The sequence below is a fragment of the Pagrus major genome, chromosome 12 (assembly GCF_040436345.1).
Source record: "Pagrus major chromosome 12, Pma_NU_1.0".
NCBI lineage: Eukaryota > Metazoa > Chordata > Actinopteri > Spariformes > Sparidae > Pagrus > Pagrus major.
In genome coordinates, this window is record NC_133226.1 from 10,490,065 (window position 1) to 10,634,243 (window position 144,179).

General features: G+C 38.7%; 6 protein-coding genes across 10 annotated transcripts; 2 read left to right on the plus strand and 4 right to left on the minus strand.

Moving 5' to 3' along the window:
* Positions 1–45,073: 45,073 nt before the first annotated feature.
* On the minus strand, positions 45,074–78,720 carry galt (galactose-1-phosphate uridylyltransferase). The gene is made up of 11 exons (XM_073478692.1): positions 78,614–78,720; positions 77,503–77,672; positions 77,255–77,330; positions 76,616–76,664; positions 71,325–71,454; positions 70,032–70,088; positions 63,436–63,558; positions 55,155–55,287; positions 53,927–54,010; positions 46,207–46,361; positions 45,074–45,763 (listed from the first exon to the last, which is right to left on the minus strand). Exons 1-11 carry the CDS (start codon positions 78,648–78,650, stop codon positions 45,665–45,667), a joined length of 1,113 nt encoding a protein of 370 aa, XP_073334793.1. The 5' UTR covers positions 78,651–78,720; the 3' UTR covers positions 45,074–45,664.
* A 366-nt stretch (positions 78,721–79,086) lies between these two features.
* On the plus strand, positions 79,087–82,507 carry sigmar1 (sigma non-opioid intracellular receptor 1). The gene is made up of 5 exons (XM_073477821.1): positions 79,087–79,334; positions 79,469–79,520; positions 79,733–79,881; positions 80,086–80,178; positions 80,283–82,507. Exons 1-5 carry the CDS (start codon positions 79,190–79,192, stop codon positions 80,510–80,512), a joined length of 669 nt encoding a protein of 222 aa, XP_073333922.1. The 5' UTR covers positions 79,087–79,189; the 3' UTR covers positions 80,513–82,507.
* Positions 82,508–84,817: 2,310 nt separating this feature from the next.
* On the plus strand, positions 84,818–91,828 carry katnal2 (katanin p60 subunit A-like 2). Of its 3 annotated transcripts, XM_073478503.1 has the most exons (17): positions 84,818–84,911; positions 85,629–85,699; positions 86,036–86,202; positions 86,329–86,371; positions 86,529–86,631; positions 86,715–86,813; positions 86,989–87,060; positions 87,268–87,345; positions 87,721–87,819; positions 88,635–88,698; positions 88,818–88,936; positions 89,085–89,176; positions 89,502–89,612; positions 89,936–90,098; positions 90,412–90,514; positions 90,620–90,775; positions 91,741–91,828. In XM_073478503.1, exons 1-16 carry the CDS (start codon positions 84,858–84,860, stop codon positions 90,757–90,759), a joined length of 1,578 nt encoding a protein of 525 aa, XP_073334604.1. In that variant the 5' UTR covers positions 84,818–84,857; the 3' UTR covers positions 90,760–90,775; positions 91,741–91,828. The 3 variants fall into 3 exon arrangements, with proteins under 3 accessions (XP_073334604.1, XP_073334602.1, XP_073334605.1); XM_073478501.1 differs by lacking the exon at positions 91,741–91,828 and having other exon boundaries at positions 90,620–91,128; XM_073478504.1 differs by lacking the exons at positions 84,818–84,911; positions 91,741–91,828 and adding an exon at positions 85,392–85,470 and having other exon boundaries at positions 90,620–91,128.
* hdhd2 (haloacid dehalogenase-like hydrolase domain containing 2) lies at positions 91,226–96,789 on the minus strand. 3 transcript variants are annotated; one of them, XM_073478506.1, is made up of 9 exons: positions 96,717–96,789; positions 94,284–94,393; positions 94,062–94,164; positions 93,667–93,772; positions 93,090–93,174; positions 92,634–92,799; positions 92,436–92,486; positions 91,728–91,791; positions 91,226–91,594 (listed from the first exon to the last, which is right to left on the minus strand). In XM_073478506.1, exons 2-9 carry the CDS (start codon positions 94,382–94,384, stop codon positions 91,491–91,493), a joined length of 780 nt encoding a protein of 259 aa, XP_073334607.1. In that variant the 5' UTR covers positions 94,385–94,393; positions 96,717–96,789; the 3' UTR covers positions 91,226–91,490. The 3 variants fall into 3 exon arrangements, with proteins under 3 accessions (XP_073334607.1, XP_073334606.1, XP_073334608.1); XM_073478505.1 differs by having other exon boundaries at positions 96,526–96,739; XM_073478507.1 differs by lacking the exon at positions 96,717–96,789 and adding an exon at positions 96,526–96,688 and having other exon boundaries at positions 94,284–94,385.
* Positions 96,790–98,433: 1,644 nt separating this feature from the next.
* Positions 98,434–100,308, minus strand: ier3ip1 (immediate early response 3 interacting protein 1). The gene is made up of 3 exons (XM_073478508.1): positions 100,218–100,308; positions 99,719–99,820; positions 98,434–99,286 (listed from the first exon to the last, which is right to left on the minus strand). Exons 1-3 carry the CDS (start codon positions 100,306–100,308, stop codon positions 99,231–99,233), a joined length of 249 nt encoding a protein of 82 aa, XP_073334609.1. The 3' UTR covers positions 98,434–99,230.
* A 2,857-nt stretch (positions 100,309–103,165) lies between these two features.
* skor2 (SKI family transcriptional corepressor 2) lies at positions 103,166–110,794 on the minus strand. Its single transcript, XM_073478524.1, has 7 exons — positions 108,812–110,794; positions 108,090–108,153; positions 107,332–107,409; positions 104,947–105,012; positions 104,726–104,824; positions 104,399–104,466; positions 103,166–103,222 (listed from the first exon to the last, which is right to left on the minus strand). Exons 1-7 carry the CDS (start codon positions 110,792–110,794, stop codon positions 103,166–103,168), a joined length of 2,415 nt encoding a protein of 804 aa, XP_073334625.1.
* Between the last annotated feature and the right edge of the window lie 33,385 nt (positions 110,795–144,179).

Consider the following 144,179-nt stretch of genomic DNA (forward strand, 5'->3'; position numbering starts at 1 on the left):
TTGTTATACTGGTAGAATGAGACACAGCAGTTTTTATTGGATTTTAGTGGAATTTCTATTTTTCATGAATATTTGAATGAAAAATCACCATTTTTGGCGAATACGCCGCCCGATTTTTTCAATAGCTCCCAGGTCATTTGAGCCATCGACTCGAAATCAATGCCGACATGTCTTGTTATACTGGTAGAATGAGACACAGCAGTTTTTATTGGATTTTAGTGGAATTTCTATTTTTCAGGAATATTTGAATGAAAAATCACCATTTTTGGCGAATACACCGCCCGATTTTTTCAATAGCTCCCAGGTCATTTGAGCCATCGACATGAAATCAATGCCGACATGTATTGTTATACTGGTAGAATGAAACACAGCAGTTTTTATTGGATTTTAGTGGAATTTCTATTTTTCAGGAATATTTGAATGAAAAATCACCATTTTTGGCGAATACACCGCCCGATTTTTTCAATAGCTCCCAGGTCATTTGAGCCATCGACTCGAAATCAATGCCGACATGTCTTGTTATACTGGTAGAATGAAACACAGCAGTTGTTATTGGATTTTAGTGGAATTTCTATTTTTCAGGAATATTTGAATGAAAAATCACCATTTTTGGCGAATACACCGCCCGATTTTTTCAATAGCTCCCAGGTCATTTGAGCCATCGACATGAAATCAATGCCGACATGTATTGTTCTACTGGTAGAATGAGACACAGCAGTTTTCATTGGATTTTAGTGGAATTTCTATTTTTCAGGAATATTTGAATGAAAAATCACCATTTTTGGCGTATACACCGCCCGATTTTTTCAATAGCTCCCAGGTCAATTGAGCCATCGACTCGAAATCAATGGCCAAATGTTTTGGTATACTGGTAGAATGAGACACAGCAGTTTTTATTGGATTTTAGTGGAATTTCTATTTTTCAGGAATATTTGAATGAAAAATCACCATTTTTGGCGAATACACCGCCCGATTTTTTCAATAGCTCCCAGGTCATTTGAGCCATCGACTCGAAATCAATGCCGACATGTCTTGTTATACTGGTAGAATGAGACACAGCAGTTTTTATTGGATTTTAGTGGAATTTCTATTTTTCATGAATATTTGAATGAAAAATCACCATTTTTGGCGAATACGCCGCCCGATTTTTTCAATAGCTCCCAGGTCATTTGAGCCATCGACTCGAAATCAATGGCCAAATGTCTTGTTATACTGGTAGAATGAGACACAGCAGTTTTTATTGGATTTTAGTGGAATTTCTATTTTTCATGAATATTTGAATGAAAAATCACCATTTTTGGCGAATACGCCGCCCGATTTTTTCAATAGCTCCCAGGTCATTTGAGCCATCGACTCGAAATCAATGCCGACATGTCTTGTTATACTGGTAGAATGAGACACAGCAGTTTTTATTGGATTTTAGTGGAATTTCTATTTTTCAGGAATATTTGAATGAAAAATCACCATTTTTGGCGAATACACCGCCCGATTTTTTCAATAGCTCCCAGGTCATTTGAGCCATCGACATGAAATCAATGCCGACATGTATTGTTATACTGGTAGAATGAAACACAGCAGTTTTTATTGGATTTTAGTGGAATTTCTATTTTTCAGGAATATTTGAATGAAAAATCACCATTTTTGGCGAATACACCGCCCGATTTTTTCAATAGCTCCCAGGTCATTTGAGCCATCGACTCGAAATCAATGCCGACATGTCTTGTTATACTGGTAGAATGAAACACAGCAGTTGTTATTGGATTTTAGTGGAATTTCTATTTTTCGGGAATATTTGAATGAAAAATCACCATTTTTGGCGAATACACCGCCCGATTTTTTCAATAGCTCCCAGGTCATTTGAGCCATCGACATGAAATCAATGCCGACATGTATTGTTCTACTGGTAGAATGAGACACAGCAGTTTTTATTGGATTTTAGTGGAATTTCTATTTTTCAGGAATATTTGAATGAAAAATCACCATTTTTGGCGTATACACCGCCCGATTTTTTCAATAGCTCCCAGGTCAATTGAGCCATCAACTCGAAATCAATGGCCAAATGTTTTGGTATACTGGTAGAATGAGACACAGCAGTTTTTATTGGATTTTAGTGGAATTTCTATTTTTCAGGTATATTTGAATGAAAAATCACCATTTTTGGCGAATACACCGCCCGATTTTTTCAATAGCTCCCAGGTCATTTGAGCCATCGACTCGAAATCAATGGCCAAATGTCTTGTTATACTGGTAGAATGAGACACAGCAGTTTTTATTGGATTTTAGTGGAATTTCTATTTTTCAGGAATATTTGAATGAAAAATCACCATTTTTGGCGAATACACCGCCCGATTTTTTCAATAGCTCCAAGGTCATTTGAGCCATTGACTCGAAATCAATGGCCAAATGTCTTGTTATACTGGTAGAATGAGACACAGCAGTTTTTATTGGATTTTAGTGGAATTTCTATTTTTCAGGAATATTTGAATGAAAAATCACCATTTTTGGCGAATACACCGCCCGATTTTTTCAATAGCTCCCAGGTCATTTGAGCCATCGACTCGAAATCAATGCCGACATGTCTTGTTATACTGGTAGAATGAGACACATTCAGTTTTTATTGGATTTTAGTGGAATTTCTATTTTTCAGGAATTTTTGAATGAAAAATCACCATTTTTGGCGAATACACCGCCCGATTTTTTCAATAGCTCCCAGGTCATTTGAGCCATCGACTCGAAATCAATGGCCAAATGTCTTGTTATACTGGTAGAATGAGACACAGCAGTTTTTATTGGATTTTAGTGGAATTTCTATTTTTCAGGAATATTTGAATGAAAAATCACCATTTTTGGCGAATACACCGCCCGATTTTTTCAATAGCTCCCAGGTCATTTCAGCCATCAACTCGAAATCAATGCCGACATGTCTTGTTATACTGGTAGAATGAGACACAGCAGTTTTTATTGGATTTTAGTGGAATTTCTATTTTTCAGGAATATTTGAATGAAAAATCACCATTTTTGGCGAATACACCGCCCGATTTTTTCAATAGCTCCCAGGTCATTTGAGCCATCGACATGAAATCAATGCCGACATGTATTGTTATACTGGTAGAATGAGACACAGCAGTTTTTATTGGATTTTAGTGGAATTTCTATTTTTCAGGAATATTTGAATGAAAAATCACCATTTTTGGCGAATACACCGCCCGATTTTTTCAATAGCTCCAAGGTCATTTGAGCCATTGACTCGAAATCAATGGCCAAATGTCTTGTTATACTGGTAGAATGAGACACAGCAGTTTTTATTGGATTTTAGTGGAATTTCTATTTTTCAGGAATATTTGAATGAAAAATCACCATTTTTGGCGAATACACCGCCCGATTTTTTCAATAGCTCCCAGGTCATTTGAGCCATCGACTCGAAATCAATGCCGACATGTCTTGTTATACTGGTAGAATGAGACACAGCAGTTTTTATTGGATTTTAGTGGAATTTCTATTTTTCAGGAATATTTGAATGAAAAATCACCATTTTTAGCGAATACACCGCCCGATTTTTTCAATAGCTCCCAGGTCATTTGAGCCATCAACTAGAAATCAATGGCCAAATGTCTTGTTATACTGATAAAATGAGACACAGCAGTTTTTATTGGATTTTAGTGGAATTTCTATTTTTCAGGAATATTTGAATGAAAAATCACCATTTTTGGCGAATACACCGCCCGATTTTTTCAATAGCTCCCAGGTCATTTGAGCCATCGACTCGAAATCAATGGCCAAATGTCTTGTTATACTGGTAGAATGAGACACAGCAGTTTTTATTGGATTTTAGTGGAATTTCTATTTTTCAGGAATATTTGAATGAAAAATCACCATTTTTGGCGAATACACCGCCCGATTTTTTCAATAGCTCCCAGGTCATTTGAGCCATCGACTCGAAATCAATGCCGACATGTCTTGTTATACTGGTAGAATGAGACACAGCAGTTTTTATTGGATTTTAGTGGAATTTCTATTTTTCAGGAATATTTGAATGAAAAATCACCATTTTTGGCGAATACACCGCCCGATTTTTTCAATAGCTCCCAGGTCATTTGAGCCATCGACATGAAATCAATGCCGACATGTATTGTTATACTGGTAGAATGAGACACAGCAGTTTTTATTGGATTTTAGTGGAATTTCTATTTTTCAGGAATATTTGAATGAAAAATCACCATTTTTGGCGAATACACCGCCCGATTTTTTCAATAGCTCCAAGGTCATTTGAGCCATTGACTCGAAATCAATGGCCAAATGTCTTGTTATACTGGTAGAATGAGACACAGCAGTTTTTATTGGATTTTAGTGGAATTTCTATTTTTCAGGAATATTTGAATGAAAAATCACCATTTTTGGCGAATACACCGCCCGATTTTTTCAATAGCTCCCAGGTCATTTGAGCCATCGACATGAAATCAATGCCGACATGTATTGTTATACTGGTAGAATGAGACACAGCAGTTTTTATTGGATTTTAGTGGAATTTCTATTTTTCAGGAATATTTGAATGAAAAATCACCATTTTTGGCGAATACACCGCCCGATTTTTTCAATAGCTCCAAGGTCATTTGAGCCATTGACTCGAAATCAATGGCCAAATGTCTTGTTATACTGGTAGAATGAGACACAGCAGTTTTTATTGGATTTTAGTGGAATTTCTATTTTTCAGGAATATTTGAATGAAAAATCACCATTTTTGGCGAATACACCGCCCGATTTTTTCAATAGCTCCCAGGTCATTTGAGCCATCGACTCGAAATCAATGCCGACATGTCTTGTTATACTGGTAGAATGAGACACAGCAGTTTTTATTGGATTTTAGTGGAATTTCTATTTTTCATGAATATTTGAATGAAAAATCACCATTTTTGGCGAATACGCCGCCCGATTTTTTCAATAGCTCCCAGGTCATTTGAGCCATCGACTCGAAATCAATGGCCAAATGTCTTGTTATACTGGTAGAATGAGACACAGCAGTTTTTATTGGATTTTAGTGGAATTTCTATTTTTCAGGAATATTTGAATGAAAAATCACCATTTTTAGCGAATACACCGCCCGATTTTTTCAATAGCTCCCAGGTCATTTGAGCCATCAACTAGAAATCAATGGCCAAATGTCTTGTTATACTGATAAAATGAGACACAGCAGTTTTTATTGGATTTTAGTGGAATTTCTATTTTTCAGGAATATTTGAATGAAAAATCACCATTTTTGGCGAATACACCGCCCGATTTTTTCAATAGCTCCCAGGTCATTTGAGCCATCGACTCGAAATCAATGCCGACATGTCTTGTTATACTGGTAGAATGAGACACAGCAGTTTTTATTGGATTTTAGTGGAATTTCTATTTTTCAGGAATATTTGAATGAAAAATCACCATTTTTGGCGAATACACCGCCCGATTTTTTCAATAGCTCCCAGGTCATTTGAGCCATCGACATGAAATCAATGCCGACATGTATTGTTATACTGGTAGAATGAGACACAGCAGTTTTTATTGGATTTTAGTGGAATTTCTATTTTTCAGGAATATTTGAATGAAAAATCACCATTTTTGGCGAATACACCACCCGATTTTTTCAATAGCTCCCAGGTCATTTGAGCCATCGACTCGAAATCAATGGCCAAATGTCTTGTTATACTGGTAGAATGAGACACAGCAGTTTTTATTGGATTTTAGTGGAATTTCTATTTTTCAGGAATATTTGAATGAAAAATCACCATTTTTGGCGAATACACCGCCCGATTTTTTCAATAGCTCCCAGGTCATTTGAGCCATCGACTCGAAATCAATGCCGACATGTCTTGTTATACTGGTAGAATGAGACACATTCAGTTTTTATTGGATTTTAGTGGAATTTCTATTTTTCAGGAATTTTTGAATGAAAAATCACCATTTTTGGCGAATACACCGCCCGATTTTTTCAATAGCTCCCAGGTCATTTGAGCCATCGACTCGAAATCAATGGCCAAATGTCTTGTTATACTGGTAGAATGAGACACAGCAGTTTTTATTGGATTTTAGTGGAATTTCTATTTTTCAGGAATATTTGAATGAAAAATCACCATTTTTGGCGAATACACCGCCCGATTTTTTCAATAGCTCCCAGGTCATTTCAGCCATCAACTCGAAATCAATGCCGACATGTCTTGTTATACTGGTAGAATGAGACACAGCAGTTTTTATTGGATTTTAGTGGAATTTCTATTTTTCAGGAATATTTGAATGAAAAATCACCATTTTTGGCGAATACACCGCCCGATTTTTTCAATAGCTCGCAGGTCATTTGAGCCATCGACTCGAAATCAATGCCGACATGTCTTGTTATACTGGTAGAATGAGACACAGCAGTTTTTATTGGATTTTAGTGGAATTTCTATTTTTCAGGAATATTTGAATGAAAAATCACCATTTTTGGCGAATACACCGCCCGATTTTTTCAATAGCTCCCAGGTCATTTGAGCCATCGACATGAAATCAATGCCGACATGTATTGTTATACTGGTAGAATGAGACACAGCAGTTTTTATTGGATTTTAGTGGAATTTCTATTTTTCAGGAATATTTGAATGAAAAATCACCATTTTTAGCGAATACACCGCCCGATTTTTTCAATAGCTCCCAGGTCATTTGAGCCATCGACTCGAAATCAATGGCCAAATGTCTTGTTATACTGGTAGAATGAGACACAGCAGTTTTTATTGGATTTTAGTGGAATTTCTATTTTTCAGGAATATTTGAATGAAAAATCACCATTTTTGGCGAATACACCGCCCGATTTTTTCAATAGCTCCCAGGTCATTTGAGCCATCGACTCGAAATCAATGGCCAAATGTCTTGTTATACTGGTAGAATGAGACACAGCAGTTTTTATTGGATTTTAGTGGAATTTCTATTTTTCAGGAATATTTGAATGAAAAATCACCATTTTTGGCGAATACACCGCCCGATTTTTTCAATAGCTCCCAGGTCAATTGAGCCATCGACTCGAAATCAATGGCCAAATGTTTTGGTATACTGGTAGAATGAGACACAGCAGTTTTTATTGGATTTTAGTGGAATTTCTATTTTTCAGGAATATTTGAATGAAAAATCACCATTTTTGGCGAATACACCGCCCGATTTTTTCAATAGCTCCCAGGTCATTTGAGCCATCGACATGAAATCAATGCCGACATGTATTGTTATACTGGTAGAATGAGACACAGCAGTTTTTATTGGATTTTAGTGGAATTTCTATTTTTGAGGAATATTTGAATGAAAAATCACCATTTTTGGCGTATACACCGCCCAATTTTTTCAATAGCTCCAAGGTCATTTGAGCCATTGACTCGAAATCAATGGACAAATGTCTTGTTATACTGGTAGAATGAGACACAGCAGTTTTTATTGGATTTTAGTGGAATTTCTATTTTTCAGGAATATTTGAATGAAAAATCACCATTTTTGGCGAATACACCGCCCGATTTTTTCAATAGCTCCCAGGTCATTTGAGCCATCGACTCGAAATCAATGCCGACATGTCTTGTTATACTGGTAGAATGAGACACAGTAGTTTTTATTGGATTTTAGTCGAATTTCTATTTTTCAGGAATATTTGAATGAAAAATCACCATTTTTGGCAAATACACCGCCCGATTTTTTCAATAGCTCCCAGGTCATTTGAGCCATCGACTCGAAATCAATGCCGACATGTCGTGTTATACTGGTAGAATGAGACACAGCAGTTTTTATTGGATTTTAGTGGAATTTCTATTTTTCAGGAATATTTGAATGAAAAATCACCATTTTTGGCGAATACACCGCCCGATTTTTTCAATAGCTCCCAGGTCATTTGAGCCATCGACATGAAATCAATGCCGACATGTATTGTTATACTGGTAGAATGAGACACAGCAGTTTTTATTGGATTTTAGTGGAATTTCTATTTTTCATGAATATTTGAATGAAAAATCACCATTTTTGGCGAATACGCCGCCCGATTTTTTCAATAGCTCCCAGGTCATTTGAGCCATCGACTCGAAATCAATGGCCAAATGTCTTGTTATACTGGTAGAATGAGACACAGCAGTTTTTATTGGATTTTAGTGGAATTTCTATTTTTCAGGAATATTTGAATGAAAAATCACCATTTTTAGCGAATACACCGCCCGATTTTTTCAATAGCTCCCAGGTCATTTGAGCCATCAACTAGAAATCAATGGCCAAATGTCTTGTTATACTGATAAAATGAGACACAGCAGTTTTTATTGGATTTTAGTGGAATTTCTATTTTTCAGGAATATTTGAATGAAAAATCACCATTTTTGGCGAATACACCGCCCGATTTTTTCAATAGCTCCCAGGTCATTTGAGCCATCGACTCGAAATCAATGCCGACATGTCTTGTTATACTGGTAGAATGAGACACAGCAGTTTTTATTGGATTTTAGTGGAATTTCTATTTTTCAGGAATATTTGAATGAAAAATCACCATTTTTGGCGAATACACCGCCCGATTTTTTCAATAGCTCCCAGGTCATTTGAGCCATCGACATGAAATCAATGCCGACATGTATTGTTATACTGGTAGAATGAGACACAGCAGTTTTTTATTGGATTTTAGTGGAATTTCTATTTTTCAGGAATATTTGAATGAAAAATCACCATTTTTGGCGTATACACCGCCCGATTTTTTCAATAGCTCCCAGGTCAATTGAGCCATCGACTCGAAATCAATGGCCAAATGTTTTGGTATACTGGTAGAATGAGACACAGCAGTTTTTATTGGATTTTAGTGGAATTTCTATTTTTCAGGAATATTTGAATGAAAAATCACCATTTTTGGCGAATACACCGCCCGATTTTTTCAATAGCTCCAAGGTCATTTGAGCCATCGACTCGAAATCAATGGCCAAATGTCTTGTTATACTGGTAGAATGAGACACAGCAGTTTTTATTGGATTTTATTGGAATTTCTATTTTTCAGGAATATTTGAATGAAAAATCACCATTTTTGGCGAATACACCGCCCGATTTTTTCAATAGCTCCAAGGTCATTTGAGCCATTGACTCGAAATCAATGGCCAAATGTCTTGTTATACTGGTAGAATGAGACACAGCAGTTTTTATTGGATTTTAGTGGAATTTCTATTTTTCAGGAATATTTGAATGAAAAATCACCATTTTTGGCGAATACACCACCCGATTTTTTCAATAGCTCCCAGGTCATTTGAGCCATCGACTCGAAATCAATGGCCAAATGTCTTGTTATACTGGTAGAATGAGACACAGCAGTTTTTATTGGATTTTAGTGGAATTTCTATTTTTCAGGAATATTTGAATGAAAAATCACCATTTTTGGCGAATACACCGCCCGATTTTTTCAATAGCTCCCAGGTCAATTGAGCCATCGACTCGAAATCAATGGCCAAATGTTTTGGTATACTGGTAGAATGAGACACAGCAGTTTTTATTGGATTTTAGTGGAATTTCTATTTTTCAGGAATATTTGAATGAAAAATCACCATTTTTGGCGAATACACCGCCCGATTTTTTCAATAGCTCCCAGGTCATTTGAGCCATCGACATGAAATCAATGCCGACATGTCTTGTTATACTGGTAGAATGAGACACAGCAGTTTTTATTGGATTTTAGTGGAATTTCTATTTTTCAGGAATATTTGAATGAAAAATCACCATTTTTGGCGAATACACCGCCCGATTTTTTCAATAGCTCCAAGGTCATTTGAGCCATTGACTCGAAATCAATGGCCAAATGTCTTGTTATACTGGTAGAATGAGACACAGCAGTTTTTATTGGATTTTAGTGGAATTTCTATTTTTCAGGAATATTTGAATGAAAAATCACCATTTTTGGCGAATACACCGCCCGATTTTTTCAATAGCTCCCAGGTCATTTGAGCCATCGACTCGAAATCAATGCCGACATGTCTTGTTATACTGGTAGAATGAGACACAGCAGTTTTTATTGGATTTTAGTGGAATTTCTATTTTTCAGGAATATTTGAATGAAAAATCACCATTTTTAGCGAATACACCGCCCGATTTTTTCAATAGCTCCCAGGTCATTTGAGCCATCAACTAGAAATCAATGGCCAAATGTCTTGTTATACTGATAAAATGAGACACAGCAGTTTTTATTGGATTTTAGTGGAATTTCTATTTTTCAGGAATATTTGAATGAAAAATCACCATTTTTGGCGAATACACCGCCCGATTTTTTCAATAGCTCCCAGGTCATTTGAGCCATCGACTCGAAATCAATGGCCAAATGTCTTGTTATACTGGTAGAATGAGACACAGCAGTTTTTATTGGATTTTAGTGGAATTTCTATTTTTCAGGAATATTTGAATGAAAAATCACCATTTTTGGCGAATACACCGCCCGATTTTTTCAATAGCTCCCAGGTCATTTGAGCCATCGACTCGAAATCAATGCCGACATGTCTTGTTATACTGGTAGAATGAGACACAGCAGTTTTTATTGGATTTTAGTGGAATTTCTATTTTTCAGGAATATTTGAATGAAAAATCACCATTTTTGGCGAATACACCGCCCGATTTTTTCAATAGCTCCCAGGTCATTTGAGCCATCGACATGAAATCAATGCCGACATGTATTGTTATACTGGTAGAATGAGACACAGCAGTTTTTATTGGATTTTAGTGGAATTTCTATTTTTCAGGAATATTTGAATGAAAAATCACCATTTTTGGCGAATACACCGCCCGATTTTTTCAATAGCTCCAAGGTCATTTGAGCCATTGACTCGAAATCAATGGCCAAATGTCTTGTTATACTGGTAGAATGAGACACAGCAGTTTTTATTGGATTTTAGTGGAATTTCTATTTTTCAGGAATATTTGAATGAAAAATCACCATTTTTGGCGAATACACCGCCCGATTTTTTCAATAGCTCCCAGGTCATTTGAGCCATCGACATGAAATCAATGCCGACATGTATTGTTATACTGGTAGAATGAGACACAGCAGTTTTTATTGGATTTTAGTGGAATTTCTATTTTTCAGGAATATTTGAATGAAAAATCACCATTTTTGGCGAATACACCGCCCGATTTTTTCAATAGCTCCAAGGTCATTTGAGCCATTGACTCGAAATCAATGGCCAAATGTCTTGTTATACTGGTAGAATGAGACACAGCAGTTTTTATTGGATTTTAGTGGAATTTCTATTTTTCAGGAATATTTGAATGAAAAATCACCATTTTTGGCGAATACACCGCCCGATTTTTTCAATAGCTCCCAGGTCATTTGAGCCATCGACTCGAAATCAATGCCGACATGTCTTGTTATACTGGTAGAATGAGACACAGCAGTTTTTATTGGATTTTAGTGGAATTTCTATTTTTCATGAATATTTGAATGAAAAATCACCATTTTTGGCGAATACGCCGCCCGATTTTTTCAATAGCTCCCAGGTCATTTGAGCCATCGACTCGAAATCAATGGCCAAATGTCTTGTTATACTGGTAGAATGAGACACAGCAGTTTTTATTGGATTTTAGTGGAATTTCTATTTTTCAGGAATATTTGAATGAAAAATCACCATTTTTAGCGAATACACCGCCCGATTTTTTCAATAGCTCCCAGGTCATTTGAGCCATCAACTAGAAATCAATGGCCAAATGTCTTGTTATACTGATAAAATGAGACACAGCAGTTTTTATTGGATTTTAGTGGAATTTCTATTTTTCAGGAATATTTGAATGAAAAATCACCATTTTTGGCGAATACACCGCCCGATTTTTTCAATAGCTCCCAGGTCATTTGAGCCATCGACTCGAAATCAATGCCGACATGTCTTGTTATACTGGTAGAATGAGACACAGCAGTTTTTATTGGATTTTAGTGGAATTTCTATTTTTCAGGAATATTTGAATGAAAAATCACCATTTTTGGCGAATACACCGCCCGATTTTTTCAATAGCTCCCAGGTCATTTGAGCCATCGACATGAAATCAATGCCGACATGTATTGTTATACTGGTAGAATGAGACACAGCAGTTTTTATTGGATTTTAGTGGAATTTCTATTTTTCAGGAATATTTGAATGAAAAATCACCATTTTTGGCGAATACACCACCCGATTTTTTCAATAGCTCCCAGGTCATTTGAGCCATCGACTCGAAATCAATGGCCAAATGTCTTGTTATACTGGTAGAATGAGACACAGCAGTTTTTATTGGATTTTAGTGGAATTTCTATTTTTCAGGAATATTTGAATGAAAAATCACCATTTTTGGCGAATACACCGCCCGATTTTTTCAATAGCTCCCAGGTCATTTGAGCCATCGACTCGAAATCAATGCCGACATGTCTTGTTATACTGGTAGAATGAGACACATTCAGTTTTTATTGGATTTTAGTGGAATTTCTATTTTTCAGGAATTTTTGAATGAAAAATCACCATTTTTGGCGAATACACCGCCCGATTTTTTCAATAGCTCCCAGGTCATTTGAGCCATCGACTCGAAATCAATGGCCAAATGTCTTGTTATACTGGTAGAATGAGACACAGCAGTTTTTATTGGATTTTAGTGGAATTTCTATTTTTCAGGAATATTTGAATGAAAAATCACCATTTTTGGCGAATACACCGCCCGATTTTTTCAATAGCTCCCAGGTCATTTCAGCCATCAACTCGAAATCAATGCCGACATGTCTTGTTATACTGGTAGAATGAGACACAGCAGTTTTTATTGGATTTTAGTGGAATTTCTATTTTTCAGGAATATTTGAATGAAAAATCACCATTTTTGGCGAATACACCGCCCGATTTTTTCAATAGCTCGCAGGTCATTTGAGCCATCGACTCGAAATCAATGCCGACATGTCTTGTTATACTGGTAGAATGAGACACAGCAGTTTTTATTGGATTTTAGTGGAATTTCTATTTTTCAGGAATATTTGAATGAAAAATCACCATTTTTGGCGAATACACCGCCCGATTTTTTCAATAGCTCCCAGGTCATTTGAGCCATCGACATGAAATCAATGCCGACATGTATTGTTATACTGGTAGAATGAGACACAGCAGTTTTTATTGGATTTTAGTGGAATTTCTATTTTTCAGGAATATTTGAATGAAAAATCACCATTTTTAGCGAATACACCGCCCGATTTTTTCAATAGCTCCCAGGTCATTTGAGCCATCGACTCGAAATCAATGGCCAAATGTCTTGTTATACTGGTAGAATGAGACACAGCAGTTTTTATTGGATTTTAGTGGAATTTCTATTTTTCAGGAATATTTGAATGAAAAATCACCATTTTTGGCGAATACACCGCCCGATTTTTTCAATAGCTCCCAGGTCATTTGAGCCATCGACTCGAAATCAATGGCCAAATGTCTTGTTATACTGGTAGAATGAGACACAGCAGTTTTTATTGGATTTTAGTGGAATTTCTATTTTTCAGGAATATTTGAATGAAAAATCACCATTTTTGGCGAATACACCGCCCGATTTTTTCAATAGCTCCCAGGTCAATTGAGCCATCGACTCGAAATCAATGGCCAAATGTTTTGGTATACTGGTAGAATGAGACACAGCAGTTTTTATTGGATTTTAGTGGAATTTCTATTTTTCAGGAATATTTGAATGAAAAATCACCATTTTTGGCGAATACACCGCCCGATTTTTTCAATAGCTCCCAGGTCATTTGAGCCATCGACATGAAATCAATGCCGACATGTATTGTTATACTGGTAGAATGAGACACAGCAGTTTTTATTGGATTTTAGTGGAATTTCTATTTTTGAGGAATATTTGAATGAAAAATCACCATTTTTGGCGTATACACCGCCCAATTTTTTCAATAGCTCCAAGGTCATTTGAGCCATTGACTCGAAATCAATGGACAAATGTCTTGTTATACTGGTAGAATGAGACACAGCAGTTTTTATTGGATTTTAGTGGAATTTCTATTTTTCAGGAATATTTGAATGAAAAATCACCATTTTTGGCGAATACACCGCCCGATTTTTTCAATAGCTCCCAGGTCATTTGAGCCATCGACTCGAAATCAATGCCGACATGTCTTGTTATACTGGTAGAATGAGACACAGTAGTTTTTATTGGATTTTAGTCGAATTTCTATTTTTCAGGAATATTTGAATGAAAAATCACCATTTTTGGCAAATACACCGCCCGATTTTTTCAATAGCTCCCAGGTCATTTGAGCCATCGACTCGAAATCAATGCCGACATGTCGTGTTATACTGGTAGAATGAGACACAGCAGTTTTTATTGGATTTTAGTGGAATTTCTATTTTTCAGGAATATTTGAATGAAAAATCACCATTTTTGGCGAATACACCGCCCGATTTTTTCAATAGCTCCCAGGTCATTTGAGCCATCGACATGAAATCAATGCCGACATGTATTGTTATACTGGTAGAATGAGACACAGCAGTTTTTATTGGATTTTAGTGGAATTTCTATTTTTCATGAATATTTGAATGAAAAATCACCATTTTTGGCGAATACGCCGCCCGATTTTTTCAATAGCTCCCAGGTCATTTGAGCCATCGACTCGAAATCAATGGCCAAATGTCTTGTTATACTGGTAGAATGAGACACAGCAGTTTTTATTGGATTTTAGTGGAATTTCTATTTTTCAGGAATATTTGAATGAAAAATCACCATTTTTAGCGAATACACCGCCCGATTTTTTCAATAGCTCCCAGGTCATTTGAGCCATCAACTAGAAATCAATGGCCAAATGTCTTGTTATACTGATAAAATGAGACACAGCAGTTTTTATTGGATTTTAGTGGAATTTCTATTTTTCAGGAATATTTGAATGAAAAATCACCATTTTTGGCGAATACACCGCCCGATTTTTTCAATAGCTCCCAGGTCATTTGAGCCATCGACTCGAAATCAATGCCGACATGTCTTGTTATACTGGTAGAATGAGACACAGCAGTTTTTATTGGATTTTAGTGGAATTTCTATTTTTCAGGAATATTTGAATGAAAAATCACCATTTTTGGCGAATACACCGCCCGATTTTTTCAATAGCTCCCAGGTCATTTGAGCCATCGACATGAAATCAATGCCGACATGTATTGTTATACTGGTAGAATGAGACACAGCAGTTTTTTATTGGATTTTAGTGGAATTTCTATTTTTCAGGAATATTTGAATGAAAAATCACCATTTTTGGCGTATACACCGCCCGATTTTTTCAATAGCTCCCAGGTCAATTGAGCCATCGACTCGAAATCAATGGCCAAATGTTTTGGTATACTGGTAGAATGAGACACAGCAGTTTTTATTGGATTTTAGTGGAATTTCTATTTTTCAGGAATATTTGAATGAAAAATCACCATTTTTGGCGAATACACCGCCCGATTTTTTCAATAGCTCCAAGGTCATTTGAGCCATCGACTCGAAATCAATGGCCAAATGTCTTGTTATACTGGTAGAATGAGACACAGCAGTTTTTATTGGATTTTATTGGAATTTCTATTTTTCAGGAATATTTGAATGAAAAATCACCATTTTTGGCGAATACACCGCCCGATTTTTTCAATAGCTCCAAGGTCATTTGAGCCATTGACTCGAAATCAATGGCCAAATGTCTTGTTATACTGGTAGAATGAGACACAGCAGTTTTTATTGGATTTTAGTGGAATTTCTATTTTTCAGGAATATTTGAATGAAAAATCACCATTTTTGGCGAATACACCACCCGATTTTTTCAATAGCTCCCAGGTCATTTGAGCCATCGACTCGAAATCAATGGCCAAATGTCTTGTTATACTGGTAGAATGAGACACAGCAGTTTTTATTGGATTTTAGTGGAATTTCTATTTTTCAGGAATATTTGAATGAAAAATCACCATTTTTGGCGAATACACCGCCCGATTTTTTCAATAGCTCCCAGGTCAATTGAGCCATCGACTCGAAATCAATGGCCAAATGTTTTGGTATACTGGTAGAATGAGACACAGCAGTTTTTATTGGATTTTAGTGGAATTTCTATTTTTCAGGAATATTTGAATGAAAAATCACCATTTTTGGCGAATACACCGCCCGATTTTTTCAATAGCTCCCAGGTCATTTGAGCCATCGACATGAGATCAATGCCGACATGTATTGTTATACTGGTAGAATGAGACACAGCAGTTTTTATTGGATTTTAGTGGAATTTCTATTTTTCAGGAATATTTGAATGAAAAATCACCATTTTTGGCGAATACACCGCCCGATTTTTTCAATAGCTCCCAGGTCATTTGAGCCATCGACTCGAAATCAATGGCCAAATGTCTTGTTATACTGGTAGAATGAGACACAGCAGTTTTTATTGGATTTTAGTGGAATTTCTATTTTTCAGGAATATTTGAATGAAAAATCACCATTTTTGGCGAATACACCGCCCGATTTTTTCAATAGCTCCCAGGTCATTTGAGCCATCGACTCGAAATCAATGCCGACATGTCTTGTTATACTGGTAGAATGAGACACAGCAGTTTTTATTGGATTTTAGTGGAATTTCTATTTTTCAGGAATATTTGAATGAAAAATCACCATTTTTGGCGAATACACCGCCCGAATTTTTCAATAGCTCCCAGGTCATTTGAGCCATCGACATGAAATCAATGCCGACATGTATTGTTATACTGGTAGAATGAGACACAGCAGTTTTTATTGGATTTTAGTGGAATTTCTATTTTTCAGGAATATTTGAATGAAAAATCACCATTTTTGGCGTATACACCGCCCAATTTTTTCAATAGCTCCCAGGTCATTTGAGCCATTGACTCGAAATCAATGGACAAATGTCTTGTTATACTGGTAGAATGAGACACAGCAGTTTTTATTGGATTTTAGTGGAATTTCTATTTTTCAGGAATATTTGAATGAAAAATCACCATTTTTGGCGAATACACCGCCCGATTTTTTCAATAGCTCCCAGGTCATTTGAGCCATCGACTCGAAATCAATGCCGACATGTCTTGTTATACTGGTAGAATGAGACACAGCAGTTTTTATTGGATTTTAGTGGAATTTCTATTTTTCAGGAATATTTGAATGAAAAATCACCATTTTTGGCGAATACACCGCCCGATTTTTTCAATAGCTCCCAGGTCATTTGAGCCATCGACATGAAATCAATGCCGACATGTATTGTTATACTGGTAGAATGAGACACAGCAGTTTTTATTGGATTTTAGTGGAATTTCTATTTTTCAGGAATATTTGAATGAAAAATCACCATTTTTGGCGTATACACCGCCCAATTTTTTCAATAGCTCCAAGGTCATTTGAGCCATTGACTCGAAATCAATGGACAAATGTCTTGTTATACTGGTAGAATGAGACACAGCAGTTTTTATTGGATTTTAGTGGAATTTCTATTTTTCAGGAATATTTGAATGAAAAATCACCATTTTTGGCGAATACACCGCCCGATTTTTTCAATAGCTCCCAGGTCATTTGAGCCATCGACTCGAAATCAATGCCGACATGTCTTGTTATACTGGTAGAATGAGACACAGCAGTTTTTATTGGATTTTAGTCGAATTTCTATTTTTCAGGAATATTTGAATGAAAAATCACCATTTTTGGCAAATACACCGCCCGATTTTTTCAATAGCTCCCAGGTCATTTGAGCCATCGACTCGAAATCAATGCCGACATGTCGTGTTATACTGGTAGAATGAGACACAGCAGTTTTTATTGGATTTTAGTGGAATTTCTATTTTTCAGGAATATTTGAATGAAAAATCACCATTTTTGGCGAATACACCGCCCGATTTTTTCAATAGCTCCCAGGTCATTTGAGCCATCGACATGAAATCAATGCCGACATGTATTGTTATACTGGTAGAATGAGACACAGCAGTTTTTATTGGATTTTAGTGGAATTTCTATTTTTCAGGAATATTTGAATGAAAAATCACCATTTTTGGCGAATACACCGCCCGATTTTTTCAATAGCTCCCAGGTCATTTGAGCCATCGACTCGAAATCAATGCCGACATGTCTTGTTATACTGGTAGAATGAGACACAGCAGTTTTTATTGGATTTTAGTGGAATTTCTATTTTTCAGGAATATTTGAATGAAAAATCACCATTTTTGGCGAATACACCGCCCGATTTTTTCAATAGCTCCCAGGTCATTTGAGCCATCGACATGAAATCAATGCCGACATGTATTGTTATACTGGTAGAATGAGACACAGCAGTTTTTATTGGATTTTAGTGGAATTTCTATTTTTCAGGAATATTTGAATGAAAAATCACCATTTTTGGCGTATACACCGCCCAATTTTTTCAATAGCTCCAAGGTCATTTGAGCCATTGACTCGAAATCAATGGACAAATGTCTTGTTATACTGGTAGAATGAGACACAGCAGTTTTTATTGGATTTTAGTGGAATTTCTATTTTTCAGGAATATTTGAATGAAAAATCACCATTTTTGGCGAATACACCGCCCGATTTTTTCAATAGCTCCCAGGTCATTTGAGCCATCGACTCGAAATCAATGCCGAAATGTCTTGTTATACTGGTAGAATGAGACACAGCAGTTTTTATTGGATTTTAGTGGAATTTCTATTTTTCAGGAATATTTGAATGAAAAATCACCATTTTTGGCGAATACACCGCCCGATTTTTTCAATAGCTCCAAGGTCATTTGAGCCATTGACTCGAAATCAATGGCCAAATGTCTTGTTATACTGGTAGAATGAGACACAGCAGTTTTTATTGGATTTTAGTGGAATTTCTATTTTTCAGGAATATTTGAATGAAAAATCACCATTTTTGGCGAATACACCGCCCGATTTTTTCAATAGCTCCCAGGTCATTTGAGCCATCGACATGAAATCAATGCCGACATGTATTGTTATACTGGTAGAATGAGACACAGCAGTTTTTATTGGATTTTAGTGGAATTTCTATTTTTCAGGAATATTTGAATGAAAAATCATCATTTTTGGCGAATACACCGCCCGATTTTTTCAATAGCTCCAAGGTCATTTGAGCCATTGACTCGAAATCAATGGCCAAATGTCTTGTTATACTGGTAGAATGAGACACAGCAGTTTTTATTGGATTTTAGTGGAATTTCTATTTTTCAGGAATATTTGAATGAAAAATCACCATTTTTGGCGAATACACCGCCCGATTTTTTCAATAGCTCCAAGGTCATTTGAGCCATTGACTCGAAATCAATGGCCAAATGTCTTGTTATACTGGTAGAATGAGACACAGCAGTTTTTATTGGATTTTAGTGGAATTTCTATTTTTCAGGAATATTTGAATGAAAAATCACCATTTTTGGCGAATACACCGCCCGATTTTTTCAATAGCTCCCAGGTCATTTCAGCCATCGACTCGAAATCAATGCCGACATGTCTTGTTAAACTGGTAGAATGAGACACAGCAGTTTTTATTGGATTTTAGTGGAATTTCTATTTTTCAGGAATATTTGAATGAAAAATCACCATTTTTGGCGAATACACCACCCGATTTTTTCAATAGCTGCCAGGTCATTTGAGCCATCGACTCGAAATCAATGGCCAAATGTCTTGTTATACGGGTAGAATGAGACACAGCAGTTTTTATTGGATTTTAGTGGAATTTCTATTTTTCATGAATATTTGAATGAAAAATCACCATTTTTGGCGAATACGACGCCCGATTTTTTCAATAGCTCCCAGGTCATTTGAGCCATCGACTCGAAATCAATGGCCAAATGTCTTGTTATACTGGTAGAATGAGACACAGCAGTTTTTATTGGATTTTAGTGGAATTTCTATTTTTCATGAATATTTGAATGAAAAATCACCATTTTTGGCGAATACACCACCCGAATTTTTTCAATAGCTGCCAGGTCATTTGAGCCATCGACTCGAAATCAATGGCCAAATGTCTTGTTATACTGGTAGAATGAGACACAGCAGTTTTTATTGGATTTTAGTGGAATTTCTATTTTTCATGAATATTTGAATGAAAAATCACCATTTTTGGCGAATACGACGCCCGATTTTTTCAATAGCTCCCAGGTCATTTGAGCCATCGACTCGAAATCAATGGCCAAATGTCTTGTTATACTGGTAGAATGAGACACAGCAGTTTTTATTGGATTTTAGTGGAATTTCTATTTTTCAGGAATATTTGAATGAAAAATCACCATTTTTAGCGAATACACCGCCCGATTTTTTCAATAGCTCCCAGGTCATTTGAGCCATCAACTAGAAATCAATGGCCAAATGTCTTGTTATACTGATAAAATGAGACACTGCAGTTGTTATTGGATTTTAGTGGAATTTCTATTTTTCAGGAATATTTGAATGAAAAATCACCATTTTTGGCGAATACACCGCCCGATTTTTTCAATAGCTCCCAGGTCATTTGAGCCATCGACTCGAAATCAATGGCCAAATGTCTTGTTATACTGGTAGAATGAGACACAGCAGTTTTTATTGGATTTTAGTGGAATTTCTATTTTTCAGGAATATTTGAATGAAAAATCACCATTTTTGGCGAATACACCGCCGGATTTTTTCAATAGCTCCCAGGTCATTTGAGCCATCGACATGAAATCAATGCCGACATGTATTGTTATACTGGTAGAATGAGACACAGCAGTTTTTATTGGATTTTACTGGAATTTCTATTTTTCAGGAATATTTGAATGAAAAATCACCATTTTTGGCGAATACACCGCCCGATTTTTTCAATAGCTCCCAGGTCATTTGAGCCATCGACTCGAAATCAATGGCCAAATGTCTTGTTATACTGGTAGAATGAGACACAGCAGTTTTTATTGGATTTTAGTGGAATTTCTATTTTTCAGGAATATTTGAATGAAAAATCACCATTTTTGGCGAATACACCGCCCGATTTTTTCAATAGCTCCCAGGTCATTTGAGCCATCGACATGAAATCAATGCCGACATGTCTTGTTATACTGGTAGAATGAGACACAGCAGTTTTTATTGGATTTTAGTGGAATTTCTATTTTTCAGGAATATTTGAATGAAAAATCACCATTTTTGGCGTATACACCGCCCAATTTTTTCAATAGCTCCAAGGTCATTTGAGCCATTGACTCGAAATCAATGGACAAATGTCTTGTTATACTGGTAGAATGAGACACAGCAGTTTTTATTGGATTTTAGTGGAATTTCTATTTTTCAGGAATATTTGAATGAAAAATCACCATTTTTGGCGAATACACCGCCCGATTTTTTCAATAGCTCCCAGGTCATTTGAGCCATCGACTCGAAATCAATGCCGACATGTCTTGTTATACTGGTAGAATGAGACACAGCAGTTTTTATTGGATTTTAGTGGAATTTCTATTTTTCAGGAATATTTGAATGAAAAATCACCATTTTTGGCAAATACACCGCCCGATTTTTTCAATAGCTCCCAGGTCATTTGAGCCATCGACTCGAAATCAATGCCGACATGTCGTGTTATACTGGTAGAATGACACACAGCAGTTTTTATTGGATTTTAGTGGAATTTCTATTTTTCAGGAATATTTGAATGAAAAATCACCATTTTTGGCGAATACACCGCCCGATTTTTTCAATAGCTCCCAGGTCATTTGAGCCATCGACTCGAAATCAATGGCCAAATGTCTTGTTATACTGGTAGAATGAGACACAGCAGTTTTTATTGGATTTTATTGGAATTTCTATTTTTCAGGAATATTTGAATGAAAAATCACCATTTTTGGCGAATACACCGCCCGATTTTTTCAATAGCTCCAAGGTCATTTGAGCCATTGACTCGAAATCAATGGCCAAATGTCTTGTTATACTGGTAGAATGAGACACAGCAGTTTTTATTGGATTTTAGTGGAATTTCTATTTTTCAGGAATATTTGAATGAAAAATCACCATTTTTGGCGAATACACCACCCGATTTTTTCAATAGCTCCCAGGTCATTTGAGCCATCGACTCGAAATCAATGGCCAAATGTCTTGTTATACTGGTAGAATGAGACACAGCAGTTTTTATTGGATTTTAGTGGAATTTCTATTTTTCAGGAATATTTGAATGAAAAATCACCATTTTTGGTGAATACACCGCCCGATTTTTTCAATAGCTCCCAGGTCAATTGAGCCATCGACTCGAAATCAATGGCCAAATGTTTTGGTATACTGGTAGAATGAGACACAGCAGTTTTTATTGGATTTTAGTGGAATTTCTATTTTTCAGGAATATTTGAATGAAAAATCACCATTTTTGGCGAATACACCGCCCGATTTTTTCAATAGCTCCCAGGTCATTTGAGCCATCGACTCGAAATCAATGGCCAAATGTCTTGTTATACTGGTAGAATGAGACACAGCAGTTTTTATTGGATTTTAGTGGAATTTCTATTTTTCAGGAATATTTGAATGAAAAATCACCATTTTTGGCGAATACACCGCCCGATTTTTTCAATAGCTCCAAGGTCATTTGAGCCATCGACTCGAAATCAATGGCCAAATGTCTTGTTATACTGGTAGAATGAGACACAGCAGTTTTTATTGGATTTTATTGGAATTTCTATTTTTCAGGAATATTTGAATGAAAAATCACCATTTTTGGCGAATACACCGCCCGATTTTTTCAATAGCTCCAAGGTCATTTGAGCCATTGACTCGAAATCAATGGCCAAATGTCTTGTTATACTGGTAGAATGAGACACAGCAGTTTTTATTGGATTTTAGTGGAATTTCTATTTTTCAGGAATATTTGAATGAAAAATCACCATTTTTGGCGAATACACCGCCCGATTTTTTCAATAGCTCCCAGGTCATTTGAGCCATCGACTCGAAATCAATGGCCAAATGTCTTGTTATACTGGTAGAATGAGACACAGCAGTTTTTATTGGATTTTAGTGGAATTTCTATTTTTCAGGAATATTTGAATGAAAAATCACCATTTTTGGCGAATACACCGCCCGATTTTTTCAATAGCTCCCAGGTCATTTGAGCCATCGACATGAAATCAATGCCGACATGTATTGTTATACTGGTAGAATGAGACACAGCAGTTTTTATTGGATTTTAGTGGAATTTCTATTTTTCAGGAATATTTGAATGAAAAATCACCATTTTTGGCGTATACACCGCCCAATTTTTTCAATAGCTCCAAGGTCATTTGAGCCATTGACTCGAAATCAATGGACAAATGTCTTGTTATACTGGTAGAATGAGACACAGCAGTTTTTATTGGATTTTAGTCGAATTTCTATTTTTCAGGAATATTTGAATGAAAAATCACCATTTTTGGCAAATACACCGCCCGATTTTTTCAATAGCTCCCACGTCATTTGAGCCATCGACTCGAAATCAATGCCGACATGTCGTGTTATACTGGTAGAATGAGACACAGCAGTTTTTATTGGATTTTAGTGGAATTTCTATTTTTCAGGAATATTTGAATGAAAAATCATCATTTTTGGCGAATACACCGCCCGATTTTTTCAATAGCTCCAAGGTCATTTGAGCCATTGACTCGAAATCAATGGCCAAATGTCTTGTTATACTGGTAGAATGAGACACAGCAGTTTTTATTGGATTTTAGTGGAATTTCTATTTTTCAGGAATATTTGAATGAAAAATCACCATTTTTGGCGAATACACCGCCCGATTTTTTCAATAGCTCCAAGGTCATTTGAGCCATTGACTCGAAATCAATGGACAAATGTCTTGTTATACTGGTAGAATGAGACACAGCAGTTTTTATTGGATTTTAGTGGAATTTCTATTTTTCATGAATATTTGAATGAAAAATCACCATTTTTGGCGAATACACCGCCCGATTTTTTCAATAGCTCCCAGGTCATTTGAGCCATCAACTCGAAATCAATGCCGACATGTCTTGTTATACTGGTAGAATGAGACACAGCAGTTTTTATTGGATTTTAGTGGAATTTCTATTTTTCATGAATATTTGAATGAAAAATCACCATTTTTGGCGAATACACCGCCCGATTTTTTCAATAGCTCCCAGGTCATTTGAGCCATCGACATGAAATCAATGCCGACATGTCTTGTTATACTGGTAGAATGAGACACAGCAGTTTTTATTGGATTTTAGTGGAATTTCTATTTTTCAGGAATATTTGAATGAAAAATCACCATTTTTGGCGTATACACCGCCCAATTTTTTCAATAGCTCCAAGGTCATTTGAGCCATTGACTCGAAATCAATGGACAAATGTCTTGTTATACTGGTAGAATGAGACACAGCAGTTTTTATTGGATTTTAGTCGAATTTCTATTTTTCAGGAATATTTGAATGAAAAATCACCATTTTTGGCAAATACACCGCCCGATTTTTTCAATAGCTCCCACGTCATTTGAGCCATCGACTCGAAATCAATGCCGACATGTCGTGTTATACTGGTAGAATGAGACACAGCAGTTTTTATTGGATTTTAGTGGAATTTCTATTTTTCAGGAATATTTGAATGAAAAATCATCATTTTTGGCGAATACACCGCCCGATTTTTTCAATAGCTCCAAGGTCATTTGAGCCATTGACTCGAAATCAATGGCCAAATGTCTTGTTATACTGGTAGAATGAGACACAGCAGTTTTTATTGGATTTTAGTGGAATTTCTATTTTTCAGGAATATTTGAATGAAAAATCACCATTTTTGGCGAATACACCGCCCGATTTTTTCAATAGCTCCCAGGTCATTTGAGCCATCGACTCGAAATCAATGGCCAAATGTCTTGTTATACTGGTAGAATGAGACACAGCAGTTTTTATTGGATTTTAGTGGAATTTCTATTTTTCAGGAATATTTGAATGAAAAATCACCATTTTTGGCGAATACACCGCCCGATTTTTTCAATAGCTCCCAGGTCATTTGAGCCATCGACATGAAATCAATGCCGACATGTATTGTTATACTGGTAGAATGAGACACAGCAGTTTTTATTGGATTTTAGTGGAATTTCTATTTTTCAGGAATATTTGAATGAAAAATCACCATTTTTGGCGTATACACCGCCCAATTTTTTCAATAGCTCCAAGGTCATTTGAGCCATTGACTCGAAATCAATGGACAAATGTCTTGTTATACTGGTAGAATGAGACACAGCAGTTTTTATTGGATTTTAGTCGAATTTCTATTTTTCAGGAATATTTGAATGAAAAATCACCATTTTTGGCAAATACACCGCCCGATTTTTTCAATAGCTCCCACGTCATTTGAGCCATCGACTCGAAATCAATGCCGACATGTCGTGTTATACTGGTAGAATGAGACACAGCAGTTTTTATTGGATTTTAGTGGAATTTCTATTTTTCAGGAATATTTGAATGAAAAATCATCATTTTTGGCGAATACACCGCCCGATTTTTTCAATAGCTCCAAGGTCATTTGAGCCATTGACTCGAAATCAATGGCCAAATGTCTTGTTATACTGGTAGAATGAGACACAGCAGTTTTTATTGGATTTTAGTGGAATTTCTATTTTTCAGGAATATTTGAATGAAAAATCACCATTTTTGGCGAATACACCGCCCGATTTTTTCAATAGCTCCAAGGTCATTTGAGCCATTGACTCGAAATCAATGGCCAAATGTCTTGTTATACTGGTAGAATGAGACACAGCAGTTTTTATTGGATTTTAGTGGAATTTCTATTTTTCATGAATATTTGAATGAAAAATCACCATTTTTGGCGAATACACCGCCCGATTTTTTCAATAGCTCCCAGGTCATTTGAGCCATCAACTCGAAATCAATGCCGACATGTCTTGTTATACTGGTAGAATGAGACACAGCAGTTTTTATTGGATTTTAGTGGAATTTCTATTTTTCATGAATATTTGAATGAAAAATCACCATTTTTGGCGAATACACCGCCCGATTTTTTCAATAGCTCCCAGGTCATTTGAGCCATCGACATGAAATCAATGCCGACATGTATTGTTATACTGGTAGAATGAGACACAGCAGTTTTTATTGGATTTTAGTGGAATTTCTATTTTTCAGGAATATTTGAATGAAAAATCACCATTTTTGGCGTATACACCGCCCAATTTTTTCAATAGCTCCAAGGTCATTTGAGCCATTGACTCGAAATCAATGGACAAATGTCTTGTTATACTGGTAGAATGAGACACAGCAGTTTTTATTGGATTTTAGTCGAATTTCTATTTTTCAGGAATATTTGAATGAAAAATCACCATTTTTGGCAAATACACCGCCCGATTTTTTCAATAGCTCCCACGTCATTTGAGCCATCGACTCGAAATCAATGCCGACATGTCGTGTTATACTGGTAGAATGAGACACAGCAGTTTTTATTGGATTTTAGTGGAATTTCTATTTTTCAGGAATATTTGAATGAAAAATCATCATTTTTGGCGAATACACCGCCCGATTTTTTCAATAGCTCCAAGGTCATTTGAGCCATTGACTCGAAATCAATGGCCAAATGTCTTGTTATACTGGTAGAATGAGACACAGCAGTTTTTATTGGATTTTAGTGGAATTTCTATTTTTCAGGAATATTTGAATGAAAAATCACCATTTTTGGCGAATACACCGCCCGATTTTTTCAATAGCTCCAAGGTCATTTGAGCCATTGACTCGAAATCAATGGCCAAATGTCTTGTTATACTGGTAGAATGAGACACAGCAGTTTTTATTGGATTTTAGTGGAATTTCTATTTTTCATGAATATTTGAATGAAAAATCACCATTTTTGGCGAATACACCGCCCGATTTTTTCAATAGCTCCCAGGTCATTTGAGCCATCAACTCGAAATCAATGCCGACATGTCTTGTTATACTGGTAGAATGAGACACAGCAGTTTTTATTGGATTTTAGTGGAATTTCTATTTTTCATGAATATTTGAATGAAAAATCACCATTTTTGGCGAATACACCGCCCGATTTTTTCAATAGCTCCCAGGTCATTTGAGCCATCGACATGAAATCAATGCCGACATGTATTGTTATACTGGTAGAATGAGACACAGCAGTTTTTATTGGATTTTAGTGGAATTTCTATTTTTCAGGAATATTTGAATGAAAAATCACCATTTTTGGCGTATACACCGCCCAATTTTTTCAATAGCTCCAAGGTCATTTGAGCCATTGACTCGAAATCAATGGACAAATGTCTTGTTATACTGGTAGAATGAGACACAGCAGTTTTTATTGGATTTTAGTCGAATTTCTATTTTTCAGGAATATTTGAATGAAAAATCACCATTTTTGGCAAATACACCGCCCGATTTTTTCAATAGCTCCCACGTCATTTGAGCCATCGACTCGAAATCAATGCCGACATGTCGTGTTATACTGGTAGAATGAGACACAGCAGTTTTTATTGGATTTTAGTGGAATTTCTATTTTTCAGGAATATTTGAATGAAAAATCATCATTTTTGGCGAATACACCGCCCGATTTTTTCAATAGCTCCAAGGTCATTTGAGCCATTGACTCGAAATCAATGGCCAAATGTCTTGTTATACTGGTAGAATGAGACACAGCAGTTTTTATTGGATTTTAGTGGAATTTCTATTTTTCAGGAATATTTGAATGAAAAATCACCATTTTTGGCGAATACACCGCCCGATTTTTTCAATAGCTCCAAGGTCATTTGAGCCATTGACTCGAAATCAATGGCCAAATGTCTTGTTATACTGGTAGAATGAGACACAGCAGTTTTTATTGGATTTTAGTGGAATTTCTATTTTTCATGAATATTTGAATGAAAAATCACCATTTTTGGCGAATACACCGCCCGATTTTTTCAATAGCTCCCAGGTCATTTGAGCCATCAACTCGAAATCAATGCCGACATGTCTTGTTATACTGGTAGAATGAGACACAGCAGTTTTTATTGGATTTTAGTGGAATTTCTATTTTTCATGAATATTTGAATGAAAAATCACCATTTTTGGCGAATACACCGCCCGATTTTTTCAATAGCTCCAAGGTCATTTGAGCCATTGACTCGAAATCAATGGCCAAATGTCTTGTTATACTGGTAGAATGAGACACAGCAGTTTTTATTGGATTTTAGTGGAATTTCTATTTTTCATGAATATTTGAATGAAAAATCACCATTTTTGGCGAATACACCGCCCAATTTTTTCAATAGCTCCCAGGTCATTTGAGCCATCAACTCGAAATCAATGCCGACATGTCTTGTTATACTGGTAGAATGAGACACAGCAGTTTTTATTGAATTTTAGTGGAATTTCTATTTTTCATGAATATTTGAATGAAAACTCACCATTTTTGGCGAATACACCGCCCGATTTTTTCAATAGCTCCCAGGTCATTTGAGCCATCGACTCGAAATCAATGCCGACATGTCTTGTTATACTGGTAGAATGAGACACAGCAGTTTTTATTGGATTTTAGTGGAATTTCTATTTTTCAGGAATATTTGAATGAAAAATCACCATTTTTGGCGAATACACCGCCCAATTTTTTCAATAGCTCCAAGGTCATTTGAGCCATTGACTCGAAATCAATGGCCAAATGTCTTGTTATACTGGTAGAATGAGACACAGCAGTTTTTATTGGATTTTAGTGGAATTTCTATTTTTCAGGAATATTTGAATGAAAAATCACCATTTTTGGCGAATACACCGCCCGATTTTTTCAATAGCTCCAAGGTCATTTGAGCCATTGACTCGAAATCAATGGCCAAATGTCTTGTTATACTGGTAGAATGAGACACAGCAGTTTTTATTGGATTTTAGTGGAATTTCTATTTTTCAGGAATATTTGAATGAAAAATCACCATTTTTGGCGAATACACCGCCCGATTTTTTCAATAGCTCCCAGGTCATTTGAGCCATCGACTCGAAATCAATGCCGACATGTCTTGTTATACTGGTAGAATGAGACACAGCAGTTTTTATTGGATTTTAGTGGAATTTCTATTTTTCAGGAATATTTGAATGAAAAATCACCATTTTTGGCGAATACACCACCCGATTTTTTCAATAGCTCCCAGGTCATTTGAGCCATCGACTCGAAATCAATGGCCAAATGTCTTGTTATACTGGTAGAATGAGACACAGCAGTTTTTATTGGATTTTAGTGGAATTTCTATTTTTCAGGAATATTTGAATGAAAAATCACCATTTTTGGCGAATACACCGCCCAATTTTTTCAATAGCTCCCAGGTCATTTGAGCCATCGACTCGAAATCAATGGCCAAATGTCTTGTTATACTGGTAGAATGAGACACAGCAGTTTTTATTGGATTTTAGTGGAATTTCTATTTTTCAGGAATATTTGAATGAAAAATCACCATTTTTGGCGAATACACCGCCCGATTTTTTCAATAGCTCCCAGGTCATTTGAGCCATCGACTCGAAATCAATGCCGACATGTCTTGTTATACTGGTAGAATGAGACACAGCAGTTTTTATTGGATTTTAGTGGAATTTCTATTTTTCATGAATATTTTAAAGCTTGACTCTAACCAAACCCTAACCCTACTTTAAAAAAAAATGTCATTACAAATAGGTACGTTTTGGGGAATATTTTCAATAGCTTCTGATACTGGTTGAATGAGACACACCTATTTTTATTCGATTTAGCTGGAATTTCTATTTTTCACAAATATTTTAATTATCGTCAGGAAGTCATCATAAGACATAATGTGTGAAATTTTTGTCATCAAGCTTCATTTTGAAAGTCCCATATGTTGCATAGAACGTATTGTTGCTAACTTGACCGCGGAGCCCTGAGTTGGGATTGAGAACGTGTCAGTATAAGAATAGAGCCTGAGTGTCTCAAAGACGAGTTATGCAGGGTTGAGGGAACTCAACTAAACTTTATACTAAAGCTAGTGTTGCTGACGCGTTTGCTGAGATTCAATACCAGAATTTAGCTATTTTCCTTCAGATTCTGTGTTGCAAGAAATTGGAATAAATTACTTTTGTATATGAAAAAAAAGTTGTAGAAAGAAAGGTAAAATGTAGCTCATGGGTAATCATTTAAGTTAGATTGTGTACTTTTTTTCTCTTTTTTTAATTTTAAGGGATTTCGTTGTTGATTTCATGGTTAGTGATACATGTTATGTTTATTATACAAAATTAAACATGTACTCCTATATTAATTCTGTCTTTACATCAGGGACCGCAATGGGTACATGTCTTGGACCTTGGCACTGATATATGAAGGTGTGAAGTTGTGAAGTCAGAGTTATGTTGAATTGGGTGCTGGATGAAGATAGACAGAATGGGGGGAAATGTGTGACTTTGCGTAATTGTGCGACTATTTGGGAAAGTTCAACGTTTTTAATGCTACAATTTTGTTCATAAGAGCAAACTGTAGTGAGTGTAGGATCTTATTCAGCAGCTGCACACACACACACACACACACACACACAGAGAGAGAGAGAGAGAGAGAGAGAGAGAGAGAGACATACACATACTGTACAGACTGAGTCTCCTGAGTGTGCTGCTCTCTGCCCTGTACTAATCACTACACATGTCCAGTCACTGTTTTTGTTCTCTGAGTTACTCTGCACTTTCTCCTCCCTCACTCCTCTGCCCCTCACTTCATCACTCTCTGTGTCTCTTATTTTTGTTTTCACGCCGTCAGTTTCTTCTTGGTTGACTTCCTACTGCTTTCACAAAGCATTCGTTTTCTTGACATTTCACGTAACAGTCATTGCGACTGCTGTCATTCCCTTCCTCTTTTGTCTTCTCTTCTCTCTCTTTTAGTCTCTATAATGTTAAAAGCTTGACATATTGACTGTCAGCAACAGTGTCACCATTTCAAATGACCTCTAACAGCACACTTTATAGGAAAAGCATTTCATATGTTTTAACAGCACATATTTGACTGGACTTTTTTCTGATCCCTAGACACTGGGGATGCACAGGCCAGTGCATTTGTAATTGCTGATTCCAAGCCCACATTAATGGGGAGGGTTGCGTAAGGACGGGCATCTGGCATCAAAAGCCTTTGCCAAATCATATGCAGATCATAGAAATAAGATTTAAATGCTGGGTTTGGTCGGGACCTAAGAGATTAAAAGAAACAGCTTCAAGAAAAACTTATTTTATTTCACTTATTCTCTTGACATTTGTTTGATGTAAATCAATAGACATTACATTATTTATTCTATCAAAAGCAAACTAATTTCCCAGCCTTCTGTTGTTGCTCAATTCTCTCCAGAATTAACATCTGCTACATTAATCTTTCATACCAATCAAACACATTATTAGACATTATTTTGTGGTTGTATGTTTGCTTTGGCTGATTTTCATCATCTTTGCTGGTGTATTTATATCTTTGGCTGTATTGTGTGCATACTTGTTGAAAAGATGCAATGAGGAAGGCATGAAATATTAATAATAAGATGGTAGATTGGAGTGAGGAGTGCTATAACTGTCGGGTCTTCGTACAACTGATCAGTAAAACATTCAGCTGTGTTTGACTTATACCACCCATCCTCTATCACCTTATATTTGCTCTCTACTGTCAACTATATAAAATATAAACAGGATCTTCGAGATTATATATGTGCTTCATCTATTATGCATTTCTCCCTGTGCTATTGTTGCATGTTGGTTTAAAATTCTCTGCCCAGAAAGATGCAGGTCTTATTTGATTGTAAGGGACCGACACCAAAACCTGACATTTACAGCTGCTGTTGTTGTAGGGAGAAGAAATATGTCCTTCTATAAAAATCAATCACAGCTTCACTGGAGACATAATGTCACACATTCTGTATTTGCTCCTTATCCATCGGGATATAAAAATACTGCCAATAAAAAACAGTGTTAACTTGTTTTAAAGTGAATCTTCTTCCCAGAAGACCTTTCTGCTCCCTGCAGGCTCTGCAGAGGGAAGAGATCTAAATCTTTTACATATTAATGAAGTGATGTAGAATAGTAAAGTCCACAGCAAAGAAAATGCAGTCACCTGTGTGTGTACGCACATGTGTGTATGTACCACTTCGGACATCTGTGGTTTTGTGAGGGATGTGTTGAGTATAAAATAGACTTCCCGGCACTGGCTGAGCACAAAGGGATAATGCATTTTTTGAAGATTGATAAACAGTTTGCTTCCTGTTTCTACCTCTGCACGTTTATCACTTTGTTCATTACAGCAGAAACAGAACAATGCACATTAATTTTTGTTTAAAAGGATTTTGGCAGATTTATGAACGAACCTGTCCTTTCATCTTAAAAAACAACTTTTATTCAGCTGCATTAATGTGAGCGGTTGCATTTCTCTCACAGCATAAGAATTAAAGGTATTAATGATAACATGCAGCCACTAAATGTGGCACTCCATCTCCCCTCTTCCATTACGCCGCTGTTGTTCCGATCATCTGCGCCCTCAAGTGGCTGCAGATGTTGATGCAGCTAACATTGCTAATGCTAGCTATCTAATGCTAACTAACGCAAGCTAATGCTAATGTCGCTGCTGCTAACATCGTTAAAGCTACAGCCAACGTTGCTAACTCTAGCTAACTTTAATGTAGCTAACATTTGCTAACTAACATTAGGGCAACACAGAAGAAATCAGCCATTTTCATGTTTTTATTTGCCACAAACTAGCAACTACCAAGACTCTTGATGCTGAGGAAACATGGATGCCATGTAATTCTAACAGCAGTATACCATTGGCTCACAATACTTGCTAGAATCATGAATCAACTCTCAAAGTTCTTACACACACACACACACACAAACACATACATATAGATTTTACATTTACATGATGTCAATAATTCACCAACAGTACTTGTCTTTTTGTTTGTGTACTTGTTTTAGATGGTGTTGGAGGAAAAAACAAAGAGGTGGGTCCAACACATTCAAAGATAGACAAAACAATCTGAGATAAGGAGAAGTGTTTGCTCACTGTATCCCCAGTGCGATTTTATTTATCACACATGAAGAAGACCACATGACGAGTTGAAACATATGCGTCCCCACGCTTGATAAATAAATGTGGGAGCAGCTCGCAGCGAGTGGACAGCCCCTCCTTTATGTGATACGGAAAGCTCAAAGCCTCTCCGCGCCAGATAGCGAAGATAGATTTACATTTGGGAATTAAAACTGCAATCAGATTGTCCCCATGGGGTAAAATTGGGTTTCGTCTGCTCCCTGTAGAGAAGAGCTATGATAAAACAAATTCTACAAGACAACAAATGGAACAATAAACACTACAGAGTGGCTGGTGAGATAACATCCACGTAACAGCAGTGGACAGCATAGGTTAACAAGTGTTTGTTTAACAGCGCTATAGCAAACAGGATAAAAGACCATTTGTTGTTTTTTCCTCGGAGCCCAGAGACCTGGAGGCTTATTCCAGAAGTCCTACGGCGTTCAATCTTTCTTATCTTGATTTGACCAGCATCAGGGTTATCAATCGCAGCCTCTCAGCACGCGTGTACGTGTGTGTGTGTGTGTTTCATTATCTACTAAAGTAACATTTGTGTCATTTTTTATAAATATCTGATGGTGGATGAAGATGTATCCGTCTCCTCTTCAGATCTAACCATTTCTCTCCAATGTGAGTGTGAAAGTTTTTGGGATAGAGCCGCGTGTTTATCCTGTTTATCTTGCAGACTAATAAATATTATAATCCAGCAGCCCTCTGTTCTGTTTTATGAATTGTTGTTAAGGGAATCTGCGGCAGCTAATATTGAGCCTCTGAAATCCATCTGCTTGCCAATTCTCTCGGCAGCTATGTAACTCCTACATGGCCCTGTGGGGCTATCGATTGTATCTGTTCCTCTTGTCAATGTTATAAAAATACACGATAACACCAACAGCTGCTTAGTCAGCACTTATGCTGATAAATTATCCTGGGGGTGAAGGAGGAGGAGAGGATGAGAGAGCGGAGATAGAAGAGGGAGATGGTGGAAAATGAAAGGGGGGTGTAAAAGAGTAAGAAAGATGATGATAAAGGGATGAAGATAAGAGGAAGTAAGAACGAGGAGGATACAATCAGGGATGAATATGGAGGCAGAATAGAGTCTGTATATCATTCTATAGAAGATATGCCATGCGCATGATAACCAGTGTGTTGTACATGAACTAAAAGAGAGTGTTCGTTGAACGGGCTCATGTTTTTGGTGAACAGTAAACTGAGCATATCCATTTGTAACTAATGAAAGTGAGCATCGCTAGCTCCTGAGAGAGTTAACTCCACTCATGCACTGTTTTAAAACATCTGGCTTTAAATGGAAGAGGGTAATGGATCCCACTGCTTTTCCCTTTTTAATTATCACAAGAAACCATTTATTAGTATGTCTCACTCACTAATATTTTCACATGGTGGATTTAGTCATATATTGAAGATATCATAAACCCTTGGCAACTCATGGCAGCCTTGAGGTTAAATACTTATGCCATGAAATGTAATAAATAAACTTCAGTGGAATACAATAGATTGAAGGAGACCAGAATAGTATAATGATATTCACTGTCACCTTCACCAAGTGATTGAAATGTTTCTGCATCTTATTTATCTAGAGAAGCACTTCCCTGCTTTCACACTCACACAGTAGCACAACTGACAACTCACTTATCAACATTTTGACAGATGCTCAAGTGCTAATTCAGGATTAATGATATTAATGTTATCTGTAATGTGTCGTGTACATCACTGTTACTAGTTAAAAGTCTATTGCTGCCATCTGTAGTTAATATACATACCTCTGCTCTACACTAAGCAGACATCAATATATAGAATAAAGCAGGCCCACATCATGGGTTTAAGTAATAACAGTGTCTCTGGGGTGTTATCAAAGTGTTATTTTTCTGTCTTTGTCACACTAGAGATTCGCTACATTATGCCATGAAAACTACATTATATGGATAAAAGTATTGGACCACCTACATATTACACCTACAGGAGCTTTTATGACATCCCATTCTAAATCCATAGGCATTAGTATGGAGTCGGTCCCCCCTTTGCAGCTATAACAGCTTACACTCTTCTGGGAAGGCTTTCTACAAGATTTTGGAGTGTGTCTGTGGGAGTTTTTGCCCATTCATCCAGAAGAGCATTTGTGAGGTCAGACACTGATGTTGGACGAGAGGGCCTGGCTCGCAATCTCCGCTCTAGTTCATCCCAAAGGTGTACGATGGGGTTGAGGTTAAGACTCTGTGTGGGCCAGTCAAGTTTTTCCACACCAAACTCATCCAACCATGCCTTTATAGACCTTGCTTTGTGCACTGGGGAACAGTCATGCTGAGACATGTTCCCAAACTGAAGCATAGAATTGTCCAAAATGTCTTGGTAAGCTGAAGCATTAAGATTCCCCTTCACTAGAACTAAGGGGGGCTGGGCCAATCCCAGAAAAACAACTGCATAGTATTATCCCTCCTACACCAAACCTGACAGTCAGGCAGGTAATATTCTCCTGGCATTCGCCAAACCCAGACTCGTCCATCAGACCGCCATATAGAGAAGCGTGATTCGTTGAGTTTTATACACCTTTAGCAATGGGACTGAATGAAACTCCTGAATTCAGTGATTGTCCGTATAGTGTTTCTTTCATTCATGTTCACACCACCGGTTGTGAACGACTCCGAAACCCAGCTGTGAAAGTTTTCATCCCCATTTGAAGTCTGCTGCTTGTCCGATTTCAAACAGACCTCCGAGGCAGAATGAGGTCATGGTTGGCCTGAAAATCTTTGACAGAAGAGGATGATCCATGCAAGAAAGTTTGATTTTCCATAGTTAATTTAAGTAGATAATACATTGGTTCACTTCTCATTGACTTCTTATAAAGTTTTTGTGATAACGGCAGTGCTGTGGTGGTGTCTAAATCGTGTTTCGGTTATATTATGATCATAGTTTTTGCTCTCTAGAGAGTCTCCCCATGTCAAGAAAAAACAATTCTCCGTTCACTTCCATTATACCAGCACTGCGTGGTTGCATGGGCCAACTGTGAAAGTTTTGTGCTCCATTTGAGCTCTGCTGCTGATCTGATTTGAAATAGCGCTCTGAGGCAGAGATAACTCGTGGGTTGGTCTGAGAATTAAAAAATGCACAAGTGTTGCACACAAGGGAAAGTTTGATTTCAAAGTTTACAGCTGTTAAGTTGCCTTTTCCAACTGAAAGATAAATCCCTTGTACCTTCTCTTCAAATTTGAGTGCAGAAAGAGGACCTGTCTGGATTTATAGTGTAAAGGCCTGGTAGCTGGTGAGCTAAACCTTATTTAGCCTTCTATACTTACAGACTCAACTCTGCAGAGTCCTATGTCTGAGGGCTATGTCAAAGGAAAAAAGAAAATAGAATACTTCCAAATAATATGTGTAACTATGGCCACATTTGGACATGTTCCAAATATTGGATTTGGTCCAAAAGAAACTCCATCTTTGAATCCCTCATTTGTTTTCACTAAGGTTTTGTCTGATTTCTGTTTCTCTCCTATTTTGTTGGTTCTTAATCTTCCGTCTTCCGCCTAATGCAGAATTCATACCAGTGCCTGTCGTTTATCTTGTCAGTCATTGCAAAAGTTAAAAAGTGTATCTAAAATTATGATTTTCCTGCTGATTCCAATGCAGTGTGCTACAAAAGAAAATATATCACTTCCTGTGTGGCATCTCTGCTTTGAACAGACTATATCTGCATTATCAGACAGAAAGGTCACAAGCTGCTGCACAGCCGAAAAGCAATGTGTGGGAAGTAAGAACATCCTACCATGCTGTAGCCTTTTCAGTGCTACCATGGGTAATCTCAGCAGGAAATAAAGCACACAGTTCTGGTTTCAAGCCTGTCTTTATTTGCTCAAAACACTCAACATAAAACAATATAACAAAAAGGGTCCGATCACGTCTCATGCGCCGGTCTGCAGCTTCTCCCAGCTGCTCTCTCGTCCATCTCCCATCTGAGGTCCAGCACGCTACTGGATTTAAAGGGAGACCGTGATTAGTAAACAAATGCCAGCTTTACCAATCACTCACCTGGCGCTGCTCTCCTGGGCACTCTCCACCTCTCTCTCTCTCCCGCAGTCGCACCTCGACCACGCCCACCTCCACACATGCAAATACTAAACAATTGAGATACGTATACACAAGATGGAGCTAATCTATTACATTTTTATAGTAGTTGCAGTTGAAAAGGGGTCAATTGCTGTGATGCAGAATTATCACCCAACTCTGCAGCTTTGGAGATTTTGGTTTATTAGCCCACAGATCATCACCATCAATGCAGTTTCGAGCAAAAGTAGGGACCTGCTGTCAGCAAAAAATAAAATTACCGCATTGTGGGTGTATGCCTCTGCACACCAGTCAAGTTGCTGTTCCAGAGTTGTAGCATTGAATAATGGCCAGAACATTTTTTGCAGAATATTATGATGACATTCAACCTCTGACTTCTGTTATATCAAATTTCATAACTGCACCATTTTATCCTGTTTTAATGCACATTTGTGTGAAATTTCATCCTAAATTCTTTATGAGTTATGGCCAAAATTGTGTTTTGTGAGGTCACAGTGACCTCCACCTTTGGCCCCCACCAAATTCCAATCAGTTCAGCCTTTAGTCATAGTGAACATTTCTACCAAATTTGGAAGAAATTCCCTCAATACATTTCTGAGTTAGTGTGCTCAAGAGAATGGGGCGCCATGAGTTTACAATGACCTTGACCTTTGACCCCCTGGCCACCAAAATCTAATCAAATTTGGTAGAAATGTTCACTTGGACTCAATGATAAATTGAATACATTCGCTAAAACCTTTCTTGAGATATCGGGTTCACAAGAATGGGACGAACAGAAAACCCTAAAAAATAACGCTTTCAGCCACGGCTGTTGCCAGCATGGAGGCATATAATACCTTCCCAGCACTGTACAGCAGGCAGACAAAGTTAGCAACTAGCTCATAAAGAAAACTGAACATCTAGCAATCTAATGGCGGCCCATAGACAATATGTTTCTCGCTGGATGTAGGCTAAGCAGTTCTTTGCTAAAACAATAGCTACAGTAAATCAACTTTATATGAAGATGATACAGTGTGTCAGAGCTGTTGTTGAAGATGACAATGAAGTGCACAGATGGAGTGGGAGGGTGCTGTGTCATAGCCTCATAACAACAGGCACTTGAGCTATGAACCGAGACAAATTGCAGGAACATCCTCCAATATAATACAGCCCAAAACAATAGTCTTATATAACAGTAAATTGTTACTGCTGTGCCGGGGAGGCCCTGATACGACTAGGATAATGTCTGAGGCTGTAGCTTGCGGAAGGTGAAAGTTTTAAATTATTTTCTTTTAAATTCAAATGAAGTCACTCTGCGGTGTCCTCACATCCCGCTGCCACACCTCACCCTCCTCCGCCTGCTGTTTCTCCCTGCTTCCCCTGCTCTCCAACCTCCCTGTCTGTCCCTCTCTTCCCTCTTTCTCATCTCAGGGTCTCTAGCACCCAGCGAGGTGACAGATTAGCAGGAGAGAGGCTCGCTCACGCCTTCCTCTAATTGGAGTCTACTGAGCTGTTAGTTGGTCCTGCATCTATCGGAGAGGAGAGGAGAGGAGAGGAGAGGAGAGGAGAGGAGGTTATAAATTCTTTAATAAATCTAATGTCATCTTGACAGTCAGAACCTCAGTGAACCGTAAAGGTCAGCTTATCAGAGGTGTAAATTAGACTCAGTATGATTGACAGCATTATGCCAGTTTGATATATATAATATGGTATTTGATTTAACATGCAAAAAGTAAGATGATCAACATGGCAAATGTTATACCTTTTACAGGTAAGCTTGTTAGCATCGTCATTGTGAGTGTGTTAGCATGCTAAAGTTAGCATCTACTTCAAAGCACTGCTACGCCTAAGTACAGTCTCTAGCTACTAGCATGCTAAAAACAGGAAAAAAAAGTTTGACAGCACTTTTTTGAGTAATTACAGGGTTCGAGACATTTGTATAAAATGGCTTTACCGGTGTGTGTGTGCAGGTGTGTGTGGCTGTGCAGGAGTACATTTCAACAGCCCACCACAAAAGGAACAAAATGACCCACTTGTTTGTCATTAATCCAACACGTTCTCACTCACAACTCCTCAAACACAGCAGTTTTCTGTGGACTTAAGCTTCAAGCTACGATGCTTTACCTACTCCTTTAGCATCAGTGTTGCATGTGAAGGGCTCCGCGGCCAAGTTAATACGTAATATATGAAGCTTATGTAATATAATAAAGCTTGCTGACGAACACTTCACATATTATGACTTGCTGACTGTTGTTAATGTTGTCAAACAGCTGCGGTTTGGTGGTTTAGGTACCAAAACTATGTGGTAAGGTTCAGAAAAATATCCTACTTTGGTTCATAAGCATGTTCATGTTCATGTTCTCTTAACTTAAACAAAAATTACTTAACAAAAATGTAGCCTTACTCACGTCATGTAACGCAAGTGATGTAAGTGCATCACTCATGTTACATAGGTTACATCATTTACGTATTTTAATTTACTTAAGTAACATAACTTTAAAACAAAATCACAAAGCAAACCTTGGTCTCCAGGGGAAATGTCCAGTGTATGACGCATCCAACCACCCCAACCATCTCTACCCCATTGGACTTCTCTTGCTCTTTATAATACTTTATATCACACTTTTTGTTTAAAAAATGTCAGAGGTGTGAGTAGTAAGCTCCCCGGTGTATTGTGTTGTAAGGCTCTCACACAGCTGTTCATTGATTGTGTCCACCCTCTGCAATCATTTGTTGAATGTTCAAATAGCTTGCTTCCTGTAGTTTTTTTTTTTTAAATTTATTTTAAAAACACATCACATGTTGTTACAGTGAGGACATGCAAATCTCACTAATCAGATTTCATAAAGCACATTTGGCATCATTAGCTGTGTTGGGAGAACAATTCTCAACCTGAACGGAAAAAAGACAAGCAACAAGAATCTGTTTGGCAAAAGAGCAAAACAATCCTCCTTCCTCTGCCACTGAGGAGATACACTGAGGTTACACACAAACACAAACACCGACACAAACACACACATATTCCTCGCTATCTGTGTGGAGAAAGAAATATAAAAAAATATATTTTGGACACACACACATACACACCGACACACACACAGAGTCTCGAAGGAGTGATGAAATAGATGAGAAGAGGATCCACGGTGAGCCTGGAGGACTGGATAAATATTGACCTGAATGAATGAGGTCTGTCACAGTACATAAAAAGGGCTTTACACACACACACACACACGCACATGCACACACAAACTGTCAAACCAACATCCATGCCCTCAGAGATCCTCTCGGTCTGTAAACCTGCACATCTGCGCTGTTCAACCGTATATTTTAACAAAACCTGGAATCAATATTAATAATTTATGGAGAAACTGAGATTGAAGTAGTATAAATAATGAAACTGGTGAGTGTGTGTTGCTTTGTGTGGATATGTCACTGCCCATGTGCCATTGCACATTTACAGCCCCCCACTCACCACAAAAAAGCTGAAATATTGCAAAAAAGAAAGTTTCTTGCCTGAAGGGGAATGGTTAGTGAATCAATAAAAAAGAAGGAGCGATAATGGCTGAAGGAAACAGATTTTTTTTTCTAATAAACAAGGACATGCTAGATCTGCTTTTTCTTCAACAGTGGTATCCAGCTGCCAACCTATAGATAGTCTGTAATCCGCTACAAAGCCAAGAAATAATGGATTAAAATGGCATCTGACAAAAACGAAAGTCATAAAGAAGATACACCAGTGCAACATTTATTCTGGCGATTGGGTGGACTACGATGTAAACTGTAAACTTGACTTATGGCGATGCATGATGACAAAAGTACACGCAAAGATCGCATGTAGACTATCACGGTGGATCCCAGCTCACATAGAACAGGCACTGCACCAAAAATATTTGTGTGTGTTTGTGGGACAGGGCTACACCTTGAATAAGAAATTAAAAAGCAGGAAATATAAGATGGATAAGTAATATCTGATGCAATGTTTATGCATGATAAAAGTGAAATTCACCTTAAATATGAGCTGAATGTGGGGATATGGAAAGCAGAACTGAGTCGAAGGTTCCTCTTGATCTGAGAAAAATAAGAAGGTGAGGCCAGACTAAATGATGCAACTCCTAGAAACAAGAAGGCAAAGGAACTTTAGTTCCATATTCGTCTTTCAAGATGGGGTAAACAAAACCAAGTATTTATGGAGAAATGACAATAGGAGAAACATAACCTCCTGACTCGAGTGACTTGCGCCTGAGTGAATGGTACATCCCACTTAAAGTAGTTGAGGCAGGTGGAGCCCCTAAAGTCCTGTGAGGTGCTCATTATTACATGGTCCCTCTCTGCTGGCCAGGATGTGTCACTGTGGCTGGTGATTGGCCTCTCTCCTTGCCAGGTGATAGCAGTCTGGCTGATTGGGAAAATCCAATAAGAGGGGGTAGGGCACTAGGCTCTGGCTCTCTCACTCTTACTTCATTCCACCTGACGCTGACCAGGGATGCAGTCAGTTGGCTGGGAGGCTGGCTGTGGTGTTTTGTTTTATGTTTATCAGATGGGTGTGGTAGTCTAGTTTTCATGGCTTTGTTTCAAGTAGGTTTAGTTGTTCCTTTTTGTTATGGTAGAGGGTTAGCCCCCAGCTCTGACGGCCCTGTGGGTTGGTCTGGGTGGCTGCTCTTCTTTTGTTTATTTTGGCCGGCCCACCAGTTTATTTGTTTGTTCGATTGTTTAGGGGTTTTTCCCTTTGTTTGTTGTTTAATTAATAAATGTACCTTCCTTTAAACTACAACTTGTTTTGTCTTGTGTTAGACCTTATTTGGAGGAGGTTGTAACACTCATTTTATATCTTGTGTGCGTGCACAAGATGATAATTTGATTAAAAAATATATGCATATATATATTATGCTATGCTCCCTGATTGTGATTGAAAAATATGGAGTTCCAGGGGACGCTGTAGCCAGACTTGTTGGAAAGAAGATGACGCATGCAGCTGTTTCCCCGGTTACCCGGTGTTTTGGATGGAGGATTAGTTGGCCTGGACAGATCTGAGGGAGTTATTAGTAGAGAGAGAAGTTGTAATTGATTGAATTTTTGAATCTTTCATGGAACCGTGTTAATCTGACTACGCAAAACACACTCATTCTTGGCACCATAAATTGCAGCGCACTGCTGGATTGGCATTACACACACCCTCTACTACGCCTCTCCTCCGCATGTGGCGCGCGGTGACTCACCAAGATGCCAAACCTGCACAGTCTACTGTAGCAACTAACCTCAGAACTCCCTGGGAAGATTCCACCGTGCCGACATGAAAATAGAGCTTCTGCAAATTGATTTTGATATCACGCTGAAATGAAGTGAATCCAGAGGCTTCCTGACAGGTGGAAAATAAAACTTAGGTAGTTCTGGGAGAAATGGCCATATGGTCCTTACCAATCCTTACCATCTGACTAATTTGACAGGCAGTTGGAGCTGAAATTGCTTTAATTAAAATATGATCAGGGCGCGCGCGCACACACACACTCACACACACACACACACCCACACCCACACACACACACACACAGAGGCTTGTACTTACATACTTGTGAGGACCCTCATTGATAGGAGTATTTTAGCCCCTTGTATACAGTATATCAATACAGATATGTATAATTTACTTTAATCAATGGTGGAATGTAACAAAGTACATTTACTGTATTTCAATATTTCTGCTCCTTTTATACTCCTGCTCCACTACTTTCTGGAGGCAAATATTGTACTTAGTTACTAGTTACTTTGCAGATTACATGATAATAGTATAACTAACTTTTGAAGTATAATTCCCTTTTACTTGTATTATTTATACTTAAGTACATTTAATATGAGATACTTTAAGACTTTTACTCAAGTACTATTCAAATGGGTGATTTTTCTCATTACCAAAGTAATATTTAACATGATGTCTTTACTTTTACTCAAGTATGACTTGGGTACTTTTTACAACACTGCTTCTGATGCAAAATACAAGACTCAGTCCTGTACTTGTGTGCCCCAAGCCATCAAAAACTACACTTTTATGAATTTGTTGATACATTGAATGGATCACTGTCTGTCCTGTGCCATCTGTTGCTTTTGCATTAGTCGATCTCATCAACTGCTACTACTCCTAATTCTACTGCCTGATCAAGAAATTACATTCTTCTCACAGCAATGCATTTTTCACTTTGAATCTTTCATTGTATTAATTGTCCATTATCTGGTACTGTTGTTCCACAAAATTACTTTTCTCTATAAAAGGCACCATGAACACTGTAACTATGTGTTTAAGAGGTTGAACACTGACACTGAGAACAACTGGCTGCAGCAGAGTAGTGTTTACAGACATAAAGCCTATCTGTGCACTCCAGGAGACAGACTCTTGCCTCATAATGGCTCACATCTTGCTCAAGTGTCCTTCAGCACAATACTGAGCACCTATTTGCTCTAGTGGTGCTATTCTGTGACTGACCCTGACCTGTCTGCTGAGGGAGAGAAAGTTCACAAGCGTGAAGCTTTTAGTCCAACTGAAGAAAAAGAAGGGGAAATTGCATTTAACAATATTTGTTTAGGCTAAAGCACAGTCAGATTCTGAGCTTATATCCAGGTCATCTTTCTCACTTTTTAAGCAACACTACCATCTGCTGTCGTCATGGTGAGAGCACACCTCATTTAACATGTTAAGAATGCACTTGGCATTTTTGTTTGCATGTTCAAGTTGTTGTGAACCTTGCAGGTATCCAAGTCCACGTGTATCTCCATCCTTTCAGCTTTAATATGTTAGAGTATCCATTGAATTTCCCTGCATATATACTTGTAGAAACAGCTGATACTCAAATTCTAATTTTATATTCAGTATTTAATTATAATGAAGTAATTATAATGAAGACTGCATGCGGAACAAATGTAAATTAAGCAGATAATGTGAAATACATATTGCTGTGTTTTAATACTTCCTGTTAGCCTGCAAGAGTGCCTCGTCCCTGCCGCACTCTTTATTAAGATGCACTTAAAAAATGTGATCCCATCCTGAAACATTCACCTCAGGTCTCTCTGTCTCTCTCTGTGGTGCTTAAAACAGTCCAACTCAGCCACTCAGTGTCTCTTTCCATGGTGCTGAATGCTGAACCCCATTCTCCATTTCTCTCTCCATGGTGCTAAAATATTCAAAACAATGCCTTGTCCCAAATCTCTCCCTCATTCATTAATTAGCCATCCCCGACCTCTTGTCTTATTTAGAGCACTTTTGTTCCCCCATTGGCAGGTGTAGTGTCGAATAAGTACAATGAACACATCTGGCAGTGTAGCAGTGTACTGTACATACCACAAAAGCATCGAAATTCTGTATTTAATCCTTGACTTGTTCCAGCTAGTATGAATGACAAGTTGTAGGCGATTCAAACACTGAATACATGGCACATTCGACAGGATAAAATGTTTGCAGTTAATGTTTCTGCAAACCACTGATATGTGCACATTTGTACGTGTAATAGGCTGCATACCATATTGACATTTCAACAATAAGTGTCATATCACACTCACATCATATATTTATGACTTGAACATCACATCTGGAGGTGGAGAGGGTGGTGGCTGACTTACAGTTCGAGACTGCTTTTTAACCTTTGTCAGTGCGGAACCACTGGATATTTTTAACGAAGGACCATCACCTTTCAACACTTATAAGCATGACGCCACTGGATATTTTAAGTGGACCTTGGGACAATTTCCAGCTGTGTTTGTGGCAACAGAAAATGGATATCTTTGACCAGAAGTTGGGACGTCTCCAGCCGTGCTTGTGGCAACAAAAGAGGTATTTTAAGCAAAAGCATGATATTTTCCTAACCCTAACCAAGTGGTTTTTATACCTAAACTTAACCAGCTCATAAGCACAGTATTGTCACAACATAAAACACAAAACTGAACCTAAAGAAATGTACATTGCCAACATATATTCTGAAAATTGGGTTGGAGTAGTATTGTTCAGTGTTCAAAAGCACTGTTGGAGCTGATAAGAATGCCATGAAGCAAACTCAATGTTATTTCAGGATAATATTGACTCTGTTAACATAAACAGGAGAAATGGCATCCGTCAAATTATTTATTTTCAATATAAAACTCTGTCACACATTTGACGCTGAAAGCTGTCAGACTGATTCAAGAATTGCTTTCAATGTAAAATACAATCCTGAGAAACAAAGGAATTCATTTGAATCACAAAAAACTCATTGTGTTGTTGGAAGAAAAAGGCTCTGTGGTTGAAAGGTTTCCAACATAACCAAACAACAAACAAAGTTTGTTTAAATACTGCAGAAGGGACAGCAGAGAGGAGAAGAATAATGTTCATTATCTCCCTGAAACATGGAGGATGGGTTCCTAAGCACGTTTTGTTAGAAGCCCAATTTATAATTGCAAAAAGGAGCCATGTACTAGCTTTGTGTGCACAGAAATGTCTTTAAAATATGAACATATACTGTAAATTGTGCAAGGAAGAATATTTTAATGTCCTGTGTTCAGAAAGGCACTTCAACATGTTGCACCAGTTCAGAGAATCATGTCACAGTTAATTATCATGAACTTGAAATGTTTTTTCAAAAACAAAAAGCAAAACATCCACTGTTTATTTCCCCAAAAAAGTATACTGTAGTTTAAATAGAGCTGTCCCTCCTCTTTAGCTTTTAGATTCCTCCATCTTCATTCTCTTTTCCACGTCCTTTCTCCTGGTTGTCTCTATTTTTATAGTGCTCTTCTGGTAGGTTCCTTAACTTCTCAGCAGCCTAAAAATACAAGAACACAGCAGTGCAGCTTTAAATACAAAGGCAAAGACAGAGAGGGAATTCAATGCAATTGTTTTTGCATTATAATTAGTATGCAGCAAAATGGTAAGCTTTTGATGATGGGCCTTTGATGGCCTGGGGTGAAAACAAAGCCTCTTATTTCGTATCTCACATTTAAATCAGTGGACTTGAAAAACTGAGTAACACAATAAATTAAAAGACATCTCCATAGTAAAGGTCACAAGTTTAATCTCTAAAGCTGCTATACGAGTTATGACTCATCACCATCCACCTTTTTAACTGCAAAAAGCTCTGCATCAAAAAAAAAACTCAACTAGAGGCCAGAAATGTAACTGCAATCTCAACAAGCTCAACCTACAACACACGTCAGTCTCCCTACTGTATAAACCTGGGTTTTCACAAGGGTATGTTCCAGTACTCACCTGTTCAGGGGTGAGGTCCCTTTGCTCCTGGGCCAGCATCTCATACCCCACCATGAACTTCTTAACCGTCGCTGAACGCAGCAGAGGAGGGTAGTAGTGAGCATGCAGCTGCCAGTGAGAGTTGTCTTCCTTTAAATGGGGGCCAGTCGGGGCTCCTGAAAAAAGGGAGGAAGACATTAGACTGGAGACACGGTGGCAGCTTTACTCACCCAGTCAATCAGAGGCTTTGGTCACACTGGCTGGTAAAAATAATCAAGGTGGGTTGAGTGTTTTTACAACTTTAAAGGAGCACTATGTAGTTTTGGAGAACAAATTCAAACTCAGAATTTTAATGTTTACAATATTAATGAGGTAATAATACAAACTCAGAAATATTTATTTTCCATAACTGAAAAAACAAGCTTTTCTCAGAGGAAAATAAGGTCCCCAGAGCACTGTTAGCTGGAAAGGTGCAGATATAGTCTTTTTATTTGAATCCTGTTCGAATCTGCCATGTCCGCAATTAGTAGAATAAAAATTCTGCAGCAAATTACAAACCATATTTCACCGAACACAAGCCATGTGATAATATTAGTCTCTAATTACAAGTCTCTTAATCCTCTCATGAGGGTCATTCAGTACCGCAGATACATTTCAGTGAGCTGAGACTGTATTTAACATCTGGCTGCCTTATTTGTTGCCTGTGCTGCTTTCTGATTTTAGCGAAAGGTAATCAGATGTGGGAGCCAAAACATATCTCTCTTAAAAAAACACAAAAGTTTTTTCATCAATCCTTGGAGACATTATATTCTCAATAAGAGCTTTTCCTTTAGAGTCAGTTTCCTGACAGCGGGCTCTGATCAGACACAGACAGGAGGTTGACATAAAGGAAAGTAATGAATGGTGAAAGAAAAAGGAAGACCAATGAAAGGACTGAGGAGTCCAGATAAGGGATGAATAGAGATGGAGGCTCCTATTAGTAGACAATTAAGCACTTTTAGATTGGTTTTTGGGTGTGTTTGTTCTGCTGCATGTGTGTGAGAATTGAAAAGAGTGCATAATTTAGAATGAAATTACAGATATTTCTGGATTGGGGCCCACCAGTTGTAACAGTGTAATAATACAGTAATAATACTGTATATGTGATACATGTTCTACTGCTTCTATGCAGTATATCCAGCGTATTGCAATGTACTGTAATGATTCAGTGTGACTAACTTTCTGCCTCCCTTCATGTTTATCTCTCCCCTGCTGTGTCCCAGTCCTTTATCCAACCAGTTAAACAGTCTGTAATGTGTTGTGTTTTCCTCCTGAAGGACTAAGCAGGTAGATTTAGCTTATCCATAATTTCCCAGGCGACTCAAACGCCTTCCAACCTCTTCTCTCCTCATATTTGCCACTAATAAGCCTAGCCCCAAAATAAAAGCTGGTTGCTTCAAAATGAGCTAAAATAAAGCGCAAACACAGATGGGGAGATAACGCAACTCATTATGTGGGCCAGCTCTTTTTGTGCGTGTGTGTGTGGATCAGTGTTTGTTCCCAAAATTAGGTGGTCAATGTGTATGCCGTATGTCTGTGTGTGCGACAGACACGCTGCGTGCCCTATTATAATCTCAGCAGTCTATTTTCCCTTAATCCCCCATGATAAAGTGAAAAATAACACTGTTATTTTGGGAGTGAAAGTTCTAGCAATTAAAAAACAGTTGGAAACATAACATATTTGGTAAAACGGAAGAGCTCCTTTGCACAGCAGTGCTTCTCCTCAGGGTGCAGCTGGTACAGGACAAACCGCACACACAAAAAAAAAAAATCAATATTCCAGCACACACCAGGATACCATTGACACTATTTTGTTAGCAATTACATTTAAACCAACAAGGACGTTTTGCATGTTGCTTCATCAGATTCACTCTGCCTTAACATTTTTCATGTTGCATGAAAAAAAAATATTATCAGGGGACCTGTTAATTGCTGTTAATCATAATAAAAGTTGACCTTACAGGAAAAAACATTAGTTGTGCATGTGCAAAAACAAATATGGTCATATGCGTATGCCAATGTTATGCCAATGTATATTGCCCTGTGAAACCTATTGGGTTACATGTGAAACCCATTGATACTGAATGTGAAACCATGTAAATAGACACGTTATACCCATGAGATCATATGTGAAACCCACCAAAATTTTGTTCAACCAGACCTCACTAATAAATGTACAAAAACACCAATTTCAGCTTTATTGACAAGTTAAAATGAAACTGGATCATATTTCATGAATAAAATGTTTATAATGATACAATGTGGTGCCACATCTTACAACATACGGTACCAAAATTATGGGCTACATATGTGGCAACATGTGATCACGTGGAAAACATGGGAAATCCATGTGGTCTGTAAGGGTGGGATATTTAACTCATTAATCCATTGGAGGAGTCGTTTAGTTTATTGTATTTAACATGTGATATCAAAGTGATTATCAACTTGGCTGCTTGGCCTCTTTCTTGATCTTTTCTTCCTTGTCTTCATCTCGACACTTTCCTCTCACTCATTTCATTTTTTTGCATAACGAGAAACATGAGGCTGCTTATAAACCAAACTGTGACATTTCACAGATAATTAGACAGGCAGGTGTAGTTTGAAAACCCCGAGAAAAAGTAGGAGGTAGTGTGAAACATGCATGTGCGTAGTATTACACCGTCTTCTGGCATTGTACATTTTAATGAGGACACTATAAAGGCTGAATTTTTGGTATCATTAGTTGCTTCAAGAGAAATTTCACTTAAGAAGTAAAAAACTTAAAAGGAAAATGGAGGAAAACATCTGCCACCCTGTGTGCCACAGAAAATAAGATGAATCGACTACCTGCCAAAAAACACATATCTCTACCTTGACCTATGAGTTTAGTCTCCATCTTCGAAATAAAACAGACTAGGAGATTAAAGCCAAAACTTAACACAAGATCTGTAGGAGCCTTCACCACAGGCAACTTTTAGACTGAGATTTTACTTCAAAGATTTGATATCAGATAAAATAGAAAAGAAAAAAGGTGTCCTCTCATGCCCTCTGTCCTTTTCTCCACACTTCATTCCCAGTGTATCATCTCTCTCTATTTATAAACCATCTTTCATGTGGGCTGCCTTGCTTTAAACAAAAAAAAAAAGAAAAAAAATCCTAAAAAAACAGACTGGCAGGTGATAAATGTCAACAAAGCTACAGCCCTTCATTCTATGAAATGGATCTGAGATGATACAATCATGGCCTAAAAATGGTCTTTTCCTGAATATTCAACCTGATCGTTAGTTCTTATTAGTCAGGACTATGTGCACACCTCAGCGGCCTGAAGCTGTTCATAAAAGATGAAAGCCATCACAAGAAGCCCATAATTTGGAATTGGAGGAGTAGAAAAAGATAAAACATTATAAGGGAAAGAGAAGGAGAATGAGGTATACAGCCTGATGGAAACTATTGAGGAGGTTGGCCTTGTTAATGAGAATTTTTCTTGCCGGTGGTAATTGTTGGTCTATGTTGAAATAGTGGAGACGGACACCATTAACCTTGAAGGTATAATATCTTTGATTTAATTAGAAATTCAGCAAACTCTGAAACTATTCCAATTATTCCATTTGATGTCTGAACAGGACTGAGACTCGACAGCTATGCAATGGCTCAATGAGGCTGGCAGCTGTGCTTTAAGCGAACATGCTCACATTGATAGTGCTAACATGATTATGTTCAACAGGTATAATGTTATCTGTGATCACCAACTTAATTTAGTGCAGTGGTTCTCAAACTTTTCCTGGACAACAAAAGCCAAATTATCAAATCACTAACAGTAACTGGGGAAGCAACAATTAACAAAGGATCCAAGCAGAATTTAAATGAAATGAAGGTCAGCATGTTAGCGCCAGAAAAATCTCGTTTGTTTATTTCCATTATTTAAATCACTATTGAACTCAGCTTCACTCCTTGTTTCCCCTGGTCATCCACTCCCCTCAAGCCTGTTAGCATACTAATAGATGCTAATTAACACTCAGTACAGATGAGGCTGGTGGGAATGTTGCAAGTATTTGTTCAGTAACAACAGTTCTGTCCTGATGATGTGGCTGGATGAAACCGACGCACAAAAGTTATTGTACGTTGTAAAAACATTTCAATCTTAACCACAAATGAAGACTCAGGGAATAGCCATCATCATCATCATCATCATCATCATCATCATCATCATCATCATCATCATCATCATTATCAACTATTGATGTCTGGACAAAATTTAATGGCAATCCATCCAATAGTTGTTGAGATTTTCAGTGTGGACCAAAGTGGTGGACTGGCCAAGCGAACATTGACAATTTTGACAAAAATAAAATGCCATTTGTGCAACAGAAATACACCTGAGGTCTGTCATAGAAACATGTCCTACTTGCTTACAAGATGCATCTAAAGAACGGTGACAAAGGAAACACCAACATAAATAGGGGAGCACGTTTCATAAAAAAAATAAAGGAGATTGCATTATGGCTAAATGCAATAAGGTAAATAAAGGTAAGGTTGATAAAGGTAAAAATGTGTGACAAAACAGCATTATAGTGAATTTCTGAAGTGCTGCAAACACAAATGTCATTCTCCAGATGTGAGAAAACATGTGCTGTCCAACACTTGAGTTGAGTTGTGATCTGGTGACTGCGAAGGCCATAGCATATGATTCACATCATTTTCATACTTAACAAACAATTCAGCAATTCATGCCCTCTGGATGGAGGAACTGGAAGAGATCACCCCCATTGGGACGGCAATGTTCAACACACAAAATGTTGACCACTCGTAACTTTGTATTGATTTACAGAGTATAATAGAACCACCAGTTTCTCCACTTATTTATTAAGGTTTTACTTTAATTTGTCAAGTGTCTGTAGATCCAGGCTGTAGTCTTGCATAATGGCGCATCAAAATTCCTTTAATCTCATTTGTTAGTCAACATTTCTTGGTACGAGCTATTTTTTTAGCATATTTTTCACTATGTAAGCCTTTAAAAAGTTATGGGGTCCAAATTCGTCATTTCAAAAAGTGGTGGCCACATGTCCCCAGCATCCCCAGTGTAAATGACACCTATGAGAATAATATACATTTGGTGAACAGTCGGGTTTCCACTCTTTGAAACAACTCAGCAGGACAAGAATGCTGCAGGGATTGAACCTGCCACCCTTGGCTTCTACCAGGCTCACTCAGACCACTCAGCCGTGATGACACCGCTCTCCTCTCTGTCACACATCACTCATCGCCTCACTGCTCTCTGCTAACCTTTGTTCCAGCTTGAACCCGCTCACAACAGACAATTCACTCAACGTCTCAGTGCAGGTAAATATCAGCGGATGTCTGTGCTGAACTGCAGTTGTCTCGACGGATGTTCCTCACCTGTCTGTACAAAGCTTGCAGTCTTTCGTGTTTGTGCAAGCTACTTCATCACACCAAGCCAATTAAACCGTCAGCTTGCCATAGTTAAAAAAGAAGATTCATAACCACCTTTTGACTGCTGTGATGCAAAATAGATGTATTTTGGATTTTTGGCTATGCAAATTCACTTCACTCTGCATGTTCCTTCAAAAGGAAAAGGTTATTCGACCCTCATTGCAAAGATGACATTTCCGAGCATTTTTTGCTTGCTTATCTTCTTGCTCGCTGTCTCGGTACTGGTTCTTTTGCTTCCTCTGACAGTGGTAGTGCCAAAGTAACCACAGGAGAATAGAAGCAGGATCCAGACACAGAATGGTGAAACAGAAAACTGAAATTAAACTGAACATGTTAACGATGAGAAAATTGCAGCAAACATTGAAAACAGCAACCTAAACTTACTGCAGATTTGTGTCAAAAAAGTCTTCACTTAATTAATTTCAGCCATGGAAATTGTCTGGAATTAATATCAAACTCACTATGTAAAGTCTTAATTTTTAATTAATGAGGTTAATATAAAGCTCGACACACTGTATGTAAAATGCTCATATCTGATGCGTCAGTTGTTTGTCGAGCTCAAACAACAGGATTACAACTCCTCTCGGCACCAGGGGCCAAGAAGAGTTCAGCAAACAAAAGTAAAACCTTCTTACATTCGTCTCTAACATGATTATTCACTATTTCTCCGGGGATACGAATTTGTGAGCCAGCTCCTAGAAGAAAGTCTGAACAACACCTGGAAGGACAGGCAGCAGAGACAAACAAGTCTAACTCACAGACCTCATAAACTAAAAGTGGGAAACTTTTTCCTTCCAGTATAAAATATTCAGCAAAAGAGATTGAAACCATTGGGTTGTTTTCAGTATATCAACCTTAAAGCTGCTGTAATCAATATTTTATATTAGCAGTAGATCAAATGACTATATGTAATGTGAAAGGTGTCGCTCATGGCGACAAATCCATAGTTATCACCTGACTGTGCAGTTCCCCCCAGCTCTACGTCGCGTCTTACCATCTTTCAGCTCATTGTTTAGTTGTTGTTTTTTTAACCACCCACACTTTATTGTCTTGGATCACTCTCATCAGCATCTGTTCCAGCTGTTTTCAGAAAAGAAAGCTCCAAAACCCCAGTGTACAATGACCTACCAGCACCAAATGCTACACAGGCACAGTTAGCAACTAGCTTTTGAATATTTAGCATTTAGCAGCATGTTTCTCTCAAAAACATTCTAATTTCTTCTTCAAAAATAGAGCTATAAGGAATGTGAATATAAGATTAATATTAATCAGGTGTAAAGATAAGCGAATCACCATTAATGCTAACGGTGCTATGTATCGGCTCAATGTTTAAGTCCTTAGATGTTAATAACACCTTGTTTAACTCAAAAACTTTTTAAGGAGTTAAAATCCAAAAGTGTTTTCTATCTCCCTATGGAACTTTATATGATCATAAAAAGCTTAAATTTACACTATGAGTGCTCTTTACCTGTGAAACCCACTGCTTTACTTGGTGGTGATCTAAAAGAAAACATTGAATATGCTGATGTGTCCTGGGCACGCATGGATGTGATAATGTGTGAGTTATCTAACCTGTAGGAAACCTAAGCTGCACTTTAATTTATACACATCTTTCCCATCACAATGGACAAGCTAATTACTATTCATATTTTATATTAATGCCTTGTTGGTGCATAAAATAATGCACAAATTATTTTTCAGAGGGAAAAGACTGGAACACAGTAACCAAACCACAGCTTCTAATACTACAAAGAAAATGATGGAAAGATGTGCAGAGAACCCACAAATGATTTCAATCTAACATTAACAGCACAACACAGAGTGAATGCTGACTTCAAGGAGGAAAGAAAGGAATGAGAAGAGGGGATAAAGAAATGAGAGTGCAAAAAGTGAGAGAGGCAGGACTGCGAAGGGTGTGAAGAAAAACTTGAGGCAAGGTGTGAAAGCATTTTAATGCATCTCTTCCTACTTTATCGCTTGTCACTCCACTTTAATTTGGCTCAACAGTCTTTTAAAACTTCAACTGTGAAAAGACTTCACATATTTCATGACTGGCTTTTGCAGATTAAGATTCAGACGAGCCCTCAGACGACTGTGACTGGAGCTCATTCACATATCAAACTGACTTTAAAATTAAAATTATCTTTAATCATTGCCCCCATCTGTCCCGTTCTCTTTGTCTCACTCTACAAAAGAGACTTAAAACAGGTTATCACATTTATACCAAAACTTTTCCTTTTAAACCCTCCCACTCTCCCACTGTTTGTCTTACCGTGCCAGCCCATGGAGTAGGGGAAAGAGATTTCAAACAGATTGTCGTACTTCGTCAGCAGGCACCTCATAATGTCAGCCAGACCTGATACACGGACAGACAGAGGAGAGGGGGATATAGTTAGAAGACAGCAGGAAGGTAGGCAGGGGGGAGAAAGAATACATTTGTAAGTGAGTATTGTTAATAATGAATGCCACAAGGAAGGGGAGTTGAAGCGAGGGCATACAAGAGTAGAAAAAAAAAAGTCACTGCAAAGTGAGAAAGAAATGTACAACTAGACATGCTGTAAATTGAAATGAAGATGAAACTTTTAATATTCTTGAGGGTAAATTAAAAATAAAAGAAATGCCTGAACACAAGAACAAGTCAGAGAAAGAAAAACAAAGCGCATAGTTAGATAAACACAAACAAGTTTCTCTATAACACAAATCCTGGACAGCTGGAATCAAAATATGGATTCAAATTTGAAGCAAGTAAGAAACTAAAGCAAACTACAGAACAGGCAAAAACTGTGAATCGGTAGTTTGATGTGACTGTAAGCACTGAATCAGACGTTAGTTCAGACCACAAAAACATCATCCTTCCTGACATCTTCCGACTGCAGGAGCCAATTTCGATTTGTTCTTCTGTGCTGATTTGTCTCCGAAGTTCAGTGTGAAACAGCGGTAATGGGCTGTGTCTCAGAAGACACCTATCCCACTCATCCTTCTTATCTATGTGCCTCGGGCTTCGCGACTTCATTACGCACGGGCTCAATCAGATAAACAGACTCGCGACTGTCAACAGAAGTCTTCCAAATGAGCCCTTAGTTAATTTAAAGACGCTGTGGTGTTTGTCCTTGAGAAAGAATGGTCGGTAATCTCACTAGATCACCTGGATCTTCAGAGAATTCATTCTCTGACAACAACACCACCTGCTAGAGTCATTTAAACACCACGATTTAAGAAAGAAAGGGAAGCAAATCTCAATAAAATTCTGATTTGGGAATGTGGTCATATTCCATGAAGCAAAAGTCCATGAAGGGTGTAAAATAAAAGTTTCCTTCACTGAGAAGCTTGCATGTGTTGTGAATTATCATGGAAGAGACACACACACACAGGAGGCACCTTGGCTGGGAATCAAACCTGCAGGTTCCCCACTGAGCCGCTGACTCACCTTAAACTCGTCTTAATTGCCTTATCGCGCTCCAAGTCACTCTCACTGTCAGTATCTTCGCAAACACACTCACCCTCCCTCTCCTCTGTTGTCAGGTCGGTGATCCTGAGGACATGTCGTCGTGGTAACAACAGCGTCTGGTAGGGCCACGTTGCCCAATATGGAACCACCGCCAGCCAATCAGAACTCTCCACCACCACGCGCTCCTAAAAGAGACAACATTGAAATGTTGTTGAATGTAAAAGATATTTTATATATTTTATGATCATTTATGAACTTTTCATCAAAGTCAAAAACACTAACATATACTAACAGATAGCTGAAGTGAAACCAGAACTTTCAGGTTTCATTCAGAAGTCGGGCAACATCATTCAAAATCATTTGTAACAATAGCTAGACAAGTGGAAACTCAACACCTACTGGATAGATTACCATGAAATTTCTACCCACATTCATGGTTCCAAGAGGATTAACCCTACTGAATGACTCTTAATGAGTGCCACCATGATGGTGACATACATGTCCCAATCAGGATGAATTGTATTAATGCTGGTGAACCATTCATTTTTTATCTAGGGCCATAATCGAGACATGTTTTTGTATAGTCAAACCTGGTTAAATTAACGAGGTTCCCGTTGGTGATAAATTGTTAGCATGCTAAACTGCTAAATGAAGATGGTGAACATGGTAAACATCTTATAAAGCATCAGCATTCACATTTGCAGCTGAATGTGCAGGCCTGTTTCCAAACCATTAGAAAAGACTGACATGACCTTAACTGGTAAGAAAGAAAAAGTTACATAAAGCCCATGGTACACACCCTGCTGCACAGGAAAATTCTCATGTGAGTTGTAGTTTACTGAAGCTAGTGCAACATGGTTAGCCTGACTGTGAGGTCAGGGCTTTGCCTCTCTAAAGGCTTGTTGGCCAATTTCACATTCTATCAGACACTTTTACAGGAAATGCAGCAGCCCATCATTTCCCTGTCTATGCTGCATTAGAAAGTAGAGCAGGTGCATATTAAATATGGCAGTACACTTCCCTGGAGGAGCAATGAAAGCACACCAGGTGTTGAGTTGAAATTATCCAGGAAAAGTTTGTTTTTTCAGAGGCAAAGTCAAACCAGACCCCCCTGACATAATTAAGTATTTTTAATACTTTAATACAGGCTGAGCGTACTGGTTTAACACCATACGTCTCTTCAAAACTCCCTCATCCAGGCTGTGTTTTTTTTTTAAATGCCCACCCTGTTATCTGACAGTCTTTCTCCTCTCTCTGCTTGTTTGGTGCTTATGAAGCAGGTAATTACTGTTTTACACTGAATATTTATTAAACATGCTGATGAAAATGACCGTGCATCACATTTACCCCCATATTTTATAACGAACACACTTATATAAATAAAGAAAGACAGTAATAAATACATGAACTTGTTCACACTGCTTCGGCTTATTAAGTCACCTCCCACCATGCATTCAGACCAGAAAGACGTGAATAAAAACAGGGAATATTGAGTGGAAGAAAATATAGAGAAAAGCTTGAATGAGCACGCTCTTATTTTGTAACAAACAAACAAGTCAGTCAGGATTGGCTGTTTGCAGCAAGAAGCCTAATTATCATAAACTGTTTAAATGCAGAATGTGTCAGAAGCTGAGATTTAACAAGCTGATGAGTGGGCACAAACAGGAACTGACCTTTGTATTACAATCCATCAGAAATAGATTAGCTCAGTGTGTGTGTGTGTGTGTGTGTGTGTGTGTGTGTGTGTGTGTGTGTGTACAGCAGCAGTAGGAATGTGGTGGGAATCAGCTCCATACTAATCCCAAAACAACACGGACAAGCGCTGCCTCTCTTGTTTTTCTTTGCATTGGACTTCCAGCAACTGCATGTTAAAATACATTTTCCAAACATAATAACTCAGTCTCATCACAAACTGAAATGGAAATGCTGGTGTGTAAAGGCCTCAGAGCATAAACAACAATTTGCAGCACGGTCGATAGCCAGTCGAGTGTAGTTCTTGAACCTGTATTATTTGATTTTTTTGGTCACTTGGGGGCAGAATAATCCCACAACAAGATGAATAACGCACAATCCTGACAGATAACAACCTTATCGAGTTGTTATGGCCAAGCTGTTAGCAAACAACAGGCTTTTTAGACAACAGATGGAAGCAACATTGGCATTCATATCCTCTGGTCACCTGAGGAACACAAGTCAAAAGTGTGTGGCTGTATAGCTGCTGAATGCTCCTCATGCTCTCCAATGTTCACCAGCTAGCCACAAACTCTGTTTGGTGTTGGGCAGGTTGCATGCAGTGAATTTATCAGAGCCACTTTCCTGAAAAGAAACATACACTAAATGTGCCACAAAATCAAAACAATGATCAAAAAGGGGCTAAAAAGCTCCGTAGAGCAACATAGTTATATGATACTTCTGTTTGTTTTTACTACCAGCTACATCAGTTTGTGTACAGTGTGTGATTCCTTTCCATATATCCAGCTAGCTAGCTAGCTGTAGGTCTAGCACTTGCTCTTTTAGAGAGTCAAGAAGTAGAATTGTTCCAAAAACCTACTGGCACATATTTCCACATGCTTTTTGAGTGTTTCCAGGTTGTATTTTTGGTGACAAGTGGCCAATAATTTTTTTTTTATCCAATGTTATTTGGTTTTACATGTCCTGTCTACCAAGCATTGTGCTGTTGAATGATCACTCACTCTTCACCATGTCAAAATATCAAGAGTGTCTTTTTTCTGGCTTATTGCCAGATGGACCGTGGGTGTATGAATTGTGTGCTTTCTCTTTATACTAATTCTTTCTTTTTTTTATACAGGATGCATACGTTGTGTTGTTCTATGTGAATAGTATAGAAACTAATTTAACAAAAATTAAACATAACCAGACACCAACCAGAGCAAAGAGAGAGAGTGTTTGGGCATCCTGGGCTGTAAATCTCCCAGAGGTTTGAACAAACTTGCCCATGCATTAGTGCGTAATCCCTAAGATTTCCTAAGCGGTCAGTTCTCTTAATGAACTGTATTTGGAGTATAGAAATAATACTTATTGCCTATTGCAATAACACAGCGACTACAGTTTCCCCTTTCAACAAATAATTTGAAACTACGTCTCCATTATTGATTTTTAAACTTAAAAACACTGACTTCGAATATTCGGCTCCAACCTATAAACTAAAAAACTATTTTTTCTGGTCCAGTTTCAGCTTTCTCCTCCTCTTCAATATACCCTCTCAACCCTCTTCACTCTCTTTTCCACATCCTCTCTTCCACTGCCTTTAACAGGATTATAAAGAAGAACAATGAAGATAGAAAAATAAGAGAGAACCCGGGATGGAAAGGGAAGATTGAGGAGGAGGGGTGGAGTGAAGTGAAGAGTGAGAGAGGAAGCGGAGGATGTCCTAAAGCGGACACCTCACGGACTGCAAATCCCACAGAGCATCATTCAATTAGCTTAGAAAGTTTTTGTTTCAAAGTCAAGAGTGTCACCAAGGAGCCGAACCCCAATTCAAACTCCTCCAAACACTGCAGTGTGCCAATTTACGGTCCTAACCCCAGCTCAGAGGGACAGGCGCGAAAAGAGACACACACACACGCGGACAAGAACAAGTAGTTTGAGGCATCCTAGCAAACACACACACACACAATTCTGCTTCCACTCTGATTTTATAAAGGTCAGTCCCCATGAGCAGCTGTCTAGTGTCTACTCCGCTCTCTTCGAACCCTTAATGCTATCCCTCCTTTCTCTCTCACACACACTCTCACACACTCCCAGTAGAACAGGTATAAGCTCATTCCCTGAATGAATCAGTGCCAGTCTGATTTCTCTTCTCCTTCTCGCCTTCACATCTCTCTCTCTCTTTGACTTTGTGTCTCTGTGTCCGTCCTTGTCGTCTCCATCCACTCTTTTGTCTCCTTCTTTTGTCCTCTCTCTCTGCCTCTGTCTTACTTTGTTTACAAATTCCTTTGGTCACTTTAAACTCTATCATCAAGCCCAAAGTCAATTTTGAAGAAGAATTTAATACTTTACTGTCCTTTAAAGACTTCTCCTCATCTAAGCTTGAATCAAAGCTGAATCAGAGTAAAGAAACCCTCCTCTTATGTTGGACCTCAATTGGATTTCAGCTTTGTCTGTGAAGTGGCTAATCAACAAAAGTAATGGCTGTGATTTGTTCCAGGAAAAGTTAGAGTTAAGTTAGTGGGACCCACTAAGATGAAAAACATCAAAGAAGTTGGTGTACTTTGCCCAAACTTCTGACATAGAATTTTGGAGATTTATCAGCCCAACCTCGTCAGGAACACAACCACTTAGGCCACCTGTGACAGCAGCTTATCATGAGCAATATTGACATTTGTTGTTCGACGGTGACCTGTAGTGGCTGTAGTAATTATTATGCCAGCAAAGGAGGAAGTCAGGTGAAGTAGTATAAAGGGCTAAAAGTCAGCATCTGAAGGAGGCTGGGGTGGACAGTTTGGGGAAAAAAGCAGGATTTTCATTCAGGAGACTGCTGTTCTTGTCCAGTGTGAAAGCAAAGGTCAAAGGTGACTTATTTCGACGTAGTAGTTAAGTCTCGCCATGTACGTAACTTAAGTTGCTTATTTCACGTCGGTACGATCATAATGTAATTTATAGGTATTTTAATCCCAACCACCATGTTTTCCTAAACCTAACCAAATACTTTTTTTTGCCTAAACCTAACCAAGTACAATGAAGGTCCAGGTCCTGTGGTTTTTGGAATGGTGTTATAAATATTTTTGGAAGCCACTGGCAATCGACTTATTCAGTCGTTTAGGTATGAGGATATGTTGTGAATTATGGTGTTTACATTCTGTCCTAATTATTTTGTCTAACAATACAAACACTAAATGGCATGCTGTTTGATGCCATTGATTAGCTTAGCAAATATCTGGCCATTTACTTTCTGGACTCTACTGATTTCTTAGGAACCGATCCAGGACAATAAAAAGTCATGTTTTTTTCATTTTTTTTTTCAGGTTTGTACAGATTAAACAAACAATATACACCGGTCAGGCATAACATTATGACCACCTGCCTAATATTGTGAAGGTTCCCCGTGTGCAGCCAAAACAGCTCTGACCTGTCAAGACATGGACTTAAGACCTCTGAGGGTGTTCTGTGGTGTCTGGCACCAGCGCGTTTTGTAGTGGATCCTCTGGGTCCTGTATGTTGGGGGGTGGGGCCTCCATGGATCAGACCTGCTCCAGCACGTCTCACAGATGCTTGATCGAATTGGGATCTGGGGAATTTGGAGGCCCGGTCAACACCTTGGGCCCTTCATTGTGTTCCTCGAGCTGTTCCTGAGCAGTGTTTGCGGTGTGTCAGGGCACATTGTTCTGCTGGGGGGCCACTGCCATCGGATAGTGTTGTTGTGATGAGGGGGTATACTTGGTCCACAACAGTGTTTGGATGGGTGGCGCGTGTCAAGTGGCATTCACATGATTGCCAGCACCCAAGGTTTCCCAGCAGAACATCGAATTGTGATGAGATGATCAATGTTATTCACATCACCTGTCAGTGGTTTTAATGTTGTGGCTGATCGGTGTATGCTTGTGCACGAGAGACTTTTGCTGACCAAGCCAACCAACTTCCAGTTGAGTGCCCAGCTAACTTCAATAGAGATAAAATGATTTAATCTTGAGGCTTTTCTAGACTTTTCTAGTCATTTTGTGGGGGTTGAGAGTATCCACAGTTTTCCAGCCGCTTCTTTCACAATGAAAGCCTATGGGGAAAAAGTCTTTTTGGGCCACAGTGCATCACGTGATGTTGTAATTACGCAGTTTGGCCATTACAAAAGTTGGCTTCAAAGCCTGGTGCTCTTCCTGGGAGCTTGGTGTCCTGTTGTCCCTTCCTCCCCTGCTTATGCTAAGCTAAGCTAACAGCTGCTGGCTCCATATGCATTTGCAGTATAGACATTAGAGTGGTATCGAAAGTCACATCTTACTGTTGACCGAAAGCTAATGAGCTTTTTAAATAAAAAGTCAAACATAACCTTTAAGACAAACAACGTTTGTCATTCAGCATCCTACAGCCTGCATATTCATAAACAAAAACCTTAATAAACAAAATCAAATAATCAGTGGAATTTTCATAGTTTTGAAAAGTACGGAAGAACATTCATAAATTTAAAAACAAAGAAAATGGCTGTATATTTTAAAGCTAAAATGTAATGGCATGAAGGCTTTTCTTTAAGTCTAAAACAGAGAAAACCCCTTGCACAACACTAGATCAAATCAACACAGGAAAATGTGGGGAAAAGGGTGATAAGAAGTGACATCAAATTATCATTGTATGACACGAATAACAAAAACCTAAAACCTGTTTATCACCATTTAAACTCAGGGTTGAAAGCCTAAAAAGGTAAGGTGATGCCAGATTGGCTCATCACTGGATAAACACGACTAAAGCCAACTTAAAGAAGGGTTTTAGCTGAGAATATAACCAGAGATTAAGTGTACTAAATAATAAAGTAGCATAAGTGAGTCATCGCTTCACACTCAAGGGAGCAAAACCAAAAAGTCATGGCTCCGTCAAGTTTAATTCTCCTTTAGAGAGTTCGTTCACGGTTTCCACCAAATGTCTGCTTACTAATAAGACATTTGCCAACATGCTTAATGTGCTCAGTGCTCAGTTAGACCCTGTCTGGGATGGTTACTGCTACTGCTCCACACTCATGGCTGGAAAATCCCTCACACACACACACACACACACACACACAAACGGAGTTGGTTTTCTAATCTTCACACAGGTTGAAGATGGATGCCGCAGCATTATGCTAATGAGTGTCTCTGCTGTCCAATCACACGCTTCAGTGACTGAACGACAGGCAGAGGATGCTGATGGAGGAAAAAAAGAGAAGGATGAAGAAAGAGAAAGAGAGAGAAGGATGGCGGGAAAGGGTGGAAGGTGAATGGATGAAGGGAGAGGCAGTGAGGGCAGTCAGGGTGAGAAAAACATGATGTCACTGTTTTGCATATTTTGAGATATTTCATTTTTAAAGCAAGCCTTTGAAGTTCATTATAAACCATTATCACACAGCTTAAAGGTTCCCCATCATCACTCCTGATATTGCACATGGTCTTCAAATCCAAATTTCAGTGAGGGGGGAGTCCACTGGGCAATATAAAAGAAGCACTTAATTTACTGCCAGTTTCTGCAGTTGCCCAGAAGGGACAAACCAAACACTGCCTCTCGAGAGGGCCTTTAATGTTTTTAGTTGCCTCCATAGGGAGTATGAGGCAAGGGGTATTCAGTTGGTGGTAATCTGCAATCTCAATGCTGTATGCCAATAAATCCTGGTCCTATAAGCCATGTATTACTTCACTTACTCACAACATTCACAACACAGTTTCATAAACTGTGTCTGACCTCTGAAGCCTGTAATGCCAGATTTGTTGCACATCTGGACGCCATATTTCTTTTCTAACTATTATTCCAGGGTGAACAAAGTTAAACTTCCTTTTCAATTTTAGTGCTTCAGTGAGCTGCAATGATTAGTCGATAAATCAGTTAGTCAATTGAAAATATAATAAGCTGGCCAACTATTTTGATAATTATTTAATTATTTAAGTCAATTTCAAGCAAAAATGTCAAACACTTGCCAACTGCAGTTTTTTAAATAGAAGGATTTGCTTTTTTTCTTCATTATAATGGATAGTAAATGAAAAGTCTTTGGAGTTTGGACTGAAGGTTGGACCACTGAAGCAACCTGAAGATGGTATGTTGAGTATTTTTAATAGTTTTTAAGATTTTATAGAATAAACAATTAGTGATGAAAATAATCGGCAGATTAATCGATAATGTAAACTATTATCAGAGATTGAAGTCCCTGACACTAACAATAATTTGCACATCTCACACCTCTCATTGACTTGAGTAAAATGTCACAGTTGCTGAAAAAAAGCTGCCATCTTTATATGGTTATTAAAAGGGGCACTGTAGTTTTGAAGAGAAGAAATTCGAACTCAGAATTGTAATGTTTACAATATTAATGAGGTAAAAATACAAACGCAGAAATATTTATTTTTTCCATAACTGAATGAACAAGCTGTTCTCAGAGGAAAATAAGGTCCCAGAACACTGTTTGAAGACAGAAAGTTGGCAGGGTCCGCCAAATATAAACAGAGCAGAACAGTATGAAATTGTGTTGTCCTTTAAGGTCAGTTTGTTTATTCAGTTTATTCAGTCATAAAAAAATCATCATAGTGCAGCTGTGGAATCAGCCTGACGGTAAATCAAGAAAAACAAGTCTGTGAGGGTAAAATTTAGCTTTAAATGTTCTTTTAAAACGTAATTTGTCTTTGTGTTTATGTGTACAGCAGTACCTTTCTCTCAGCCTCTTGTCTGGCGTATTGCAGCAGCATTGGCTCTCCATGTTTCTGATAGTAGGATCTCTGACAGCGGTCTGACAGAGCAGGTTCATTAGGCAGGAAGTTGCTGGCCCACACCTATGATGTCACAGGAAGCAGGAAAGAGATGGAGGAAGATAATGATGAGAGAGAAATCTATAAAACCTTCTTCCAAGTTAAGTGTGTAATATTCTCTGTTCAGAAAATAAAAGGGGCAACAAGCTACCTGCCTAATTGTCCTGCTGCCCTGATTTCAAATGACCTCATTAACTCTGTGATTTAATGAGGTCATTTATCAATACCACTCAATCAATAAAGGTTCACAGGTGCACAGATTTCTGGGTTTCAAAACTCATTTTCATTTTTTCCATTCAGACTTTTTAGATTGATAAATGGGTTTCCCCTGGCAGGCACTGGCTTTCATTTATATCAATACAGTGTGAAAATCAACCTGCAGACTCTGAAACATAATTAAGACAGGTACTTCATCACAGTGAACAACATCAGCCAGGTTCTATCGACAGACATTAAAGGTCCTGTTAAATGGTTTCTCAATCAGATTGTTAGCGCTAGGGTTTGAAATTACATGGCACAACATTTTCTGCCAAAACTAGAACAGTTGTGGTTATTTCTTATCAGATTTTTGGGAGGGTTTGAACTTCTGTCAATAGCCTGAAGTGGGCAGGGTTACGTTAGAAAAGGTGATGTTCATATATCAGGATTTAGCAATATCTGACTCAAAATCTGTTGATAGTTGGTGAGTTGTTTGCCAGTCAGTATCAACCAAATCTGACTAAACCACACCCACTCAGTCTTGTTCGAGCAGATTAGCTGAGTTTTTAAGATTTAAACTCTTGATTCTTATTCATATCCTACTATTTACTACTGAATATTAAATCTTACAGAGGAACACATTGAAATCAAGTATTCAGGGGCTTTGAGCCTAGTCATAGGTTTAAATCAAAATCTAGTTGAAAATAGTCTCGGACCAGCTAAATATGTTTCCTTACAAACCTCCGTTTTCATTTAAACCAGCACCTTCCACTCAACCAAATCATCTATTCAGCTCACTTGGTGATGCAGTCAGGCTGTTTTCAGCCAATTCATGACCTGTTGCTTGTCTGTAGCATGCCCTCTCGGACTTGTTGGCCTGTACTTACTGCCTGCCCACACATTGCTGAATTAGATGGGCCAATTATTTGACCTCTGTCTTAGTACAGTGCATTCAACCGATCCTGCCTGTGTGTCAGTACTTAGGTCTTCATCTCTGTAGCCTAAAACCTAAATTGTAACAGTTTCTGCTTTCCTGCCATGGTACTGTTGCGTTGGCAATGCAGCTGTAAGTCTCCAGGATAAAATGTTGGCAGTTAATGTTTTTGCAAACAACTAAAACTTTCAACATTTGTATGTGTCATAGGATATGTACCGTATCAACAATTTAAAAAAAAAAAGTGCTATATCGTCTTCATATTGGGGGGTGGAGGGGATGGTGGTGGGTTTACAGGTGAGAAAGGCTGGCAAGCCAGTGACCGCAGTTCAAGACTGCATTTCATCATTTGGGAATTTTTAAGGAGATCTCAGGACGATTTCCAGTCATGTTTGTGGCAACAAAAACAAGATACTTTTTATTTTTAATTAACAAAACCTCATGACATCTCCAGTCGTGTTTGTTGGCGACCAAAACAGGTACTTTAAGCCAAAACATGAACCCTAACCAAGTGGTTTTTGTGCTTAAGCCTAACCAGACCATAAGCACAGTCTTGTTACGACATAACATTGTTAAATGAACATAAAGAAATGTAAGGCTGCAACATAAAGAAATAAAAAGTTTCAACATATCTATGGTTTGCAAAAACATACTTTGCCAATATTTATTCTGGCGATTGGGTTGCAGAGAAACAAATGCATCACACTACAAATACTCCCAAGCATATTGTTGAAGTCACACTAAATTATCAGCCACCAACTGTCATTCTGCAGCAGACAGTATTTATGCCAAACGAGACGTCGGTATTAACTGTGAATGGAAAAGTAAACTTCCCTGGAGAAAAACAGGCAGTTTGATGCTCGAAAACAGATGAGATACTGCAGGTCATTTCATTCGTGGAAAACATTTGTCTGCGTTACTCACTTCTACAAACAGCAGTACACTTCGTTTTCAATCACGCTTTGGGGAAAACACTTTTATGCTGTGAAATTAGCTTCTAACGTACTTCCACTGCATTTCAGAAAGCTTTTTGTGGATCACGACCGACATCTGGATAATTTATGCTCGTGCTTTATGGTATTTTAATGGCTGTAAAAGCCGGCAAAGAGTGCTAAATGACTTTAAAATGTAACTACTGACTGGCTTCTGCATGATAAATCACTACCTGGGATAAGAACGTACTCAGGTTTTCAATTGGGGGTTTTATATATGGGTTTGTCATAACATCATCCAAACTAATGGACACAAGTATATGCATGCAACCCGACAGCGTAAAAGTGTGTATTAAAGTGTGTGTATATTCATGCTCTGATGAGTAAGACCTTCACCAGCATATTGATTAGTTATTGCCGAGCTGGGGAGGAAAGCTGTTTGTGTGTGTTTATAGCTGGTTGTGGTCTAATTTGGTTCCTTTGCATTATTTGAGCGTATTCTCCCGGTTAGGAATGACTGTATACTGCTCCCATAGGGTATTTTTACCCTTTTGTCTTAATTGTTAGAGAGATATTAGGCCTATTACATTGTATTTGTGTCACCAGGAGTGGGTCTTCCAATTATAATATTCCATCAGCATGAACAGAGTAATAATCAGAGGCATTCTCTGCCGCTTCAAGCAGCGCCGCTCAAGGCTGCGAGGCAAATTGTCTCCTGATTAAACATTCCAGAATGCAGTGCAAGAATCTCACTGTCATAAGCTCCTACAAATTCTTTATAAACAGGGAGAAAAAGCTGCATTAACTTCATAGAGGAAATGCATTAAGGGTCCATTTGATGAGGAGCTGCGTTGTTTTGTTTTTTTACATTGGGAGGCAGTGTATTAGTGTCCTGCTGGTCTTTCCTTGAGGGCACATGTCATAAAGCTGCATCGTCCTGGGTTTAGATGCATGAATAATACTAAATGCGCTTATAAAATGAAATATATCCTGGAAATTATCAGCGTTTGTTTGTATTTTCGCCCTAGGCCTTGTGATTCTCTGCACATTGGAAGCAGAAAGTAGCTTGGCATAATATTAACGTGATGGCTTTTAAACATTGGCTAAAGGCTGTAGCATGTTTATGATCGTGATCCGGGAAACACCTAAATGGACGGACAATGGTTGAAGTGTGAGCTACATGTGCAAATACTGTACATCTGCATGCCTCCAGGAATGTACAACAGTGTGTGTTGTTATATTTGCACGCCTGCCAACATCTGTAGTCGTGGGCCTGTTTGTACACCTGTGTTTTTGTATGCACGGATCTATCATTCTCACAGAAAAGTAGAGAACACAGTAAAGATAATACACAGAGAAAAAACAAAGATATACTCTATTCCCACAGGACAGAAATTCTGAAAATAACAGGCATCACTTTTAAAAGCTATTATGACATCATCGCTCCTTTTAACTTCAAGTGTTGCTCTTCAAGAGTGGTGAGTAAATATGAACTCAGGAACCATCCACGCCTGAGAGGCAAATGTTTTCAAACACACTCTAAGCACTCCACAGAATTAATACTGCATACTTACGTAAAAACGTGTATTACTATTCCAGCAGCATAACGATTTCCTTCCTCCTTTTACATAAAAAAACATACAGCTCCATCCCTGCGAGACCAAAGTTATCAGAAGCAACGCTGCCTCCAGAACATGATTTACATTTTCTGTTCGTTACTCCTTCAAAGTTTTAGATCTTTCTGCTTCTTACGTTTTTGGCCTGAAGGGATTGTCTGGCTGTACACACAAATTTACGCATTAACTCTTTTCTTGGACTTTGATGTCTTCAAAAAAAAAAGTGGGGAAATCTGGACTGCAGGAAAAAAGAACCAAGAAACAAAACAGCTAAAACTTTTAAAAAAGCTTCCATCAAAGCCTGGATCCAGGTTTGATTTGAAATTCTTTTGTATCAGACCACATGAAAACAAAACACATCGTTTTTGATCTGGCAGCAATTACAAACAAGGCTTTGTTGGCAGCTGAACACATGTATTATTGGGGTTATATCTTAATGAGTCTCCTTTAACAGTGGCTGTGTCTTCCTGTACTTTTTAAAGCAACTTTCTAAAGCAACAAATAAAAAAAAAACCTCAACCACGAATCTGACCTGATCAGTCATAAAACATCTATGATGGTGTGTTAAAACCATGTTATAATGAGGTCACATACTGCCCTCTGCTGTTAATTTGTATATTACAGCACAGACTCAAGCCTTTAAAATGCTACTAATCGACCAGGGAGGAGGAACTTATCAATACAATCAGCTACATTACAAAAACACCGTTAATGAGATCTTCATCTCAGAGGCTGTAAACATTTGCAAATTTTCTATTCAATGTACTTTATTTTGTAAAAATATGATACTGTCATTAGAAGCATCTTTTTCTGCTTTCACTCATAATATTTCTGTCCCCTGTAAACACAGCATGAAAGGAAATTTGGCAAAACTGCTGCTGAAAAGCAAGAAAACAGCAGGTGTGACGAATAATTTTAATGATGGCTTCATTCCATTAAATGTCCCAGTGAGCAATGGCAGTGAGTGAGCATGCACAAAACCAGCGCCCTGGAAGTAGTTCACCTAAATGTAATGCAGCTATCATTAATGTTAGATATTCCACTTGTGTTCTTCCAACGTTGACCAGTAAAAAAGTCTACTGTTAAAAGGGTCTATTCTTAAAGGAACAGTTCAACGTTTTGGGAATGAGGTTAATTAGTTTGCTTTAGGTTGGTAAAAATGTTGAAGGCAGATTTTTTTTTAGCTATTCCTTTGAACATTTTGGGAACATACTCAGTAAAAAATAGCAGGATTTGTTTTGTGTGCTCCCTTACTTGGTCTGCTATCTGAAGTGGTTTTCATCTGTTTACCATCATTTTTCTGTCCTCTATATTTACATGTGTTTACTGATTGCATCAGTCAGTAATCCTCTATTGGGGAGAAGTTGGGCCATAAATGTAAATAAAAACAGAATGCAATCATTTGCAGATGAATTGTGTTTACCTATAACAGTTTTATAAAGTGTGTCCATGCCCATGCATTAATATCCTTTATACCAGTGTTCTTCAAACCTATTCCTCAGAGCCCCCTGCTTTGCATGTTTTAGATGGTTCCCTGCTCCAACACAACTGATTCAAGAGAATGGGTCATTATCAGGCTTCAGCAGAGCTTGATGACGAGCTGATCATTTGAATCAGGTGTGTTGGGGCAGGGAAACATGTAAATCATGCCAGACAGGTGGCTCTGAGGAACAGGAAAGAAGAACACTGCTTTATGCAATCATGTGTTTCACAAAGTGTTGAACCTCATCCCATCCATGCTTGTGAACCACTGAGCCTTTCAAACGGATGCCCCTTTCATACAAACGTATGATACTATCACTGGTTACCAATGAACCTGTTTGCCTGTGTAATGTTCCAAACAGGTGTTTTGGGATCATTCCACAACTTTTTTATATGTTATTATTATTCTGTTTTTGCTCTGTTTTATTCATGTTATACAGTGAAGTGTAAATTATTATTTTTGCATATACATGTGGCATAATGGCTCCACTCAGAGCAGCTTCCCTGACCAATCAGAAATCCATCTCATAGGTCAGAGTGAACACAAAATTACTTACTAGAAGAGTGAATTAATCTATGAAAGCAATACCTATAAATTATAAATTGGCCTGTCCTTCCTTTGTGTGCTTCACAGTTGTTGTGTTTTTTTCATTCAAGGTTGAAGGCAGTTTCACTTGTTTTCTACATTGCGTGGAGAGCTGATATAGTATTTTGACCACACTGACAACAGTATCGCTGTTTGAAATTCAACATATCACTCTGTTTACCCCAGCTAACCGTCTGTCTGTTTTTGTCCTGATTGTGCTCTTTCTCGACACACTGCGAAGCGACAGGTTGACAGGAAATGTCTCAAGTTGTTCATCTTGCCTGAATCACCTTTTCCAAATAGGCAAGCAGAGAGAGATGAGACTCTGCATAAAAATAAAACAAATGAAATAAAATAAAATAAAATAAAATCAGAAGAGGAAGAAATAAAAACACAAATATGCTCTTGCACTAAATGTAACAAAGGCACACAGTCATTGTTGATTTCTAAATGAAGGCTCAAATAACAGGTTTTATGTTGAGCTCCTGAACAGCATCCTTGATGTGCAAATTTGACAAATGACACAAACCATAAAAGCATTTGTTATTTTATATGGAGGCTGCCTTGTGAAATTAGCTGTGCTGAAAGACATGGATTGTTTATATGTGCTTAACTATGTAAAGTATGTATTCCTGAACTTCATATTCTCACTTCAAGGACGAATAATTTATTCATGCAGTCGAAATCACTCAATGTTTACACATTTTGCACACACGTCTAAGTAAAAGGAATGCGTTTGCATCTCCTACCTGACAGTGAGGATGTGGATTTGAACAACCCATCGTAGCTCCTTTATTCTCAAAGATCTAAAAACAGAAAGTACGTGGAAAAGTTAGTTTACCTTGTACACTCGTATGTAGAGCAACAATATAAAGGTGTGGTAAATCAAAAAGACCATAAACACATTAACAGACGAGGAAGAGTAGTACTTTGGATGTCAGCACTGGGCTGTCCGAGTAAACTGTGACTTACAGAAAAATGCTTTTTTCCTCCGGAAGTCAAAGGCAAAAGTCTCTGTAGTACTTTAGAAATGTTGATTGAGGAGACTCAACAGAATTGTCTCAGGAGGAACGGACTAATCTGGCAGAATGGTGCTGTCCTCTGTGCTGATATTTGGTAGTTAACACTTCTAGTTCCCTTGCGGCTGTGTGCTTTGTTTATTTTGTGAGATTTTTTCGGGTTCCCAAATGATTGAGTGTTTTGTTCTGATACAGCAAAGCGAGGTGTTTTTGAATCTCAGGAAGGAATTTTGATTCACAGTCATGCAGAGAAAGCTACCGACATCTACCACAATCCAGGGTAAGGGAGTGGGAATAGTTCAGAATTGTACAAGATGCAGTATCTCTAGGGGTTTCATTTTTGTCTGTCAACATAAGGTAAGACTGTCAATGCTTTACAAAGCACACACTGGTCAAACAGAGTCTGGACAAGAGAAATGGGCTGGAATATATTTGGAGGGTTAGGATTCATGAGGGAAAGCTCTATCCTAATTCATCCTACAGCTAAAGATACATGTCCGGCCATTTGAGCATTTTGAAATAGACACAAAAAAGTTTAATTTGTTCAAGATTTTAGGCTTGCGGTGATGGCTTATGAGGGGTTATGGGTACTGTGTGTTCTCCTGGAATCACTCATCAGTACATCTGTATACCTAATAATGTAACATAACCAGTAAAGATGTATGTCAATGCCTATCAATAGAAACACAGCATCTTTAATGGCTGCATTAGTCTCAGCATGTGATAAAGGAAGAGTTAAATTACTAGTCGTATAAACTTCGACATATTATCTTTTTCATATCTTTCTCTCTCTGCTGCCGCTGTTTGAATTTTGCGAGTTTGCCCAGGGGCATCATTAAAGTTTTATCCAATCCAATACAAGACACATTAAAATGAAAAATAGGTAGTAGAACACAGAATGATCAGTGATGCTGGAGTGCGGGATGAAAAGTTTACCTGTTGCAATTTTACACGTTTCCAGCCCCGGGAGAAATTCCATCAATAATGTGTGAGTGTGAACAGGAATTGGTGTGTATCCCCTACCTGAACCCAGGGGTACGTGGCGCCTAGTTCTTCAACAAGCCCTGCCCACTTGTCAATCACCTTGACAACCTCGTGTTTTTTCATGAGAGGGAGGGTGATGTCAGACCAGGGATGGAAACACATGACCTTACTGAAAAAGACATGAAGAAAGAGGCAGAGAGGAGGCATCAGAGATGTGTGTGGGAATGATGATTCACTGTATCAGTATCACAGAATTTAAGCTACACAGTGAATCAATTCCCATGCATTGGTAAAAATCTGTTGAGTATGTGAGAACTGAGCTAAAATATCTCCTTCTTGTGAGGGTCATGCTAAGGATTGAAACTTGAGCAGTGTATTGAGTAGCGATGCATGATATACCTTTGTTTCCCCAACTCATTTTGGCCGACTCACGGGGCCGATATAAGCACATTTTTTCCCACCTAATTGCAGGGAACATCAAGTATCTCCTGTAGTGGAAATAACATGTAATTAAGCGTACAGTACTCTTATAATCATGGCCCATACTACTACTACTACTACTTAACCCACAGTTCACATTGCTTGAGCATTGAAGCATCATCCTAACAACCTGTCACATCAGAAGAAATGTTAATTTCATGCCAATATTTAATTCTAAAGCCTTTTTTTTAAAGCTATATGGTTTACCTGATGATATTATCAAGCGTCTCTGGTATTTAGTCATATGTGCTAACAACACTTCTCACACTTGATTTATAACACTGGATAACGTATGTGTATAATGTATAAAAGTTTAAAAATTACTTATAAATGACCTCTCGTGACCCACACTTTGGGAATCACTGCCTCTATAGCCTACTTCTATTTATTTCAGCACCATAATGTCGTTGAAGATTATTTCTAGCCTACATGATTCAAGTAACGTTTTGATTAAGTTAATAATCAAATTTATAAACAGAATGAATTCTTTTGGGGGTTTTAGTCAGCAATTGAAAAACTATAACGTCGCATCCATGTTGCACTGAATTGTGTCTAATTAAATCACTGAAGTCTGCACGCCAACTGAACTCTCTGGAAGTCTGCAGAAATTCCGCTTGAGGCCCCTTGTGGACTGGATGAACTGTGGGTTTGGACAGCACTCAGCACTCACAGACTTCCCGGGAACATGCCTGCAAGGTCTGCTGGAGCGGTTAAGTCCAGACATTTGGATTCAGCAATAAGAGTCTGCATCAATGCTAGCAGCACTATGAGGCTGACACAGTGCTGGTTTGAGCTAAATGCAAATAACATCAGCATGCTAGTATGCTAACAATGACAGTGCTATCATGCTGTTTTAATGTTTACCGCAGTACCCATCTTAGTTTAGCATACAGCATGTTAATTAGCACTCAACCCAAAGTAAAGCTAAAGCTGATGAGAATTTAGTTGTACAGGCATTTGGTTACAAACCAAACACATGGATCTGATGATTGTGCTGGATGAAAAGACTTTCGCTAATGGGTACCTTGACTTGGCTTGACTCCATTTCTCTCACTTTTTCATTTGCACTGATCCCAGGTGTTAAAACCTTGGAAGAAAAATACTATTCAAAAGAAGTTCATTCTTCACCTCACACTCTGTCTTAGATCCGTCTTTCTGTCTGGCTGTCTAGTTTCCTTTATTATTTATTATGATGTTCTGCTGTTGTAATCCTCGTTGCAATTAATAAGTCATGAATGTGCTACTGCTGTCTTGTTTGAGTTTTCCGTGACATGTTTTGAAAAAAGTCTTGATCTACTGTATTCAGGATTGGCCTTGTTATAGAAGTAAAAGTGATGCTGTAACATATCTGACGCACAGTGCTGAATGGTGTGAAATGAGTCTATTTCTCATAGACCACTTGTCAAAAACAGCTACCTGACTTCTTTGACATCTTTTTCTTTGGATTTTCTTTTTTTGTCGGTGCCTTTCAGACGAACTCAAAGATGGTAGCACTTAAAAAAAAAAACAGTAAGCCTAACAACTTGCAGAATCAGATTGATGTTTTTGATCTATTAGTATTAACCCAGATGTCCTTTAATAAGGGCTGAGATTCATTCTTGAGATCCTGTGAAACCCATTTAAATTAAATTAAAGAGTATTTTGACAACAATAAAAGTTCTGTAGAAGGTCAAAGGGAGATATAATGCGCAGAAAAAAAAGATATCCGATGTTTTTCATATCAATTGGAAAGATAAGAGAAAGACATTTTGCACTCAATTCACTTTTCAAAAAGTGAGCATGACCAACTGAAAAGAAACACGGCCTCAGGACAGGCTGTAATCATGTTTTAACCACTGTACAGAATTTAGAAGAGTGTATCCATCCTCAGTGTGTGTGTGAGTGTTTAACAGAATGCCATGTCCATGTGTATGTTTGCTTCAAGCTTTACCTGTGGGACCCCGGGGATACCAGCACGACTGTCAGAGTCAGAGAAATGAAATTTGTATCGACAGACAGACTTCTGAGATCCCCGACAGCTAGTACCTGATCAATAATTGATCCTGACTCTGGTGTTTATGCTCTGAGCAAAACTGAATGGTCGTATTTATGAATTGTTCATAAGTATTATAGGAGCTGCCAGCACTATGTTATGTGTGTGTGTGCGTGTGTGTGTGTGTGTGTGTGTGTGTGTGTGTGTGTGTGTGTGTGTGTAGGTCTCCGACAAGCACTTAAAAACAATGTAACAGAAACCCAACACTAACATGCTCACAGTGACGATGCTAACATGCTGATTCTAAGCAGGTGTAACATTGACAATTGTAGTTAAAGCAACATTATGTAACTTTCTCACCTTAAAATAACAGTTTCTTATTTCTTATTTCTCAACAGTGCCTTGTAACAGGGTGAATGGTGTCTCACCCACTCCACCCCCCATCACTTGTTTCTGCACTATGTAACTTCAGTGAGAGGGTAGGATCACAGCGTTACATACATCTTTACTTTAACAAACAAGTTTTCAAGACATAACATTGTTGTGATGTAATGAGTTGTGTTTGTAGTTAGCACCTACATTACATCTGATGAATTGTTACAGACCTGGGATTTGTATTTACGGCAGTGGTGTTGCACTCAGAAACGGTGGGCGGCACCAAATCAAACAAAATTTCTACATAGTGTTGCTTTAAATGAATCATTATGCTTACATTTGACCTTATGACCTGACAATGATGGTGCTAGCTAAAAAGGTCATGGCATCACAAAGATTATTACAACTCAACTGACACTGCCACACTGCTAGCATGGCTTAAAACAAGAGCAAGCATACACGTCAGTTTCCTGGTTACCACAGAAGTTAGCATTACTGTTTTTGGGCCTTGTTTTATAATTTGTATCAGTGTTGGTTGAATGATGTCTTAAAAACTAATTTAATAATATTTTCTCTTGGAAACTAAATATCTTGACTATTATAACTATGTCATTTGGTGTCACAAATACAAAAAAGAGTGTTCTGAGCAGTACAGAGTGATAACCTGTTCATTCATTTGAGTTTTTAAAGAAAGAACCAGGAAGTGATACAACAGTTATCTTACAATAGAGGATAAAGTTGGGTGCAATTTAGAGGCGGTTGTTGATTTCCAGAGAAATTTCCTTTGAACAGCTGAAAGTTACATTTGAATCCCAAAGAAACTGTATTATTTCTAGAATTGTACGCTTTCCTGTAATTCGAATTCAACTGGTCTGAGGCTCTCTGGATTATGCTACAAAATGTTGCTTTATTGTAATTAATGTGAAGTGTAACAACTGACATAAGATGAACTGTCATCATTCATTTGCAGGGCTTCTTAAGGAATAACAGTTACATAACAGATCCTTTCCTGACACCACCAGGCCTGTAAAATAGTGTTGCTAAATCTTTTGTACCAGGATTTTGTGCCATTTTGCTGAGAGGGAATTTTTGATCGAGAAGGGGTAATACAACAAGTCATTAGGAATTTCCTCACCCAATTTCTCTTTTCTCTCCCATGACCCAAATCCCCCAAATCCCATTTCCCATTTTGTTCGCCCTCTAATTGGCTCTCTGAATGTTGCTGCAGGGCAACAAGTAGTCCAGTTTCCAACTTCCTCTTTCTTTGACGTGACCATGAGACACACACACCAAAAACCGTACTGGTCAAAAAAAGGACATACAACCACTACATCAAAAAAACAAGGCTAAATCTGCGGGGAAGAAAAAAATACTCTGTAATTTAACAATCAATACAAACACAGCGCAGCACATCAATCAGTGCTGTATCTCTGCATTATTACTCTGTGAGTGCGAGTGTCAGGCAAGGACTGACAGACTCAACATCTGCCAACGCATGGGATTTAAACACCAGGTTCGGGTTTCAACCGGCACATGCAGCGCAGTGTTTTGATTTAATCTATTATTCAGCTGTTGTGTAACTCTGCTGTCAGGCAGAATCAATCGAGGATTCCCGAAACGTGGAATTGTTCCCGAACGTCTTTAAAGATTAAAACAAAGTGTTATCTACAGACTGAGGACAAGTGAGTGGGTTGCCGTTATGAAGATTTACTGATTGATCCATGGCACAGTAATAGCCATGTGAGGTCAAGCTTCCGGAGAAAGAAAACTTTATCAGCGAAGGTTTTGTACAACTTAACTCTCTGTTGATGTCGCAAGTGCACACTAACAAAGGATTAGTTCTCCTGTTAGGCTTCTCATACTGTCTATCAACTCTGACAGTGAATAAATCCAACAGTCAGAGTCTACAGATCAGAAAGCTGTCCACATTTCATGACTGAATAAAACACACTCCCAGGAATAAGCAAGATTTGGCCGTAAAGCAAGCTTTAATCCCCTTTTTACCAACCCACAGGGTCCGGGGTAAATATCACCGGACTGAAATCTGAAAGAGTGGTGAAAAAACATCCCCATCTGCTGGTGTCACAGAGGACACACACCCATCCTAATATATGTGTGGTGGGAGGATTTGTGATTTTGTTTTTGCACAGTTAAAAATGTCCTGAAAACAGGTGGCACGCAGTGCGTTGATTAACAAAATTAGTTTCACCTAATAGCTGATTATGATGATGATGATGATGACAACAATGAACGAGAGGTGCCTCAGCATGATTGCTCTGATTGCACTCATCAGTTCAGATGTAATTACCCATAAATTTGAATGCATCATCATTTTTTAAAAAAGGAACACTGATTAAGATGCATCCCTGAATATATTATGACCTTCTAACCACATGTTAATCATGTTACCTATGTGTTTAATATTTATCTCATTGAAACATTGCATTCTTTAAGTTTATAGGTAAGTACAATGTAACATATAAATATTGCTATTTGCTCTTACCAGACACCTCTGGCAGCTGTAGACTGGAACAATGGATGTTGATCGGAACCTGAAGAACACAACAGCAGATGTAAGTTCTAATAAATGTCGATAATGTGTTACACTTTCAGCAATTCATTTGCTTTGTAATTTTCAGCACTTTAATATACCTGTAGCCATGATCAAATAGTTGATTGTGCCATAAAACTATCTCAAAAATAAAATATCATGTGCCTCACACCTGCAGAAATACATGACTGTAAAGACAAAAAAAAAGAAAAACAGCAGATCATTGCATTTGAGAAGCTAAAACCAGCAAATGTTTGACAATTTTGCTTGAAAAATGACTGAAACAATTAATCAATTAAAAAAAAAAAGTTGGCAATTAATTTCCTTTAAATCGACTGATTAATTGATGCAAAAATAAACACAATAACCTCGGCAAACAATCTATCTGGTTGTAATTTCATGGCACTGCATTTCACTCAAGTGTGGATGACCACAACAGTAACAATTTAAGAACTACATAGAGTAGAATATGCCAACACAATAAAGGAAAGGCAAAAACCCCAAAAGCATAATATGAGCTCTTTAAATATTTTCTGTTGGGTAACACAGTTACTTGTTATAGTATTTTTTAGCATCAGTAATGGCACTCACCAGGATCTGGAGCGTCTGGCTGAAGAGCAGGGAAGTCATTTTCAAACACGTAAGTGCTGTCATAGTCTGAATTTACCTGGAGAAAACAGACGGGAGGTGGAGCTGAGGTAAAAGTAGTGGCTGAAGGACTGAAAGACCTGTTTAACAGTTCTAGAATTCAAAGGAAACCATGACATAACAAGCTACCATTGTGGTATAATGTTGGCCTTCATGCATCTGTTGAATTCCCTGTATCTACCTGTTCTTACCTCTCCATTTGCCCGTTTGTTCCCAGGACAGAGTGGGTTACCGGGGTCATATCTAGGTATATGTTCCTCAGGAGGTTTCTCCACCTGACCTGCCCATGGTCTCTTCATGCGATGGGCCGACACAAGGACCCATGTGTCCCGCAGAGGGTTATAACGCAGGTGTTGGTGCTCTGAGGGGTTAAGACAAAAGACAACTCAATATAATCCCTCACACCTACAGAGAGCAGCCCACTGAGTCTCTTGAGAGAAAAAAAGTTCAAAGATGTCAACCTGATGAAGTCCACTAAACGATCTAGTCCTCTTTATCTGTGCTGTTAACAACTAGAGGTCACAGCTGATGTGCATTGTTGAATGTTTCCAAGCATTGCTGTAACCAATGATTTATTGTCACTTAATTACTCACTTATAAATCTATCAAATGTAAATACATATCTATATATATATATATATATATATATATATATATATATATATATATATATATATATATATATATATTAATTATGATGCTCTACTCACTACAGATAAACAACACATCAAAAATCAGTCAGGCACATATGATTAAGGTTCATATGTGGTTAATAATAGTGATGACAGTTTGTTATTGTTACAGTAAAAGCAGCAGGAACTCCTGTCACGAGACTGCCCAGCTGCTGCCTGTGTACTGTAGAGCAATAAGTTAACTAAGCACTCTGTCAATAGGTGAAGGCAGGCATGATAAATGAGCTTCATCATGTAATTGTGTCACTGCACTGGAGTGACTGACTTGACACCACCATATATTGATTTCAGGATAGCTGTATGTTCTCTTTTAAACGGAAATCCAATGTGACCGAACTCCGTTGAGAAAAGCGTTAATTTAATAGTTACTCTACTATCGAGAAAGCCAGCTTCGGGGTAAAATATATTTTTGGACATATTATGAAATGCTATGACCTACCGTTAATTTCGGCTTCTAAATAATCCATTAAAAATCGCTCTGGTTGGATAAATTTGTTGTAATATTTGGTCAACAAGATTGTTTTTGGACATTAGCAGGCAAAGGTAAAAGTGCAAGATTTTAAACAGAGTTTGGAATTACTCTGCGCCGAAAGCTCACAAAGCTTCATACCTTTAGGATCAAAACTGACTTCTTTATTGTCGCTCATGTCGGCCGGTCAGTCGCTGCTGTTTGGGAACTCTCACCTCTCCCGTGTTCAGCTGTCATCTACTCCAGGATTTTAGCTAACACAACCAACAGCCGACTTCCTGTTTTCTGACAAGCGAGAACAAACGTGCTATTTGGACAAATCAACGTGTTATGACAAACCTCTAAAAGTCCAGAAATAAGGGTGAAAACAATAAAATAATAATAAAATGAAAATTAAGTGTTCTCGTTTAACATACGGTTTAAAATGTATCTGTATGGATACCTCTTTTATATAAATATTGAAAATAAATAAAAACTACCTAACGGGGGTTTTACAGTGTGCTGGCAACCTTGAAGTTGCTGTCACAAACGCGAATGACTCGCTCTCTGATTGGCTGAGCAGCCACTCCCCGCCCCCGACTTATCAGGAAGCAGCTGTCCTCCCATGACTCCACGCCTCCTCTGCTGATGGCGTGTTTGGAGATACCTGTCTGCCACTTTCTCCACGTGTAGTCTGACCTGTCGCTGTCTCTCTGTCTGTTCAGTATTGTTTTAACCATGTCTGTAGTCAGAACGAGTTTAAAACTGTTTTTGTTCGGCGCAGTCACCGTCCTGGTTGTGCTGCTGCTGCGGCATTGGATGGCCACCAAGCAGTATGTATTCAACAAAGAAGACGTCGCCAAATTGGCCAAACAGTACGCAGGTGAGGTTGGCAATGTGGAGTTTTATGTCGAGACCAAGCTGCAGTTCACTCAAATGCAAAGTAAAGTAAAACACGAACGTGTGTAGTCCAAGTTGTCCCCCTCAGTGCCTGCTATATATGCTGTCTGTTCTCAGGACAGGACCATGAGCAGGCCTTCTCCAAAGTGGTGGTGGAGCTCAGGAAGAGGTAATGATAACACTGATTTGCATTAGTAAAATATATTCAGATACGGGGATCCAGGAACTGTCTGGTTATTTTATTTTTTTTAAAGTAAACAATGCCCATCATGCCCTTCACAACAATCATCCATCACTCTTTCATAGTCTATCAGTCACCTTTCTTGTGTGAATACTTGTCATGTGTTTAAAGACCAGCTAATGAAGTGTAACTGAACTTAGGTATCCTGGCCACATCCTCCCAGACGAGGATCTGCAGTGGGTGTTTGTGAACGCTGGAGGTTGGATGGGCTCCATGTGCCTCCTCCACGCCTCAGTCACAGAGTACCTGCTGCTGTTTGGTACTGCGGTGGACACAGGAGGACACTCAGGTGAGGAACGATGGGGATGGAAAAGTCCTGTCTGTTTGCCTTTTTACATGGAAAAAAAAAAATCAGTTCCAAAAGTGATATTTGAGTTGTTTAAATTTGTTGTACTCATACCAAATTATATATATACCCAAGTGTTTTGATTGGTGTATAATCACCTGAAACTAAGAGAAACTTGACTCCATGTCTGCTCTCTTCTCTCGTCAGGTCGTTACTGGGCTGAGATTTCTGACACTATCATATCCGGCACCTTCAGACAGTGGAAGGAGGGGACAACCAAGAGTGAAATATACTATCCTGGTAACTCATTTAAATCTGAAATTATATGTCTTCTTATGAAATAATTTTCTATGCCGAGTGAACTAGATAAACAAATCTTCCTTCCATTTCTTTTTTCCTCACAGGTGACACCATCGTACACAGTGTAGGCGAGGCCACGTCGGTCCAGTGGAGCGCCGGGACGTGGATGGTGGAGTACGGCCGAGGTTTCATCCCCTCCACGCTGGGATTCGCTCTGGCAGACACCCTGTTCAGCACCCAGGACTTCCTCACCATGTTCTACACCGTACGCGTCTATGTCAAGGGAATGCTGCTCGAGGCTGGTACACTACTTACAGAGGCCGGCGTTTTCTGAGGCTCGGACACCAGCACAGGGACATCTAAAGGTCGCCTTGTCATCGCACACCTTGTTACCCCTGACCACTGACATCTAGCATGAGGAAAACACCTGTGTCAGATCATTCAGAGTTTAAATATTTTAACCTGGAATTGTAGACAGTTAAAATTTGCATCAGTACAGGTGATCCCATCCCTTGCCTTTCATTAAGGCTATGTGAAAGAAAGTGTTCAAGTCTTTCTCTTTACCCTGTTACTGTACATCAAACTGCAACACCTACCACTGATTTAAAGGTTGTTCCCCTCACCAAAATCGTAACACACAAGAACATATCATTCTGAATGAAGCCTTAGCTCGTCCCCCAGAGTCCCACATTGATACTCAGCATCTTACTGCACACAATGAACATTCCTCTGAGAGCTCAAACTGCCCACATAGCCAGAAAGTCTTCAGTACCTGTTAAAAATACGGCATTCACATTTTTAAAGAACTTACAATAAATTGTAATCAGGCACTGGAGTATTAGGGACATTAAGCAGCAACAGTTCAGGGGACGGCAACGGCATTTGAGAAAAAAAAGGCAAATACCAAATCAGCTGTTTTTGGCGGAGGCCGTAGCTGTCCCTCTACCTTCACTGCTTAAAGTCCCTGTTAACTCTTTTAGCAAACAACCACTTTGAAAAACAAGCATCGATTATCAAACACTGAAGTTGTGATATGAAAACTCTGGACCAAGGAATTACTTTTGAAACAAATATGCAACATTTAATTTGGCTTGTAAAACAAACAAAATACATAATGCAAAGCCACTATTTTCTGAGGTAATACCCACTTCATATGTATATGCATTTGGGCCTAATGAGAGTCCTTATTTAATGTCTTAAACCAATAATGGAAACCAGCATCAATAAGCCAAGAAGCATGTATGTTCCAAAAATCAAGCCTGTCTTTACATTTGGCTCCATTTCTTCATTCACAATCAAACTGTGTATATACACTATATATTTTTCTGAAAATGTTGAAAACCTGAGGAGATGTGTATGCAGTGTCCTGTTTCTGGCTCAGCATGAGTCAAAGTCTGATTCATGCCAGCTCAGAGATGGCAGTGTTTTAATGGTTATAGTTACTGTCACGGTGTCTACTCATGCTTCAGAGCTGCTGTACTATAACAAATTTAAATTTTTAAAGGAGCAATTCCCACATTTTTAGGCTTAATATGAAAGATTCCAGTCCTTTTTTTCTTTCTCTAAACTTTGGTAAAGGTTTATCCATTGAATCTAATCACTTTACGATATAATAATACTGCACACACTACATTTATTCTTTGGACAAATTCAGGAGCCCTTTGAAATGGAAAATGCTGCTGTTCTATTCTTCAAACTTCTGCTGTGTTATACTGTAATTGTACTCCTTAAATGGGATGGGTTTAATTAGTAAAAGGTGACTTACTTCAAAAACTGCATCTGAAATGTTTCAGGGAGCTTTATGAGCTGAAATAGTGTTGGTACAATCAGTTTGAAAATATAATTGTTGAGATGAACTTGAATGATTTTGTGCTCTTACCAAGTGAAACTACTCTGCCTCCGTTCATTGTCTGGAACTTTGCACTAGCCCAACAGGGCCAAAACTAAACAATGTCCACAGGCCTCGTCCTCTACGTAATACTGGCATAAAATCAAAGCCTTTTAGAAATATTATTTGTGTATTTCACCTGTGATTGCACTGCACAAGCATATCACTGCTGCTGGTTCCACCATTTCCACATTTGAACCTGCCTGAACCCATCCAGGTTCGTACCAGGTTTCCACAGGAGTTAAATTATAATGTATTATACTGAACTACCCAAAACTGGAGTAATTTGGCTTATGTACCGAAGCATCAATAGCAGTGTGGTCTCATGGATGGATGGCAAAACGGAAAAAACCTCCTAAATGTTCGGATGTGCAATTTACTGTAAGGTAAAGCTGAAAACTAACAGTGCCAAAAGAAATAAATGTTTTTGAAGGCAAATGATGCAAGCCTGTTTTATTATCGAGTACTACGTCCACTTCAAATATAGATCAGTCTCAAAAAACTCACCTGTACTGAGCCTTTACTAGAGTCATAGCACCACTGGAATATAGGGGTTGTCATCACTATTCATCACAAAAGGGTGTAATTGTAGTACATATTGGTCATGTACTGACCTATAATTGCAGTATGTACAGTAATCTATTACAGATTCTTCAAAACAAACAGAAATAAACATTAGGGTTAATCTAAGAAGGTAAACACAAGCTGAGGGTAGGGATAGACTTTGTTGCCTGTTTCTGGAAATGCAAATTATTTCTCCCTGTACTGAGCTAAGACAGAAGCAGACCAGAATTCTGCAAGTGAGCGCTCCTATCTGACCCATGAGCTATGTAAACCATTTGCCACTGCCACAGTGTCACACCCGACATCCCGGGTTCTCTACCTTCCTCTCTCTGTGTTTTTGGTACTTATCAACCCAGTAATCAACTTTGAGCTTCTTCTGCAGCCACTGCAGGGACTGCATCTGGCAGTTTATGGTATTTCTTAAGAGAAGAAAAAAGCAATAATTGTTGTTGCCTCACAAATAGGACACACAACTTATTTTGGTAAAAACTAACCAAAATTTTGCACAAATAAAGGATAAATAAATGGTGGTAACCTCATCTGCCTGTCATTCTTCTAGTTCGGAATCTGTAGTGTGTGTAAACACACGATTTAACTTATCTTATTCACCATTATCCCCATCGTTCAGGGATTGCGATAGGTGGAGAGATGCCGCGTGAACAGATGGTGTTATTCAATAAAACAGGCCAACCGAATAGAGAACAGACACATCAGTCCTCATCTCGGTCTGTAAATGTCAAGAGGATGCAGACAACCTGATTTGTTGTCATCATATCCATGAGAGAGGTCCAGGTGATGATGATAGAAGTGTGTGTATTCTAGGTGGGTTTGTGTTTGCTTGTGCCTGCTTTTGTGTGTGCATGTATAGAAGTGAGTGTGTGAATGTGCATGCTTTTGTACATGTCACATACCATTGCACATGTGCTGTTTTGGCTTTTAGTGTGTATCTACTCTGATGTTCTGTCCCCCCTGTCCATCTATCCATCTGTGTATGCGTCTGTTACCATATTATCCCAGATATAGATTTAATGTCAGCCTAACAGAATGGCCTGACCCCACCACCCTCCTTCTCTTTAAGGCTTTTAAAGGAGATGTATTCAGAATCGAAGACGGGCGAGCGGAGCTGAAATACCAGCGTGCCCGGGCAGCGGCCGCACCTTAATGGGATAGACGACAGACATTTTGACTAATCGCTTGGCGTCCTCCAGGCCAATGATGTCCCTACAACCCAGAGGTGAACATACACAAACACTGGACTTATGGATGCAAGTATAAACGATTGCAAACAATGGATGCAAACAATACAAAATAATACAAAACAAGATTTATATCCACACTAGTAGAAAACCAATATGTGTATGCACATACACAAACACATACACACATCCTCCTGCGATTAGGTTTGCATAAATAGGTGTCCTTTGGAATGAAAAATCAGATAAGGGAACTAGATAAAACCTGGGCCTTCAATAATAGATAGCTTCAAATTAGACACAGCAAAGCTCCTCACTGCTCCCAGTGGACACATTCAGTATCAGAGGATATTTTTTTGAGTTAAATCTTTTTAGATCATTTAGTAGGAACAACATATATGACCCCTGAATGAGACTGAAGCTTAATTTTTCAACAACAGCAATATTTGTTAGTAACTCAAACTGAATCTAAACTAATCTCAACTGTAATTACCATTTGTGTTGAAGCTGTGTATGTGATATTCTATATGGAAAACATTTTTGATTTGCTGAAAAAATACATTTTTTTATTTTTTAATTAAGACTAAGCAGCTTTAATTAATTGTCACATCAAGTCTTTCTTAGACCAAAAAATTTGCTTCTCTTCTTTTCCAGACCTTTCAACCCCAAATAATCTCATGCTCATTTCTTGAACTTGTTGGGCTTTGTAGTTTTGTAGGGATTTAGAAATCTTTCTTTTAAATTATTATTATTATTATTTAAGTCATGTAATTATTTAATGCTAATAAATAAAAGCGTACTACAATGTGGCATTGACATTATTAACAGTATTATTATATATATTGTATTTTTTGTTTTTAATTGTTTGTATTGACAGACACATACAGGCAGTCACAGGACAGAATACAGTAAAATTACAGCTGTATGTACGGTAGCCCACGAGGGGAAAACCATACGACCCGAAACAAAAACACGGTGAACAGACGAACAGCACAACACTGACAGACTTACAGGCTCACACACTTTTCACAATCATGATGGAGCTTTCATATCAATCAATGAAAATCGCCCATCAAGCCCGGGAGGCGGTGAGTGAGTGAGGAGTTTTGTATTTTTGCGTTTTCTAGGCGATTTGACGGACAACTGTTGGTCAGCTACCAACTTTTAGCTAACTAGCAATGCTCCTCGGGAGAGAGGGGCGTGTTGGCTAACGTTACCTCTGCTTATAGCCAAAATGACTGTCCTATTAAACAAGTAACATGTGTCCAGGGATGGGTCATTATATATTATACATATGTCCTGCAGCAAACAGCAGATAAACCGCCGTGAAGCAGTTAGCAGTTGAGCTAATCGGGCTAACTTTGCAACCATCCAGAGCCACAATTAATCGGCTTTCGCTGGTTGCCTAGATACCGACACAGCTGGTTCTCATCTGGTGCGTTTTGTCGCCCTCTGCTGGCAGCCTGTCTCTCCTCATCACACCGTCCTCCCCACTGTGATGCTCTCCACATGTCAAACACAGGTGTTAATAATATAATTAATGAAGTCTTCCTGTGTCATGACTTACAGGGACACATAGCCATTAAAGAAAGTTTTTTTTTCACCTGTGCTTTTCCTGTAAATTCAAGTGAAAAAGGCCTGATACTTGTTAGTCCTTAAGATCTTGTTTTTGGTCATTTTCCTCCTACAATCAAAACACAGATAATATCACACACTCACTGAACCAAACTTTTAGTGATTGCTGTTGACATCATTGTGTTTGATGTGCTACTGAGTCTCAGTGTTCTTTGTTGCTGTCCCAACAGGATGAGCTGAGAACTGAGACGAGGAGGAAGAGCCTCCTCATCCTCATATACCAACACCTGCTGGGGCAAGGGTCGGTATGAAGATGTGTGCTAGGAAATGTGTGGTTGATGAACAGTGGTATGGTGGTAAATGTCTAAATTCCACGTGAATGAACAAAAAATGCAATTAAGTTATATGTAAGGAGTTACTATAATGCATGTTACTGAGGAAGCAGGTATGTAAGTGATTTGTGTGCAAGTGTCTGTGCTTTATCTGCAATTCATCAACAAAACACATCTCAACTAAATCACGTTGGACTCCGTGGGCTCAATGAGCAAGACAGCAGACATAGTTGACCTTGTTGCTTTGTGACATTTCCAACGCCATGCGTGTGTATGAGTTCTCGTGTCGTGTGTCTGTTCACCAGCTACGTGGCTGCAGCGGTGGCCTTGGACCAGGAGACTAATGGAGGTGTGAAGAGGTTCGAGGTTTGCGACAACATCGACCTGGAGATGGTGTTGATGGAGTACGAGAGCTATCACTATGTCAAGTTCCAGAAATACCCCAAACTCATCAGGAGAACAGCAGGGCCAGGTAAAGTCATGACTGAAATCATATCTCGCGTTCAATGGGATAAAAATGCTGCTAAACTCTGAATTATTGGGATGTACTCATTAAATCTCAGTTGCATTTAACTGATGTTTTCTGTTGTTTTTTTAGGTCAAGCTGAAAATAGATTTGCAAGAAGTGGTGGAGTAAAACGGTGAGTCTCACAGCTTGACTTTTATTTCATGTTCAAGATGTTATAGTCAAAATCTGTCCATACATGCTTACATATACACAACATTAATAACATACAAATCAAAAAGCTAATTTAAAGTCTAGAAATCATTTCCTCTGTGTCTGTCTTTGTGCGTCAGGAGTCCAGGTTCAGCTGTGAAGCCTCTCCCCAAAATCAACCCTTCCCAGAGCCCACAGTCTGGAAATGGAGCCAAGAAGACAGCGGCCAGCTCACATACAAATGTAAACACAGAATAACCAATATCAGAAAACTAGAATAAATAGAGATTATTGTAACATCGTGATGCCTGTGCTTCATATTCCAGGAGAATGGCTCCTCAGTTTTTCCAGAGTTGTCCGAGTTTGTTCTCAATGTTTCCTCCATCAGAAATGGAGCAGGCGGGGAGGCAGCCATGAACAGAAAGGTACTGGGGAATTTCTTTTTGGTATTCATTGATGAAGGGGATTGTTTTTTATTTGTTTTTCCCAGAAAATCCTGTCATCCAAATGAGATTTTCCTGTCATTTGTGAAGATTTTCTACAAACAGTAACATACATTTTTAACATAAACGAGTCAAAATGTTGTATTGCCTGTCTAAGGGCCAGATGAGTGATGGCAAAGGTCCAATCCATGACGCTGTCAAAGGAGCTGGCAGTGACTCAGACCACATGGTAATTACACCGATGCCTCTGAGCAACACTGAGGAAATGAAAATAGCAAAAATCCTCATAATGAGCGTTTAATCCAGTCTGTAAAACATGAAAAAATATAATTTTAGTTCCTATTTTGATTTCTCAAGACATTTGAATGACACAAAATGCATGAGTGATCAAACAATAGTAAAACTGCTAATGCTAATTCTCTATGCTGTGTTTCAGGAACGGCTGCTGAAGCCTCTGAGCGGCTTTTCTGGAATGAGTGGTGAGATGAGAGATCTGGCTGCAATCATCAGCAGGGTACTTCACACACACTCAAATACTATATTGCCAGCACTGACCAACAAGAAGCACACATGCTCAAAATAAAACATGTAGAGGAGCTGGTTTTATGTCAAGTTGTGGCTATAGGATGTGAACACAGGCTTTAAGTGATTTATGTGATACCAAATGTGTCCACTAGAGAGCAGCGAAGAGCTATGTTGCGGATGAATTGATCCGTTGTATTAATGAAGGCCCAGGCTCTATCTGTTTCCCTTATCTGACGTTTCAGTCTAAAGGACACCTATTTACACAAGCCTAATCGCACCAGGATATGTGTGTGTGTGTGCGTCCATTTCCAGCCTCCACATGCATCCCTCACTCTGCCTTTGTGTGTGTGTTCACCCCCTAAAGGACATCTATTTGCACAGCCCAAATGTGCGGTGGGAGGACATCATCGGCCTGGAGGACGCCAAGCGATTAGTCAAAGAGGCCGTCGTCTATCCCATTAAGGTGCGGCCGCTGCCCGGGCACGCTGGTATTTCAGCTCCGCTCGCCCGTCTTCGATTCTGAATACATCTCCTTTAAAGGGCTTAAAGAGAAGGAGGGTGGCGGGGTCAGGCCATTCTGTTAGGCTGACATTAAATCTATATCTGGGATAATATGGTAACACACACATACACAGATGGATAGATGGACAGGGAGGAAGGAACATATACACGTGCTATACCATGCAGAATTTATATATTATCCTATATTTACACAATTTTGCGATTCTGCATATAAAGATTGCACATACAAGCAAAACCTGACACATAAAGACATTAGTAGGGACACACACACACACACACTGGGAAACTGTACACACTTCTATCATCATCACCTGGACCTCTCTCATGGATATGATGACAACAAATCAGGTTGTCTGCATCCTCTTGACATTTACAGACGGAGATGAGGACTGATGTGTCTGTCCTCTATTCTGCTGGCCTGTTTTATTGAATAACACCGCACCTCCGCCTTCCCAGAATGCCCAACTTCTGTCTCCATTATTATATATTCTCTTGGGTATAAGGTCAGTTTGGTGATTGGAGTCAGCCTCTGTTTGCCACCTAAAATTCAGACTAATTTGTGCAGTAAGTGGTATTTGCAGCACCGACAACTTTATAATCAAGCGAAAATCAGTTTTGTTTGCACTCAGCTCAGTTTCTGATTGGGTTGCAGAGAATTGTAATGTATGTTTTGTTGCTGGAAGAATGTGTTTGCAGCTGTAAAATTACAGTGTGCTGTTGTAGTTTATATATTTGACTCCTTCTCTCTCTTTACAGTACCCTCAGCTGTTTACAGGCATCCTGTCTCCGTGGAAAGGCTTGCTGCTCTATGGTCCCCCAGGTCAGACCTCCGGTGCTGAGTGAAAGCAAACTCAATCAATGGTCTTTTGAAAATAATTTCACTTTTTTAATTCTTCCTGACATGCACGTCTTGTGACCATCTGACTCACATTCACACAGGCACAGGAAAGACACTGCTGGCGAAGGCCGTGGCTACAGAGTGTAAGACGACCTTCTTCAACATCTCAGCCTCCAGCATCGTCAGCAAGTGGAGAGGAGACTCTGAGAAACTGGTCAGGGTAGGTTAATTCTTCAACACACACAACAGATCAAATACAACAAATAGGACAAACGAGTTTACGTACTGTATGTTACGCACATCATCTGCTTTACCTTGAGTTTTGTAGCTTGGATATGTATGACTCTTGTCTATCTCTATGCTTGCAGGTTCTGTTTGAGCTGGCCAGGTACCACGCCCCATCCACCATCTTCCTGGATGAGCTGGAGTCAGTGATGAGCCAGAGAGGAACCAGCATGGGGTGAGCTCAACCACTAAGTGGTTGGAATGTTACTCCCCACTGCTGTAGGTTAGAGGTTCACTTTCTGCATTAGCCAATGTGCCTGGCCACCAACAGCTATGTGTCCTGCCAAGGTTTCCTCAAGTAAGACAGAACTCTGAATGTCTGTAAAGTGGAAATCCCAGGAACGGTATTTTCTTTTACAATTGAACATCAGACATTTATACAAAATTTAAATTGTACAGTTAATGTATATTGAGTATGGATACCATTTGTAAGTAGTGAATGCCTGATGCGGTGGTGAATATAAATTTTGATGTAACAGCAGACCGATGTCTTATTTCAGAGGAGAACACGAGGGGAGCCGCAGGATGAAGACTGAGCTGCTGGTTCAGATGGACGGACTGGCGAGATCAGAGGACCTGGTGTTTGTGCTGGCTGCTTCCAACCTGCCTTGGTAACACTTTAACGTAAACACACACCACATAAATACAAACCTCAGGGGTCATTAGTATTTTATCTTTGTCATTCCAAGTCGTCAAATACTGACACTATGGTGGCCCAACCCAAAGCTTTGGTATCTGATGATAAGGAATGATACTCACCAGTCAACTTTCTTCGCTTGCTGCATGTTTATCCTAATTAAAATGAAAAATAGATGAATAAACAAGTTGAACAACAATTTGTACGTACAGTAGAAAATTATGGGTAATTCAGGATATTTGGACAAGAAGCAAACTGTTTTCTACAGCTGTGTAACTGTTCCTGCTCTCCTCTCAGGGAACTGGACCATGCCATGCTGAGGAGGTTAGAGAAAAGGATTCTCGTTAGTCTTCCCTCTACGCCTGCTCGCCAAGCCATGATCTCTCATTGGCTACCTCCTCTTAGCTCCACGGGAGGGGTGGAGCTACGGACTGAGCTGGACTATGAAACTCTGGCGAAGGTGTGTTACAGTTAAAACAATTTATTAAGTGTATATTAACCTTTATCTGTTTCGCGTTTTCTTCCCCTTGTTGTTATTATTATTAATTTATTCTGATATTTATAATTGCCATGTTTGGATTAAAATTAAAAAAAACTTTTGTCTGGAAAAAACGTGTTTACTCCTGTAAACTATCATGTATGTCTGTTACGACTGAGATGAGAGAATATACAATACAATCACAACACAGTGCCCATCACTGCCTGTTTGTGTGTGTGTGTGTGTGTGTGTGTGTGTGTGTGTGTGTGTGTGTGTGTGTGTGTGTGTGTGTCAGGGGATGGAGGGTTACTCTGGCTCTGATATCAGACTGGTGTGTAAGGAAGCCGCCATGAGACCAGTCCGCAAGATCTTCGATGCTCTTGAGTCACATCAGGAAGGTAGTGGTTCAACGACCTACAACAATAAGATTGCCATTAACAGCCGTATTTCTGTCAAGTGTCCCTGATAAAACACTGTAGCCTCACTGGGATTCTCCTTCACAGGAGATTCTGACATGCCTGCCATCCAGCTGGAAACTGTGACAACAGCTGACTTCCTGGACGTCATCGCACACACCAAACCCTCGGCCCGAAACCTGATGGACAGATACGCAGCCTGGGAGAGAGAGTACGAGTCTGTCTGAATAACTTATTTTAAAGGTCCATATTTTTGTCACACATTACACACCCTGACATTTAAACATCATCTTACAAAGACATTGCCTGTGTAATAACTTTAGTTTAGCAAAATAATTAAATGAAATTAAGGCACTCTGTGTGCCTCTTTGATATAACTCATGGTGGAATATTTGACATCAGTCAATGATTTCATACTGCACATTTTTATTTAATCGTTTTTGCCTGTCAAATTAGTTTTTAAGTTTGTCTTCTGAGAGGAAACAAGAAAAAGACAAAGTAAAATACTGAAAAGGGAAAGCAAGACACTGAAATAAATAAATGTATAAATAAATGTAAATAAATGTGGAAATACAAAAAATCTGAACAACCTGAAATCCGTTATTCTGAGCCAGTACTACTGTTTTTTTATGCAGTCTTTCTTCATTTTGTTTATGTGTACAAAGATCATAAGCACAATGAAATAAACAATAGTCAATAATATTTTTTATTTGGACTTGTACATTGGGCAATAATGACAAAACGTGTATTAGCGGCAACAGGCAGTGGGCACTTCTGAAATGTATGGTTCACTTTTAGTTTTAACATTATAGGACGGTTATTTTTCCTTAATCAGACAGGGTTGTTCCTCCTCAACACTGGAGGAAAGAAAGTTATTTAAAGGCCAACAGTCTTTAACAGTGATAACTGGAGGTGAGAATGTTTTCATGTGTAAATGACAGATTCTGTCTTCACTAGCTTATAGCAGATTCTTCAGGATGTGTTCGACAGCGTCTGGGAAACTGTCACATGTCAGGTGGGGAACGGGGTTGATTTTATTCTCATCTCCTTCTCTGTATTTACCTGAGCGATGACAGGAGAGAAGGGGAAGCCAAGAGATAAGAAAAAAACATAGAAAAAAAAACACTGATACATAAGATATAATGAGGACATTATAGGAGAAGATGAAGATGGAGATTTCTGTTTTTTGTCATACCTGTTTTGACCAGAATCCCCAACATTCCTGCGTTCTGAGCCCCACCCACATCGTCTCTGGCGTCCTGTGGAAAAACAGCAACAGAAGAACTTTTATTTTCCTTTGGGGTTCAAATTTTCTAAAGCTGACTAAGTTTATTTTAGCAAATAGTGAAAATGAATGTATATATTGAACAAATTCATCATTCAAATTGAACATTGTATATTTTAAAATAAATTTGTATATGGGGCGGCTGTGGCTCAGTGGGTAGAGCAGGTGACCAGCGACCAGAAGGTCGGGTTTGAACCCCGGCTCCCCTGGGCGGAACTGAGCCACATGCCGAAGCATCCTTGAGCAACTGAACCCCAAAAATTGCTCCTGACGCGCAGTTGGCACCTTGTGTGGCAGCCTCTGCCATCAGACCTGGCCCTGCAATGAGCTGGCGACTCGTCCAGGGATATACCCTGGCCTCCGCCCATATGAACACTGGATTTGGCCCCAGTAACCCCCGCATCCCCCCGAAAGGGGGGATAAAGCGGTAACATCCCCGCGACCCTCACGGATAAAGCGGTCAAGAAAATGAATGATTTGTATATGGTAACAGACTCAGGTTTGATTTTCTAACAGCCTACCCTCTCCATGCATTGTTTACTGAAATGTGTTTGCACCAAATGTTGAAAATTAACTTTATTAACTTGCTTATTGAATCACAACTGACGATATACTTACATCTCCTATCATGACCGCTTCATTTGGGCTACATCCTAAATCAGACAGAGCCTGTTTGAGGGAAACAACCAAAAGAAAATATAAGGCCTCAAAATCTGAAAGAGGTAAACTCTTCTGTTGGTCAGGTAACAACATATTTTAAATGTTTGTGATAAATATGAAAGCCTCTTTTATTTTCTTGAAAAATCAATTTCTAACCTGTGTGAAAAACGTCTTCTCTGGCTTCCCCACCACAGTAGCTTTACGGTCTGTAGCATATTCAAGTCCCGTCACAAAGGGCCCGGGGCCGAGGGCCAAACCATCCTTACGTTTGTAGTACCGAGCCTTGTGGATGGCGATGAGAGGAGCTCCATCCAGAATCATTCTGGGGACAAGTATACATGATTGACAGGCTGCATTGCATTTATAAAAAACGATCATCAGAAAAAAGAAGGAAAAGAACTGTAGAGTCAATGATTCTGCAATTGTATCTGTTCAGAAGGCAGATTATTAAAGTTGATCCATCTTTTTCAAGAAAATAAAAGCAGAGTAGGAAAAAACAGTAAAGGCAAATTATCCCAATCATCTAACCTATCAGGAAAACATCTTTAAATAACTGGAATTCAAATACTCTGTGACTGACTGAAGAATGTGTCTGATCAATGAGTTCACCACCTGAAAGCCTTGTTGAGTGTTTGGTAGTTGAAGTGATCAGGAGCGAGTCCAACGACGACAGCATTTGGCTCTGATGTGTCAATACCTGGAGATATCATATACAGAAGGGACAGAAATGCAAACAGTATTCCTTTGTTACACATTGTGTTAAATTGATTAGTTTGGGACTTCTAATGTTGGTCATAATAAGTAAACATTATGGGCTCTCATTAATTGGCCATTGGTCATTTTTGACAGATACAAACTACAGATTGACAGATACTACTAATTGATAAATTATATCATATTATATGTATATCATAGTACATTGATTATTCTGAAAGGCAACAATAAATAAGGTGGCTTTTGTATATGTATATGTGTTTATAAGGTTAGCCACTGAAAAATACTGAGTGATGAGCAATAATTAAAAATATCTACAGTGACTTTTCATTTTCAGGTTGTTTGATTTGATTGCTGAAATGAATGAGTTTCAAAGAAATAAAAATGAAAAAATAAATAAAAACTAATGAACAGCTGAAGCAAGGTCTCTCTCTCTCTCTTTCCTTCTCTCCGACATACACACACAGCTCCCTACCAGCGAAGTCTTCCAGTGCGCTGTCCTCCACCAGCAGCAGCGGCCTGTGTTGTTTCTGCTCTAACAAACTCCTCGCTGCACTCAGTGAAGTGAAAATCTCTTTTTCCTGCAGAGGGAACATTCATTTTCAAAAACAAAGGCAGGAAAAGAGGCAACAGTGCGAAAGTCAAACACAAGCAACAGAAAAAACAAAGCAACAACAACATTTTATGTGCTGACTTTTAGGTGAATTCACAGATTACATGATGTGATTCTCTGTTTAAGGCAGAGCATCAAACTGAACTTCAGTGCAGAAGCAGCACACCTGTTTCCTTTTTCGTATTTTATTTTAAATTTTTTCAAACTCACAGTGAAAGCATCTCCACTAAATGAAATATGTCCCCAGATGTTTTTACCTGGAGGTTGAAGTTGAGACGCTGGAGTCGTTCCAGTAGGTTCCTCTTGCTCTCCTTTGTTGTGTTGGTCACAAACTTCACAGCTACAGACGCCTGCCGTAACCTGACAGCACCAAAGCATAAACATCTTGCAGTTAAAGGCACGTTCAGAATCCATATTAATCTAGAATAATGAAATGAATAATGCAATAATCCTAGAAAGTGCGTGGGCTGTTTTCTTACCTGTTTAGGGCGTCCTGCGCCCCGGGTACCGCTGAGTCTTCTATATGTAGAGTTCCACTGAGGTCGATGAGCACGGCCTTTAGAGCCCGTCTGCCCGCCATGCTGGAGACCTGCAGAGGAGGACGGATGGTGAACGTGAGCTGAGGTCCTGAATATGTTTTGCTGCTGGTAGAGATTCAGTGGCTATTTTGTTTATATAGAAATGCACTAAAAGCAGCATTAATACCCCTCATTGCCCTTTGGCTTTCTACTTTCACTTAATTTGAATGAACATAAAACAGCCATATAATCAATAGAGGCCATTTTTCAACAGGTTTCAGTCTTCTTCAAAACCTGCACCCACTGAGCATTGCTGTTAGATAAGAGCTGCTTGGAGTTCAGTCTCTGATTCTGATTTTTTAAACAGCCAAATATAACCAAGGTCCGCTGTAAATGGAGCTTTAGTCAGTTTAAAAAAGATTATTCTGCCTTAATAATGTATTATTTTAAAGATTATACCTTCATAATCATAATTCATGTCGGTAGAATTTATCAGATTACTGCGTTGTTCAAACCTGCATCAGGACCAAACTGAGAGGATTATTGACCAGTTTGTACCCAGAATTTATGACTTCCTGCCTAGAATACAGATTTTGGGATTGTATTTTACTGCTCTTTCACTGTGTGATCCCCCATTATTTAGACATGCTTGGATTTCTGTCATGTAGTTATCAATACGAGAGTACAATTAATGCTCTTAATGCCATCCAAAATAGCTTAAACACACACACACACACAGCTCGTAGATCATGTGTCTATTATTTGTATTTAGCCCAACTAATAACAGGAAACGGTGGAGAGAGGAAAGTGCCAAGCTGAGAATAAGCCTATTTTTCTGTGTGTGTGTGGCGTGGGCGTTTAAGGGAAATTGAGGCTGTAACTGAACAAGCTTCATGATTCTCTAACTCTCACCTATGTATTGAGTTTTCTACATGACTTTGTGAACTTTAACCATTATCAATGACTAGCAAGTGTTTATGCAGGTCCATTCATTGAATCGTCAGGCAGACAATAAGGGAAAACAATTGAAGAATTTTATTCCTGTCAGTGTCTTAGGTTACAGGCCTTCTCACAGCAAACATAATTGTGGTAGAAGCATGAGGACAGGTGTAATCAGAAACATTAACAATGGCCTTGTTCCAACACTGCCAGTTACAATAGTCATAGTAGTTTATAATAGTTTCTTACAATATATAGTTGTAGTACTTTAATTTATTTTTATTTTATGTTGATTAGTCATATGAATAAATAAAGGACTGCCACAAACAAACAAACAAAGTAATATTAAATAGGAACGTTTACATTAGATATATAGTAAGTGTAATAGTATAATATCAAGTGCAGCTAGTCTCCCTGCCAGGTGAGACATAACATTATGATAAATTAAAACACAGTCTGAGCAGTTCCTCTCTGATGAAGAATCACAAAGCTGTTGGATATAGTGAAAAATATCGCCTATAACGGCTAATATCACCATATTCGATAATGTCTAATATCTGCCCAAGCCTGGTAAAGATAATGGATTTATTTTGTTGGTGGGTGGTGGTTTTTTTTTTAAGAATACATATTAGAAGTAAATTAGGATTACATTAAATATAGGAGTATACGGTTTTTGTTGTTTGTTGTTCTGTTTCTACACCTTTGACAGCGTCACTATCACCTGCAGCACAACATTATAATTATGGTATTGTTTATATATTCAAAATGTTTATATATTTCTATCCTGGTGCTTCATTCATTCATTTGCTTCTCATCTCAATTGTAACAACTGTGTACGTCACAGTTTTCATCTCCTGTTGAGTATCACTACCTTATTTCAATATCACTGTAATATTTCTTTACAGGCTTTCCATTCTAGCTCTAACACTCATCAATATATTGTAATCAATTGACAGTCTTGTTACTTTTATGTTTTAAGTTTTGCCTACATGTTAACTAGACAGTTGGACATACTGTGATATTCTTGTGGTGCTTCTGTGTCTCTCGATGGTGATTTTATGTTCACATCACTGAAATTTGCACATTTAATCAACAACATTCTTAACTGTTGTGATATTTACAAACTGGCACCTCTCAAACACATTACGGTGAGATTACTTATAATACTTGTCAAAAGCTAATACATGTATAGCTTAAAACATTGAAACGCCATCATGTTTCAGTCTTAAAAAACACACCTTCTTTATCATTATCAATGTTTTACCTGCATTGGATGATGATATAAGCTAAAGTAGCAGCTTTTTTAGCTGGTAGCTAAAACTTTTCATTTATGCACATTAAGCGACTCCTCTGCGGACACAAAATGTTGTGGTTTTAATCGGCAAAACTGCTCAGTAACTGAATAAAATATATAAGTTTGGGATGTCAGTAAGCTGCACTGCTAACCACGCTAACCTTTAGCAACAGCAGCTGCTCCTGCTTCCTGTTGACGCTTCTTCTTCGTTGGTTAAACGTGTGTTTCAGCCTTATTGAGCTCAGTGCTGCCCCCGCAGCTCAAGCGTCACAACTGCGTCTACCCTCTTTTAAATCCAGTTTTAGGTTTTTTGTTTTTTTGTTTTTTACTCCCCCGTTTTTGGAAAACATTTTTTAATATCACTCTCATTCTGATATTACTCTCTCTCTTCTTCACTGTTATTTCATTTCCAACTTATACGTTATAATCAGATAAGAGGGTTATCCCTAACCACTTAATCACTCATTAGAATAATAAAAAAAAACATATGCATCCCATCGCACTAACAACCAACAGATGTATGGCATTAGTGGGTCATTTAGGCCGTTCAGATAGATTTAATATGGTGGGAGGTATTATCAAAACGATAATAACCCTCTCTCTGCACGATGCCAGACATGACTGATCAAATCCTCTTTTGATATAGTGAACAACAGTTTCCCAGTGTTGTTTTTATTTTTCATGTATGTTTAAATGTTGTGCTGCTCATAACTGTGAAAAACATGATGTTGGAGAACTAATCTCACACTTTTAATGTGTTTGTCCAGACAAAATATCTTAAATCAGTACCGTCTCTTTAAAATCCTTTTTATTAAAATACTTGTTTTTGAGGGAATGTTTTGGTTGTGATTTTATGGTTTTCTCTTTTTGTGTGAATTTTTTGAAAAAATCAACTAATGTTATTGAAATTCAACATGTCTACTCCGTATTTTTATTTGTTGTGATGAGATAATTCATTTGGAGTTGAAATTCCCTTACTGCTCATCATCTTTTCACATTTTGTGTTAGTAAATAACATTAAAATACACTGAAAGTGATTTTTTTTTTCCGATTTCAGTATAAATTCTAAATTCCAACTTGTAGGGATATTATTTATCTCTATTGTTCTGTTAGTCACTTTCAGGGTGTGAAGTCCATTAGGCATAACTTTTTATATATATTTTTATATACAGATTTGATGTCTACTTTTTAAATACATTTCCACAAAGAATTCATTTAAAATGAACAGGAATGAAAAAATACCTTTCAAAACACCACTCTTATGATTTATTATTGAGAGCACAGACACACAAACACCACACATCCTGACCTGTGAAGTGCAGATACATATTCATGTAGTCGCCTGTGATCGCTTACAGATTTTCCTGTGAACGCACAGCTAAACTCGGACTAATCACAGATCAAAGTGGCTTTAATGTGCAAATCTCCCTGATAAACATATGCTTCTAATTCCAGCAGATCCCCCCTCTCGCTCCCTCCCTCCCTCCCTTGTATTTAGAATCGAAATGATAGTAGTGTTAATAAAAATGTTTGTGGAGCTTAGATAATTCTCAACATATGGGGATTATTGATGAAGTGGAGCAGAGATGGATGGGCAAACAGTCCACATTTACACAGGGTAAAAGTTGAGGATACTGGAACATCATAGTAAAAGTAGTTACTTAGCCAAGTTAAAGAACTGCTGTGAATTGCAATCCCATGAAAGCTTGGAAATTCCCAAAAAAGTGGCTTAACTGCTGGTCTGCTACAAATACAACAAAGCTTTAACTTGTAGATTTGATTGGGAAAATGAGGCCGGTGAAAAAAGAATTGCTCAAACTAAACATATTGATCCATAACCTCCCCACACTCATAAATACACTAAAACAAAAGAAAGAGTTTTCATGAAAATGAATTAAGATGTTTATTTCAAGCCAAAATAAAACTCAATATCTTCCCAATCATGTTTGTGGCATTTAGAGGGTATTGATGTGTAAACAGTACACACCATAAGCACAAATCCAGACTCATGTCCCAGGTGTATACAGCCTTAAATAATGTTCAGTTAACAGGATTCAAGTTCAGAATTGGTAAGAAGACTAAACCCTTTTACATCAGGCCAGGAAAGTACACAATACTGGACTAAAAAACAAATTGGAGGAAGCCATAAAAAGAACATTTTGTTTAACTTTCATCAAGCTAAGAAAAGAAAAAAAAGGGCTATATATAGCCCTGGATAGAAATGTAACAACACTTAATAAATAGTTAGATACTGCTCACCCAGACTGCTGACAAAACATCTCTAACAAGTTTCTCATTTGTAACACCATGATAAAACACATGGAAAATTCCATTCATGATGATAACATATCATGAAAGTGAGGACGAACACTCAAAAGTTTTAGATTGTAAGCGAATCTTCATCTAGGGTGACATTAAAACTTAAAGACAATTTCCATTTCATCCTTTTGGTGTCCACACCAGCCATATTTTCATGCAGGTGATGGATCAATTCTTCTTCTCTTTGGCTATGGTTTTCTATTCCCATGCCAGCTCTCTGGGAAACTTTTTCACCCTCCTGATGACTTGGCAAAGGAAGGAGTCTCTGAATGACACATATTTAAGTGTGAGTGTGTGTTTGTTCTTTGGCACATGTCTGGTCCTCCGGCTTCATGTTGGCGCTTGGTGTGCCACTGTCAACCAAACAGTAATAACAGGGCAATGCAGGCTGAATTCACTATTATTAAAGGCACTGTGGAAACAAGAAAGGAAAGAAACACAAAGTCAATTGCAAATCCTCAAGTTTTTAATATTACGGTAGTAAGGGTAGTACGCAAAATGCATCTGTGGCACAAAGAACCAAGAACCAAAAGTCTGGTGAGTTCAGGTATTCTCTGATTAAATATTTCCTGATAAAGTTGATTTTATACTGTATTTTTTTTAATGAAAAAGTTCTTATGCGGCTGTCTTATGTTAAGACAATATTATAAACTGATGCAAGTGATAATTGTGTTTTATTTTGTTGAATAGTTCTGTTTTTTGTACCAAAAACTCCTTTATTCATTGGCATCAGTGACAGAACCATACCCAGTCCTACTAAATATGACACTCACTCAACACTGTTTATTTCAGCGATTAAATGTAATGTTTTTCCTCAAGGACACGAGGAAACTAGCCTTCTTACCTCTCATGACAGTCCGGACTGAGCGGATGAGATTGAGGATCTGGGCTTTGACTCCTGGATCATCCCCAAAACCCCCAACTCCCTGGTCAACACCCCAGCCGACTGGAGACAAAGAGAAAGAGACAGGAGGAGGAAAATATAAATAAGTCTATCACAAAAAATATCAAAACAAAAAGGTAGTATCAACTGGTGAGAGGATGAGGGAAACATATGAGTGCATATGTTTGTATGTTTGCATTTATAACCCCTTAACATGTAGCTCTCCCTTTACTTTTCCCTTAAGCAGCTTCCAGTAAAAACAAATCTTACTATATACTCTAATGAGCGAACCTCAATTTTCTGCCTTAAGATCTCAACATGAGTCTTTTCAGTGTTGTAAACAGGCAGCTAACAGTGCAGTGACGTTACACACCTAGCTAGCTGCAGTTAGCTTGCTATACGGCGTCACTTCATTAAAAATGTATAATGTGCGTCGTATAAAACATGTCAGGGTACTTACTTTTGCTGAGAAACCTCTCCTCATGCAACACAGCGATTGCATTAGTGCAGAGGATGGCAGTCTGGATGAGAGAGTACAGTGTAAACGCCATGCTGGCAACTTCTTCTTCTTCGTCTCCTCCTCCCACCTCCTCCTCCTTCTTCTTCTTCGGCCACCACTCCCAGAGATGCAGATGCCGTAAAGGGGCAGCGGAAGTCGTACAACAGAAAAAAACTTTTATTTTAATTTATGAAAAAAATGTATCTTATAAAATGTATCTTTATTACTATGTTTATAATAATAATAATTATTATTATTATTTATTCGTGCTGGAATCAGGTCACATTGTGGTTCATATCCACAAATAAAGTTAGCTTTCTGGAAAAGGAGAGATAAAAAGGAGAGAATGTCAACATATATTGAAAAATAAAATAATATAAAAAGCACATTTTTGCCTCTTTTTTGAGTGAATATTGACCAATAATCAGAATCACAAAATAATTATGCTCGTCAGATCTAAATGTATATTTTTTTCCTTACCTGTGCGGCTGTTAGTGAGGTCTCTTTATTTCATAAGTATGTACTATATATATGTTTTTATATTATTTATCTTTCCACCATGTAAGCCTATGACTTCATAAGTTGTCCTGTCACAGATGCTTGATTTTTTCTTATGTTTTTATCCTGTTAATGTGAAAAAATGAAATAACCCTGTAATTACCAATATATTTGTGTTGATAAAAAAAAAAAGTATTGATCAAAATGGCCTAAAAATAGGCCTAAACATGAAACCACATCCTGGTTATTGTATAGACTTTTAATTTACACATAAATAGTAGAGAAACTACAAGAACATATTTAAATACATCTGCATTAACAGTTTATAAGGATAACATTTCTCTCAGTAAATGACAACTTCATCCATTCATTCATTTCATTCTATAAACAAGGTGGGTGAGGTCATTTTTATTCTTTATGACATACACTTGACTGCACCATCGTCATCATGTCTCGTTCTTTTTCTTTTCACATTAGAATAAATTATATTTCACAATCAGGGTGTTAGGCCCTGATACTCAAATAAATAAATAAATAAACAAACAAACACATAGATAGTCAGACTGTGAGGTTCAGTATTCACACGTATGACATGTTATACAGTCAGGTGAAATCATTTACAGGTAGATATACAACACTGACCAACTTCAGTCTTTTCCTCACTAATGGCCCAGACCACGCTCATTTGGAGATCAAACACAGAGAAATGGCCTCTCAATGTCCATCTGAAGACACCACAAATATATTCAGCTGCCTTCACCTCTGAGTGGAAGTGAAGCCCGTCGATCAATGCTATGAAAATTTGGGTGAAGGGTAAAAAGCACCTTCAGGGTGCCTTTGAGCGTAGGATTCTCCAGCTGTTCAATGTGCTCGGAAATTAACAGTAGAAGAGGTGACAAATGTCAAATCAGAACTGCACTGAACATCGTACTGTACGTTTTTTTATACATTCAGAGAAATCACACCCAAATACTAAAACTGCTCAACTACTGTACGGTTTGCATAAAGCGTGAACCCTTTTTGTGACACCCACCTGTATTAATACTGATCAAATTGCATCATTAGGTTTAAAACCCAAAACACTGATACTTTATTTATTTGTTCCCTTTTATTTTGTTCTTCATCTGGCATATTCAAGTGAGGGAAATGTAACAGATAAAACCTGGGTGCATCATGTTGATACTTAGTATTCACAGGGATTGTTTGGTCAATCAACACAACTGGACATGATGAGGAGAATCCCTTTGGGATCAAATGTTGCCAGTAAATAAAGGTTGGTATGTTTCTTTCTCTTCAGGGTCCCACGGCAACAACAATAATAACAGCAACAATCTTAGTGTGAAGTCCATCCTCATCCACAGTTTGGTGTATGTACAGTACAGTTGGGCCAGCAGCAGTCAGACTGTCCTTTTTCTCTTTGTCTTTTAAGAGCTTGGAAAAGTTCAGAGCCATATGACTGCCTTCCTGGTGGTCTTCAGCCCTAAAATTTACAAAAAACAAGGAAGGGTGTGGTTGCTTTGGTCCTGGTTGGGTAAAGCTTTGAGTCTGACGGAAAGAGCAGGAGTCCGTCTGTTTCCCCTCATGTTGCAAGTTTGGGCCCCTTTCAGTTCAGTCAGTTTGGGGAATAAAGTGGACTCAGGGAAGAGGAAATACGGGTCAAACTTTTACCAGCGTGCCACCCAACAGCAGCAAGAGCTGGTCCAAATGTGTACCTATCAGAAAGAGTTGAAGTGCAGGGCTATTAACAGAGGTTGTGCTGCAGAGGCAGAAACATTGCAGTCCCAGTGAAATGAAAGAAATGTCTATATATACTATTAAATGTCATATTCGTTTGTGTTTGTCTCTCTTCAATATTTCTCTGTCAGTTATCATTTGACAGTTTTTTTTTTTAAATTAGTCTTGGGACAGAAATCCAGGCAGCTTCTTCCTCTTACGTGGGATTTTGATGACTCAGTCTGCAAAGACAAAACATGAATAAAAAGCCAACATTAGTTTCACATTCATGTTTAGTGTTTTTATAAAGACTGAAGTCTTGATGCTTAAAGTCTGTTACAGATAGTGTTTAGTGAGCTAGTGAAAGCCGTTCTGAACTAAAATTGTATATGCTATCACATGGTTGAAGATTGCTGGACCAGGATAACTAATTCTCAAGCAAGTTAAACATCTAAAAGTGATTTAATTTCACAAACTGCCATTAAATCACCACCCTAAGTGAAAGATACCAGTTTAATTTGCAGATAGTGAGTGTTGGTCTGGCTGTCATTTATCAAATTAAGGCTAATGTGCTCCCAGAAAAAGCTTTAAAAAAAGCTGTTTTGTGTTATAAATAATCAAATGTTAATATCCTCGTGTGACAGCTACCTATGTTGACATGTTTCCATTAAATTCACTCAAAAACACTCACCTTTTAGCTACTTGTTGAGATGGGAGCTGATCTTTTCTTTTCTGATGATGTTTGCGTAGGGAATCTGAAAGAAACATAAGTTTGATTCAAACATTAAATTAATCCTAAACACACAAAATTTTAACATAAGTATATACATACTTAAGTTGTTTTCTTCTTATATGCTACACTGATACGGCCTGGTAAGTGTTGATAATGAAATCATAATGAAATTGAAATGTGATAATCCTTGTAGTTGATCAAATGTCAAACTTTAACATATTAACATTATTTATTCTCAAATACTTGGCAAAAAGAAACGATAATAATAAGATTCCAATAAAGTTCTCCTTAAAAAAGGGAAATGAAAAAGTCATAAACGTACAAAGTTTAGGTGTGATGTTCAATCAAATTCCAAAACATGTTGCAGGGACATAAATCTAAAAATTTGTTGGAGTTCATTTGAATGTCTGTGTGAAATGAATGTGTCATTACTCTCAGACAGATCCATCTGCTGCTTCTAGACGCATTTGTCAATTTTGAACGATTTATGCGTGCACATGCACTTGAGCGTGCACGCACATGCTCGTAAATTAGCTCGAATGCCCGTTCAGTCGCCTGTCTCTGCGGTAACATGAATGCAGCATGCGCTTGCGTGTGTTTTGGTGGATGTGGTTTGCGACCATGTGCATGCGAGCGTGTACAGTTGTTGCTTGTGTCAGAAAGCAAAGACAAACACCGTCTGTCAGCATGTCTGCCAGCTGCTCGGGTGATTGATGTGGACGGAAACACTCAGACGACTGCAGAGGAACTGCTCACCCATGAAAGACAAACTAAACGATTGGCTCTGTCTTTTGATGGACAAATAAGCAACAGCAGAAGATTGAGTCCAATTGAATCCAATTGAGGGCTTTATTTATTCTTCATTTAATTTCTGTTTTAGTTTGAAGACATGGATGTCTACAGTCTACTGTAGTTGTAGGGATAATTGAGCTATTATAGTCACATTTCCTCATGTGATTTTGATTTCTTTCTTTTCTGTTCAAACTGTGTATCTATATTTTATTGAAAAGTGCTTCATAATTGGTCTTAATTATGTTCATTCTCAAAATCATTACCAAGACTGCTTCACAAAGCAAGCACTGAGGTTTTTTAAATTCATGTATCTATAAAAGGATGTTTTATTTGTCATTTAAAGGCATAGAAATTATATTTATTTTCCATCAGCATTCAGCACTGATTGTGTCATTAGTAGTCTTACCATCTGTAACTGTTGGACCATCTCTTCTCTGTAGGCGAGCTCTCGTTTCATCTGGTCTTGAAAATTGTCTGAAATTAGCACAAAAATCTATGATTAGTCTGAGCTGTATTATCATTTGAGTAACTGATTGAGCACAGTGATAAAAGACAGCTGATGGAGGATGAATGAGACTCATAAAAACAGGAGGAAGAGGTAGAAGAGGGAGACGGCTGAGGGAGACAGGTACAGAGGAGAGAACAGAAAATAACTTGAAAAAGACAGAGAAGGAGAAGTTGCCCTTCAGAGTGTGAAAAAGGAAAGCGAAGTGAGTGAAAAAAAATGACTTACGGAAGACAGGAAATGGTGAGGTGCCCTTCAGAGCATGGAACTCTTGCTCCAGTCTCCTCCTGAAGTCGATCTGCTCCAGGAGAACCTTCTGGAGCTCCTCTGCAAGAGAAGGAAGACAGATGCAAAAAGGATTGTTAGAAATAAATATACTGTAAAGATATCTTACTTTCGATGGTACAGGAGTGGGAATTGTGAGTGCGAATCAAATGAACAGTCTTTACCTTTCTCCATGTTCTCAACATCCTTCTTTAGCGGCACAGGAGAAGTAGCACCGTGGCTTTGATCACCTGACAACATAGAGAGATAGGCCACGTTTAGATAAAAACATTACAACATATCAGGCGCATGGAGTAATTGTTGTTACACTCTATTCTAACACTACATCAGACAGTGTACTTCATATGCAACGCATGATTTCTTATTAGTCTCATCCTCTCTCTCTCTAACAACCCTGCCAGTCTTCAGTGGAGCACTGTAATTCACTCTTTGGCCTCTAGATGTCAGAGTAAGTGTGTGGTAACACTTTGACGGCACTGTGGATGGAGACATTTACCCTCGCTCCCTGACATGTTCAGTCTTCTCTTGTCAGATAATATTGCTTCCTGGTAAGGAAACATAAGAAAGACACTTGTGTCCGGTAAATTAAAGTAAATTGAATCTGCAGCTCTTAACACTGAAGATTGGTGCTGAAAAGTATAAGTTTAAATGGCCGTTCCACCAATTTTCCTCAAAATGACAAGCTTCCAAGTTAAACAATTAAATTGCAATGTTATTTTTTTTACCATGATCAGTGTCTGCATGAGGATGGAAGAACTGTAAATTCATGGAAATCAGTGTTATCAAAGTTACGCATCATTTCTTGTGATGTTTGTCTGTGTACTTTTTAAATCAATTTTACTGTTGGAGACTCCTGGAATCTACCGTACTTGTTGCTTTAAAACTTCACCATCTTCCTCTTTTTAACAAACATCTTCATCACATGCTGTTTTCAAGTTTACCACCGTGAAAGTTTCTATATTGTTCTGTGTTCGTATGACTGTGTTGTGTGCGCTCACGTCTGAATTGTGACAATGAGGCATTGTGCGCCTTAAATGAAGCGATCCAGCAGACTCGATATGTATATTCTCCTCCAGTCATTTCACATCCCGGCTCCTTGAGCCTCCCTACGCTTCTCTCTCTCTCTCATTTAGAGCAGAGAGAGCTCTCCTCTCTTCTCTCCTCTCTCTCCTTTCCTCTCCTCTCTCTGTCTCATTTGACAAGCAAATTTGCAGACAGTGCCCGAGGATAACAACCTCGTTTGACAGTCAATTAACCGTGAATAGTCAAAGCCAAGGCGGTTTGCATTACATAAATGGAAAATTAGATTATTTTTTCTCCCTAGAAACAGAGGGAGAGTTTAAAGACAGTGGAGGGGGGGTGGTGGGACTCGGAGGAATCAGGCCTTCTAATCACGTAGAGCTTCCCACCGCCCAGGGAGACGTTTGGCAATCAGGGGAAAGGTGGTCTCATTTAATTTGTTTCGTGTAATTTTTTGAAATACATTATACATTATGCGCTGGGATCATTACGGTGTGTGTGTGTAGGGGTTGAGGGAGTGGGGGGGTAGATATAAATGTTGGCACAGATGTCATAAAGCACTTTTAATGTCTTCCTGACAGATATAAAAAGGCAATAAGCTGTGATCTTTTTCAAACGGGGAAGGGGTTTTTTGCGCTGAGGAAGGGAAAAAAAGGCAATTATGTCGTCGGCGATATGGGTCTAGGATGGAGATTGCTAGCGCGGCTGCTTATCTCTGAGCTGATGTTTTCTTGTTGAACTATAACGGCCCCCCTAAGAGTAACAGCCCTGGTGACAGTGCCGCTAAAGAGAGCAGCCGTGGCAGAGCGCCGGCAGAAGCAGCTTTCCACTGCTGTTCCATCTCTCCTTGTATTTATATGAATCCCTGAACTCACTGTCTGAGAGGAGGAGGAGATGGAGGTGGATAAAGCTGAAGCTGAAGAGTCTCATTTGTGTAATGAGAGGACATTGTAATTTATGTGTAAAGTTAAATTATTTTCCAAATGAAAGTCTTGTAATTGGCATTGTTTGTTTTATGTGCAGCCATTTCTACATGGTGTATTTTCATCCACACCGCGTGTGCTGAATTACAACAGACAACTCCAACTGTAGCTTATGAAGCCATTACATACTACAAATTTTATAAAATAATGTGTTATTTTTTTATCTGCCTCTCAATATTGACAATTCTTTTTAATGTCTGGCTGCAAATAAACTACATTGCTGCTCTGTATATTAGTTTTTAGAGATGCCGCTTACAGTCAAAAGCTGCCTTTGCAATAGTGTTTTCATTTTGTTTCCTGATCATGATTCAAGCTGATGTCTCATACAGACCTCAGATGTCCCCAGTAATGTGAGATTCAAATTACATTCCAGTAAAACCGAATGCAGAAATTAAATTAACCCTGCCATTCTAATAGTAAGACTTCTGGGAATATCTATTTAAAATTTGCCATTTTAAAATGTTGCTGTCTTATCTTCATCTATTAAGTTGTAGTTTGCCGTCTGCAGCTGCTCTACAATCACAAAACCATATCGAGTGTTTGTACCTGAGCTTTCCCTCCAGTAGTCGGGCGCTGAGGTCTCACTCTCCGGTACAAAGAAACTATTCTGCTCTTTGTTTTCATCTGAGAGAAAATGAGACAGAGAGGCAAGACAGGAAGAGAGTTTCAGTAAGGCCCATTGGTTGAGCTGGTTATCCGGACACATGGAGATAATTAAGTGTGCGCAGGGTGTGTGTCCTCTGTGCCTATGTGTCTGTTTGTGAGCGACACCGCCACAAAACACACACAAGACATTTTCTTCAGCGAAAGGGTCAGAGTGGGAGATGAGAGGAGCAAATGAAACGTCACAGGAATATGAGCCTCACAGGGACACGGCGACACTATAAAACCACTCACTCAGACACTAAATGAAACAAAGATGCTATAATACAACTGGCTTGGACGTCTGATGAAACAGATAGTGTGTAACAGTTTGCTGAAATAGCTCGTGTAATGCTATTTGATGAAAGCGTGTAAAAAATCTTTTTCAAACATTTGATGAGACTGAGACGTAGTAAAACGACTGCAGGTTGAAAGATGTAGGGTCAATCAACTGATGCAAACAGTAGAGCAAAAAGTAAAGTGATTTTTGTACATTATATATTAGAGAAAAAGAAACTGTATTTTGGTTTTGCAAATACTGAATAGTACATAATGTGTAAACTTTTAAGATAACAGTAATTAACAGTTTAGAATTTAGAATTTTGAAATTTGATTTTTTTTTTACCATTCTTAAAAGATAAAAAAATTAAGTCTGTGCTTACCAGAAATGCTGGAGTTGTCTTTGGTTGCGTACGCAGGTAGTCCTTCGTCTCTATTTTTGTGAACCTGGAAACAACATACGATCGGTTAGAATCTCTCGGCTGTAATGAATTGTATACAGTAGATAAATTAAACAGATTGGAACATAAAGTACGGGTCGCTTGATTTTGATTTTTTGATGTGATGTTTATTTTGTTATATCAACATGGTTTTCCGAATTTATTTCAAGCGCTATATTTTTTTAAATTAATGTTTTTCTTTTTAACCTTTCTTTGCGAAAAAAATGAGTTATTACTTATAATAGTAATAGTAACATTACTTTGCTATGACCTAATTTGTAGTATAAGGTAAAACCATTTTTCCCTTGAGATGTATTTCTAGTATGTTAATCTGTGGATGAGTTCACTTGTGCTGGTTTAAAAATGCTCCTCATAACTCTACCTCCCTCCTCCGTCTCCCTCTCGGAGGCCTGGTTAATGTGGGAGTCGACAGGTTAAAGATTAGAGTTGCCCTAACAGGCTGGGGTGACAGAGGGAGAACAAACACACCGCGGCCATTAAACAATCCACACCTGGGCCTATTAGGCGGGATCAGAGTGGGGTGACTGTTTCAATTTCTACAGGGAGAAACCAGCCTATCAATCTGCTTATGCAGATCACATCACTGCCCGACTGCAGCACCATTTAAATAATAATTAGCTAAAGTGGCCTGGGGGGATATTTACGTTTTTGTAAGCTGGGTCCTCTCGGTGAGGTGGGGTGGAGCTGGAGAGAGGCAGGCTGGCAGTAGGGGAGGCAGGCAGGCTGGGGGACTCCTGCTGGATGAGGTCCGAGGAGGAGGGAGGGGAGGTGCTGGGATACACCGCGCCACTCCCTCTCTCCTTCCCCCTCTCCTCTCCAGGATTGTCGCTCAGTGCAGAGAGGTACAGGTTGGTTTGAGTCTGTGACGGCCTGTTTGTAAAGTTCACCTCCTCCTCCTCGTCCTCCTGCTTCGACGACTCCACATCCACCTCCCCCTCCTCCTCACTCTCCACTCCCTCTACCTCTCCGTCGCCTCCACTTTCGCTTCCGTAACTGCAGCTGCTGCTGGGCGATAGCCGCTGGTGGCGGTCCGACCTGGCCACCACGACCCCAAAGTCCTCATCTATTGCCCCAGTGACTCCTCCACTGTTGCTGTGGAGCTTGGCGATGCTCTCAGCATCCTTGATCACAGGGCGGAAGGCCGAACCGTAGCTTGGCTTTCTGGTTTGGAGATTTGGGGTGTCCAGGAGTTTGAGCCAGCCTTCAGACGTCACAGGGCGAAGGTCAGGGGTTACTGTTGTGCACTCTGGGTCAAACAGCCCAGATCGAGGTGCGGTTGTTCCGTTGCCAGGGGCCATGGTTGTGCTGACACTGTTTCCATTGCCAGCTACAGCTCCGGGCTCGCTGGGGTCTGAGAGATCTAAAAAGGCCTGCCTGAGAGAGGGGTTGTCTGCCAAGGAGGAGAGAGCGCTGGGCTGAGGCTGGAGGTAGGTGGGGACAGGGATTCCTCCTGCTGCTCTTGGTGGCCAAAACATGCAGAAAGGAGGATAAAAAGTGTCTTTGCGCCCAGGCCACAAAAGACCCGACAACCCTGCTCCTTTCTGCGCACCTGAAACATCACTGTCGTCTTTTTTCTGCTGGCAGAGGCCGAATGCTGGGAATGGGTAAGGAGAGGGGAAAAGTGAAGTGGGAGGGAACTTCTGCAGCATGCCAAAGCCTTTGCTTGGCACAGGTATGACAGGGTAACTACGAGGTGTCTTACGGGGAGACAGGCTGCCTCCATCCAGATCATCCTCATCTTCATAGCGGGCTCTTTTCTGACCACCCAGGTCAGGTCCCATCATGTGAGGCACCACTGATCCTTGGAGAGTCTTCATAGAGCCCATGGAGGAACAGTGGGATGAAGAGGGCAGCGCTCTCTTCCGGCTGCCTCCATTGAACATAGCTTTGACGTCTTCCCACGCATAAACTAACTCATCAGCTGGGATTTTTTCGCTTAGTTTGAGGTGTCGTCGCCAGGAGTTGAAGTTGGCAGCGTCGGGCTGGGTGTACTTGGCGTCTGGCGTGCGATGGGAATGGAAAATGAACTTATTTGGGGAGAAGTACATGTTGCAGAAGGAGCACTTGATGCATTTGGCCCTGGAGCTGTTGTAGCGTGCTGGGATGAAGTTACCACGGCAACCCCAGGCGCACTCATGTGTCACATCGAAGGCAAAGTTGTCGGGGAGTTTGGGCGGTGCGTTCTCTCCCAGGAAGGACTTGCAGAGGCGCTCCGCTTCACGCTTGGTGATCATGCCACAGCGGCGTGAAGAGATGGGCATGGCACCGGCCCGCCGAAGAATCTCCAACTGAACCGGAGTGCACTGGACACACGTGATGCCCAACGCCACCCGACGATTATGAATTTCATTATAACTGTAGTTCTTGAGGAGTGTGTTGGAAATCTGTGCCAGGCAGAGTCTCTCATTGTGATCAATGACCAGCGACACAATGGGAACACCGTACAGGATGACCTGGCCGACCTGGTTGGGCTTGAGGGGTGAGGAGGACGGAGAGGGGGAGGATAGTGAAGAGGATGAGGAGTGGTGATGGGCAGGTCTAGGTGGAGTCAGGGGTTCCTGCTGATAGGGGCCTGATGAGCTCGTCATTATAATATCATTAGAGCTTGAAAGATGGGTCTTGTCCATAATGGAGGAAAAGTGTTTGTAGAAAGACCTGCATGAGAAGAAGGGAAGAGAAAAGGTCCATGTTTAATTTTTTAATCCTAAAAAAATACTTCTTGTTAAAGTTTATAAACTCTCTGTATTACACACAGTATAAAACAGTAATTAAGATTTATTATCTATCTAATTCATATTATATACACTGATCCTACCACATAGTGAGGCCGTGAATACTTTGATAATGTGCTGAAATTGTTTTTAAGAAAGGAAAAAAGGTAATATCTTAAACTACATGCATTTTTAATTAAATGTGTGATTTCCAATCTATAGACAAGCACCGAAATAAATTAAATAAACTTTATTTTTTAAATGTACTAAATTTGGATATACAACATCACTGTATAAAAAAAAGGACCCAAACATGCGATTGCTGTCATCTTAAGTACTCTCACAAAATTATTGAGGGCACAGGAGAAACAAACACTGAATTATCATTGATCTGTGTTACAAAGTGTTTGGTTGAAAGCAAAATCCAACACGTTATGTTTTTTTTATTGTTGCGCCTCTGAATTAAAAAAAGACAAAACATATTAAAACAGAAATTGTTTTATTTAGCCTATCTTTTTATTTATTTAATTATTTCCCCAAGATGACAGACATTGCAGCATTTTATAGCTCTTCATTTATAGCTCTAAAGTAATTAATGTTTTTGCCTTGGTTTGATTTCAACAGTAGTTGGCCAGTGAACAAACTATGAGAGAATAATAACACACTCTTAATAATTGTAATAATAATAAATAATTGCCAAACTTCATGAAAGTACAATTTCATCAAGAGTTTCCCCAAAACAAATGCAAACAAATTAATGTTTCAATCTTGTGTTTTGATGTAGTACAATTGTTATTAAGAAAACGTTGTAACCTAAAAAGTTCATTCCAAAGACAGACAGAAATGTGACATTTTTTGGCACCAATCAGACCACAATTTTATTTTATTATTAAGTCAAACTCCTTTTAGTGCCACTGTCTCGTCGAAATTATGTATTCTTCCATCTCTTTCCCCCCCGAATTTATTTACATATATTTTCTAAAGAATCATAATAAAACTGGCAGAAAATGAACTGTAAAATGAAAGTGTGCATCTGTAAATTTTCATGTGCTGGATGACAGCAAAATTAACACGCTATTACAAATTATGGCACTTTTTTTGCTTTATATCAAAAGTCTGCTTAGTAATTACATTATATTTCCTGAAACGGGCTTAAATATTTCATAAAGTTGACAATTTATATTTTAGAAATTTTACATCTCGTGTGTTATATGTTTTAAGAACAGAAAACATATAAACAACTTCCGAAAAAAGAGAAAACACTTTCAGGTTTTTTTTTCCACCAATGTCAGCAAATGTTTGTTTAACAAATAAATTCACACAAACATTCATGACCAATTATTTACACATTATATCAAGAAAACATTACTATAATAGCGCAATATAATATAGAATTACAATGTTTTAAACAGGCAGGTTTTGAATTAGAACAACTCATAACAGCGCAATATGAACTGATACGGTACGAGTTGTGTGGACCGAACAACAAAGTATGCACACTTCAACTCAAGAGTTCAGACACTGGCTTCATATTACACAATATATCGAAGTCATTTTGTAATTTCATTTGAACGTTTCGTTTCTAGCAAAGTAACAGTGTAGGCCATTTCAGTCAGGCATCATGTTAAACTTACATAGAACAATATTCGTTGACTAAACGGGAGAGTTTAAGCAAAAAAATTAAATAATAATAATAATAATAATAATAGCAATAATATTAATATAGCAATTCTAAATGAATGCAAAGGAATGTTAGTTATCCACACACATCTTCGCAAACGTTTTCTTCTTTGAATCATTTTGAAGCCTCGCTTCTGTTTCTGTCCCAGACAATTTGACCAACATTTTGACCAACATTTTAACCAACTTTACATCAGAAGTGGTCGAGCAGTCCTTACCTCCGACTCCGGAGAATAATCCCCAAACGGTCACAGCGTCAAAAAATAAAAAATAAATAAAAAATATCCCCGTCACGAGAGAAATCGATTTATCCTACAAAACTCTAAAAAACTCATTTTTAACACGTAAACTAACCGATTTCACGGAGTTATATCCGGGAAACACATGAACTGAGTATACCGGCTTTTGTCTCCGACTGTCGAGTGAGCAGCTCGTGAGATGTGAGTAAACTGCGCCGCTCGCGCCGGCTTTATTCGCTTTTCAGAGACGCCACGCGCCGTCCTAATCCCTCTCTCTCTCTCTCTCTCTCTCCCTCTCTCTCTCTTCCCCTCTCTCTCCCTCTCTCTCTCGACCACGCACCTGCCTTGCGTTTGATTGGCGTGTAGCGCGAGTTCAGCCCACCGTCCAGGACACACAGGCACGCACACCTTTCCACGCGCACACACACTTTATTCCTCCTTTCATTCACGCGCCGTGCTGCCCCGTCCGACTGAACCGCTAATATGACGTCCCTAGTCAAACTAACGGAACGGACGCACGAGCCCGGACGGTATCCTGCGCATGCACGGTGGCGCGCGGATGAAACGACTCGATGAAAGTCTCCGAGGGTGAAACTGAGCTGAACTTTAATGACAACACGGCAGAGCAAAGACGGAATTTTAAGATTAGCATCGTTTTTAGCTAGTTTTTAGTTTGCTTGCTACCTTAAGCGACAGCTCTACAACCAGAACTACAAGCTGTCACCGTCAGGGGAGGTCTGCTGGTGGACTGTATGTGTTTGATGGGTGTCTTAGATATTTAATATATATTTGGAATAAACAACCAAGGAGTGTGACTTTTGATACACAACTCCTGAGTTGCAAATTAATTCCCAACAATCTGATAAAAGCGAGGTTGGCAGCAGACAGCCATTGGAACCTGGCATCAGAAATGTGGCTTTTAAACACATGGAGAAAAAGCTTCAGCCTGACCACAGGGCCGAAGATAGAAAAAGTAAAGATTGAGACAGCAGACGGATGGGCACATCAGAATAATGTCTGACAGTACAGCATACTGTAGTCTGTATGTTGTAATTAGCGGTCAGAGGAGCTCCCAGCTAGTGCCAAATTCTGTACAAGGCAGTGGTGGCCCTCAAAAGTTGCAGCGTAAGATTATTTCATTGAACATAATCAGGGGGTCCAGCTCTGGACTCTCTCAGGGGGGCCCAGGAATTCCTAGCTACAGCCCTGCTCCAAGATCTTAAACCAGGCATCTTGCTCCTGCTGCTCAATTACTTCTTCCACTAAAAATATGCAGGCAAATTACAGATATGAAGGCACAGACCTAAATATGAAGTCTGTAACCCAGATATTAGCTGCCTCATAGTCATCAGCAAATGGCTGAAGGAGGCAAGGAAGGATCTCATTTGACTCTGCATGGGGATGCAGTGAAGTGGTGTCCCAAATACTGATTGTGCTTGTTAATTAAAAGAACTTAATGAAGTTGTTTTCAGGACAATCCTTCTGTGGCCTACTGTATGTTTCATGTCTGGGATGGAGAAAACAAAACCTTTACGCCAATGTGACGACAGTTTCACAGTGTAAATGCACACATGTCAAACAGAACACGTTTTTTTTAAGGGATCAACAGATCATTACTGAACTCTACATTCAGGAGGATTGTTGTTATAGAAAGGACCTTTGCTTGGTTAAACAGACCGCTTCTCTGAAGTATTCTTGGATGAAACATGAATGAATTTTTCTCCAAAAGAGCTGAGGTTAGAGTAACTTTGCAGGATGCACATTATTACTGCTGTTATTGAGGCATATAGGCCTGCATGCATTCAGATTAAATATTAAATAAATAATTACTATGGGGTCAAAACAAGTAGGGATGCAATAAAGCAGCTCTTAAGTTTATTCAGCCTCACATTCTTAACCCTGCACACTTTTTTGAGTAATTTGGCAAGTCTTAAAAGAGAAGATATTTGTATCCTGATATCTGTTAGAGCGAGTTATAACTCGATGTAGCCATTTCTTTTCTAGATGTTGTAGATTCTCAAACAGAAAAGTCACCTTCGCCAGATTATCCATAAAATCTCTGAAACTCACAAAAACAGTTAAAGTTAAAAAAGAAAAAAAAAATAGTATTTAATCCAGCTAAATTCTTTTTTTTTTTTTCTGTCTAAGCAATTCTCTCAATCTGGTTAAAAAGGCTGTAATTTATTCTCGCCCAATCTTTTCTCAATAGCATCTTGATAAACATGACAGGGTCACTTTTACCCTCACTCAAATCTGTGTTTGTGAGTGTCTGTGTGTGTGTGTGTGTGTGTTTGTGCGTAAGCGACACAGCAGAGAGCACGAGCCCCATCTGCTCCTTTTCAAACCAATTTAGGCTGTCACCGCGCGTGCTTTTGTCTCGCGGACGGACGCCACGGGAACACAGGCTGCGATGGGACGAGGGGGGGCTGACGGGCGCGAGCTACGCGCGGGCCGCAGCTATTGAGACGGCTGACGTCACAATAGAGAGATGAGAGGAAATGATAATAGGATACAAAAACACAGGTAGAGTCGCTTTGAGAGCTAATAAACAATCATTTTGAGAACGAAAAAAAAAATCATGAAATATTTCTAGAATTACAAAGAGCTCAGTGGTGAGTTCACAGCCTCGTAACTTTTATGGGATTTTTTCACATCCAATATTATTAGCGTAACTTCAACCTTTACCCGCAGTTTTTTTTTTAGTCCACGTTTGTGAATTTGCTCCAGTTAAAGCCTATGCATATATATTTTATGTTATTTATTTATTTATTTATTTGTTGGAAGCTTTAATACTCTCCCGCCAAGAAATGTAGCCATAATTTTCTATTATAACAACAAAAAGCCAATGAACTAAGTATATAGCTGCACTGATATCACTAATGAATCAATTGCCGACAAATACCCTGTTTTTAAAGGACAATAATTCAACCGTTTTTTAGTGAGAGCTGAGATGATGCACAACTTGCTCTCTCCCTGAGACAGATGTCACTGACATGTTATCAAAAGCGGAGCATGTCTAAACCATGTGAAGCAGGAAAAGGCTTATTGGAATACAATAGCGCTATTAGCCCCTTTGGAATACATTTCACTTTTTTTCATAATGCATTAGCCGGTCGCCCTACTGAGAAATTAATCATGCGTTTAAAAAAAGAATTGCTTGTGTGACCTCGAAGGGTCAAAGCAGGGAGGAAGAGGGAGAGAGAGAGAGAGAGAGAGAGCTCCAAACGTAATAAATGAAGAGCTACAACACTAAGTGAGCTCGAGACATTTAACATCAAATCTGTCAATAAATGAAACATGCCCCGGGTGAGCGATTACCATATTGAAATGCATCACCTCCTTTTCTCAAAAAGCACTGGAGCAAACATGACTCACAACACAGCCTAGATTTTATATTTATATCAATGAATCATTTCCCCCGCCCCCAAAAAGTGAATTTTGTCACAAGAATTTAATCTGGTTGGTTTAATAAAACAAAAAGTATTCCCGGCCTCAGTCCAAATTGTTTCAGATTATTTCTTCATCAAAATATAACCAGTGTTTAACCATGTGCCAAACGACACATCCCAGTCCTCACTGTAACAACCCGCCAGTGCTTTTATTAATTTATTGTGGATTTAAAGGCAGATGTAGGCTACAATATGGTGCACAGTCGCCCTGCATGCCCCAGTTTTAATCCTTAGTTAATGCCGCACGTCTTTTACTGAATGGGACTCTTCTGTTGATCTGAAGCCAAGATTTAACTGTGCATTACAATTAACACACATCTTACATAAATTGGGGAAAATCATAATGACGAGTGCTGACGTTGTTTTTTAAGTCCGCCCATTCAACTTGATGAGGAAAAAAACGTTATTTGTGGATTTGGAGAGGGGAGTGGGTTGTGCGCGCGTGCGTTGCGTGCGCGCGTCCCGCTGTGGCACCATGCGTGCGGGTCATGACTCTCTTTTTACATCTGTTTTATTACAATATTAATAAAGTACGTAGGCTAAAATAAATGGCTGCGAAAACAATTTTGAACTATATTCACAGTTTTAGTTAAATTGACACATCTGGGCGTACAGCAGCACGTGGTTAGGCTACACTGACATTCACTGCATCCTAAAGCTTCTTTTTATTGTTCCTATTTTAATGCCTTTTAACATTTTGGTCATTTTTCGTTTTATTTACATCATTATTTGAAATGTTCCCAGTAGAAGCAGCACGTGTGTAATATTCATATAGAGCCATCTGTTCTGATTTCGCTTTTATTTGTCATGTTTCTATCTTTACATGGTCTCGCTGTCCTCAGTTTGTTAGATGTGAGCTCGCCTGAGGCGGTTGTACCAATTAGCACGGCAGACCAACCACTAAAGATTCCCGTATTTCATCGAAGATCTGCAACATTAGCCAGAGTGAATGATTGAAAAATTATTCGAAAAAAAAAAACAACAAAAAAACACACACATGATGCAATGTTCAGAGAGGCTGAGTGTTTTTATCAACCATAACTGCACCAAAGGCCTTAAATCGTTTATAATTGAATGCTTAGGCCCCAGAGGATTTTAGTCATTCATTTATTTATTTTTTGTTTGTTTTATTGTTTATCATTCAACATAGAGTAATGAGTTTTTTTTCTCACATTTGTGCATAATAATTAATTTGACCATAATGTAATGGAGGCAAGATATACATGAAAGGGGGGTCAAAGATTAAAGAGCATTTGTTTCTTAATCCCTCAAATTACTTGTGCAGTGGTGAGTGCTTGTGTGTATTTCACACGTTTCCTCTCAACTATAAAAAATGGAAGGTGGTGTATAATAACACAAGATCAAGTAAATAAATAAATAAATAAGTAAAAACCTGTTGTGACAACCACTGAAGATTAAAAACAGTAAACAAAAAATAATAAAACTAGAGCCATTTAGACAGACAATTAATCACAACATAAATATAAAAACATACAACACAACAAGATATGTGTTTGTAGCAGGTTATAAAAAACATTTAGTTTGCATTACATTGTAGAGGCACTTGAAGTAAGTCCATATAGAAATTATGATACTGTGTCAGAAAAGACACAGACTGATTGCAGGTTCATGTGAGAGTAGGTTAACAACACAGTAGGTCTTATCTGCTCCAGATCTGTAACTCACCTGCTCCAAATCTGTAACTCCAGAGACATTTTGGGTATCTATCACAAAATACCCCTGCAGAGTTTTGAAAAAAAAAGAAAAAAAAAAGAAAAAAAAAAAACACATCTAACTTAATTTAATTAAATTGACTCCACTTCCGTACAGACAAATCTTCCTCTGAGACGGAATCAGGTGATCTAGTCTGTCTCTGAACACACAGAAAACCATTAAAATACAGTGTTGAAACAAACTTTAAAATTGACATATATATATATATATATATATATATATATATATATATATATATATATATATATATATATATATATATATATATATATATGTAATTTATTTTTTCATATTGTGGAATTATTTAGCATTTCACACTGAGACACCGATGCAGGGGTGAGTAGCCACTAGCCACTCACTAGCCACCCTAGCCACTAGGTCACTTGTGCAATCTAACGTGACCCAATACAAAAGCTCTGTCACAAATTCTGCCTTTACAGAGATCATAATGTTCAGCTTTGATTGACAGAGAGGTATTTATTTAACTACATGTTTATTATTGAGGTTGTAGTTTGCAGCGGTGTTGAACTGGACTACATTATACTGAGAGATGTTTCTAATAATCTAGCCACCACATTTACATGCATGAGGAGCCAAATATTAGAAAGACCTTTCAGTATAATGCACTCCAGCACAACACAAGCACCAAAAATGATCTCAATAATAAACATTACAAGTGAAATCATTACATTTCTGACAATGTCAATAAAAACGCTTTAATGGTAGAGCTGTGTACTGGATTGCATTACACTGTACAGGTGTACCTAATGGAGCAGACCATTATGTATTATGGTGAATGTATATATCTTTATTGTTTCCCATGATTACTTTGATTTTGCCATGACATGTGGAGCTTTTGACTGCTCGCCATGTGATGACTGCAGTTGTGTTTCATGAGTGATTTTGAACAGGACTGATATTGTACATTCAGAGCTGCTGGGAGAAGCAACTTTACTTACTGAACGATCTGGCTTAGTAATTAAAGGCTTGCTTGACTTTTAATGACCCCTGAACACAAGCAAACTTGTGCAAGTTATTCTAAGTGGAATGAGTAATGAGACGTTAACATTGAACACTGAGCTGAAGCCAATTAGCTCCAGTGCAGGCAGACTGCTGGGCGCTACAGTGCGCTTTAAAGGCGAGCAGAGAGCCTACAAGGTCAGAGGGGGTGAGGCACGGTGTGTGTGTGTGTGTGTGTGTGTGTGTGTGTGTGTGTGTGTGTGTGTGTGTGTGTGTGTGTTTGTTTGTTTGTTTGTTTGTTTGAGGGACGAGCAAGCAAAATGCCTGAAATTGTTTGGACTATGCAAACATTCAACATAATAAAGACTTTGGTAGATTTGTTAAACTCCATTCATCTGTGGCATTAAAGGGACAGTTCAGCCCCAAAATCAAAAATACATATTTTTCTTACCTGTAGTGCTGTTTATCCAATCTCGATAATTTTGATGAGAGTTGCAGACTTCTGGAGATATCAGCCGTAGGGATGTCAGCTTTCTCTAGAATATAATGGAACTAGAAGGTACTCGGCTTGTGGTACTCAAGAAGCTGGAAAAATACACTCGAAAAACTCAACAGCAATGTCTCTTAGCAGAAATCATGACCCAGTTACTCAAGATAATCCACAGACTTTGTTGTGAGCAGTTTCATGACGGAACTATTTTCTTTCTACCAAACTACACCCACCAATTGTAATATGTGATAATGTTGATTTGTTTATTTCAATTTGCTGAATGTGGACAGGTGATCCACATTTCTCAGTAGCAGAGTGGTACATGAGCAAGTGTCCCAATTTCCACCACAGAGATGGACAACGTAACTACAAAAACATTACTACTATTGGCCTTAAAATCCATCCAATGAGTATTTAGTTGGCTTTATTTTGTGGTGAAAGTTTTATTAGCATCTTCTCATAATGGACTTGAAATGTTTTGTTTTCATGTTCATGTGCTTGTGGGAAAGCTCTGATATCAATCTAAGCCGGGAAATCTATTAAAAACCTTGTGGTATGCTATAGAAAACTGGTGGCAGTAATGTAACATACCATACAATTTGAGGTTAATGGGCTAAAACACGTTAAACCACTGGTCTGGTTCTCTAAACGTCTTATCATCTGATATATCTGAATCATCTTTCTCAAGAAAGAGAGTACAAGAAAGTGAAGCAGTAACATGTCAGTAGAACTAATGGTACATTCATATTGTTTGTGCGTGTTATATTGTTTACAAACATAATTTCTTATCAAATTAGGTTAGGATTCAGCAGTGCGATACCTGAGTTGATAATTGTCACATTTTTGGGATTCATCTTCAAGCAACTTTAAACTAGAATGTAAATAAAGAGACAACTGGGAAGAACGCTTCCTCCAGCCTCTGTCCTGTCATCTTAATGTAACAGTACTGATACATACGCCATTTTTTCATTTCTGTCAACCCTTGTAAGTCTAATTATGGTTAACAGCATTATACAACACCAAACATACAGCATATTTTCTGGATCAGGTTTGCAAAGGGAGGCAAGGAGACACAGAAAAGAGAGATCAGAGGCAAGCGACACTCTGTATAAGACTATTATCTCTCGTCCAAGAGAATCATTCAGCTCTCCACGGGGTGTCAAAGCGACACATCTCGGCGGGGAGAAGATAACTAACCGAGATGATCTCACAGTATCACGGCTTAATTTTCTTTACTGGGGAATATTCGCCGGTAATGTAACTTAAATAGGCCATTGTGAAGGAAACTGCGTCGTTTTATATGGGACATAAAATCATGGAAACTCACCAAAAAGGAAGATTGGCACTTAGGCCTGCACAATGCGTTAAAATGGATTCTGAATGAATTACCACAAATGTCGTCCCATAAGGCCTGTACTCAGTATTGTCTCGATCTGTGTGTGCGTGTGTGTGTGTGAAAGCTTATTTTTCAACAAAACCTTCAGCTCTTCATTGTTATTAACCTAGTACTCATATGTGAAGTGCTTAACTCCTAAACGATATGAGCACATTTGAAAAGAAAAGGCATGATTAATGGAATTGAAAGTATTTTGTCTCTTTCCTGTGTTTGTACTATTACATTTTATTGGAGCTCATACAGCAACTGACAGTAGGTGAGGTGAGGGCTGCATGTGTTACTCATGGGCACGTCAGAGCGCACACTACTGCTGGGATCGAACTCGCAACCTGTTGGGTCACAGGATGGCCGAAGTTTGAGCCTCAGTAAATCAAGGAACAAGAGCAGCAGCTTGAATCTGATCAATAGGTAGACACCCCTGTTCATCCCTAAACATTTTTTACTGCTTCAGCATTTTCTGTTATTTTCTGCCTGTTCTCAATCCCAACATGTCAAATACAGCAGCCTGGTCAGTGGCTGTAGCAGTTTTTCTTGAAGCGCTCCTCTAGTGCAGTAGTGTAAAGAGCAAGGAAAGTCCAATCACAGGGTGGTTGGGTGGGTCAGTCATTGGACATTCCCTCTGGTGACCAGGGTTCACATCCTGTTTGTGACCAAGAATCAAGAATGATTTGTTTTTATTTACGTAACGTAAGGAAGTTAACTTATGTACATTACATGACTGAATGTGGGTATTTTAATCCAAAGTATGATCTTTTCCAATTCCTAACTAATAGTTTTTGTGCCTAAACCTAACCAAACTGTGACCATTTCACAACATTAATAACGTTACAAAAGTCATAATGTCTTACTAGAGGGGTAGGTTGAGGTTTATAGTTTGACCAAGCTGCCAAATATGAAAAATTGAGAGGGAGAATGTGTTGGTTGTTTTAGTGTGCTCCCGGTTCCCCATATGCAAAGCACGGTCAATAAAGCAAGCGATTTTTGAATTTTATGTAGAGGAATTTGATTTGCGTGCACAGAGCCATGACTCCAACCCCACTGAAGTGCAATAGGATAAAGTCAAATGTTGCGATCTTATCGTCCACCATCACTCTTGTGGCTGAATGGGAGCAAGTCCCTGCAACCAGGTGCCAAAATCTTGTGAAAAAACTTCACGGAAGATTGCAAATTGCACTACTGCTACATATCCAATAGTCATATACAGGTGTAATGTTCACCTGTCCACATACTTTTGGCCATGTCATTTAAATGCATTTCACCACATGTGATGCATCTATTAGCCTCGCCTTTCCACTTTTCCATGTTTCTGCCTCGTCTGTCCATCTGCCAGAGTAAACAAGAGCTGCGTTAATGTGGACGTTAAGGGCTCTATTAGTGCTGCAGACAGGAAGCGGAACAACCAGGGCTTTTTCTATTCCTCTATTATTAATGAGGACTGGAGGTTAATCTACCGCTTAATCACCAGGCTACATAGAGAGTGATGCGGAGATACGAGGATGGAGGGGATGAATAAAAAGGAGAGAGTGGAAAGAGTTTGGTTTCCCACAGACATCAAACAGATGGAAGAAAGACAGCCATGACCTCATCAGCTATATCAATCAGCAGTTGTTTCACTATAAATGTGGGTGTGTAAACACCTCTGTTATTGTCCCTCTGACAATTGGTTAAAACATGAGATCATCCCATTAGAACACTGTTGTTAGTTAAAATGGTCTGGGATCATACAGCAATTCTCATGTTAGAAAATGAAACCAGGATAACTCTTCTCTGAAAATATTCTTTCCTATCTGTGTGTCTTTTTTCAGCTGTCTTGCCCCAAGGAAAACTTATTCAGCCTACAAAAACTCAACACACGTTCAAAATAGCTTTTGGTAATGCGCCAGGAATTTTCATTATGGAGTGGAAAGAAAATATTTCCCTTCCCATAGAAAAGGGGGAAGATGTGCCAAGATTTTAGAAGTTGTGACTTGAGGCCTGTGCATACCGTGGCCATTGAAGTCCAATGTGGGGTTCCTCTTTGGTTGCAAATCCACTATATTGCGTGTGAGTTGAGCCTTTGGAGATGTAAACATTCATCATTCTGATAAGTGAACTTGAACGATGATTGTCCATCTCAAATAAAAAAACAACATAATACAGTATTGTATTCCTTCATCAGCATGTATTTTTCACTGTCAGGGAATACATGCTTAAATCCCAGCATGTGTTTCTGTGTGTGTGTGCGTGTGCATACCTGGTGTTTGTGTCATCACTTGTCAGAATGCCCCCCCGCACCCCAGACAAGCTTTAATTGTGTAATCCTGCGATCCGGCTTGTAATCCCCTCAAACATACAGTACAATATCAGAGATCTCTGCCAGATTATACAGTGTAGAGTTGATCTCTGTTTATCGTTTATATGATGTAAAAAGAATAGACAGAGAAAATCAAACAACACGATCAACAACATTTCACTGATACTAAAACAATGGCAAAATAAAGGAAATAAAGCAAATCACAAAATGCATGCAAAAAGCTTCCCACGCTCTCCTTTTTGACAAATGGCCAAATAATCGTCTATGTTAATATGAAGGAAAAAGAAAAATGCTTCCGTTTAGATAAAATAACTCCAAGCGATCACTTCATGTCATTGTAAAACATGAAATTAAAAAATGAATATGGAAAAATATGAAATCTGACACCAAACTTTACCAAGAATGGTCTACTGGGAAGAACTAGCTCACACATTTCACTGGCAATTAATGTTCAAACACAAAAAAAGCAGCACTTTTATTTTTCAATTATTTGATTTTTAATTATTTGATATTTGTCTTAAATGCAGTTCTGCTCAAGGGCTCGCCATTATAGATAGAGGCTGGCTTTTAAAGAGGGGCCACCGGGCAAAATGGTAAACAACAGAATTAAATGGTAATAATTATTGTTCCAGAAAATAATTATTGTTCAGCCGCCTATCTGCTCTGGTGTTTAAATAACAAGTATTACCTCTCTTTTTTTTCTTCTTTGTGTGTGTGTGTGTGTGTGTGTGTGTGTGTGTGTGTGTGTGTGAGTGTGTGTGAGTGTGTGTGAGTGAGAGGATGATGTGGCTTAAGTTGAAACACATATGCAGGACACAGATAGGCGCACACAAGAGGCAAGCACAGTGACACACAGACACATGCAGCTGGAGATTAAAACACACACAGCAGGTTTTGCAGATAACAAATAACATATACAGTGTGTTATTTTGTCAAATATGTTATATTTTTTATGAGCAAAAGAATTATTCAAACTCCATAATGAAGTTTTTGGATTATTTTTAGTTATTCCTGATTAGTTTTCCAGTGAAAAGTTGTCTATAGTTACAATTTTTCAGACACGTTTATGGTATAAAATTACTAAAGGGACACTGCTTCAGTGTCCCTTTACATTCTTCACTTTATTTTTTTTAATTCTGCAAATGTATCTGGACTGACTTTCCACAAAAAAACATCCCTTGTTTCTTGACACAACAACTTCCAAACAGGATCATCCACAGCACATATGTGTGGATTTTACATCTGTATTGTTTTTGATGTGCTAATCCCCCACATTAAAACTCAGCATCAAAACATCTCTTATCATCATTATTATTATTGTTCTGCTTGATCTCTCACTGAATTACTGCTGATCCACTGATGCGTAAATACCCTTCTACAACAGTGTGTGAACTGAAGGATTAACAACAGGGCTGAAAGAGACACGCGGGATATGTGACACTGATCTGACAGCACTAATGATGACAGAAATTTGAGTCTTTACTGTTTGCGATGGTGATAACACAACAAGCCTGAGTGACGTGCAAACTGACAAACACATACAACGCATGCTCGCTGGCATAAGTACATACACAAACATGAGACCCGGCAAGATGTTTTTCATGATATTTTTGGTGGATTAACATTCCCCTCGACATTAATATAATCTATTTTTCACAACCTAACATTCCCCTCGACATTAATATAATCTATTTTTCACAACCTAATGACAGATGTTATGAATAAGAGAAGAAAAACATTTTTAATGCCAACATTGGACACCAACTGAGGTTCACTCATGCAGTACATTATCCTTACATAATTACAAGACTTATTTTTGAGTTTGATTACATTTTAGTGTGATAATCAGGGCAGTTAAATATCTTTTGTACAGTAATTGTGACCAGAATGGATTTTCTGTAAACCTACTGTTTCACATTGCTGTTACATTTAAAGTTTGAGTTTGATTAACTTAAGTCTGCTTATAAATGCCTGAACATACAGTAAAACGTCTTGCTTGTCAACTTGTTTGCCACTCTAAAGTCGACTGCAACATCTTGTGGCGTGGCCCTAAGGATCACAATATTGGACCGTGAGTCTTTTGGCCGGATTGTCCACTACTTCCAGACTGAAATATCTCACTAACTGTTGGATGTACTGTTATGAAATATTGTACACACATTCATGGTCCCCAGAAGATCAATCTTGATGACTTTGGCGATCCTCTGACTTTTCCCCAGGTGCCATTAGCAGGTCAAAATGTCACTTTTCACTAATTCATGAAATAGCTCAACATCTACTATATCACAGTACCTGCTAAACTGATGATGTTCCCATCAGCCTCAGCTGTACTTTGTGTCGCGAATGGGCCTCACTTAGATGGGGAAATTGGTAATTTAATCTGCTAATCATGTTAGCATTGTCAATGGGTGCATGTTAGCATCCTGATTTTGGCATGAAGTCAAACTAAAATAAAATGACTAAGGCACTGTTGATGCTTGTTTTCTATTAACATGACATTTAACAAAAAAGGATAGACTGAAACAGCAACTCTCTATAAACTGTAACCAGAGGTCAATCCCAATTGGCTCGAAAATACCGAATCTCTCTGTTTTGAAGTCAGAGTTCAGTAAGACTGAACTTTCGTGGTGAATGTAACTGGAATTAAACATATCCTATCCTTCTCTTCTCTTTTAGTTAAAAAATCCTATCCTGGGAAATTAGGTTTGTTTGTACAGAAGATTTCAAACACAACACTGAGAGAAAAACTGAAATATTTTTATTTTAGTTCCAGTTGTCCTGAACTGGCCTGCTGCCCTGCCTTTGACTCTTGAAATACTCCTCTAAAACGTGGATTAAAAATCATAGCTGAGAGCATAAATATGTTTGTGTCTTTGGCGTGTGTGTTTGGTTTTTATCAAATCCCCACAGCATATTACACTTACAGGGGCTCTGTGCGCTAAGTAAGAATCACACAGTGTAAAATTGACAGATGGGGCTATTTGGGCTTCCTTAAGTGCTCAGGGACACTCACACACTTTGGGTGGGTCTCTTGTCATCAGTCGTGATTTACTTATTTTAAGAGTAAATCCCCCCCATGCCATCCTCACTCACCCTCTCTTCCTCTCCTAGATGAAATTAAGAGCAACATGTTGATGTCTAAATCTAAACATTAAAAACATATGCGGTCCATTAGCATAGTCCCCAGATGTTGCAGTGGTAATCCCGGGCCTTCTGCTATTCTGATTGGCCCAGAAGTTTAATCATGAGAACGTTAATGCAGAGCATTACAGACAAAGAAAGTGCTCTGTGTGCAGGGAACAGGAAGTGACACGCAAATACAGATGTTTAAAAACAGGTTGACATACAAAGTGGTACAGGTCATTACAGGATACGGACAAGATGGCTAAAACTATGTGGACAGAGGTAAACTTCTGGGGCTGTTTTTCATGGTTAAGGCTAGACCCTTAAGTGCCAGTTAAGTTTAAAAGTTTCATTGTCTGTACTGACAGACAACCTGATCATGGCCCTATCTATTTCAAACAAGATATTGCTCAACCACTGAACTCTACAAAGACATCTTAATGCATGATGATGCAGGACATATCTCTGGAGAGGTTCTCCTTTCTGATAGTGTTTAAATTACTGTTTATAACTATGCCTCCTCATTGTTACTCTGTTTTGATGTTCCCCAAAGTTCTGTCCTGGGTCCTATTTGGTTTGCCTTGTACATGCTTCCTCTTGGGTGTAGTAAGTCATTTTAAAAATACCTCTATCCCTGTTATGCAGAAAATGTTTAATTACACAGCCTTTTAAGCCTAAAAATGTTGCACAATTGTCCATCATAAATCCCTGCATAATCTCTATTTAAAAAAACAAACACAAAAAACTTGATGGTAGATAAATCCTTTCACTTCAGAGTTGACAAAGCAGAAGTTCTGCTGGGCTGGGGCAATCTCCTTCAGAACTATAGTTTGTAAGACATGATGTCTGACCAGGTTGAAAGTCAAATGTGTATATATATGTTCCAAACACCCACATCCATGACTGTGTGTGTGTGACATCGGTGTGAATGTTAGGTTGTGAGTTTTGAAAAATTACCGAAAAGTTCGGATACAGCACCTGCTAATCTGATGTTCGAAATGTGTCTTTATGTTGGGGAAGTTCTGACCCCTTAAGCCACCTTATCCCTAAGGCTCGGAAAAAAATCTTGGTTTTCTTTCCTCTTTTGTTAAATCACCTCTTTGGAAAATCTTGGAGTCAGTGGACCAGGCACTGATTATTGATGTAAAGTGCTTGGTTCATTCCTGTTTCTTCTGGATGAGGAACACTGCAAAATTCAGGCCCCTATTATTACCCCAACTCAACTAAACTTCCTTTACAGTGCACCTTACTAATGCACTTGGGGCTGAACGGGAGCAGTCAATGAGATGTTCATCAATCACATATGGGTTTAATGTTTTAATGTTTTACCCATGCAGTATTTGTTTGTGTGTGCACTTTAGATGTTTGCTTCAACGTAAGTGCATGTACATGTCACACACTCAGGCATGAGTACAGGAGAGAAATGCAGGGTCATGTGGTGCAAAAAATCAAAGGCGATTTAAAATGGTTATTTTTCAGACACAGTTTTAAGATGATCCTCTGAGTGTCTGATCTCTAAATGAACACTAACGTTCAAATCCCTCTCCATGTTTCCCTCTCTAACTCTCTCCTCTTGCCTCACTCTCTCTCTCTGATCCCAACCTAAACCGCTGAGATGTATTTGAAAGCCAGAGGTCATAAACAAGATATTTAAGAGAAAGTAGATCTTTAAATGTGCTGTCCGCGAGCCTTCGTAGCCATTTGATTGATGCATGCTAACAGATTTGCATTTGCAAAGGGAAGCAGCAGACAGTAAAAGAGCATTTTAATACCTGTCATTATCTTCTGATCTAATGTTTATGTTCTTATGCAAGACAATTTTCTGTGTAAACACTCCAGTAACTCCACAGAAAGGCAGATTGTTTCAACAAATATTGTCCATTGATAAAAGGCTGAAAATGTTGCACCTGAAAATATTTCTTATTATATCAATATCATTTTGATCTGACATTTCCAATGAGTATTTCATTGCTGTGATGTTCAGAGTAAGGAATTGTGAATTATGTGGTCCGGTCAAGCAGACATTAAAAGATCAAATAACAGCCTACAGAAAATGGAATCCAACATATACACATAACAGACAGGCAGACAGTGCTGCTGGTGTGTTATTGGCCTTCCCACTGTGATCTAAATTACAGCTGGTCATGGCTGAAAAGCCAAAGAAGTCATCATATCATGAAGCATAGCTAGTGGACACAAACTTTTAGGTGTGCTGTCAGAGGCTGTGATTCCTACATACCAGGGATGTGGGATTAGTACATATGGCTGTCATCTCTCCGGCTGATGCAGCTCACAATTTTATAAGCCTCTGAGATGTATTTGAAACATAAAGTTCATCCTCAGCCAAAGGCCAGACACATTCCGGAGATAGCTTTTAACATTTGCACACATGTTTGGGTGTACATACTGTACATCATGTACAGTTCTGTATGTGTGAAATGGAAATATAGACTGACATTTAAGATTATTGCACAATGTCTTTTGAAATCTTTAATCTCAATGTGTTTTTCGCTGCATTAATAAAACATCTCTAAATAAATGACAGAGATTTAAATCCTGATTATTTCTTAGTTGATTAATATATCTAAGAGTGAAATATTGTCTCAATAATAGATATTTGTGCGTTTCCCTCAATGCTTTTACCGCAGTTTATAAACACCCACAAACATGCTTGTCTTTGTACATGCACACTGAACCGCTAACGTCTACCAAAAGAGGTAATTCTGGGGAATTCCAAGGTTTTCTTATTCACATGTTGTATCTTATCCACAGGTACGCCTACATTCAGGGGCCATCTTTATTTACAGTTGGAAGGTGAGTGAACAAGAAGTCAAGACTTTTGGAGAGTTGTGTATCACAGTAATATGTACTTAGTAACTGATGACAGATTGCCCACCACTTTTTATATATAGCCAACCAATACACACACACACACACACACACACACACACACACACACACACACGCACACACACGCACACACACGCACACACACACACACACACACACACACACACACACACACACACACACACAGACAAGTAAACAGATGCACACACAGAAATACAGTTGGATGACATATGGCTATGGACATATGGATGCTGTCATCATTAAATCCCATAGATGCCTAAAGAAAGCTTATTAGTGGCTACTGAAGTAAAGAAAAATGCGCTGCTTGGACTCTAAATTTTTGAGAACTGCTGAAACTTGTCTGGGCATGTGTAATTTAAATCTATATTTTATTATTTATTTATGGAAAATGCCAAGTTTTAAGTTATGGGGTTTTCAACAACAGTGAAGGGGTAGGTAGAGACACATGGCGTTTTACAGTAATACTGCGCATATAGGTCAAATAGGCATCAAGTCACTTAGCTGCCGTACTGGGTGATCTGTGATCGCTGCATATTTACCAAGGATATCAAATCACTCGCTTTCTGTCTCTGTACATTAAGACTTTCTGGTATTTACAGCAGCTTTTAATCATAGCATGACATCTGTATCTGAAAGTAATCGAGAGTTGTAATAGGATCAGAGGTTAGACCAGTGGCAGATTTCCGTGCAAAGGGTTACAGTTAAGGTTAAGTATTCCTTGACCTTTTGAGGTGTAAATAATCAGTGTAAAATATATATATATATATATCTATATATATATATATATATAAATATACATATATATATATATATATATATATATATATATATATATATATATATATATATATATATATATATATATATATATATATATATATATACATATTAATTAAAACATTTAAATCTTGGTGGATTTACTAATTCATACTTTGATTCTACTAGAATCTAGTACTATAAAGCAAAAAAGTTATGGCAGTATATAGTATGGCTGAAACTCAAAGCAAAACTGATTGTTCGAATGCCATCTGTGAATCTGTTTAATTCATTATTATGATAAATGATCAGCTTTGGTGGGTGGTGTTTGATTTTCCATGTAAAAGTAACACAAGTATGGACTGAAGCACAGGAGATTTACCATTCATTAAAACACGCAATGATACACAAATGTACCCATTAATATGCGTGACTGTTTACAGCTTAGAAATATAAGTTAATGTTCCGAATGTAAGTAGAAAATGATGGGAGTTATTGGCCCCAGATGTTTCCATTATGGTCTTATTGTTGTGTGACATAGGTTTTAAGGATTAGGATATAAACATATGCAGCTCTCCACACATCTGATAAGGACAAACAATGAGTTATATGACTTTTCTAGTTTAAAGTACAGTATATTTAATTCAATGTTAATCTTAATGTTCAAAATAAGGATTATTACAGTTTAAAGTTACAAACACTGAATCCCAAATACTTTCCTTTTCAAAAAGTAAAAAAAAGAAATAACTTGTTCTGCTAAGGCTTTGATTTTTGTATTTCAGCACCCTGGACAGAGACACAGTACAGAGTATTGAGAGAAAGCTATTTTCGAACATGCTACATAGGAATGACATTAAAAAGTCCAGAATATTCTGTGAAAGGACAGCAATGCACTGTGGTTACCACAGCTCAGCCAACCTATGGCTCATTGCTTATCTGGGATAGCAGCAGTGGCAGCAGGGTGAGCAAGGTAGTCCAGACTTTCTTCTCCCCAGCCATGTTCTCCTGCTCTGCCCGATTGAGGGACATCCCCAGGCTCAACCGGCTTCTTTCAAGGCAAATGTGCAGCAGGACTACTTCAAGACGATTCTGGATGTCTGAGCTCCTAACTTTGTCTCTAACGTTGAAAGGAATCTGGCAAAAGAAGCCCATTCCAGCCACTTAAATCCTTGATGTGATTATTGCGGTCACTTGGCAGAGGTTACAACCATAGGTGCGGGGTAGAAAATACAGAACAACTGGTAATTCAGATTCAGCTCGATCTTGACCACAACAGTCTGATACAACGCCCACACCACAGTGATCCACCTGTCGGTCTCAGGCATTACCTTAGCCTCACAAGTGAACAAGACCCCAAGATCCACTACTTTTGGCAATAACTGGTTCTCAACCTGAATGGAGCAATCCACTATTACCTGATACCAGGGCTTCAGACTTGGAGGTGCTGACTCTGATTCAAAAACCTCTTAAACTTGACACAGATCAGCTGTGACTAGAGAGTTTGTCCTTGGAAATCAAACAGAATTGATGACAAGGACAACCTTGGCATACCCAAACACGTACCCACAAAAAAAATGACCTTATTGTTAAGCTTTCACTGCCAAGGTCTCAATCCAGCCTACTACTTGAAAAACTCACCTAATCAAGAGTTTGGTTCCAGAGGACGTTCAGTGAATATGGTTGAACAGGGCTCCGAGACCAAACATCATTGATGGTGGGCGCACATTCTATCCTAGCTCGGATGAGGTGAAATGATTAGTCTGGCCCCTTATCTGGGACTCAGTTGTCTTTGGAGACCCAAGGTCAGGTGTTCAGGGTCACCAGAACACACACACCCCTCTATCACAATAAAGTAAAAAGAGTATTTCAGGAAAAAAAAGCTTTAGAAACCACTGGTATTCTCAACCTTAAACAATACTGCGTTATTGTCACTGGCTCACTAAATTTACTTAATTTGAGTGTTTGGCCAAAAAATGCCTATGAAGGAATAAAGCATGAGGGGGTAAGATAAGAAGCAAAAGCATGGATTATTGAACTTTTTAATGGTCAGGCAACATAGAGAGTGAATCCAGCCTCTCAACATGGAATCTAATGTTATTATAAAATACAACTAGTTATGTCACAGATGGAGAAGGGATGCAGGTGGTGGCAGAATGGGGCCCATGACCCAGTTTAGTGATCATTGCAAAAAGATTATAACTTGAGTCACATAACTGGTCTTATGAATATTACTAATTCCTGCAGCTCCATAATGAAAACACTTATTTTACTGCAACTTTTAAGAAAAACTGGTTTCATTTCAAGTCTTTCACTCCTTCCATCTGTGTCACTGGGCGTTCCTCCTGAACCCTTGGAGAGGACTTGACTGATATGTGACATCACTTTCTCTCCCCCGTCCCTCCTCCTCTTTCACTCCCTCCTTCCCTCCCTCAGTCCTTCCTCCGTCACGTCACGCAGCGTGTCCTGCGGGATCCGGGAAATGATTAAGGAAGACAGTTTCAAATACCTTTCAAGTCTCTCCCAGATGGCAACGCAAAGTAGGTGGGCACGGAGAAGGTGGGAGCTGGCAAGAGGAAAATGCCAAGCTGCCTCTTAAAGACAGGAGATAAGGTGAATATGTGTGTGTGTGTGTGTGTGTGTGTGTGTGTGTGTGTGTGTGAGGAGCGTGTCACTTATGTGTACATGAGTTTGTATGTCAAAAGTGAATGTGTTCATGTAGGTTCAGTTTTATTCACATGTGCTTGCTAGAGTACATCAGTGTGTATTTGCACCTGTATACTGTATGCAAATGTGTGTTAGGGCAAGGATGAGAAACAACAAACACACAGGAAATACAAAAGAGAGACAAGTTTGGCCTTTTGAGTTCTCTTAGCAGAATATATTATCCCCTTTAAATCAGTAATATACTTCACATTGGAGTGTTCATGGTGACACACATACAGGGTCCCTCACTGTGACATGCTGCTCATCGTGGCATGACAGGCCGTGTGCATGTGTGAATATATATCTCTGTGTGTATGTCTATGTACAGTATGTGCCCACATCTGTGTGCACATGGGTCTTTGTGAGGGAGAGATAATGAGATCTTGTTCAGCTGAGGCCTGGTCTTGATCCCCAGAAGCCCTGGACTCATTTCAGTGAGAAACCTCTGAACAGAGTGAATATGAGACTGAGCACCTCTGGCAGAAACGCAAACCTGGTCTGATGTAGAGGGATCCAAGCGGACTATAAGTCTGTTATGCACTTTAAGCCTATATAAGTCCAGGATGAAAGCCTTTGTTCTTCAAAGTAGGGAGAACTTTTTGACAATATTCCTCTTCAAGGAATAAAATAATCAGCTTTTTCCTCGACTAATTCTTCACTGCACAGAGTCTGCAGGGGTTTTCTTTGTCGAAAGAGAGAAGCTGCCTTTTCTGAACTCTTATTCTGTGCAGCAGAGAAAAGGGGCACTGAAACTTCGATGACCCAAGTATTGGTTATGGGTTGGGGTTGTTATATTATCTAAGATGGCATCTAGTTGACTCTAACTCTATTATTGATCTCAAACTATTTCACTGAAAGCTTAAAAGCTTTATCATCCTATCTGTGTAAACCATTTTAAGATCTCAATGCCACTGCAACAACATTGGCTTGTTTTGAAACAGGAGTGCATTTAACCAGAACAGTAACCTCTGTAAATTTGTCTCAGTATCACTGAGAATAATACCTTATTTTTTAATAGTAAACTATAACGAGCTTCAGAAGAGAAAAAGGTTTTGACTGCAATGTGAAGGGTTTAAAAACAGTGTTAGAAGGTAAAGCAGTAATATTACTGTTCTTAAATTCAGTAAAGTAGTTAATAGTTAATAATCACATAATTTTGTTGTTACATGTGTTACATAACGTCCTCAATTATCTGCATAAAAAAAAATCAAATTTTCAAGGCATGTATTTGACCACTTTGAATTCTGTCACTATCCTATAGGAAGGAGAAATGAAAGATCTTGCAAATGTGTGCTGATATGTGGACATTCAGTATTTAAAGGCCCAATTTGCATGAAAGTTGATTGTTGAGTCTCATTCCGAACTTGTCAAATTCTGATGTTTTGGGTTCTCCAGGTCATTAACTAATGACGTTCTGGCTTGGTAGATAGGGTTGGCCAGTGTCAGTATGTGACAAGTTGGGAATGAGACTCGAAAATCAACTATCTTATAAATTGGACCTTTAAAGTTTAACATTAAATTGTTATCTCAGGCGTTTTGCGGGGTAATGCAAAAATAATGTATTGAGTAGTGTAACAAATTACCGTCTACAGGCAGTAAACAAGTAAACTAATGCATTACTTTTTTTGAGTAACAACCCCAACAATGTTCAAAAATAGTGCTGTTTCTACGTCTACATTTTTGTTTCAAGATTTTTCATGTTGGCAAGAGGTCAATCCGTTGACATAAACATCATTAACACCTGCATGCTCACGGGCACACAATTAACTTCTATATGAAGGTGCTAGATCAATAAAGTTGGTCACATAATTAAGTTTAGATAGTTTGTGTGATAGTTGAGGAAATGTCTCAAAGTCTGTGTGGTGTCTAACAAACTCAGACGTAGGGAAGCAAGAAAAAACATTGTGAATTTACATAACACCTAATGCAAGCTGTCGGTCTTGATATATATATAAGACCACTAGGTATGTTAGTCTTCATCATCAAACATGCAACTTTGCATTCAATTCTTTTTGTAACTTCATACATGCCACGGGTGAATTCACACCAGCATTAGCTCTGAATGAAAAAAAAAAAGTAATTCAATGAGATTACTGAGTGGGTACAGCAGGTGTGGTGATGCAGAGGGCTATGGGCATAGAAACACAGCAAAAAAGTTCAACCTGACTACATTTCTTGCTGCAATTTAATGCAACATTGTCCTGCAATGCAAATAATGCAAACACATATTGAATATTTACCCTGTTTGCAGGGATAACTTTGCATAGTTGTAAACTCTGGTCTCAGTTGCATTACCAATGTCTTTCTTTCTGTCTTTCTTACTTCCTTCATTTGTCACTCCTCCCCTCATCCACCCTCCCTCTCCCTTTCATGCCTGTCAGCTAGCTTTGCAATGTGAGTTAGCCAAAGCTATCACTGTTCCCTTTTCTATTTGGCATTGTTCAAACTAAATGGAAACAAGGTAATTAGCTTGTTACAATTAAAGCGAGACGAGCGGATGAATTGTAATCACCCGCAATGGAGTTCCTGCTTTCTCCCCTGCAGCCTCCAACAGGCCAGCTGAGCTATCCTCATTTGCATAATTAAAATATACAAATGATAATGGATTTTGTAGTCAATGTCCAGAGGCTGCAGAGGCAGGGATGAGAAGAAAATATGAAATCACAATAACAACCACGCTGTCTTCGCCTAAAGGGGAGGGCAGGGACAGGGGAGGAGGAAAAGAAGGAGATGGGAAGAAAGGGAGGATGTGGGGCGACTGGAAGAGATGGAAAGAGAGAGAGGGATGTGAAGATAATGGAGAGAAAAGAGAAAAGACAGGCTGAACATCAGGGAGAGCAGAATAAAGGTGGACCAATTACATTTGCAAATAGCACACGCCTGGCCCTGGCCTGCATTGCCCTCCCTCTAGGGAAGTCTTTTGCCTGATTACATGAAATTGGGATAGAATTAAACATCTAAGAGTTGTCCTAAGACAAACCGAAATGAAATTAGAACCCGACTTCTTTTTTACCTTGGAGCGCCACAGAGCTGCACAACAGGGAGGGAAGGAGAGACGGAGGGATTTTTGCAATTAGGCGAGGGACAATGTCGGTGAAATTAGGCCTCAGAGCTGAGTTTTCTCACTCTGCTTTTTCCTTTTTTTCCCCTCCCTTGGCTTTCTGTATAGTCTTCTCTCTTTTATGCCATCAGAAAGTTCGGAGGCGAAACAGCTGTGATCTCTTGATGCTGATGTGGTAATGGGTTTCAGACACACACACACACACACACACACTACGCCAAAATACACTTACACACACACATACACTTGTGCCCTGGTGATTTGGCCTGTATGGCAGCTCAGTGCACAAAGTGTGGCATTAAAGTAAAGTGTGCCGTGAGCGCTGGGCACGGCCCCAAAACAACAACTAAACAGCTCTCCAGTCACCAAACAAACTTGTTTCCTCTCTACAGTAACAATTTGAGGGAGGGGGTTCTTATGTGGTGAGGGGCCTCTTTAAAAACACAAGTGTTACTTTCCTTGACAAAGAGAAGGAAAAAAAAATGTTTGCTTAGGGGTTGACTGAGATCCTCTCTGCCGCTCTAGCAATTTAATTTAGCACTTATTTTTGTTCTACAATTTCTGTTCCACAACCACCTCGTATGAATACTTCAAAACATTTATTTGGTAAGACCTCAAATAAAAGAGTTTTCTTATTTTTGAAAATTACAATTAGTAACAAATTTCATTCAGTTGCATGTGGCACAAATATATTGTTTGTCATTGCTTTTCAACACACCTTACATGAATGTTTTCTGATGCATATGACGACTGACAAACAGAAAAGGAAATGTTAACTCAGGGGTCCACTTTGCTCACTGAACAAACATTGCCGATGAAGGCTGTTGGTTACAGCCAAAAGCTCTGATAAAAGCTAAATTGTACTTTGAGATGAGAGTATTTTGATAAATCAATATGACTTATTTGTATATATGCCATCTCCATGGTTAATTTATGGTACGATAGATTTAAACCAGTGAAGCGTCCATCCTCACCTCATTCCAACATGGTTTTGCAGCAGCAGTCTAAGTGAGCTGATACTCACCAGTACAAAGTACTAGCACTTCTACACTTTACTCTTTGGTGTACTGTAACGTTTTCTTTCCCACTGGCCCTTCTCACAAGCTGCTGCTTTTTTGCCCTATCCATAACAGGTTCTTGGGCCATTCATAATGGCGCTAAATAAACTGCATTACCAGGGGGCACTCGGTGACACTTCCTTTCGATCCTCACCTGCCTGCTCTTCTCTGATGGTGCTTGAAGTGTTTTGTATGTGCGGCACACTAAAAGTAGAGAGAAGAGGCAGGAGCACTGGGAGAAATCCTGATGGGCCGATCTGCTTGTGCCACTCAATCCCCTCACCCCTGCATGCCACCAGCACTGTAACATCACCTCACTGCTTCTACATTTGCCCCTGACAGACAACAGTTGTTATTAACAACATTGACTTCACAACGTCATTGTCACAAACACTAAAAATTGTTTTGTTTTGCTGTAAATACTGGAAACGAACAAGCAAAGCTGCTGTTTTATGTTTTTTTCAAGTGAGGATAATCTTTTTCTTATTGTCACTGTCTTAACACCCCCTTCCTTCTTTCTTCATTTTCATGCTGCATCTCTCTATGTCTTTGTCTGTACGTTTTGTTCTTTTTTTCTTCTTTTTCCACTTTGTTTTTTACCCTTTTTTCTTTGAGCTCCACTCAGAATGACTCAAACAGCCATTTGTTGCTTTCTTTCTCTCTTTCAGCTCCCTCTCTCTTTGATGCCATTTCCCTGAAAACTGTATTACCAGCATGTGTGCAATGAAATGAAATGTTCATGGTGGTGTTTGCTGGTTCCCTCCGTCTCTCTATTTAAATAGTCATTTTCTCTGTTCTTCACCCCTTTTGTTTTCACCCTCTCGTTTCATTCCCATTGGCACATACATACAACCCTTTAACTCTTTTCTTCTCTTAGTCTTTTTGTTCTCTGCTCTCTATGCATCCATCTTCTTTGCGTCTAAATTCCCTTTTGCTCTTCTCAGGACTTGTGTTTTCTAGCCCTATACGCAAATATGCCATTTCACTGTTTAGTCTTTATACTTACACTTTGTGCTTTTGTTAAGTGTATCTTCCTCAGACTTAATATGTGTTTGTATATCACTATATGTGTGTTTCCCTGTATGGTGCACCCCCCCATCCTCTCTTCTTCTTTCTGTGTGTGTGTGTGTGTAAGTGTGTGTGTGTGTGAGTGAAAGCAATAACAGTGGCAGAGCTGTAAGTAAATAATGAGGAGTAATCAAAGTTAATGGAACCCAATGGGAGCCACAGCTTCTGTGTGTGGCAATAATCTCATTTAGAGAGAGAGGCAGATTTAGTGGATAATTGGGGCCTAAGTACTCACTGATTCCCCTGCTAACTAACTAACTAACTGAGCTGCCGATGCTCGTTTTGTTTGCAATCACGCCGACACAGATGGAGCACAAACAAAGGAGGCGTTCGATGCACTCCCTCGTCTTGGCTCGTCTTCTTCATGTTCCCAGTCCTTTCTTCCTAACTGTTTTTCTGTTTTTTCTATTTTTCTCCACTTTTAGTCCCCTGCCATGATTTCGCACCTTCTCCTTTTCTCTCTTACTATCTACTTGTTCCTTTTCTTTTCTCTCCTCCTCTCTTTTTTCCGTGCCCTTCATGTCAGCTGTTCTTTTTCTGTCATCTCCTGGCTGCTGTTTTGCGGTTTCTCTTCTTTATCCACATTCACTCTCCTGTTGTTGTTGCTTCTTGTCTTCTCTCACTTCCTTTCCTTGCTTCTTTCCATTCTTCTCATCTCCTATCTTGTTTTTCTTCATTTCTTTGTCTTGTTTCTCTTTCTTTTTCACTCTCCCCTCTGATATCTCTTTTCCATCTGCTTTTCTTCGTGTCTCCTCTCTTTCTATCCTTACATCTCCTCAAAACTCCCCTTCCCATCCCTCTTTTTTCTTCTCATATCCTTTCCTTCTATCCTTCGTCTCACTTTTAATTTCTTTCTTTCATCTCCTCCTCTCTCTTGCCATTCATCTTGCCCACTACTTTCTTCTCCCTTTTCTTGTTTTTTATTCCAGCCCTTCTATGTTCTTTTTTTACTTTTATATTTTCATGCCTTTTCCTCTCTTCTGTCCCTCTTTCCTGGCTTCCTTCCCTTCTTCTCATCTTCTTTCTTTCTTTCTTTAATTGAATTTCATTTTCTTTACTTTCTTATCCTCTTCTTTGTTTCTTGACTTGATCTTTTCTCATCTTTTTCTTCTCTTTTGCCTCCTCTTCTTGTCCCCTTTTCATATTTCCCCTCCTCTCCTTTGATCTTGCCTTTTGTCTAATCTCTTCCCTCCCTTTTATTTCTTCTCCTCACTGTGTGTGTGTGTCTATGACATAAAGTGAGACAGACATGTACATGTATGTGTGTATTTGTGTGCGATGGAGTTAATGGAGGATGTTCTCAATCGCACAGCGGGGTTCCTCTTGCTCTATGAAAAGACCAGCATGCTTTGCTCCAGGTGTGTGTCTGTGTGTGTGTGTGTGTTTATGTGCAACGACCCGTCACTCAGAGGTGTCCAGATATCATGACAGAACAATGGTGTGTGTGTGTGTTTCTCTGTGACTATAGACATTGAGTCTTTAACCCTCAATTTAATATGAGATACTCAGTGTGATGACTGGACCACTGCCAACATGTCCCTCTCTGTCTTTCTACTTATCCCTCATCTGATTTCCCACCATTTATCTCTCGTACTTCACTCTAATTATCAATCCTTTTTCTTATGGTTGTTAGACTTCTCCCGACGTATCCTCATCACTCACTCTCAATATTTTTATTGGCATGAATCTCAGATGAACAGTATTAACAAGGCATCTAAATACAAAAGGAAATTAACTAGAGAAATAATTAACAAACACATAAAACGTAAGCCTGATTTCCCATCTGTCTCTTTCCTTTGTTTACCCATTTCTATAGTCTTATTTGCTTTCTTACCTTCTTTCCTTTTCCACCCTCCTGTTTTCCTTTCTTTCTCTTCTAATTCATTTACATAGTGTGATTAAAGTATGATTAGATACGTTTAATCAGTTCAATTTCCGATCATTCAAAGCAGCAAATTTCTTCAACGTTTCATCACATACAGCTTCATAATGGACGGACTGATGGATCAACCTGCTACATTATCAGACCTAAGTTAGCGTCTAACTCCTACTCCAGGTGGCAATTAAATCCGCAACGCTGGCAGCATCAGCACCTTGCTTTTGGCCTAACCACAGTAAGTCATTACTCTAACAGGTTCCCTATGTGACTTCATGCAGCCAAATTTGATCTTTTGATGGTTTTGCATGCTCGTCAAGCAGAGTAATTTTTCCAGGGTGCCAGAAGGCCTCACAGGTCAGGTCACTTATTTAAAAGTGCAATTTGCAAAGCTGTCTAGCTACATTTAATATTTTTAAGTATGCCACTGTGATTATAAGTTTATGTGTTCAGTGTGTGTATGCAATGCATGGTGGTGTCTACGGATTTGTGTATCTGTGCATGTATGTGTGTGTTTAGGGGGGCACAGCTTAAAGCAGCACAGCAGGCCAAAGCTGGACTGTAAAAGATGTGTTTAATCTGAAGATATTAGACTCAGGTTATTTTTACTTACCATCGCCTGGTATTAAAAAACACAGTTACAGTTATTGTGCGGTCAGGAGGCATTTACGCTTATTGGAGGGGATCTTAGGAAAGCAGGAAGCAGCTGAGATTAAAGGGGCTGTTTAATCAAGGAGTGCGCACACACCCAACAACACACTCACCCAAACAAATAGAACACACACATTGAAAAGACATTTACTACTCAATACATACAAAAAACACATTTTACAATTACACTTTCAGATGTCTATACACAAATTGTACAAATACAGTATGTGTGGCAACACACACACACATATACACACACAAGGCTTGTGCAAATACATATTAGGCCTCGAGAAGCTTATGAACACAGTATTTCAGTTAAGGCCCCCATTACATAAATGAGCAGGATAAGATGCTTAGATGTTATTTACACACGGGCCAAGAGGGGATTAGGATTGACCTCTGTCAGTCCCTCTTCCTTTTGTTTCATTCAGTTTCCCCTCCACTCTTTTCATTTTGCTTTGCCTCATTTTCTCTTCTTTCCTTTTTTACGTTGTCTTCCTCCTTTTAATTTTATTGTCCTTTTGTGAATCCACAAAATACAGTATATATTCTATTAATTAAAAGTAATGCTTTTCACGGACTAACCTCCTTTTTTTAATGGTGTATTTAAAACTGTATAATGTGCATAGTGTACAGTATATACTGTCAGTAAGTGATATATCTGCTGAATAAATACACAAATAAAATAGAACTGAGCAGAATAAAATACTGTTGGCCAAATGGTACAAACAACATCACTAAGTGAGTCAGAGAGTAAATCGACCTCTGCGTCTGAGTGCTAACTGGAGCGACTAGTCATCCTGTCACAAGTCCTGATTGGCTCATTTAAATACCGCTCAGGTGTAATTGGCTGGCAAATTAAACTGTCATTATTGGACAGGCGAAGAGGGAAAAAAAGCACGGGGGAGTGACAGGACAAAATGGCCGCCATTCTCCCATGGGAAAACTCTGGGAAATAAGGGGAGACAGACATACACATACACACAGCGAGAGACACACTTACCTTGGAGACCTCATTCTAAAGTACATATGATGCATGAACTCACTCAGACATTCATAAATACATGCAGGCCTTCTAAGAAAAAGACAAAGTGCACAAAGTAAGTCTGTAAGTGTATTAACATTACAAGAACTTTATCGCCACGGTTTTCTTATATTAAATCTTTTAGTTTAGTCTCTTGTCAGATGTTTCTAATTCAGCAATCTGTTTCTAGCTCACATCTCTTGTCCACTCTCTGTTTTGACATGGCTCAGTAATAAAACTGATGGATGGACGGTGACCAGAGCTTTTCCAGGTGAACCCTGACCTCCCAGAGTGTGTGTTTGTCTAAGTGTGTGTGACTATGGCCCATCTGTGTGGGCCGTTGAGAGCCTCTCCCTCTTTGCCCTCTCACTCTGACCCACATCCTCAACGGTCAACGCTGAGAGCACTCAGGCCCCAGGGAGTGTGTCTCTCTTTGTGTGTGTGTGTCAATACATAGAGGGGTGAGTCTTAGGAGGACAAACACACACGCGCGTACAGTTTTTCATGATCTCATCAATGGATTGTGAATACAGTATTAACGATGGCTGGGTGGCCCCTGGCCACTACTTACTGAATCAGATATGTGACATATGATATGGCTTCAATTTGAAATCCATTTGTAATGTAATATAGCAGTGTACTTTATGTGAAGGTCAGGACCCAAAGTTGGGTCATTGAAAGATTATAATTATTTTAAAGGAGGCAAAAGGCCCCAAAATCAGAGTCATTTGCTCTTTTTGAAAAGAGTGCTGTTTTTTCTCAATACTACATAATACTGTACTTGTTGGAAGTCAAACTTGTTCCAGCCTGCATACTATTATTTTCATTAATCTGCCAATAATACTGTATATTTACAATGCTGGACTAAATGAATGCATCCCTGAGAGCTTGAGAAGTATTACATTTTCCCTCATCTTCTACCCTTCGTCTGATTTACAGAGACCAGCGCCTTCCACAATAGCGGTTATTGCTTGTTCACCAGAACAAATCTTGGTAATGTACGTTCCTGCAAATCATGAATATGTCGAAACTTTACAACTTTACATTTCTCTATTTTTGCAACTTTATATATCTTTGGGTCCAGTTTTCCATTTCATGTTATGACAAAGTTGTGCTTATGGTCTGTTTAGCTTTAGACACAAAAATCACTTGGTGAGGGTTAGGAAGAGATCGTGTCTTTGGCTCCTCTGTTTGCTGCCACTAACACAGCTGGAGATGTCCAGATGTCTTGTTAAAAATATTCAGTGGTTCCATGCTTACAAATGTTCATGCTTACAGTGGTCTTTTGCTTGGCAGCTGTCTTGCAAAGCTGTCAAGACACCACCATCCTCTTCTCCTCTGTACATGACAATAAGCTTATAATATAAAGTAATGTCGTATGACACATATTGTAGAAATACCGACAAAAAACATACATAGGACACATGCATATTTTAATGTGTCTGAGGTATTGCAGAATTGTAAAATGCCAACATTTTATTCTGGCGACTGGGCTGCATTGCTGAAGGATGGCTACTGTACATGATCACTTTTTAGGAAGTGGACAGAATTTCCTTTTCAGGTTTCCCTAAAGAGATGTTCCTGGTCACAAACCTGACTGATTGAGCTCTAGGCTACAGTTTGGAAGCTGTTGTATTACTGAATGCAAACAAGGTTCAAGCAAGAAAATAAAAATGTTTGTGTCTGACTGTTGTGCAGTAATTACATGGCTTTTACTGCTATACCTGGCCTTACTGGACAATAGATACAGAGCTGAGGGTTTCAGCAGGGTGCAGAGTATGTTTGGCCTCATGCTATCATACTACTAATACGTGGTATTTACTATGACATTATAATGGCCAACTGTATTCTGCTAATGACATGGTCCAGTGAACCATCTGTCTGGGGAACGAGAGGACAGCAGACATTAGATCGACTGTCAGAGTTTATACACACACAAAGACACACTCATAGAGGTACTGTATGTGTGTGCAGATACACACACGAGCACACAGGGTGCTATTAAGTGCTGTTTAGGATGGAAAGCCTTTGCTTGGTATGTGTTTGAGTGTGTATTTTGGTGCACAAAGCTCAAACAAATGGATTCAATCCCTCGACGAACTGAGTGTGTGTCTGTGTATGTGTGTGTGTGTGTGTGTCTCAAAAGCCCCATGCCCCTGTTGTGACATCATCTATGAATGTCATAATTGAGGGTCTGTAAATTGCCGCTTTTCCCCGCTCAGCGTCGCCCCATGTGTCAATACCGAGGTTCAAGGTGACGGAGCGGATCAATACGCAGAGACAGGAGCCATCCGCTGAATTTACAGCCCAGTAACAAGAGAGCAACGAAACGACGCTGCTGTAGCCTTCAGCAAGCTGCTGGACGAGACTGAAGCGCTGCTGGCGAACATTTGTCAAAACATGCACGCCAGTGATTCCCCAAGGAATTCTGTGTTCTCGTTGTTTTTGGGGATCATTTCTTTTTTTGTTTTGCATTGGTCGTGGCTGTGGATTGTTTTTGCTGTAGCGTTTTCATGTGAATGAATAATGGGCCTTTTTTACAGATGGTATTTTGACTTGTCAGAGAGGGGACAGTACAAGTGAAACACTGATAACAGTTCTGTTCCACTTAGATGTCCCAGTGAGTCAAGCCTGTGAAGAGGCAAGCACAGTAGCAGGCCCTGACACACCTAACTGAAATATAAATGTTAATCCTTATTCTTTACACCTGTTCTCTAAGTACCCTACTTAGAGGATGGGTTTGTTTGTGTTGTCCCCTGTAGTAATTGCTTCACTGCTGGTATGGAGAGAAAGAATGACCACAGTGACCAATAACTTGTTTAAAGCAGATATGGTCTATATTCGAGAGATGTATTTTGATATTTCAAGC

Excerpts from the sequence above, each read along its gene's own strand:
- galt (XM_073478692.1), bottom strand. The coding sequence starts at position 78,650 with ATGAGCGACAATAAAGAAGTCAGTTTTGATCCTAAAG. Across the intron at positions 76,665-77,254 it reads GCCAGACGCTCCAGATCCTG|GTTCCGATCAACATCCATTG; the intron begins GTGAGTGCCATT and ends TGTGTTCTTCAG. Across the intron at positions 45,764-46,206 it reads GGGACCTCACCCCTGAACAG|GCTGCTGAGAAGTTAAGGAA; the intron begins GTGAGTACTGGA and ends TTGTATTTTTAG.
- sigmar1 (XM_073477821.1), top strand. The coding sequence starts at position 79,190 with ATGTCTGTAGTCAGAACGAGTTTAAAACTGTTTTTGTTCGGCGCAGTC. Across the intron at positions 79,335-79,468 it reads ATTGGCCAAACAGTACGCAG|GACAGGACCATGAGCAGGCC; the intron begins GTGAGGTTGGCA and ends GTCTGTTCTCAG. Across the intron at positions 80,179-80,282 it reads GAGTGAAATATACTATCCTG|GTGACACCATCGTACACAGT; the intron begins GTAACTCATTTA and ends TTTTCCTCACAG.
- katnal2 (XM_073478503.1), top strand. The coding sequence starts at position 84,858 with ATGATGGAGCTTTCATATCAATCAATGAAAATCGCCCATCAAGCCCGG. Across the intron at positions 85,700-86,035 it reads CAACACCTGCTGGGGCAAGG|CTACGTGGCTGCAGCGGTGG; the intron begins GTCGGTATGAAG and ends TCTGTTCACCAG. Across the intron at positions 90,515-90,619 it reads TCTTGAGTCACATCAGGAAG|GAGATTCTGACATGCCTGCC; the intron begins GTAGTGGTTCAA and ends TCTCCTTCACAG.
- hdhd2 (XM_073478505.1), bottom strand. Across the intron at positions 93,175-93,666 it reads CGCACTGGAAGACTTCGCTG|GTATTGACACATCAGAGCCA; the intron begins GTAGGGAGCTGT and ends TGATATCTCCAG. Across the intron at positions 91,595-91,727 it reads GGGGATTCTGGTCAAAACAG|GTAAATACAGAGAAGGAGAT; the intron begins GTATGACAAAAA and ends GTCATCGCTCAG.
- ier3ip1 (XM_073478508.1), bottom strand. The coding sequence starts at position 100,308 with ATGGCGTTTACACTGTACTCTCTCATCCAGACTGCCATCCTCTGCACT. Across the intron at positions 99,821-100,217 it reads GGAGAGGTTTCTCAGCAAAA|TCGGCTGGGGTGTTGACCAG; the intron begins GTAAGTACCCTG and ends CTTTGTCTCCAG. Across the intron at positions 99,287-99,718 it reads AGTCCGGACTGTCATGAGAG|TGCCTTTAATAATAGTGAAT; the intron begins GTAAGAAGGCTA and ends TTGTTTCCACAG.
- skor2 (XM_073478524.1), bottom strand. The coding sequence starts at position 110,794 with ATGGACAAGACCCATCTTTCAAGCTCTAATGATATTATAATGACGAGC. Across the intron at positions 107,410-108,089 it reads AGACAACTCCAGCATTTCTG|ATGAAAACAAAGAGCAGAAT; the intron begins GTAAGCACAGAC and ends ATTTTCTCTCAG. Across the intron at positions 104,467-104,725 it reads CTCACCATTTCCTGTCTTCC|ACAATTTTCAAGACCAGATG; the intron begins GTAAGTCATTTT and ends TGCTAATTTCAG.